This window comes from Tursiops truncatus, chromosome 14 (genome assembly GCF_011762595.2).
Source record: "Tursiops truncatus isolate mTurTru1 chromosome 14, mTurTru1.mat.Y, whole genome shotgun sequence".
Classification (NCBI taxonomy): domain Eukaryota; kingdom Metazoa; phylum Chordata; class Mammalia; order Artiodactyla; family Delphinidae; genus Tursiops; species Tursiops truncatus.
Window position 1 is genome coordinate 50,262,878 of NC_047047.1, and position 113,506 is coordinate 50,376,383.

The 113,506-nt window shown below is 46.2% G+C and overlaps 2 long non-coding RNA genes across 4 annotated transcripts; one reads left to right on the forward strand and one right to left on the reverse strand.

The window, feature by feature from the left end:
* Nucleotides 1–15,345: 15,345 nt before the first annotated feature.
* Nucleotides 15,346–28,501, reverse strand: LOC109551206 (uncharacterized). Of its 2 annotated transcripts, none has more exons than XR_002177938.3 (3): nt 28,321–28,501; nt 23,840–23,970; nt 15,346–21,189 (listed from the first exon to the last, which is right to left on the reverse strand). It is a non-coding gene; the product is annotated as an uncharacterized lncRNA (long non-coding RNA). The 2 variants fall into 2 exon arrangements; XR_012325706.1 differs by having other exon boundaries at nt 28,309–28,337.
* LOC109551234 (uncharacterized) lies at nt 27,796–104,863 on the forward strand. 2 transcript variants are annotated; one of them, XR_012325707.1, is made up of 11 exons: nt 27,796–28,013; nt 29,320–29,441; nt 32,133–32,219; nt 33,312–36,281; nt 40,945–41,165; nt 43,803–43,933; nt 47,016–47,151; nt 50,249–58,221; nt 58,706–58,966; nt 59,901–60,136; nt 97,362–104,863. It is a non-coding gene; the product is annotated as an uncharacterized lncRNA (long non-coding RNA). The 2 variants fall into 2 exon arrangements; XR_002177978.3 differs by having other exon boundaries at nt 29,320–36,281; nt 50,249–50,357.
* The last annotated feature ends 8,643 nt before the right edge of the window (nt 104,864–113,506 follow it).

Here is a 113,506-nt window from a genome sequence, read left to right on the forward strand (position 1 = left end):
ACTGGACCATGAGGGAAGTCCCCCTAACCCTCCCCTTCTTAGTTCCAACCTTGTACCTTGTTGGTGTGGTCCCCCCGCCTGGAATGCTCCCCTATGCACCCATCTGGACCCTGCCTTTTCTTCAAAACTCAAGCAGCTCTGCTCCTGTGAATTTGTCCTCAGCCTCCCTAGTCACTAAAGCGAGAGCAGCTATTTCTCACTTGCAATGACCAGTAGGATGGCTGCTATATGATATATAGAGTGTAAGCTCTTTGAGGGCAGGATATATATATATATATATCCTCCATAGTGTTTAAGGTTTTCAGTACATATTTGTTGAATAACTATCCACCTACACGGTCCAAAATTTTTCCTTGCTGTTCCATTGAGAGTTGTTCTTATACTAAAGGAAAAACAGTTGGCTGAGGTTTGGGAATACCTTTGATGTAATAGGATTTGATCAGCATGGCACTGAGATGGGAATTTTATAAATTTCTAGCTCTTTTAGATTAGATAAACAACTGCCAATCCTTCATATAAAAAGTCTGTGATGATATATATGTTGATAAACAATGTAACACTGTTTGTCAAACTGTATGGCAGGCAGCTGGGACCCAGGGTGACCCTGTTCTTCATTTCCTCAGTGTCAGAATAACAGCTTTACCCCTCTGGAGGAGGCTGGGGGAGTGGCCCAGGCCGGACCTTAGGACCCTGTGACATTCGATATTTACTTTGATTGTATTACACTGTTTGAGCTGAAAAATCTGTGTGTGTGTGTCCCGGGTGGTGGTGGGGGGGTGTTTGGGAGTGAGAGGATGGTTTGCAAACTAGGGGAGAAAAAATTTTTAAAAAGGAAAAGCATGGGTAATGGTGTCAGATATGAGTGTGAATCTTAGTTCTATTATGTCCAAGCTATGAAATTTTAGGCAATCTCTTTACCTTGCTGAGCCTCAGTTTAGTTTCTCATCCATAAAAAGGGGTATTGTACTTACCTTGCTATGGTTGTAGTGAGGATTAATAATGCAGATTGAGGGCTTCCCTGGTGGCGCAGTGGTTAAGAATCCGTCTGCCAATTCAGGGGACACGGGTTCGAGCCCTGGTCCAGGAAGATCCTGCATGCCGCGGAGTAACTAAGCCCGTGCTCCACAACTACTGAGCCTGTGCTCTAGAGCCCATGAGCCACAACTACTGAAGCCCGTGTGCCTAGAGCCGGTGCTCCGCAACAAGAGAAGCCACTGCAGTGAGAATTCCACACGCCGCAACGAAGAGTAGCCCCTGCTCGCTGCAACTAGAGAAAGCCCGCGCGCAGCCAAAAATAATAAATAAATAAAATAAATAAATTAAAAAAAATAATGCAGATTGGCTGGCCCAGTGTAGTATATAAGTAAACTTACAATAAATTGTTTTCCTCTGCTTCACTTTCTTTCCCTTCTCAGCCAGCAATGATATGATAATAATATTAGGAAAAACAGCAACAATAGCAATATTATAATACTTTGTATCTTTGAAGAATTTTCATATTCATCTGAGTTCCAGCAGCCCCTTTAAAAGTAGCTGAAGTAAAGATTTTTAATTCCATTTGTCAGATAAAGAGACAACTCCAAGGTCCAAGCTGCAATGAAGTAATAGTAATAATTTAGTTACAATTTCACAGAGGTCTTATCTGCAAACCTAGAAATGGGTTGCTTTCCTGCATCCTAGCCTTCTTTCCCTACAACTTTTCCTTTTTCTTTTCTTCCCTTTCCTTTCCCTTTCTTTTCTTTCTTCCTTTCCTTCCTTCCTTCCTCTCACTCTCCTTCCCCCGCCCCCAACCTTTTTTCTTTCTTTCGTTTACAGGTGGGTGGGAAGGAACATTATGTTCCTATACATTCTGCCCTTAGGTGATCTCCTCCACAGACTGGTCTGTAATTACCATCTATACGTAGATGACTCATACAAAGGTCTTTAGAGCTCTCCTCTGAGCTCCAAATTGGTACATACAGCTAGCTGCCTATTCATCATCAATTCTTGGAGTTCTTAAATGCACCCCAAGTTCAACAAATGCAAATCTAATCCGGTAGTTTTCTCTGCTTATAATCCTTCAATTCTTCCCACTGCTCCGAGGAAAAGGATGAAATTAACATAGCCTACTGTGTTGTGTGTTATCTAGCCCCTGCTACCTCTCTGGCATAATCTTGCAGCAGTCTCCTGTGGGGACCCAGCTTGGACCCCAGAGTTGGTATGAAGATTATTTTAAGGTGAAGACATTAGGGATTCAACAAATGTAGAAAGAAGCTTTCTCGGAGCTGCCCTTTTCTGACTAAAAGCAGAAACTTCTGGGAAATAAGTCTGCCCCATATTCCTTCTTCAGGGTGGCTTTACTCCCAAGAAGGAGACCAAGAGTAAACCTACTATAATCCCCTCTCTGGGGGAGTTTTATGACCATGAAGAAGTTAGACCACTTGTACCTGAATGAACAACCATTATCAAAACCTCTTTTTTTTTTTTAACATCTTTATTGGAGTATAATTTCCTTACAATGGTGTGTTAGTTTCTGCTTTATAACAAAGTGAATCAGTTATACATATACATATGTTCCCATATCTCTTCCCTCTCGCGTCTCCCTCCCTCCCACCCTCCCTATCCCACCCCTCTAGGTGGTCACAAAGCACCGAGCTGATCTCCCTGTGCTATGCGGCTGCTTCCCACTAGCTATCTATTTTACGTTTGGTAGTGTATATATGTCCATGCCACTCTCTCACTCTGTCACAGCTTACCCTTCCCCCTCCCCATGTCCTCAAGTCCATTCTTTAGTAGGTCTGTGTCTTTATTCCCGTCTTACCCCTAGGTTCTTCATGACATTTTTTAAAAATTTTCTTAGATTCCATATATATGTGTTAGCATATGGTATTTGTCTTTCTCTTTCTGACTTACTTCACTCTGTGTGACAGACTCTAGGTCCATCCACCTCACTACAAATAACTCAATTTCGTTTCTTTTTATGGCTGAGTAATATTCCATTGTATATATGTGCCACATCTTCTTTATCCATTCATCCGATGATGGACACTTGGGTTGCTTCCATCTCCTGGCTATTGTAAATAGAGCTGCAATGAACATTTTGGTACATGACTCTTTTTGAATTATGGTTTTCTCAGGGTATATGCCCAGTAGTGGGATTGCTGGGTCATATGGTAGTTCTATTTGTAGTTGTTTAAGGAACCTCCATACTGTTCTCCATAGTGGCTGTACCAATTCACATTTTCACCAGCAGTGCAAGAGTGTTCCCTTTTCTCCACACCCTCTCCAGCATTTATTGTTTCTAGATTTTTTGATGATGGCCATTCTGACTGGTGTGAGATGATATCTCATTGTAGTTTTGATTTGCATTTCTCTAATGATTAATGATGTTGAGCATTCTTTCATTTATTTGTTGGCAGTCTGTATGTCTTTTTTGGAGAAATGTCTATTTAGGTCTTCTGCCCATTTTTGGATTGGACTGTTTGTTTTTTTGTTATTGAGCTGCATGAGCTGCTTGTAAATTTTGGAGATTAATCCTTTGTCAGTTGCTTCATCTGCAAATATTTTCTCCCATTCTGAGGATTGTCTTTTGGTCTTGTTTATGGTTTCCTTTGCTGCACAAAAGCTTTGAAGTTTCATTAGGTCCCATTTGTTTATTTTTGTTTTTATTTCCATTTCTCTAGGAGGTGGGTCAAAAAGGATCTTGCTGTGATTTATGTCATAGAGTGTCCTGCCTATGTTTTCCTCTAAGAGTTTGATAGTTTCTGGCCTTACATTTAGGTCTTTAATCCATTTTGAGCTTATTTTTGTGTATGGTATCACAACATTTTTTATATCCCCTTTGTTCTTCTAGAAACCCATTTGTCTTTTCTAAAGAAACCCATTTGTTCTTCCCATAGAGGTCTTTTCTCCCCTTCCCTTTTCCCTACTAAGTTAGGAACATAAGCCTCTAACTTTAACCATTTATTGACCTATTTCTTTTGTAATCTCCATCATGCATATGAGTGGTTTCTTTTCTCCTGCTCACTTGTTCTTTGTTTGTTAGTTTAATTCACAAGCCCCCCATGACAGATCCTAAGAGGGTAGACAAAGAGTCTTTCCTCCCTGACACTCTCTTGTTCTCTGTACTCCACTATACAGGCTTCCTTTTAGTCCCATAATTCCTCTTTCTAAAGACCTCTTTCCTTTTCCAGGAATGCTTTTCCCTTCTCTTGCCACCTATTAACTACTCCTCATCCTTAGAACTCAGTTCAAACAGCACCTCCCAGAGGAAGCCTTCTCTGACCTCCCAGTTTTAGGCCCTCGGGGCATCCTGTGCTTTTCCTTTGTAGCACATGTTACAGTCACAATTAAAATTTGTATGATTATCTGATTAATGTCTTCTCCCCCAGTGTAAGCTTCTTGGTGGTAGGGGTTCTGTCTATTTCTGCTCACTATCCTTTTCTAAGTTCCTGGCACAAAGTAGGCACACAAGAAAAACAAACTATTGAATGAATGCATGAATAAAGGTTGGAGGAGAAACTCCACATATGACAGACTAGAACCACTCCCTCCAGGATACCCCTTTCAAAACCAAGACACTGGATCCCCTACATCACAGTTCTTTGAAGTCTGGTCTGTAAGTGGGGTAAAGCAATTTTAAAACAGCCAGTGCTAATGTGGGGAAAAGTTGTTACTGTATCGTGGCAACTGTCCCGGTCATGGATTACATGACAGTTTATTTGAGAAAGGTTGACCCAGAAAACCATCCTACGACATGTATCATGCATGAGAGAACCAGATCAAATCTAAAAATAGCTCCATCACTGGAACTGGAAACACTTTAGTGAGGATTCTGACTCTCACCTTGCAACCTCTACCTCTATGGAGACTTTTACCCCTTTTATCAAACTACAGAATCCCAGGATGATAATACTGATCTGGTCAGACGTGAGCACGTCTACTGCTCTCATTTTAAAATGAGAAAATTAGGACCAGAGAGGCTTAGCGACTTGTCTCATATCACCCAGGTAATCGCTTGCAGAATCAGGGCTCAGACAGGGACCTTCTGGTTCTCTTCCACAGCGATGCTCGGGTTTGACATGTCTGAGGTTTTAGGCAGCTTGGATGTTAAAAACCCTACAAGATTTATGTTCCTGTGGGTCACCCAAATGGGGGGCAGGAAAGCTGAATTTACTTCCCACTTCTTTGGTTCACTGTCAAAATGAGCAGAAGTTTGGGTGGGGGGATCCAAGCAAACCACTCGAGGTCCAGGCGAAGGATACCTGGGATGGAGACTGGACGAGGGCAGCGTGGAAGACAGGAGCTTGGATTCTGAGGTCTGGTCTTAGCTCTGCCACCTGACAGCTTGGAGGTATCACTTGGGCAACACTCGCATCTCTCTACAGTTGTTAAATGGGCTAATAATCTTGGCTTCAGCTATCATGAGACTCAAATAAGATAATGTACTAAAGACTTTTAGCACGATGTCTGGCATCTGATGGATAATACATGGAGGTAAATTGTATTTCCGTTCCAATTCAAATTCATAAACATTTGTGGGCAGTCTGCTTTAAAGGCAAGCAGTAGGGGAGTAGCTCAGCCCCCCTTCCGAGTGACTCTTTCTTTCCATACGTTAATATACTTAATCAGGTTGCAGTCCAGTCTTGCCGGCCAGCTGAGCCTCTTTTCGGTGACATCTGTTCTCTGATCCATTAGTCACAGCGTTTTCAGTTCGACATCTGGAACAGTCTTTGTTTCCTCATTCCCAAATTCTGAAGTAGATTTTCCCTGTAACACCCAATCACTGACTCTGGAGGCCTGCCTATGAGAAGATGGATGGGGTCCTCTTTTAAACCTCTGTAACTAAGTTATAAAAATTTTTTTGGAGCTAGAAGGGGAATATTTTGAGTTCTTGAATCCCTTATCTGCCTAAAAGCAGAGCCTCCCAGAAGAACTGTAAAGAACTCAATTGTCATAAATCCCCTTTCTAGGAGCAACTCTAATCTGAGACAAGTCAGCACCACGCCCAAACAGACATGGTCACAAAACCATTGTATCTCTCATCCACCCTTAAGGGCCCACTTATCTTTCTTATATGGTGCCCTTCCTCCTCTCCCCTTCATCTCTTAAGATGTGATGAAATAAAATTCATAAAGACAAGAAAAATTTAAATATACAATTTTTCTTTGCCCGTTTGGGCCTCCTCCCTCCCCTGTAGTATATACTGTGCATCTGCATTAACCAGACCTCCTTAGGAAATAGCATTCCTTCTTATTTTTTAAATTTTTTATTTTTTTTACTGTTTAAAAGTGTTTTTTTTTTAATTTTTTAAAATTTTTGGCTGTGTTGGGTCTTCGTTTCTGTGCGAGGGCTTTCTCTAGTTGCGGCAAGCAGGGGCCACTCTTCATCGCCGTGCGCCGGCCTCTCACCATCGCGGCCTCTCTTATTGCAGAGCACAGGCTCCGGACGCGCAGGCTCAGCGACCATGGCTCACGGGCCCAGTTGCTCCGCGGCATGTGGGATCTTCCCAGACCAGGGCTCGAACCCGTGTCCCCTGCATTGGCACGCAGATTCTCAACCACTGCGCCACGAGGGAAGCCCTAAAAGTGTTTTTTTTTAACATCTTTATTGGACTATAATTGCTTTACATTGTTGTGTTAGTTTCTGCTGTATAACAAAGTGAATCAGCTATATGTATACATATATCCCCACATTCCCTCCCTCTTGCGTCTCCCTCCCTCCCACGCACCCTATCCCACCCCTCTAGGTGGTCACAAACCACCGAGCTGATCTCCCTGTGCTATGCGGCTGCTTCCTGCTAGCTATCTATTTTACATTTGGTAGTGTATATATAACATCCCTTCTTAATCTCATCAAGAGTCAACATTTTTTAGGAGATAACCTTCTTAATCTTGTAAGGGGCCACATGACCCATGACCCACTACTCTTGGACATGTAGATCTGGATTGTATAAACTGTCAATAATATGTCATTTAGGGCACGGTCCTCTGTCTCAAAAAAGTATATAACTGTGCTTCGACCTCTAATGGGTGGAGCAGTTCTCAGAGCTTTCTGAGAGGCTGTACCTGGGTTATAATTCTCAGTTTGGCGCAAATAAAATTTTCCATTTCTTTCTTAGATCGACTGATTAATTTTTTCGTTGACAGATGGTATATAAGCCCCAAATTCTAATTGCTTCTTTGAACCACACTTCTTTGTGAACTCCCATTCAAACGTGATTAAAATCCATCTTTTCTCTTGCTAATCTATCTTTTGTCAGTTTAATTCGCAGACCCCCAAAATCTGAGCCTAAGATAACCTAACTAAAGATTATTCATAAACTAAAAAACAAAACACAAAATCAGTGTACGAAAGTGTACATTTCGTATTCTGAGTATTTGAGTGTTTTTTTTCCCTTTCTATCAAACATGACATTTTTTCGAAAGCATTGTCTCTGGTGCCCCGGCTTTACCAGTGCCTGAACGTATCTGTATATTGGGTAATCCAAGCCTGACCATTGTTAGTCCTGACTTTATAGACCAGGAAGTAAATGCTAGGAGTTGAGGGCACGTAGTCAGTCGGTAAGGAGTGGGGTCAGGATAAAATTGAACCTGTTGAAGGAGTCGAAGCCTTCTACTACACAACATCAGTGAACCCTTTAGGCTGTCCCCAGTTTTTCTTTATGGTCAAAGGCACTGAGATAAACATCTTTGGGCATGAAGCTTCAGGCACAAGTAGCTCCGAATACTTCCATAGAATAAGCTCTTAGAGGTGGAATTTTGAACTCAAAGCCTGTGAACACTTTTAGCATCTATGTTATTAATGTTTCTGCTAATATTTTCTCATTTCTGAGGAACCAGAAAATCCAGCACTTGAACTTGCTTTTCCTTGTGGTTGCTGCTTCTACTCTCCAGAAAGGAAGTTTTGTTCAGGAAAAAATAATACAAAACTTGGAAGTAAAGCAGAGAGATATTTGTGTGACCTTTAATATCATATGAGAATATGCCCTAATAGGCCCAGCTGAGGGTCAGCAGATTCTCTGAAGAAATATAACTGCATTTGACGAACAATTGATTGTTATTGTTATTTTAACAATTTCACAGTTTGGGGAGGTCCTATTGCCACCCAAGAACTCCCTAAAGTAGAGAGCAGCCCCTAGATGAAGAACCCACAGAAAATATAATTTTGAGATCCTTTGTTCCTCCCCAGCATTCTTGTGTCAGAGTTGCTTTAACCAACCCGTGAATTTTTGCCAGGATAAGGCGTATTTGACTCATTTTCATAGCTCTTATGCATCCAAGTCTGATGATCGTACCTATCTGTCTGTTGTGGTTAAGATGTCTGTCTTTCAAAAATTAGAAACAGAAAATGTGGTTTTCAAAGTCATGTGTATCTGCCCACTGGAAACTTGTAGGACCTAGTTATTGGCTCTCAGAGGAGAATTTGAAAGGTCTGGGCCCCAGAAGTGCTGACCAGAGAAAAGGCCTGGTAGACGAGGTTGGACGTTGAACGCCTATCTTCCAGCTTAGAGACTGGAAGTGTTGCAGGAAGGGGGACCCCTTCCAGGGCCCAAAAATGGGCTCTTGTCTAACACTCAGAAATGAATTGTCCAAGGAGACACACGTACTGACAAAGCAGAAGACTTTATCGGGAAGGGGTACCGGGCGGAGAGCAGCAGGGTAAGGGAACCCAGGAGACCTGCTCTGCCACGTGGCTCACAGCCTCAGACTTTATGGTAATGGGGTAAGTTTCTGGGTTGTCTCTGGCCATCTGACTCACGGTTCTTCCTGGTGGCATGTTCATCTCTCAGCCAAGTTGGATTCCTGAGGGTTTCTGCGAGGTTGGCAGGACATATGGTCTTCTCCCTCCTCCTTTTGGCCCCTCCGGAATTCTCCTGGTTAGTTTTCTGTGGCAGCATCGTGGTCTTTATCAGGACCTCCTGTGTGAGACAACTCAGGCAAGTGGTTACCATTGTGCCTGGCCAAGGCAGGCGGTTTCAGCCAACAGTTCCTTAACAGAAGCCTGGGTTAGGGTCTGTGGTACCATGGCTTGTGCTGGAAAGTCTGTGGAAGCTTCCAAAGGTGAAGTAGAGACCTGGGCTTGCAGGCTTCTGTCAACATTTCTTTGTTTAAGGAATTTTGTGGGATGGAACCATGAAAGATCCCCAGAGTGGATGGGGAGAAGGTAGTAGCTTACAGCTTTCTTTTTGTCCAGCTCTGCACTTTCAGGGTTGTTTACCTGCAGTTTATTTTTGTTTGTTTTTTCCTGAATGCATATGTGTCAGTGTTGGTATTTGTGTTTGACCCATGGCTGAAGTTGCAGTACTGACACTTGTGGTTCTTGTTTGTGTATCTGTAAATGAGAAAAACCTTTGCCCCTCCTCACAGAGGGAAAGGAATTGACCATTTATGACCATCTGTTTGTAATTGTAGCCCTGTATATCTGTAGTTGGCTTCATTAGGGGAAGCTGGGATAACAGATGATAGGAATCTGTCATTTGTACTCATTATAGGGATCTCAAGAGAAGGAAAAGAAATGCAAATAGGTATCAAGCTAATAATTAGCAGTCTGTTCTCAAAATGCACTGAGGTTTTGTTTCAATCACGTATGGTAAGACGGGCAAACATGGCAATGATTGTCATGGGTAGAAGTTTATACTCACAGAAGCTAGAGGCAGGGCATGACATACAGGGCCATGTGGGGAAGCCCCAGGCTCCATTAGGAGACAGAAGGGAGGAAGCATGACCCAGAGCCTTCATTGGGGTTTTCATGGGAAGGAATGGGCGAAACAGGGTAGGTATGTTGAGTAAGCTTAGTATTAGATAAACAACTTTGGTGGGCTCTGGGTTGTAGAGGTGGTCCCTAGTTGCCTGGTATCTAACCCTGAGGTGACTTAGTGCCAGGATAATATTGACTAGGTGTGTGACAATTGAATAAAAGAGATGGTTGGGGGTGTGGGCTCTGGACTGGTTGATTTGTATATCAAAGGTGTGAATGCAGGAGGGGGTGTTTGCTCTCTAGGAATTAGCTAGTCCTGGGAGAGGCAGTCTGTCTAGGATCAAGGCCTCAAGTGCCAAAGCATTTTGAATATTAATACAGAAAATTAGAAAATATAGTCAATACACAGTCATTTAAAAAGTACTAAGGAAAACTTCTATGAAGTATTTTAAATATTTGATGCATGAATGCAGAATTATACCTGGATCCACATTCACCAATACTCTTTTTCTTTTTTTGCGGTACATGGGCCTCCCACTGCCGTGGCAGGAGCACAGGCTCCGGATGCGCAGGCTCAGCGGCCATGGCTCACGGGCCCAGCCGCTCCGCGGCATGTGGGATCCTCCCGGACCGGGGCACGAACCCATGTCCCCTGCATCAGCAGGCGGACTCTCAACCACTGCGCCACCAGGGAAGCCCACCAATACCCTTAATAGAGGTGAATCCTTGAACAGATAAGACTGATTTGGTTTAAAAACAGCTGATGCTTCATCCTGATTTTATCGCAATGTGGAGTGTAACGTAAAGGTACATCTCATTTTAGGTAAGATTTGGGGTTATTTTTTTGTTTTCTTTGGAAAGCCGAATTAATTTGGACTTTCTAATTTTTTGATACTGGTTATATGGATTAGACAAATTATCATCCCTGGTCAAAAGCATCTGTCTCAGCTTCTCTGGTTCCACTCTGTCAGTCAGGGTTCAGAGGTCATTGGGAGATGGAAACCATCCCATTTATTTCAACAGAGTTCAGAATAAATCATTGTTGACTAGTTGTAAAAAGGTAACTGACAAGGCAAAAAGAAAATACCAACTAATCACAGATGTAAGAACTGTGGGGAGCTCCTGCCACCGCTGGGCTGAGGGGACAGAGCAAAGAGGTTGGGATTACTAAAACGTAGAACATGGAGGAGGGGTTCTGTGGAGCTGGAACTTAGCCTCTGAGGAGGGGCTGCAGTCCGAACCCTGCCAGTGCCTCTGAGGGGAGTGCAATGAAGGTGACTCTGCTGCTCCTTGGAAGGAACTGCCACTGCCAGGTGAAGATGCATTGCTGGGGTGACGCTGTCAGGAACAGGTAGCAAACAGGAAGGAGCAAATCCCATGTCCCTGCTCCAGCCTTGCAGGTGCCTGCAATTACCCGCTACTAGTAGAGGCGATCAGGAGCAGATGGCTAAGAAGAAGAGTGCTTGTATACAGCCCAGCCAGCATCACAGGTGGAGTATAAAGGCTGGGTGGGGAGCTGAGAGGTAGTAGCTTAATAAATGGCATACCCAGCTTTTTCTAGTTTCTTAATAATCACCTAGTAAATGAAGCAGAGTTGTAGTTTCTTTATACTTCTCTTATTAGCAGTTATCTTCCCTTTCAAAGGTTCAGACTTTTGGTTCGCTGGCATAGTATTCACTTCTGTGTGTGTGCAAAGCAGTTTTCCTGTCTATATTATAGAAGCTGGGGCTTTTTGGTCATCTTTTTTTAAAATTAATTAATTAATTTATTTATGGCTGTGTTGGGTCTTCGTTTCTGTGCGAGGGCTTTCTCTAGTTGTGGCAAGCGGCGGCCACTCATCGCGGTGCGCGGGCCTCTCACTATCGCGGCCTCTGTTGTTGCGGAGCACAGGCTCCAGACGCGCAGGCTCAGCAGCCGTGGCTCACGGGCCTAGTTGCTCTGCGGCATGCGAGATCCTCCCAGACCAGGGCTCGAACCCGTGTCCCCTGCATTAGCAGGCAGACTCTCAACCACTGCGCCACCAGGGAAGCCCTTGGTCATCTTTTACTGCGATATTTCATAGCCTCCCTATCCAGGTCATAAAGTCTTTCAAAGGAAGTGATACGTGCTCTCCCCAACAGTGCCTCGTGCAGGGACAGGACCACAGAAGGGCTGAATACTTACAGACTGAATGAGTAATGTGGCTTCTTAAAAGAACTCCTTCCTGGTCATCATCTTTGCTCTCCTTCTCACGCACAACTCTGCTTCCTCTCCACATGTAGCCAATCAAGGATGGTCATCTACTTCATCTCTATGCTGGGGCAGGGCAATCATTTGCTTTCAAAACATTTGCTTTCAAAACTGGGTTCAAAACATCTGCTATCAATAAGTTTGGAAACGGGAGGTTGCCAAGGGCTTTCTCTGCAGGACCCAGGGCTGGGAGGGAATTCTCACAAGCTCACTGGGGTAGGCTTGCAATAATAGCTACACTGGCTGAACACCAAGAAAAATGCCCAGTGGGGGAATTTCATGACATGGGGCTTCCTGTGATCAATGCAGAGCTATGTAGCTGATTTCTTGCTTACAGAACACAATATACGTGTTGAACACTGCACTGCAGCAACAGAGTATACCACTTCCTGGGGGAGTTCTATGGCAAGGAGAGAGGGGACAGGAAATAGCATTTATAATCATTGTGAACTCAGTGTAGATCAGGCTTCCCTCAACTGTTCACTGCAAACAACCCAAGTGTCCATCAGCTGATGAACGGATAACACAAGGTAGTATATCCATGTAACGGAAATCTTGTTCAGCAACAAAAAGAAACGAAGTGCTAATCCCTCCTACAACGTGGATGGACCTTGAAAACATGTTCTATGAAAGGAGCCAGTCAGAAAACACCACATATTGTATGATTCCATTTATATGAAATGTCCAGAATAGAAAAATCTGTAGAGACAGAAGGTAGATTAACAGTTGCCAGGGGCTGAGGGGAGGGAGGGAGGGATGGAAGTGACTTCTAGCAGGTACAGGTTTTTGGTTTTGTTTTCTTTACATAAAAGAATTTTTTATTGTTATCATTGCAGTTGGGAAAGTATGCAAGTGTGTCGTTGTCATTTCACAATTACCAGGGTAATAGAAGGCCAGAATAATTTAAATACATGACAAATTATAGTACTTTTTTTTTTTTTTTTTTGCGGTACGCGGGCCTCTCACTGTTGTGGCTTCTCCCGTTGCGGAGCACAGGCTCCAGACGCGCAGGCTCAGCGGCCATGGCCCACGGGCCCAGCCGCTCCGCGGCATGTGGGATCTTCCCAGACCGGGGCACGAACCCGTGTCCCCTGCATCGGCAGGCGGACTCTCAACCACTGCGCCACCAGGGAAGCCCTATAATAGTACTTTTAATACCTTCTCCCATTGGAGCTGCTGATTAATTGTAAATGGGACTGATTTCTTTCCTCTTCTCTCTCTTAGCCTGCACAGTCTCTGACAGACACGTTCACAGCAGCTTATCGTTAGCAATATGGTCCAAAGTAGACAGCAGTAGAAAGAACTGAGGTGTCTTAGATGAACCTCCAACAATATAATCAGCCCTGAACACTGGAGAATTGGCTGAAACATAAAAATATATCACTGCAATGAATGTCCAATGGTTTCAAATAAAATAAAAAATGGATTTGATTTTCAGTCCAAGAGCCCCAAGTTTAAAATGTATTTTAACATTAGCAACCATGCCATCTCTGAAATATATGTGACAGCTCAACAAAAATCCCAGAAAATGCAGTGCCTAAGGAGAGATCAGATGCATGAAGTTGGAAATGAAATTCATTGGAAGCAGGCTACGAAATAGTGTACTTGTTTTCATGGTGCTGATACAACTTTCAGTGACACCGTGCATATTTAACTGAACGTAATTTTGTATTAAACAACAAATAATTTATGGTGACTGGTCAGGTTTTACACACATACATTGGTATAAATTAATTCACATCCAAAAAAGCATGGAAACACAACATAATTGTGAATGCGTTCTTCCAACAGTTGGATATCGCATCAGTAATGCTGTTTGATGTCTTCTACCTCTTCTTTGGGTTTAGTCCAATATTTAGGACAAATGCGACGTTAAAGGTAAGATACCTATATTTGTCTTCTTTTTTAATTGAAGTATAGTTGATTACAATATTATATAAGTTACAGGTGTACAATATAGTGATACACAATTTTTAAAAGGTTATACTTCATTTATGGTTATTATAAAATATTGGCTATATCCCCTGTGTTGTACAATACATCCTAGCTTATTTTATACCTAATAGTTTGAGCTACTGGGCTTTTTGGGGGGTGATGAAAATGTTCTGGAATTAGATCGTGGTGATGGTCGCACAACGTTGTACTAAAAACCACTGAATTGTATACTTTAAATGGTGAGTTTTATAGTATGTAAATTATATCTCAAGTTTTTCAAAAAGGAAAAAGAAATACTGTAAAAAAAAAAAAAATCAAAACCATTCACTAGTACCATGAGTTTCCTGCTGCAGTTTTCTAAATATTCGAATGCTACCATGGTTTTCAACATTCAATAACATGGTAATGGCAACTGATTTAAGAAGTTGCTGGCAAACGTGGGTTTTACAGCGTTCCTCCCCTAGAAGTTTACAGCCAGAGTTTATTTCAGACTCAGATTGGAAGGTCTGGCCAGCTGACTTCAGAAGCTGTGACGGCATGTGCCCTGTGCCCTAGCAATTGTAGCATTTCTTCCCAGTAGAGGTGATTGTCTATTTAGATGTAAGTTATTAAAAGAGAGGGACCATACTTTCTCCAACTCTTGCGCCCCCGCCCCCCTTAGCTATCTATTTCCATACGCAGAACATGGAGACAAACTTTTTCCTCTTTTCCTTAATTGTAGGAGAAAAAAATGCAGCTCCATAAAATCCAATACTGAGTTTGATCCATTTAATTAAATAGGTGGAAGCAAATAGTGTCACCCTCTCCCTTCAAAAGAGTAAGGCATAGGAATTCATACCAAAAACAGTTAAGGAAATGCACATTCCAGTTACTAGGAACTTTTTCCTTGTTACTCTTTGATTGAGCTGAAGTACAGAGCCCTTGAACGTTCTCCTCATCTTTCTACTTTGTGCCGCTTTTCTCCATGTGAGATCCTTTTATCTCAGGACTCTTTCATTTGCAAGAGAAAGAAGTTCAACTCAGACTTCCAGAAGCTTCAGTTAGAAAGGAGCCAAGGAGACAGAGTACGATGTGCCAAGCAGGGATCACATGCCCATCACTGGGACCACGGAGGCCTGGGCATCCCACCAGAACGAGCATAATTTGGCAGAGTTCCAAGCAGTCCTCTGTACTCTGTCCCCTTTTGCTTTGGTGTATAATATTATTAATTGTATTAGTTATCTAATGTTGTGTAACAGATTACCCCCAAACTTACTGATTTAACACAGTAAACACTAATAATAATAATAAAACAGTAAACACTTATTATCTCACATTTTCTGTTGGCCAGGAATTTGGGAGTAGCGTAGCTGGGTAGTTCTGTCTCTGGGTCTCTCATAAGGTTGCAGGATCAAGATGTCAGTCAGGGCTGCAGTTGTCTGAAGCCATGATTGGGGCTAGAGGATCCACTTCCACGCTGGCTCTCTCACATGGGTGGCAAGTTCATGCTGGCTGTTAGCAGAAAGCCTCAATTCATTACCACATGGACTTCTCCATAGGGCAGCTTGAGTGTCCTCACAACACAGCAGCTGGCTTCTGCCAGAGCAAGCGATCCCAGAGGACAGAGAACTGTTTGGAACTCTGCCAAATTATTCTAGTAGTTATTCTAGGTGAAGGCTGCAACGTCTTTTATGACCTAGCTTCTGAAGTTACATTCCATCATGTCCACAATGCCCTATTGATCACACAGGTCAGCCCATGGTGGGAAGGGACCATACAAGGGTGTGAATGTCAGGGGCAGAGCCATTGTATGGTCACCTTGGAGGCTGACTGCTACATAAGCCATAAGATAAAGGGCCATTTCAATGGAATTAGCTGGGAATTTCCCTCTATGTCTCTCAACACAAACCCTAAATCCTGGCTGTGACACCTCAAAAGAGCAGATTGCACCTGTTGGCAGAAGAGCAAGAGGAATGAGCAGGGATTAGACAGAGGGAGGAAAATTCACTGAGGAATAGTGTAGGAAGGGTTTAGACTCACCCATCAGAAAAAAGGAAAGAACTGGATTGGAATATATAAAGGGGCTGGAAGAGATCCCATTTTGCCAAATTACAGGAGAATGGAGAGGGGTTCCCTTTTTAAAGCCAGAAAGTTGTAGGAACATTCAAAGCTGCCTTCCAATGAATCCCAGTCTGCTGGGGTGCTCTGGGTTGAGAATGTAGACACCACCTTCTGAGGTGAGGTCAAAAAGGTCAGCACGGTTCCTACAAACTGCTCCTCGGCAAACTCCCTAGGTTTGGAATCCTGCCCTAGAGGGGTCACATGCATAGTTTCTCAAGTGCCCCTGAGACTGGGCCCTATTTAGGCTGGGGTCCCAGGTGGCCTCATTAGAATAAAGCAACTGGAGGGATCTGGGCAGCTCACTCTGCAGCTGTTTTCCTTGCCAGCTATTTTGGTTTCCTGGGTGGGGATGTTGCACCAGACCAAACCAAGTCTAAAGATCCGGCTCACATGTGGGGTGGAGGCTGGACCTCCCTCTCCCACAACGTTGTGGTTTGAGGAGGAGATATCTTTCCATTTCTTTGAATCATCTTCAGTTTCCTTTACTAACGTTTTGTAGTTCTCAGGATAAAAGTCTTTCATCTTCTTGGTGAGATTTATTCATAAGTATTTTCCTTTTTTTAAATGTGATTTTAAAAGGGATTGTTCATTTACATTCCCTTTCTGATATTTCATTGTTAGTGTAAAGAAATGCAACTGAGTTCTGTATGTTAATCTTGTCCTGCTCCCTTGCTGAATTCATCTATCAGTTCTAGTAGTTTTGGTGTGGAGTCTTTAGGGTTTTCTATATATAGTATCATGTCATCTGCGTATAATGACAATTTTACCTCTTCCGTACCAATTTGAATATCTTTTATTTCTTTTTCTTGTCTGATTGCTGTGGCTATGTCTTCCAATACTATGTTGAATATAAGTGGTGAGAGTGGGCATCCTTATCTTGTTCCAGACTTTAGTGGGAAGGCTTTCAGCTTTTCACTATTGAGTATTATATTGGCTGTGAGTTTGTCATAAATAGCTTTCATTATGTTGAGATATGTTCCCTCTATATCCACTTTTGTAAGGGTTTTTATCAGGATGGATGTTGAATTTTATCAAATGCTTTTTCTGCATCTATTGAGATGATCATGTGGTTTTTGTCTTTTATTGATGTGGCGTGTGGCTTTGAGAGACTAGAGTTGTCACAGGGAGGCATGTGTGTGCTTGTGTGTGTGTGTGTTTATGTTGGGCCCCTAAACCTCTAGTTGTTTGCAGGCTTGATATTGTAGAGAAACTATTGCCAACTGAATTACTGCCATGTTTGAACATTTGTGTTTATATTTAGTATAAATATAGCTGATCCAAATGACTTGTGTTTTGAGTAGGAATGCAAAGTTCAGGAAGAAAATAAGGGGAAAATCGAAAAACCCTCTCCTTCCCCAAGTTCTTGAACAGTTGTGGTCCTATGATTCTAAGTCATGTTATGTGCTTTATCCCCACGTGTGCCTCCTTTGTCCCCAGAACCAAGGTAGAGATGTTCGTGCCACTGGCAGACTCTCCAGGCAGATTTGGGGTGAATGTCTTTATGCTATGCTTTAGGATGACTGTGTCTGGTCCTGAATCGGAAAACTGAAGAGCCCTGGACTGGTCCTGAGAAAGTCCTGGGTTTGCATCCTGCTTCTGTCTCCAGCCAGCCTTGCAAACTTAGCTTCTCTGAGCCTCAGTTTCATCATCTAAATCACAGGTGATAAGACTGGTCAGGCTTGTGGGGAAGATTGAATGTGACAATGAAGGTGAAAGTGGGATAGGTGTGTATGGTTTTTTTTTTTTTTTTTGTCAGACACAGGTGAATAAGTCATGTCAAGCCACCACGGGTGTGGCCACCTGCTGTCTGCTGCTGAGCCTTGCCCATCTGATTAGGATGGGTGCTTGTCAGCGTGCTCCACCTGCCATAATAATGGCTCCAAATCCCAGGGCAACTGACAGGGCTGGGGCCAGGTTTTGTGGGGCTTAAACCTTATACAATTTGGGGATACGCTCCGTAAGGGAAAAAATGTGAACATATGGCCTGGGCCTCTCCAAGATCTTGAAAGAGGCCCTTGCAAGTGGAGGAGGCTGAAGCTTCTTTGGTTTCAAGATAATTCTGCCTCTTCCTTCTGGTTTTGTTTTTTTTTTTGCGGTACGCGGGCCTCTCACTGTTGTGGCCTCTCCCGTTGCGGAGCACAGGCTCCGGACGCGCAGGCTCAGCAGCCATGGCTCACGGGCCCAGCCGCTCCACGGCATGTGGGATCCTCCCGGACCGGGGCACGAACCCATGTTCCCTGCATCGGCAGGTGGACTCTCAACCACTGCGCCACCAGGGAAGCCCTGCCTCTTGCTTCTGGACTTGATGTGTGTCTGAGATCTGAGCATCACTGGAAGCAGGCCAAGTTTCGAACAACATTTGCCCCCCTGCATTTTCTGGATTGGGAATTTCAGGAGTCTTCCCAGATGTCGAAGCTAAATCCCACTGTGATATACTCTGAGCAGTCCCTGGCTGGTCCTCAACTCACTCAGGGTTGGCTCTTCCTCTGATCATGATCTCTCCCCCTGAGATCCTTGCGAGGTCAAAGCCGGAGCCCTCATTTTGCGGGTAGAGGAAATGTGGCCCTGAGCTGGGCAGTGACTCACCTGAGGTCACACAGCCTGTTAATGGCAGAGCTTAGAGAGGAAACTGGAGCCCCTGTGTCCCATGTAGATTCTCTTTCCACCATGTCCCCTTGAATCTAAGTCTTCCTGAAGTTATTCCTGACGGTCACCCAATCATCCGTCTAGAACGTGCTACCATTGACCCTGTCTGACAGCTATTTATGCTTCTAACTGGGGAGTGCCGTGTTTGCTCACCGCTGAGCGGAACGGGTTGCCTTTGACTTGGCCAGCGCGGACTCTTGTGGCCTCTTCCTAGCTCTCCCTTGGGGTCTGGCAGCACCAACAGGAGGTCAGGCCTAAACAGCTCCCTCACCCCAGACGTGGCCATAGGCATCGCCCCCTGCACACCACCAGGAGGTCCCCGGGCCCTGGTGCCTGTCCCCTGCTGTTGGCTCTGTCCCAGTTCCTGTTCGTGCTCTCTGTCTTCTCCCCGGAAGCTGACCCTGCAGGCTGACCTTACCTCAGAATCTGACCTTTGCTTGCCTCTGGCTCACGTATCTCCAGCAAATACCTGTCCCAGGTACCTGCACACCTGTCCCTGGGCCCAAGTCAGAGCGCTGATTCAGCCAAGACAGAAATCCAAAGGTCCACCCAGGACCCCTACACGGAGGGGTCCAATAAAATGGGGTGAGTGTGCGCCTGAGTGTGTGGAAGGAGCCCACTGTTCTTTCAGCTCTGAGCAAGTCCATCCCGCTGACCCTAAACTGTAGGAAAGTCAATACTTATTGTCCCCTTGGGGTCAAGGCTGATTAATAAATGGTTCCAGTTGTACCAGTGGTTAAACTACTGAAATATGTTAATATCAATGAGTAACGAACTGCAGCCACACATCCCCTGAGTGCCCTCTGCCAACCCAGCCCCCCAGCCCCTGTGCCACAGCCCCCGGGACCTTCCCATGATCCACAAGGTAAAGGGTTGGCCCTTGGCCCAGTAGGAGGCTTCCAGGACCTTGCCCCAGTTCTGAGGCCTGTGTCTGCCCTGACTGGTGGGAGTCTGGCCATACTGTGATTCAATGCTCTGAATATCACAGCTCCTGGAGTTGACTTTGGTCCCCTCTTCTGCTACTAAATGGGCCCCGTGTGGCCCAGTTTCTGATGTGGCCAGCTCCAGCTGCACTCCTCTCCCTGGTGGTGTGTACCTGCTGACACCTTGCCCCAAGGATAGAGGTCCGAACAGTCTTCCCAGGAAGGACTTTTGCAGCCCAGCATGGCGCTGTCTGCGGCTCCTCTCTCTGACCAACCACTCTGGAGACGGCCTGAATGAACTCAGGTCTCTGTAACCATACTGCCGACCCCTGTCTGGGCTTGGCTACATCTTCTGGCACTCTCTCTGGGTTCTGCAGCACCTCCACACACCTGAAGGGTGGTTTTGGTTCAGATTCCAGGCCTTCCCATCCTGCCCTGTTTCACTGGGATTAACCGGGCTGTGCCTGACAGTGTGTCCACATAAGCCCAGGAGCAGCAGAGAGGGGCAAAGCACGTCCTCCACCACCTTTAAATGCCCTCACCTCTGCACATATATAAAGGCAGCCATCCAGCCCCTTTCCTACACTTTTCATCCTCACCACAGTGTCACACTCATCTGGTATCCTCTGGGCTGTGTACGACCCTCCCCTTCTGACTCAAATTCCCCTGGAGCCCAGATCCCAGCCAGCAGCCTGGCAAAAAAGCATCAGATAGACAGAGGCTGAGAGTGGCTGAGTGTGTCATTCCTTAGGCTACCTGTGCCCCTCCTACTTCACCCCCTTTCGATTGAAAATAAGGCCTAAATAGAGAAACAGAGACTTAGAGCACTAATGGTATATTCAAGGCATTGGTGTGGAAGATACCTGGGGGGCAGTTTTCACCTCTAAAGCAGAGAACTGTCTGTTCTGCACAGATATTGGAAAGGCCTGAGATCAGAGAATAATAAAAGAAAATAATAGTTAGCATTTAAAAAAAATAAATTTACTTATTTATTTTTGTCTGCGTTGGGTCTTTGTTGCTGCACGCGGGCTTTCTCTAGTTGCGGCGAGTGGGGGCTACTCTTTGTTGCGGTGCGTGGGCTTCTCATTGCGGTGGCTTCCCTTGTTGCAAAGCATGGGCTCTAGGCACGCGGGCTTCAGTGGTTGTGGCTCGTGGGCTCAGTAGTTGTGGCTTGCGGGCTCTAGAGCACAGGCTCAGTGGTTGTGGAGCACGGGCTTAGTTGCTCTGCAGCATGTGGGATCTCCCCCGACCAGGGATCGAACCTGTGTCCCCTGCATTGGCAGGTGGATTCTTAACCACTGCACCATCAGGGAAGCCCCAGCTAGCATGTTTTGAGTACACAGCCTGAGCAAAGCATTTTGTTGAGCACTTTGCAACCATTTTCTCATTTTCTTCTCCAAGAGACAAATTGCCACAGAATTACAGATGGATGAGGTGCCCAAAGCAGACGCTTCTAAATATTTAAGCCAGCATTCCTTCTCCCTTTTTTCCTTGGTAAGAGTGTCCTGATTTTATTTGAGATGGCACTGTACCCAGAGAAAAGTCTGTATTTCCCAGACTCCTTTGCAGCTGCGTGATTAAGATCTGGCCAACGACACAGTGGAAAAATAATAGTACCTACCCTTATAGAATTATTATGACGATTAAGCAGAATATTCATAAATGTCAAGATGAATGCCTGAAACATAATAAGCAATATAGGCACATTGTTATAATGAACACAGACAGAAAGAACAAAGAAATGAAGTTCGTAGCAATGTACATCATTATAAGGAATGTGACCAGAGAAATAAACTTTGCTCTTTTGGGGGGAAAAAAAAAAGACCTGGCCAATGAGATTTTAAGGAATTGTTCAGGACTTAGGCTCCTTAAAGGAAGTGGTACTCGTTTATCCCTCCCTCTTCCTCCTTCCTGCTGCCTGGAACTCACAGATATTGGCTGGAGTTCCAGCAGCCATAGTGGACCTAGAATGGGAGTCATGCATGGTGGAATAGAAAGATAGAAGAAGCCTAGATCCCCATGGAACCTTCTCAGTAGCTGAGCACAGCCTACCCATGGACTTCTCCTATGTGAAATAATAAAAATGTCTGTGTTTAAGCTACTGCAGCTTCTATTTCTTGAAGCTAAACAAAATTCCTAACTGATACAGGATCTTAGACATCAGGGATTGAGCAAATGGTGCTAGGGAAACTGGATTCCACATGCAAAAGAATGAAGTTGGGCCTTTATCTAAGACCATAAATGAAATTAACTCAAAATGGATTAAATCTAAACATAAGAGCTAGAACTATAAAACTCTTAGAAGAAAACATAAGTGAAAAGCTTTAAGACTGGATTTGGCGATGATTTCTTGAATAGGACAGCAAAGACATAGGCAACAAAATAAAAAATAGACAATTTGGACTTCATCAAAATTAAAAACTTTTGTGGACCAAAGGAAACCATCAATAGAGTACTAAAAAGCAACCCACAGAATGGGAGAAAATATTTGCACATCATATATTTAATAAGTTATTAATATCCAGAATATAGAAAGAACTCCTAAACCGTAATAACCAAAACCAAAACAACCCAATGCAAAAATGGGCAAAGGACCAGAATAGATATTTCTCCAAAGAAGATATGCAAATGGCCAATAAGCACATGAAAAGATATTTAACATCACTAATCATTAGGGAAATGCAAATCAAAACTACAATGAGATACTACTTCACACCCTTTAGGATGGTTATTGTCAGAAAAAAACAGAAAACAAGTTTTGGTGCAGATGTGGAAAAATTGGAACCTTTGGGAATGTAGCAATGGAGCAGCCACTATGGAAAACACTACGGTGGGTCCTCAAAAAAATCAAACATAGAATTATCAACCAGCAATTCCACTTTGGGGTATATATATATATATATATATATATATATATATATATAAAAATCGAGAGCAGGAACTGGAAGAGATATTTGTACACCCATGTTCATAGTAGCATTATTCACAATAGCCAGAATTTGGAAGCAACCCAAGTGTCCACTTATAGATGAATGGATAAAGAAGATGTGGTATATACATGCAATGGAATTGTATTCAGCCTTACAAAGGAATGGAACGCTGACACATGCTACAACATGGATGAACCTTGAAAACATTATGTTGTGTGAAATAAGCCAAACACAAAAGGACAAATATTGTATGATTTCACTTAGATGAAGTCCCCAGAGTAGTCAAATATGTAGTGACAGAGTAGAGAAGTGGTTATTAGGGAGTCGGGGGAGGGGAGTAACAGGGAGTTACTGTTTAAATGGTTATGGAATTTCCGTTTGGGATGATGAAAAAATTCTAGAGATGGATTGTGGTGATGGTTGCACAGCAATGTAGAAGTACTTAATGCTACTGAACTGTACACTTAAAAATGGTTAAAATTGGGCTTCCCTGGTGGCGCAGTGGTTGAGAGTCCACCTGCCGATGCAGGGGACACGGGTTCGTGCCCCGGTCTGGGAAGATCCCACATGCCGCGGAGTGGCTGGGCCCGTGAGCCATGGCCGCTGAGCCTGCTCGTCCGGAGCCTGTGCTCTGCAGTGGGAGAGGCCACAACAGTGAGAGGCCCGCATACCACACACACAAAAAAAAGGTTAAAATGGAAATTTTTATAGTATGAATATTTTGCCACAATAAAAATATTTAATTGTCAATCAATCAATTAGGGGGTCCAACCCCCTTGGTGATAGATGAGCTGAGAAATTATTGGCTCTGAATCACACTGCTACCTGAGTAGCCAGAAGAACTAAACCTGGGTGTCTTCCACCTGGTTCAAAGCCTGCCTCAAGGCCCTGAGTTTGGTGGAACAGGTTTCATCACCTGCCTTACCTCTGTATCCTAGAAATGCTTTTAATCATTTGATTACCCACCTGGTGTTTCTACCTTCAGGCCAAACAGTTCTTTCTTCTGGAAGGGTGGGAAAGAAGAAATGGGGGATGGGGATGAGGCCCTATGTATATGGCTGTGAAGACACCCGTTCCGGGTACAGGTAAGCAAGGTAGCTGCCTTTCTTTCATGGGGATGAGGGATTCTGCAGGAACTCTGCTGGTGAGGGATGGTCTCCTTGTCCTGCTCTAGGGATGGTTCTGTGGTCAGAGCTTCCCTAGCCTCCCTCCCTGCCCCCAACATCCCTCTCTCTACACACACTGCCCCTGGCTACCAGCTGTTGGGGCTTCTTTGGTACTTGGCCTCCCAAGCTAGATTAGAAATTCTCTGAGAGCAGGGATCACATCTTCTTTGCAAATGCCACCCTCTCTCATCCCCTCCTCAACCGTCACCCCAGCATCTGCCAAGCAGCTCACCCAGTGGCCTCCAGGGAACGTTCGCTGGCGGCTTCATGCTCCCAAGCTCACATATCTCATTAGAAGGTGCATCTTGGACATGTCCCTGGTCGTTCTCTGCATAATGACAGAGAGGTCCAGGAAGGCCACATCTGGGAAGAGACAGGGGGAACTTGGGTGAGGTCTGGGAGTGGGCAATAGGATCAGTGCAAAGGTATGAGCCGTGTAGCGACTGCTACAGACCCCAGGAGATGCACCCGAAAGCCTGGTGAGGTGGTCCTGAAAGCTGTCATCTAGGGGAAGACCCAAATGGCAGGGACATTAGTGGGACTGACTCGGAGGAGGCCCATGGCCACCTTCATGCCCAGTACTACTTCCACTGGTCTGGCCTCATGTGGGGTGGATTTGCCCCACCCTTGCCCTTAACTTCCCTGTGTCTCCAAGGTTTGAGGTTGATGGCAGGAGGAAGGGAATGAAGGTTTATGGAGTGTTGGCCAACAGTCACCTGCCCCATCACCCACAGCTTTTCTCAGGGCCAGGCAACCATTCTTCTCATCCCCCCTCTGCCCTGGGCCTGAGCCTCAGGGCCAGAATCAATTTCCACCCTTAAACAGAGACCAGTTTGGAGTCTTGTGAAAATTAACCAGCTCCCACCTCTCTTTCCTGTACTCTTCTGAGGTCTTGTCAAGAAAAATGGTGAAAGACTTTGAAATGGGCAAAGGTCCTTGGGCATCCTTTCAATGGAATGTCAGGGGTTGTCTAGACTGTTGTCTAGACTAGAGGACCCTTCCTGAGTTGTCTGATTCTATGGGGATCTGCGCCTTTTATTGTCATTCATGATGTTGCATCCCTGTAGAGATGGATGTTAACTTATGGAGGGCTGCAGCAGAGGCACAAGATCCTGTTCATAGGAATGCAAACGAAGATGCCAGCTCCGCATCAGTTAGCAAGTTCCCTCCCCCATCCTTGATTGTCTATATAAATGGGTCTGTGTTTTGGATTCTGTGAACTGACTGTAACATCTTACTGGTTCCCTCATTAATTAATTAGTTAAATGAAGTAGAAGCCACGTGTTCATTTTATATTTGCATAAGAGTCATGGTTTTCCATTTAAAATAATTATCCCTCAACAGTTTTAAATAGCTGTCTCCTGCTTAAGTTAAAGGAATAGGGAGGTAGGGGAGGAGAGGAGAGCAGGGAAGTGGGCAGGGTGGAAGGACACGGGAAAAGAGAAAAAGAAAGGAAAAGTCAGGAGAGAAGGATTGAGGGCAGAGACGGCAGGAGAAGGGGATGGGTGGGTGGGGGAGGAACAACATAACCAAGGAGGAAGCCAAAGAAAAGAATCTTCTTGTCCTGCAAACACACAAATGCTCTCCCTCTGCTTGATGGAAAAGTCTTTATTTTGAGTGAGCTGTAAGAGGCCCTCTCTGCTCCTCAGTCTGAGAGGGAAATTATTTTCTGCCTCTCTCGTTTCCCAGGTCACCAGTTATATTAAGCCAATGTCCCTTGATGGCTGCTGTCTATAATTTTTCCACTCCCCACCCTTTTGAGTCAGATTGGAAAATAAGGACATTTTGAAACTTGGACTCTTGGTGATGTAGCCCAGGACTCTTGGGCTCCATGGAGCTGGGCACAGTCCTTACTGAGGGTCCTGTTTAGATCTGAAACAGGAAGGCAAGCAGTGCTGCCAGATTGCTCCCATGGATCCTCAGAGCCTAGCCTGAGGCCCTGGGGAGACCCCCACTGTGTTCCCAGGCCTTTCCCAGCAGCAGGACGTGGCTGTTCCTGTGGTGCCCTGTCTGAGGTTAGAAGTAAGCTCTTTGCCCTGAAATGTCCCCACAGGCCTGGCACGGTTCTGAAATTTAGAGAGTCAATCATCATCATTCTAACAAGCCCTTAATAATACATCCTCAATCTGTCTTTCCAAACTTATCCCCTGCCACACCTGCCTTGCATCCTGCATTCCAGCCAGGCCAGCCTACTTGCTACGCCCCCACAAACTAGTCAAATATTTTCACACCTCTGCCTTTGCTCTAGCTCGTATTTTCACACCTCTGCCTTTGCTCTCGCTCTTCTCTCGGCTTGGAATGCCTTTTCCCTCTCTCCTCCACCCGATGATGTCATCCTTGTGCTTTCCTCTGATTTCCAGGCAGAGTGAATTATTTCCTTCCTTGAGCCTTCGAGTGTACTTTACATACATCTGTACTTGGATAGAATACTCATCACTCTGGTTTGTAATTATTTGCCTGTCTGCCCATCTGTTCTTCAAGGGCAAGAGCCCAGGCTTATTCATGGCCTGTACCCGTACTTGGCTTAGTGCCTGACACACTCATTCAGTCATTTCACAAATTTATTGAGCACTGACTATGTGCCAGGCTGTTTTCTAGGTGCTGGATGAGGAACAAACGGATAAAGTTCTCTGTTCTCGTTGGAGCTTACATTCTTGTTGGGAAGGCAGACAACATACAAATAAGCAGAAATAAGTAACATGTCAGGTTGTGATAAGCGCTAGAAGAAAAATCGAGGGGGCTAAGGGCACAGAGGATGATGGTGTTATTTCAGACAGGACGGTCAGGGAAAGCCCCTCTCCATAAGGTGGCATTTAAATATAGATCTGAAGGAGGGGAGGGAGTGGGTCACGTGGGCACCTGGGGAAACAGCATTCCAGGTAGAGGGAACAGCAAGTGCTAGAGTCCGAGGTGGAAGTGTCTCTGTTGAATTCAAGGGACAGCAGTTAGGGGACTGATATGGTCACAGGAGTGAGTGATAGGAGAGCAGTAGGAGAGGGGCCAGAGCACTTTGACCCTTCATGCCAAGGTAGAAGCTTCAGTTTTTACTCCAAGTGAGCCGGGTAGCCATGGCAGGGATTTGAGAAGAGAGACGATCTAACTTAAATTTAGGAGCATTCATGATCTTATGTGACTTCCTGGCTCTCTTTGGAGAACAGACTGTCCAGGCTGGGTGCTCACGAAGGTCATATGGAATGTGGGACCAGATGCAAATGGCTCTTGAGGAGAGCATGGGCTTATCCCTGATTGGACAGGAAATGGGAGCGTTGGCTCCTTGTACTCTATATTTTGATTCTTGTCCCTTAGAGAAGTGCCCCAGCTGACGAGGATTTTCTGTCCCTGGTCACCGAATGAGCCTGGAGAGACCAGACAGAACTCGTGGGAAATAAACAGAGAACCTGGCCTGCTAAACTGACAGATACTGACTTTGCCTGTAACCATACACCCAAAAAGTCAAGGCAGACTTCCCGGAGTAGGGGGGCTCAATTATCCAGTGATTAATAAAAGGCAAAACGTGACAGGAGAAACTAGCCTTTCACAACCCAGCACTGCCACAGTATGACTGTTGGCTCTGAGTTACCTTCAGGATGGCCCTGGCAAATGATCTCTAATAAAAGCTTGACTGAGAGAAGGAATGAACGACTTTGCCTACCTACTCCTTCCAAGCCCCTTCCCAGGCATATCTGGTAAGTCCTCACCGTTAAAATATCCAATAAAAGTTGAAGACGTCACCACTCCACCCCTCCAAAGAATGGTATCTCTAATGGTGGAATTTCAAGCACCTGGTAAGGCCGGCTCCTAAAGTGCTTTAGGCCAGGGGACTTCCGCGAGCGCCTGTATTTCCATTACAAAAAAGCCTCCAATTCCCACCTCCCTTCTCCCAGGGAGGAACGCGGAGACGGCGGACCGGTAGGGAGGTGTCAGGAGTCGGCGGCGGGGTTCCCGGGGCGTGCCCGCCGCCGGGTCCCGCTCCTGGCGCACAGGGGCGGCGGCGGCGGCGGCGGCGGCGGTGGCGGCACGTGCAGTGGAGGCCGGCGCTCGGCAGGGGGCGCAGAGGACCCGCTCGGCGCGTCCGGAGCCCCGCTCCCCGTCCCCCGCCCCTCCTCCCGCCCGGTCGGCTGCGCGCCCCACCGCCTCACGGCCCCACCCAGCCTCTGGGCGTGTGTGGCCGTTTGTGGGAAGCGCCTTCCTAGGCCGTCCCTCAGCCCCCTGCCCCGGCCCGCGGCCTCAGCCCGTATTCTGGTGGCGCCGCCCCGTCCACAGGCCAACCCCCGTTCCCGCAATTCCTTCCCTTTCAGGTGTGGCCGGTGGGGGACGGCGGTGGTCAGGGTGGGGCATGATCAGGAGGACGTGGGCCTGGGACCCCGGACCGTGGGGATTAGAGGTTTCGTGGAAAGAAGCTGCAGGTGAGAGGTCAGAGCCAATTACACCTCCACACCCAGCCCTCGCCCTTGGCCCGTATGGCCCCAAGCCTTGGGGCTGGGCACACGGGTGAGGGCCCAGAGTAGAGACCCAGGCCCGGGAAAGGCGGGAAGGCATCTGCTGTTTACCTGTACGGGGCCTGCTAGGGGGCAATTAATATCTGAATGAATGAAAGAAAGAGAGAGAAAGAAAGAAATGGAAAGTGGTCTCTCTGCCCAAGACTCGGCTCTGGCCAGTCCTGTGTTGGCACGATACCTCCCAGCAGGGTTTGCCGCTCACCTTGCTGCTTACCTGTCTGTCTCCTCCAGATCATCTTTCCACGCCTCACAGCATTCCTTGCACTTCCTTCCACTGCTCACACGCCCTCACTAGCTTCCGGATCCAATCCCTTCTCCTACAGTCGCCACCACCTACTTGTGGCACATGCCGCACTCTTCTGCTTGAATCTGCTGTCCAGCTACACTAAATCTACTCAGGTTTTCTGAACTGGCCTTCCTCCTGGGCACAGCCCTTTGTCCCTATCAGCATCACCTTCTCCCTTGCCTCCGAATCTTTCTCTTCCTTCAGGGTGTAGCCTTTAAACCTCATTCCCTTCCTTCATGAAGCATTCCCTTGCTTTTTCAACCCATAGTAAGTTTTCTCAGCTCTGACCTATAGCATATATTCCTTGGTTCTTTTTTGGTACCAGTTACCTGTGATGCTTTGTCATATAGTACTTATATGCCTATGTTTTCTCTCTCACTAAATTGTAAGTGAGAGAGGGTGTAAGTGTAAGGGTCCAAGTCTTATTTATCTTCCACTTCAGTTCATCACACGTTTATTGGGCAACTACTATATACCACATATTGAGTCTAGCATATTTGGTCCCAAAGGAGTCTAGGACATAGTCCCCCACAATGAAGTTGGGGAGAAAATAAGACATATGGGGCTCGAGGAAAAGAAGAGGGTATGGCTCCGTCGTGGAGCGCTCACTAGGAAAGCCCCAAATGACATTCTTTGAGCGCACTCAGTATCCTGGATTAGGAAGCCATCTCATTCTCTAAGGGTGTGTCTGCTCATTCATGCAGCCACTTACTCACCCACACCCTCATTCATTCATTCATTCCTTCATGTGATAAATATTTGTCGAGTCCTCACTTTATCCATGTGTCTCATAGGATTCGTCATACATACTGCAGCCCCAGAGCTGGCTGGTGTGCGTGTGTGCGTGCGTGCGTGCGTGCGTGCATGTGTGTGTTGGGGAGGACTAAGAGCCTGGAAAGTTTTTGGTGTGAGTTGCTTCTTTGTCAGTTCCTGTTCAGAGGCATAAGTCCCTGCCGGAAATGGTCTTGGGAAAGACTGGTTGAGTGTGGCAAGGGCTGGAAAACCTGGAATTTCATGGAGGGAAGGAGGATCTTCAGCCTTTCCTGAGGGTAAGTTACCCAGACTTTGCTTTATAGTTCATTTTGGAACAGCTTACTCTGCCAGAGAGCATGTTCACTTCAAAGTTCTTCCTCCACGATCACTTGAGGTTTTCCAAACAGACCTCTGAGGTTACATCCATTTGCCAGATGGAAAAACTGAGGCTAGGAGATTTACGTTTCCTCCAAAGTCACTGGGCTATGGCAGGGGTGGGTCTAGACCAGATCATTCACATCCTGGTCTCCTCAGCTTCATTATAGGGGTCTGTGTCCTGGACACTTTGGGGACCATATATGCTAGACGACACACCTGAGACGTAGTAGATGCTTAACCTGCTCAGTCTGCAGGTACACTCAGGCCTGTTGAGGAGCCAGTCAGAAGAGAGAAATTTCTCGCTCCCCATAATGAAGGAGGCAGGTCCTTGGAATAGAACATTTTAAATTTTAGATCAAAGAGACGGCCCCCACCATATCTGGCTACTAGCAACTCTCCATCTCTCATTCAGAAATTCAATGGTAACTAATAACCAAACCCTAACTCCAGTTGACTTCCAAACTCTAATCTTAATGCCCCAATTCTAACCACTCATCTAAATTGTTCATTCCTTAATTCTAACTGGAACACAGCACTCCACCCCTAAGGGCAACTCAGCCCCTCTGAAATCTTCACTGTCAGCCTGATGTATCTTTAATATCCTTCATATAGCCCGCAGTGGGTCAAAGCCATTGTCCTAGCATCCTGGAGCAAGAAGGTCCAAAATGAGGGTGCAAGCAGCCAGGGAGGGGCTAGTCACACCATGAAGTTGTCTTTGTTATGAAAGTGCCCCTTTTCCTCCCCAGGTACCCAGGCCTTCATGTTGTACCCAGGCCCTCCTGGGAGTGGGGGAAACGATTAACGTGTTAAATCTTCTAGAGATTTTTTGAGAGACTAAAAACAGGCAAAGCTGACCAGATGGGATGAAGCATGAATGGAGGATTCCAGCCATTCAGGCATTCATTCTTCAACATTGTATGAACAATTAAAAGTACTAGGGCACCCAGGCAAGCCGTGATTCAGATATAGTTCCTGCCCTCAGGCACATTGGTATCCAGAGGCAACTGATTTTTTTGAGCACTTGAAATGAATTAGGTACCTATGTTAAGCAATTTTCCATGTTATATTTTATTTAATTGTTACAACCCTATGGAAAAGGAATTACTATTCCATTTTGTAGATGAAGGCACTGAGGCTCAGTGCTAGTAAAGTGCAAAGCCAAAGACTGAAAGACTAAGTCTCTTTTCCTGCATTGTCTCTGGGTGGGGGGGGAGGGAAGTTTTCCAGGACCCCTGACTTCTCTTGCGGGGTCCAGTCACCTCCTGTACCACCTAGTCCCAGGCAGCAAGTGTGGAGCCAGATGATTGGGTCAGAGTCTCTCCAAGGCCCCACCCACCTCTGCTTTGCTGAGCCTATCAGATTGCAGGCCCTAGGGGTGGGGCCAGAGGCTGTTAGAATGGTCGCCTGGTGTCAATGGAGGGGCAGAGCGGGAGTTCCGTTTGACGGTTACTGTTCTTTTCCTTGGTGTCTGATTCTACCCATTTCCTTATTGACCACCAGGTTTCCAAGCCACTGGACAGTCATGGCCTGCTCTGGCTTCCCATTAAAGTCATGGTCAGATTAGCTTTGTCCACAAAGCACAAAGCCCTGCCTTAATGGAAACAATCCTGCTTCCACATTATGATATTCAAAAATAATGCTTTAGTTAATTGGTATGTTAGGCAACTACTCTGTCCTGCTTGTGGAGAGGAATAACCCCTGCCTTTGAGGTGCTTACAATGCAGTGATAAAAAATAGAAATTAATGAGTAGAGTATTATAATATATTCGTAGAGCACTAACTGCATGCCAGGTGCTGCAGCTTTCAACAAGTACTATCTCATTTAATGCACAGTGACATGAGCACACATCACAGCAAGTTTTCTCCTGCAACATATAACAGAGGTGGGAAGAGTTGAGAGAATGGCATCAGAAGAACTTACATTTAAATTTAAATCCTGTCAAACACTAGCTGTATGATGCTTGGCAGTTACTTAACCAGTCTGAGCCTCAGCTTTTATATCTGCAAAATGGGAGTATTTTATACCTCCATGGTAAAGAGCTGTTTGTGAGGGCTAAGTGGGAAAATGCCTATGAAGCACTTAGCATATGTCTAGGATGGAGTAGATGTTTATGTGTTTCTTCGTTCATTTTACAAATAGGTACTGAGTGCCTATTATATGCCAGGCACAGTTCTAGGCCCTGGGGATAAAACACAAAGCCCACTTATACTCTATGGCTTTATTCAATCTTGGTTTCTTTTCTGCCTGTGTATTCCCATATACTTTCATGATCAGTAGCTCATTTTAAGTAGATATATATTCATTTACTTCATCTTTGCATCATCCTGGTCAAGTAGGGATAAAAGAGGATTACTTCCATGTGATGGATGGAGAAACAGAGGCCTAGAGAGATTAGGTGATTTACACAACACATCTGTAACGAACTCTAAACCACAGATTGGTATCCTGTTTCTCAGCCTTGTCTCCGCCAGGGACTCTCTCTTTTGGCATATGTTCCATGTAGCCCCACAATTCTTCTCGGGGCTGTGAGCTTTCTGGAGAAAGTTCCTGCAGAGAGCTCCCTGCTAGAGGTCCTAGCCCCTCCCACTCTCAGGCTCTGTCTACGCAGGTGGAGTGCTGAGCATCAGGGCAGAGCCCTCCACCAGCATAGACAGACTGGGTCCATTACGTTGGGGAAGAACAGGTGGAGAAAGAGGTAAGTGGTGATTGAGCCCTTGATCGTCCCCCCCCACACACAGCCCTTAGCCACTGTCCACTCAGGTTCTTTCCTGCTGAGACTCCTCCCATCCCTTCTTGCAAATTTAGTGGACGGATGAGGACCCAGCAGGATCCCTGCAGAGTGGGAAGAGCACTACGTATATGTATACCTGTATATCAGGTATACAGGCTCAGCGGTTAAGAAAACTTGTGTTTAGTAAAACTGGCCCTTATTTGTTACTATGTAGCAAAATTTATCCTGAGCAAAAGTCCAAGGAATGGGCAAAGTTGATATACAAGCATGTTCATTCATGGAAGAGTTACTTAGGGTTGCAAAGCATTAGAAACAAGCTAAATGTCCAACAACAGGGGCTTCATCGAGTCAAACTGTGGCTTTCTCTACTCTGGAGTATTAGGTGGCCATTAACAATCCTATTGTAAAATAGTACTTCTTGACCTGGGGAAATACCGTGATATATTGCTAAAGGGTAAAAAGCTGGCTGAAATATCAGGGAAGGCCTCTGGGAGGAGGAGGAGTCCAGGGCCAGCTCTCTTTGCCACCAAAGAAAATCTGTTTGTTTGTAGAGCCATCTCTCAACTGCCTATAAGAAATTTGTTTACGGCAGAGGATTTCAGAAACCGGTTTCAGATTCTCCTTCCTTCTCCCTGCTTTTAAAATTTTATAACCACAATCCCTGATGTTTCCTGAAGTCCAGTAGGAGAAAGATCTCGTGAAAATTGTGTTATTTCCTCTCAGGGTCAGCCAGGGCCTTTGCACAAGCTGTTCCAATTGAAGGAACCAATTACCAAGCACATAACACATATCCCCCTCAACACACACACACACACACACACACACACACACACACACACACACACACACACACACACACACACACACACACGCTGTCCCTGACAGGTCACTTTCCTCTCTAACACATCCTCACAGCACCATGGACTTCCTTCTCCTTTGTTTCCACTTATTTCTGGAATTATCTGATGAATGTCTTTCTGATTCTATGCTGTCTCCCTCCATGATGACAAGGCTCGTGGGTGCTGTGCTCACCCCTCTCTTTCCCACCCAGCACAGCTCCTCTCAATAACTGTCGGATGCGTAGATAGATGAACGGCTGAGAAGACGGATGGGGAGATGAACCTGCAGGATAAAAAAGCAGAACGGAGGGGAGTGATTACAACAGACTCCAAGGAAGAAAGGAGCTTGGAATCAGGACTGGCTCCAGACACAGACTAGTAGGTAGCTGCCTGTGACACAATTGCAGGGTCACTAGGGAGGCACTCCCCCCACCGTGGCTCCAGTGCCTCACATCCCTTTTACAAAAGGAGACAAAGCCTTCTGTTCCCTGAAGTGTACAGAGCTCAGGCATGAATCCCATGTTCCTGGAGAGGGAAGAAGTGCTCAGAGGGTTACCCTCATTCATGCTAAGGGGTAAATGACTGAGAGAGCCTTTCCTAAGAGCAAATTGTGATGGGAGGCTATGTGTGTGGAGGAAGGGAGAGGAAATTAGGGAGAGAGGCCAGGACCCAAAATGGGCAAAAGACACAGACAAAGGAGTCTTAAGGCCTGAGGCCAACGTTGACCGGACGTGTCATTTTGCTTTTGCTGCACTCAGTCCTATTGTGTAGGACAACCTTCTTGGTAAATCGGGTTCCGCAAATATTTGACGTCTGGAAAACTTTCAACAAAGATGGCGTTCGGAAGCCTGGCTCGGAGGCCCCAGGATGACAACCTAATTACATTCCTTTTAATAGCTCCTTCCCAAGTGCTCAGTCAGGGACATCTGCTGTGCCGCGGTTGCACCTTCAGGGAGGAATATTTTTATCCCCGCGATGCCACAAAAGGAAACTTCTGAAGGCTGGATGAAAATGGCCTCTGCGTTCCCAGAGCCTCAGGGCCCAGGTAGGTAGGGCCTAACACTCTCCCCACACCCCTCCACCCCCAAAACAGGGCCAGGCTCCTTTTCACAAGCAGAGGAGGCGCTGACTGCCTAGGAAGTGGTGGTTGTTATGGGTGTGTGTTTAAAATTTTCCTTTTGCAGTTTTCCCAGAGGTACCTACAACATGCCAGGCTGCCTCACCCAGTTTTCCATGTAAGTGGGGTGTCAACATAACAACTAAGGCTGACGCCAGGCCTCACTGCTCAGTGGGACCCTGTCACCACTTCTACCCATTAACTGTTCTTACCCTACAGCCCAGCTGAGGATCCCCAACACAGACCTTTGTTATGACAGAGGAAGGAAAGGGGGAGACAAACAAGAAAGAGCAGGATTTCTGTGGTTTGTTTAATAGGTGATGATTAGCTTGCTAGGAAGGCCAAGGGCTGATAGGCTAAAGTAGGAGATGTGTCTTTTGAGAGTCCCTGGGATCAATGAACAAAATGCAAGGAGCCCCAGATATGCATCTACTCCATATTCTCTCCTCCTCTTCTGCGGACAAGTTCCCTGCGTCCCGGAAAGGTAAATGGACTTGCTCAAGGAGTTAACATTGCCACCTGGGTTGACTCATCTCTCTTTTTTTTTTCTTTTTTTGTGGTACACGGGCCTCTCACTGCTGTGGCCTCTCCCGTTGCGGAGCACAGGCTCCAGACGCACAGGCTCAGCGGCCATGGCTCACGGGCCCAGCCGCTCCGCGGCATGTGGGATCTTCCCGGACAGGGGCACGAACCCCTGTCCCTTGCATCGGCAGGTGGACTCTCAACCACTGCACCACCAGGGAAGCCCTGACTCATCTCTTTTCATCCAAAGAGTCTTTTTGGGTGAGAACTGCTCTACTGTGAGTTCATCAAATCACATTGGCAAAAAAAAAACAATAAAAAAATAAAGATACAGAGGATATTACAAAAAAAATCACATTGGCAGACGCTTGACTGAAGCGTGGCCTCTTTACCTAGGAAGCCAATCCTCTTGGATGGAGGGACACCCTCGAGCCAGGAGGAGAAAGCAGTCATCACTCTGATGGGCCCTGGGTCCAGACACTCATCTGCCCACCAGAAAGGAGCTGCTGGGCAGTTGAGGGTGCTCTGTGCTGTGTTTGCGCTGACATTTTTGACCCAGAAATTGTTTATTTTGATGGTGGCTGCTTTTTTCTATTAGTGGTTCTAGCACATCCTAAAGGTGCTTACGGAGCCTTTGTGTTAATAGTTACTCTGTGTCCCTTCCAGGCTTCTAGTGAAGAAGAAGGCAAAAGAAGCAACATTTCTGGACAAGTGCCAAGGAAGCACATGTGGAGCGCAGGGTGACAACTGCTGTTTTCCTCTTCTAGCCAGGGATCTTCTTTTCCGAGCCCAGAGTCCCGTGTGGTTCTCTTCCTCTTCCTCCCCTTCCCCTCAGCTCTCATTTGACCATCGTGGACTTCTGTGGTCCCCTCATTTTTCAGCCTTTTTAAAAAATTATTTATTTATTTATTTTGGTTACGTTGGGTCTTCTTTGCTGTGCATGGGCTTTCTCTAGTTGCGTTGAGTGGGGGGCTACTCTTCGTTGTGGTGCGCAGGCTTCTCATCGTGGCACACGCTTCTCATCGCGATGGCTTCTCTTGTTGCGGAGCACAGGCTCTAGGCACACAGGTTTCAGTAGCTGTGGCACACTGGCTCAGTAGTTGTGGCTCACGGGCTTAGTTGCTCCACGGCATGTGGGATCTTCCCAGACCAGGACTCGAACCCGTGTCCCCTGCATTGGCAGGCGGATTCTAACCACTGTGCCACCAGGGAAGTCCCCAACATCAGCCTTTCTTGCTAACAAGCTGTGCAGTCTTTGGGTCTTCCTTTATTCAAATTCTGGAGAGAAGGAATCTGATTGACTCAACCTGTCTTTGGCTTCACTTGCTCTCCTTTTGAGGTACCCGTGTCTGGATGCACTGGTTTTGGATCACGTGGACCTTCAGGACCAACCCTCGACTGCCATGCATAAGGACAAGCCTGTGCTGCTCTCCCGAAGGAGCCCTGGGGCCTGGGAGGCAGCCTACTGCTTGGCCTGGGCAGTAGTCAGAGTGCTGGAGAGGCAGTGTTGGAAAAACCAAGGGAGCTCTACGGTGGAGCAAAGGCAGGGTAAGTCCTTGGTGATGGGGCCCAGCAGTGGCTCTTAAAATTGAAGAAACAAGTAATTAAGCATTCAACAGGCGCCATGATGGAAAAATCTAGCAGGTGTGTGGGGAGGGTTGGGAGGATACCAGTGCACTGAGTATGTGAACTTGCCTTATTCATAACCTCAGTCAAGACCATGATACAAATAATCAAATACTACTACTACTAATGCTTACTCCAGGCCAGATACTGTTCTAAGTGCCTTCCTTCCATTAACTCATTTAATCCTTAAAATGCCCTCTGAGGTAAGTACCATTTCTATTTTATCCATGAAAAAACAGACTCAGAGCGTATATAAAGGCCAAGTCACACAGCTAGTAAGTGGAGGAGCTGGGATGTGCTCGTCATGACTTTGCTATCCTACCTCCCTGGTAGGAGAGCAGGTGGCCACATCCACCAGGCTGTTTGGGTACCATTCAGTCCTAACTGGCCCAGAATGTCTCCCTCAGTTCTGTCATTCTTGCCATCTCCCTTAGGGTTCAGAAACTCCTGCTCTTAATCATTAATGTAGTGGAAGACATGGTAACCTCAGAAGATCTCTGGCTAGAAGAGGAAAACAGCAGTTGTCGCCCTTGCCCTCTCCCAGTAGACCTTGTGTCCTAAGCGGATGCAAAATGAGCATGAAGATTTCACTCTTAGGAGTTAGTGAGTTAACAAAGCCTGGGGCTTAAAGGAAGTGGGAAAGCAGTGAAGGGCTCCAGGATTAACCTTGAATTTAGGCTGAGTAAGAAGCCAATATGTGATGTATTATATTGAGAAGCCCCAGGGAAGAAACCTCCCTCTGCAATACCTATCATTCCACCGATTATAGTCCTAGAGCAGCCCTGACCCACAGAACTTGCTGTGCTGATGAAAATGTTCTATATCTGCGCTGTCCAGTTCGGTAGCCACTAGCTCCATGTAGCTATGGAGCACTTGAAATTTGGCTAGCGTGATTGACTAAATTTTTTATGTTAATTAATTGGAATCTAAATGTAAATTGCCACATGGGGCTAGTGGCTATTATCAGGGACAGGGCAGTTCTTGAGGACTCTCTAGAATATATGTCCCACTGGGAGGCTCAGACCTTAAGCAATCATCTGTTAAAACCTTAGTTCAGGGAGTGCATGCCGGGGACAGGGTGCGGGGCAGGTGCATTTCATTTGGCCAGAATGTGGCTTTAGAATCTTTCATCTGAAAGCCTTCGGGCCGGGCAAGCACTCTCCAGTCTCTACCCCCGCTAATTTTACTCCAGGGTCACTGCACACGTTTCGCCACCTCTGATGGCATGTATAGTCGCGACCCTAGCCTTGGTAAAAGCCTTCAGTGGGTCTCAACTTGATGTCATTTGCTTCTCACAAGAGCCTCCAGTATGAAGGCTGAGTTGAGATGGTTGTGTCCATTTTGTGGGTAAGAGAATGAAAGTCCCCAGAAGCTCCCAGGAAGGGGCATTCTCCAAGCCTACCTCCACCTTTCCTGTCTCGTTTGCATAGATACTGGGAGCCACCAGTTGGCTTATGGGGCTGACCTGGCCCTGCTTTGGAACCTTGCCCAGCCCTGGCCACCCTCAGAGCACCTTTTCCCCAGCATTCCATTCTTGTTTTCATTCAAACATTATCTTGATTCTTTTTTTTTTTTTTTTTTGCGGTACGCGGGCCTCTCACTGTTGTGGCCTCTCCTGTTGCGGAGCACAGGCTCCGGACGCGCAGGCTCAGCGGCCATGGCTCACGGGCCCAGCCGCTCCGCGGCATGTGGGATCTTCCCAGACTGGGGCACGAACCCGTGTCCCCTACATCGGCAGGCGGACTCTCAACCACTGCGCCACTAGGGAAGGCCCTCTTGATTCATTTTTAATGCAACCCAGCTGCCGCCCTAAGGCTTACTTAATACACCACTTTCACTCGACTGTGTGCCTGCCTGTCTGCCTGGGCTTTGCAGCCTTCTGTTGTGCTTTCAAAGTTGAAAACGCTTGGGGTCCATCAGCAGGTTCAACTGGGTGAACTGAGAGGGAAAAAAACCCAATCTTCCAACTCTACCTCCACCCAAAGCCTGCCCCCTAGGCCTTTCCTCCACATCAAACCTGATCCTAGCCCCATCCCAGTTTTCCACTGGCCTCACACTGCTTATCTCTAGGCTTCTGGAATTTAACACCTGCTTGACCCTCTGCCCCCTCAACCACCCAGCAGGGCCTCCACTCAAGTTTCCTGCCTCCCTGACAGGGGAGCGGGCCCATGCTGAGCTGTCTGCCTTCCAGCTTTCCCACCAATTACCTTCCCTTTCTGGAGACTTTGAGTTTACACTACTATGGGACGGTGGCCAAAGAGACCTGCGTGCAATCAGGAGGTGCAGTTGTATGACCTTGGGCAAGTAATTTAACCTCTCAGAGTCTCAGTTTCCAAAACTGGGATTTTCAGGGATTGGACTGGATTAATGATTTTTCAAACAGTTTTTCTCAGGAGGGTTTTTCAGAGACTTCACAGAAGGCTGGAAGTTGGGGGTTGGGGGTGGGAGGTTGGGTGGTGGGGAGGAAAACCAAGTGGACAGGAACTTCAGGATTTCCCCTACCCGCTTTGATCAGAGAACCCACCTTAATCTGATTAATGGACCAGGCTTCTAAAATGCTGCTGAAAGAGAAAGAGAGAGGGAGAGAGATCGAAAACTCCAGATTAACCATAAGTAGATGATCCAAAAAGATGCTTACAGCTTTAGCATGGTGGAGTCAAAGTCTTTTCTCCCCAGTGGGTTACAGGCCACACAGTTGGGGCCCAGTCAGTGCCCGTGGAAGGAAGGAAGGAAGGAAGGAACAATGGAGACTTTCTGTGGTGTTCCACGTGTGTCTCCTCTTAGCAGCCAGACCGAAAGACTTCATCTTGCATTTCTCTTGCATTCTCCAGAGAGCTGCCGGCACAGGCCTGCAGTCTGGTCTCAAACCCTCTTCCTAATTGGAAGTTGGGGGAGGGGGTAGAAGTTGGGGGAAGGACCTCTGGGAGACAGAGCCTGTAACCCTGACCATAATGTATAATAAAACAAGTGCCAAAGCTCAGGGGGCGAGTCCCGCCCCCTTTACTACCCCGTGATCTCTGACAGGGGGAAAGGAAGAAGGAGCACCCTAGGGGCGAGAAGGAAAGAATGCATTGGAGTAGCACTCCCTCCTGGAGAGATTAGGGACCCAATGTGAGACCTCTCTCAGAGGGGGCTTCATCTCCAGGGGATCCTGGAGAGAGGAATTCCCAAACCAGAGGCCACGTGTGACCCACAAATGCTTGTGGGTTTGGTCAGATCATGATAACATCAAGAGTTTTGTAAAAAAAAGTAAATAATAATTCATTGCTGGTATTAAAAAACAGGTATTTAAAAGAATTTTTTTACATAAAAATTTAGGTTTCTGGCTTCTTTTGGAAAATTGGAAGAACTGAAAGTGCTGGTCATATATTCCCACTGGGCAAGAGTTGGTTGTGCTGAGCATCTGCTACTTTCCTTAAACCTTCACTAAAACATCCGCTTGCTGGTTTGCCACAGTCCCTACCACTCCCTACTGCTCCCTATCGTTATGTCTGATCTCCTTCTCCCATTTATGCCACTGCCTGGCTCCTGTAGCATCTGAGCTTGTGACCTTTGACTTTATCCAAAGAGATTACACTGGCACAGAGAACCATAAGGGCAATATTCCTGAGCAGAGGAATATCCCCCTGCTCCTAACACCATTTCATTAGGGAGGCCACCCTTCCTGAAAGAGGTAAATCCTACCACATAGCCTCACAGATCGTGAAGAGCATTCGATTGCCAAAGGGTTTGGAAAAAAATTTGTATAGATCTGCCCAGCTCCCTGTCCTCACAGCCTGCCCCCTCCAGCATCAACAGCTGCCCATTGCATCATCAGTAGCAGCAAACTCAGGCCCCAGTCGCTCATCCTCTGTGACCCAGGAGAGAGTCAACCTTGTGCCCGGGCCCGGCCTGACCTTGCAGTCTGTTCCATCATCAGAGCCATTTGCTTTGTGCCTGCTGACCATCATGTTTGTGTAGCCCCTTGCGTGAATACCTGCCTTGGTTTCCTACCAGCCCTGAAAGGCTCTGGGAACTGAGTTGTGCCCTTCCCTCTCATGCAAGGTCTTTGCAGCTGAGTCCTGTCCCTGGAACACCAGCTGCTGCCACCAGACTCCTTCAGCTGTGAGACTGCCTTCCTTCTGCCTCTGCCTTTCCCAGAGGCTGGCCTGCTCCCACCCCTTAGAGCAGGTCTTGTCCTATTGCCTGCCTGGCCCTGTGCAGGATGCTGCCAGCACAGGCGAAGCTTGTTTAGGGAGTGGGGTTTAGGTGGGATTTCAGCCCCCACCCCCACCTTCAGCCATCACCTTTGTGCATGATCGCACAACTCTGAGTAAGTTTGCCTGGGTCCTGAGCCTGGGCCATCTCTGTTTGGCTTCATCCTCCCACTGACCCAGCTTCATTTCTGATATCCATCCCCCAGTTTCCCAGCATTTCCTGTTCCTCCTCGTCTGACACCTAATCCTGGGGCAACAAGCAATGAATATAATAATAATTAACATATTGAGATTCTATCTGAGACAGTATATGAAGCACTGTAGATTTATTATTATATTTAATTCTTACAACAACCAGGAAATGTATAACTGCTGTCCCCATTTTCCAGATGAGGAAACTGAGGCAGAGATCAAGGAATTTTCCCAAGGCCCACCACCAGTGAGTGACAACACTAGGATTCAAACCTAGGTCTATTGCCAAAGCTTAAGCTCTTAACCTCTCGGCTCTGTCTACCAAATCAAAGAAAACTGGAAATGAGACTCAGAGAAGCCAATCATTTGTTTAAGATCACACAGCTCATCAGTGGTAGAGCTCGAATTCAAAACTCAGGTATGTCTTCTGTCACCAAGTCCAAAGCTCTTTCACCTGCTGTCTCTTTCACTGTTCTGTTTGCCTCTCAGCTCCTGGAATATGATGGGGCGTTCAGGAAATACTTGCAGACTGAAGGAGTTACCTCATCTAATTTGATGTGCCTAGTTATGCCTACTTGTTTTCTCAGAAACTCTCTCCCAGTTGCTTCCATATCAGCCAGACTGGTCTTGTCTACAAACAGGTTAGACCTTAACTCAAATTCCATCCTCCCAAACTGAGGACCTGGAATTCCACCATGGAACAACTTTCCTGTAAGGGGAATAGATGATTATAATGTCCTAACCTCTTAGGATAAATGTGTTTTGCAGAAAGTTTTCTGACAAGAGGACCTCGGGGGTATGAGAAACTGAAGTTCTGGTTGAGGGTGGGCTGGGAGAAGACTCAGGGCTGAACCAGGGTGTGAAGACAAATTTCACTTAAAGTGATTTTCTGGAGATCAGAGCCTCTTGATCCTGCTTCCCTGAACTCTGAATCTCTGCGTTTGACCTTGCCTTTGGGCCTTACAGGCCCCTGGTCCAGGGCCCTCTTCCCAGCTGGGGAGGTTAGCTCAGATATCTCCGGAAAGGACCTGGGGACTGGCAGGGCCCTAGGATAGGGCCAGCGGAAATGCCACCTTCACACAGCAAGTCTTCACACCTGTCCCCTTCAGGCGGTCCTAGGCTTTGCCACAGCCCCCAGGAACAGGCCCGCCAAGTGGCTTCTCTTGTTAGCCTCTCTAATGGACAGTAATTGTGTGAGAGCCTATAAGGGCTGTGGAGCCCCAGCTTGCCAGGTGAAAACTGGTTTCTTAGAGGCCTGGGCCATATTTAGTTCCTGGCAGCCTGGTTGGGATTAAAGACTTTCCAGAACCTTCACTCAATTCAATTTAAGTGAGCAAGGATTCACTTAGCCGCTCTGAGTGCCAGTGCTGTTTCTGAGCACTTCATCTCTCTCCTATTCCAGTCCATTTTCACGTCCTGATGGCAGCTGAATTTTCTTAAAGTCAGCGCTGCATAGTGCTCTGAGGCTTCAGAATCAGACAGACTTGGGTTCATGTCTTCTGCCACTCAGTAATCGCATGACACTTACCATAACTGAGCTTCAGTTTCTCCATCTGTAAAACATCAACCTCAGAGGGCTGTATTTGAGAATTAAATGAGATTGTGCGTGAGCTTAGACCAGGGTCCATCACCTGGAAGGCCATGACGGGTCAACGGTAGCAATCAAACTAGTAAGCACATAAAACCATAAAGCCTTCCTGCTCCCATAAAACATTCCTTTGCTCAGATACCTCCTAAAATTCCCTACCACCCCGAGGACAAAATCCTGCCTTCTTCAAGACCTTCCATGTAGGGCCACATTTCAAGTGCTTAACAACCACATGTAGCTTGTGGTTGCCATATTGGACAGCACAGAATAGAACATTTCCATCGTCATAGAAAGTCTGTTGGGCAGCCCTGATGTAGGTGATACTGTAGTTCACTCACTAATCTGAGCCCCTTTCCTTGGAATAGGTCTCAGTAGAGGTATGGGGTAAAAGTGGTCAGCACGAGGGTCCTGGAAGGTGGGGAGTGGGCACCACCAGGCCAGGAAAAGGAGTAAACAGAGCTCAGGGAACTGAGGTCAGATCACAGGGGTAGCCATCAATAGCCTCACTCCCCAACATCTTTCTTTTCTTCCCCCCATTTTGGCCTTAGCCTCTCCAGGGGTGCCCTTGGAGAGTAAGGAGATAGGGGGCAGTAGAGGGTAGCAGCAGGGGTCTTGGACCCTGTGGGCCTCTGTAATTTACTGTGTGTGAACTTCCTCTCACCGTTTAATTATCTCTACTTCTCCAGCTGTTGGGAGGAGTAAACAATTAACACCCTACCCCTGCCCAGGCACATTGGGAGAGTTTAACCCATGATAGATCCTTTTCTCACATTTAAATAAGCACTGTATATGAAAATCTGTCTGTCAGAGGGGGTGTGCATGCATTTGTTTTTAATAAAGAAAAAAAAAGAAGAAAAATGAGCAGACCATTTTTTTTTTTTTTTTTGCGTTACGCGGGCCTTTCACTGTTGTGGCCTCTCCCGTTGCGGAGCACAGGCTCCGGACGCACAGGCTCAGCGGCCATGGCTCACGGGCCCAGCCGCTCCGCGGCACGTGGGATCTTCCTGGACCGGGGCACGAACCCGTGTCCCCTGCATCGGCAGGTGGACTCTCAACCACTGCGCCACCAGGGAAGGCCGAGCAGACCATTTTTTACAAGAGCATGTTACCTTAAAGCGCGTGCTCCTGCCCCACAAAAGTTGGGGGAAGGTGGATAGAAGACCGACCATGAGGTGATCATTTTTGAAGCTGAGCTATATTAATATGAAGGTTCATTAGTCTCTTCTCTCACTGTGTATGCTTGAAAATTTCCATAAGAAAACAAGTTTAAAAGCTAAGAGCATTCTCCCACTAAAACTTAATATATCCAAGCAGACCACTTGCCCCCAGATTTCCAAGGAGGTCTCTCTCTCTAACACAAGGTGCACCTGTTCTCATGAGCCTGGAGGGGAGCAGGGAGAGTGGGGAGGGGCAGAGGGTGAATGTTCATCCTGTATGTTTCCATCCTGGTATCTGTTTATTTTACAGGGAACCTGAGCCTGTGGCCTCTCAGGTGTCTCTGATTCCTGATGAAAGGATCTGGGGTGTAGGCCCTGGTATCCTGGTGTCCTGGCCTCTGGCCAGGTTTTCCAGTTGCTTCTAGGTCTCGGCCTCCGCTGGTGAGAGCTTCAGTATCATGGGGTGGGGGGTTGGGGGGCCGGGGGGGGGCAGGGAGCACAGCTTGGAGTCCCTCCCAAGCTCTGCCTGAACCTTCTCAGCCTGCACCTTCCTTCCTTCCTTCCTTCCTTCCGCTGCAGTTGCATCTGCTCCCACCCTCCTGCAGCCTGCTGGTAGCTCGCTTTCCTCACGTCTCAGGGCTGCTTTGCTTTCCTAGGCCTTACTTCTCACTTCCTGGGCCACAGCGGGTGTTTCACGGGGCTGGGCAATCAACCCGTCGGGGATCACTCCCTTGAGACCCTGTGCTGCACCCTATTTTACTCTGTTTCAGTGGCCAGTCTGGTCTCTCTGGTTACAACCTCAGTTCCGGGGCCTAAGCTCTGTTATCTCCTCTTTATTTCCCACAGCACCTACTATAAGGCTGGGTACCCACAGAGGAAAAATGAATGAATGAATGAATGAATGGGTCTGACAGGTAGTGAGCCCCTCCTTTTTCTACCTGCCACCCGCCACCCCCACTAGGGGCTCTGAGCCAAGATAAGAACCATGAGGGATGGTCTTCCATCCTAATTCAACTAGGCCAGGAGTCAGCCACGGTGATGCTGTTATTGTCTGCCTGCCTGTGCTGGTTGGAGATGGAATGATTGCAGCCTGGGAAGGGTGGTGGGTACCCTGAGTCTCCCCAGAGGGATATTGAGAGAGAACTGGAAGAGCAGGAGAGAAGAAAGTGGGGGCGGGTAGAAACAAGGGAGGAGGGGTTGGGGAGGCACAGGGGGGAGGTGGGAGAGAGGGAGAGCGGGGCACAAAGAGAGGGAGGGAGAGATCCTGGCCTTGCACGTCCGCAGCCCTCTGACGTAGCTGTGCTGATATCCCCCGCACTAATTGCTTCAATTAATAATACTGCTCTATAAAATTTCCGCAGCTGAGAGCGAGTGCAAGGAAGGATGACATAATGCATTAATAATGCAGGCAGCCGATCGAGTTGGGCTCCTGGGGAGGTCCATTTAGGGGCCCGGCTGCCATCTTCGCAGCAGCTAACCCTCGGCCAGGGCGGCCGGCGTCCTTGGGCCTCTGTAGACCGCGGGGCTGCAGAGCTGGAGCCGCAGAGGCGGCGCCAATGGTGGGAGGCCGGGGACGGCTTCAGCCTCCTCTTAAACTCCGGAAGGCACCCCTCCCCCATTCTCTGATCCGGACAACCGATGTTTTCTCAGTCTTACGTAAGTGCTGCTCACGGTGTCCAGATCCGCAGCCCTAAACCCCGCACCTGCCCCTTCCCGGACCCCGGCTCTGATTAGCTACCCCTCCCCCGCCGCCACAATGACAAGTTCCGAGGCAGCTCTCCCGATGGTTTTTTGCTTTTGTTCTGAAATCTCCGTGCCATTTTTGATCTATCTGCGTCTTTGTCTTTTCGGCTTTGCCTCTTTGTCCCTGTATTCTTAAGAACTCTTAGGGAGGTAATCATCACTCTCAGGACAAAGAACCCGTCATCCAAAACACATTGAGCTGGTTTCTCTTAAGTCAGCAAGAGTGTCAGCATCACCCGAACCCTCCCTAAGGGTCGGCGGGTGCACAGTCCATCCTCCAGACTGTGCTCAGGCCAGTGTGAGTGTGGAGCCAGGAACAAAGGAGCCGGCAGCGGCGTCCCCATCCTGAAGCTGCAGGTCACTCTGTGGGGTTATACTGGTGCAAAGCCAGTTCTTCTCCCATTTGCTTGCAGAAACCAGGCCTGGACCATCCCAAACAAACTCACTAATGCAGGACTTCTCATTCTGGGGTTTAAAGAGATAGTTTAGAGTGTCCCAGAACCTGTGGAAATTTATAATATATAATAATATATAATAATAATATAATACAATAATCTTTTTACATATGTACATTTCTCTGATAAGAGCGTCTACAACATTCTCTGATTCTCTCGTGGGTGTGTGATGGCCCCAATGGTCCTGAAGCACAGCTCTAACCTCCTTGGGCAGTCAGGCCCTTAGCTAGATCCTTTGTTAACCGAGACATTTAGATGGACCCTTCTTTTCATCTCTGCCTCCGTGGCTCTAGATAAGGTCCTCTGCTTCTCATCTGGATTTTTGCAGTCAAATTTTATACCACAAGGGGTCAAGGATTAGAAATAAAGAAGGCGAGAAGAGGCCCAACATTCATCTAAGACTAAAGGGAGAAGTGAAAACTCATGCTTCAATTCTTGGCATCAGAGCACAGGCTGGTGCCTCTGTTTCACAGTAGGGCTGAAGTTTGTGTTGGCAACTCAGTGTTCTCTAGAACAGCCTTCCTTTCCAAGGAAGGAGAAGGTAGGAGAAAAACATGTGGTGGGCACTTTCTGTGTGCAAGATTCTGTCCTGAACAGTCTGGTGTGATCCTGATCACATTCCAGGGAGGCAGACCCTCCAGTCCTACGTCACTGGGGGAAATGGAGATTCCAAGACGTTAAGAAACTCAGGTAGCAGAGCCAAAATGTGAACCTAAGCCTTTCTGCCACCAAAGTCCAGCTCTTTCCATTACACAGAATTGCCTGGGTTTAAGTAGCTCTTGAGCTCTTGGTCTCTTGGGGGGGCATTTTCTGGGCGCAATCTTGGCTAATTCCCACCTCCAGGTTCGCATTTCTTATTGCCCGTTCTCCACCTGTACAAGTCCTACCTTTTTTGTAAAGACGTAACTTAATCTTATTTCCTCCATCAAGCCTTTTTTAGACAATTTCGGCACAGGGGGACCTCTTTGTATGGTGCGAGTAGACGTTAGCTATACAAAGGGGTGGGCTGCAGTGGCTACTGTTGATTTTTAGCCAACATTCATCTTCCCATTTATTCATGTCTAACAGATTCTAATTTCTATGGGATATTTACTCCTCCATTTAAACTCAGTGGACAGTTATCCCATCCCAGCTCCAAGAGTGGATTGTGGCTGGTCTGTGCTCGTCACAGAATCCTACTCCCCTCACCAATAGTCAGCCTGGGATTGGGCATGTGGCCCAGCTCTGGCCAGTGAGATGAAGGGAGAAATTGCTGGAAAGCTCCTGGGAAAGAGACATGGGAAGAGACAGTTTGTCCTGCTTCAGTAGGATGTTTCCATGTCTAGAATTGCTGTGGACATCCTGCCACCCAACATGAGGATGAAGCCCACTCGAGGATGGCAGAGCAGGAGGGAAAGGACTCCTTGAGCTGCGGTGTCAACACTCTGAGCCTGCCCTTCCTCTGAACCTGCGCTATGAAGGGTAATAAATCCCCTTGCAGTTGAGGACAGTCTGAGTTGAGGTTTTTTGTTACTTGCTGACAAAAACATAGCTGATACACTCTCCTTGCTTTAACGCACAGTATTTGCACTGTTTGCCTGACGTGTGTCCCATACTGCCTTGTCGTCTTTATTGTACTGTTGTCTTGTGTCGTTATTTAACTTTTTCTGTGTTTATGTCTCATCTATGAAGTCAACACCAGCTCTTCCAGCCCACATAGATGTTCTCTGAATTCTTATAGAGCTTCCAAATAGCAGTCAGATCTCTCATCCATTCATTCCAGAAGTATTTATTGAGCCCCAGTTATGTGCCACCCTCTGGGCAAGGGCTGAGGATACAGCAGTGAGCAAGACAGACATGGTCCCCACCCCACAGAGCTTATACTCTGTTATGAAATGTTTGTGTCTGCCCCCAAATTCATATGTTGACATCCTGACCCCCCAATGTGATGGTATTAGGAGGTGGGGTCTTTGGGAGGTATTAAGCGGGTCATGAGTATAGAGCCCTCATGAATGGAATTCGTGCTCTTGTAAAAGGGACCCCAGAGAGTACTCTTGCCTTCTTTCCACAGTGTGAGTCGATAGTCCTCATAGCACTTGGCACAACTGATCCCTAAATAAGCATTCACGTAAGTGCTAAATAATGAAGGGATGAATGTGTAAATGGATAGATGGAGTTAAATAAACACTTAAACATTTTCCTTCCACCTGTCCAGTTGGGAGGTTACAAACGAATCCTTCTCTTGCTGCCAGAATCCTCGTGATTGGGCCTCAGGAAGAAAGGCTTCCTTCAAAAGTGCATGTCCATGGGGAGTTCCCTGAGCCTCTTCCCTCCCCGTGGTACCCTGACTCCTTCATTGCCCAAGCTAGCTCCATCCTCCTGGCTGAAGGATCTGAAGGAGGGGAGATCCTAGGGTTCCCAGGCACATGTGACCCCGAGCTTTCCAGGCTGGAGCCCCACCTCATCCTCCTTCCCAGCTGCACTGACTGGTGGCTGAGTAACCCTCATGGATTATGTCCCAGGAGCTCTGGCCCTTCTCTTTCCCACTGCGGTGGCTTCCTCTGGCCCAGGAGACCGGATGTGCTCCTGCTAATGGTCTGGAAGTGCTCTCTCCTGCTGACCCAGACTCCCAGGAGGTCTTGAGAGAGGCAGAAGTCTGGAGAGAGAACGCAGACTGCTCACTCGCTCCTGGGGTCTAAACTCTGGAAATACTGAGCAGGCCCGTGCCTGAAGCAGTCCAGATGACAGCCAGCAAGTTTTGCCGAGGATTATCTAAGTGGGCTGTTAGAGCCCGGACCCTGGGAGGCGGGCAGGGAGGAGGAGCCCAGGAAGGAAGCATCGAGTCCCCTGTGATGTGTCCCTTAAAAGTCCATCAGCCAGGCCTATATACAGGTGGGAGTGAGGACTTGCCTGCGACCGGACACAGAGCCTGGCCCCAGGGGCCCAGCTTAGCACCTGGACTGGCCTGTGCTCGAATGCCAGCCACCTCCCAGTGTGACCTGGGCTGGTCCTGACCGTCTCTGAGCCTGCAAGTGTTGCAGAGGAGCAGGACAAGTTATGTAACTTCTGGGGCCAGTGCAACATGGAAATGTGGGGTCCCTTATTCAAAATGATTAAGAATTCCAAGATTGTGACAGGATAGCCTGAAGCCAAGCGCAGGGTCCATCTAACCACCAGCCCCTGGGCAACAACAAGGTCGCCCTCGTGAAGCTGGCCCTACAGAGGGGTTACTGAAGAAAAGTGTGAGTGGGGGGAGAGTCTGTACTAACACCTGTCCACAAGTTAACCACCAACCCTGGGTTTAAAGGAAGGGGCCTTTTTTCCCTTAGGTCTCCTTCCTGGGACCCAGAGGTGCTCACCATTGACCAGGTGAAAGTGTGGGGTGTTTTAGTTTTGTTGGCCTTGGAGTAGAGATTGTGTGTCGAGTGGATCCAAACTGAGGGGATCTCTGTTAGAGGTCACAGAGCCAAGACACCCTGAGGTGGCCGTTTGTCCCATTGCCTTTGGTTTCAGTTAAGGCACCCAGGAAGCTCTCTTTAGAGTGTAATTCACCTCAGTGCCAAGGATGAAGTAACACATTACCGCCTTGGTGAGAAACAGTCTATGGGACCTTTGGCAATGAGCCTTCAAGGGAGGTAATACAGAGCCAATGTGGAGTTTTTAAAAGTCCTTGGATAGCAAGGCTTTATTTAAATGGCAAAACATGCCCATACTCTTGAATAGAAAGACTCAATTTTGTAAAAGTGAAAATCTTTCCCTAAATAAATCCAATTCAGTGTTATTCTAATCAGTGTTTTAAATTTGGCCAAAATAGTATTAAAATTGATTTGGGAAAAATAAAGTTGGGAGGAGAACCAGGAGAAATTAAAAAAATAATTTTTTAAATAAGAGAATAGGACTTTAGATATTAAAGTACATTTTCAAGGGCACATAAAGGGGCCCCTGGGACCCTTAGCTTGAGCAGGTCCAGAGGATGGTCCTCTTTGTTCCTGTATCCTTGGCCGCTAAGCCCCTGGACCAGGGCTTGGAGGCTGTGCTGCTCAGACCCCAAGCCGCCCTGGCTGCTCTGCGCCGGTGCTGGACAGGGTATTCTGGGAAGCCAGAGGAGTTGCCCACTGCCCACTGCCTTCAGGTTGCTCACAGACACACAGGTGGCTTCAACTCACTGGGGGGCCTTGTTGCAAAACCTCCTCTCCTACAGATGAGACTCATAAAGAAATTTCACCAGTTCCTGGTACCTGGCCTCGCCCTCACCCCAGAGGCTAGGGGAGTCATCAGGCCAAGGAAGGTCTTGAGTAGGAAGGCAGCCTGCTGCGTCAGGCACTGCCGACACATGGAACTAGGCTCCTCTGGGTTATTGGGTGTGGTACACACACTGGTTATGACCTGGGTCCTTGTGTTTTGTCTTCTTTGTCTCCACCCAAAATTCAATGCGTTAATGTAAAGGATGGGGAACAATCAGGATCAACATGTGGTTCAGAGGAAAGCTGAACTGATCGAGACTGGGTATGACGTTTCTCTGCATGTTGGTGGCCTGTCCTCCCTCATCCCTCTCCCCACCCTCCCCTCATTCCCACAGATAACTGAGAGTGAGGACTATTCCAGAAAGCAGTGGGGATCCAGACACGTGGACATCCTTAATCCCTCCAACAGTGTTCCTGGTAGCCCTGAGCTCCATTCCCACAGAGGTCAGTTGATTCTCTTGCTTCTCTATGGATTTGCTTGGAGGGCAAATGGTTTGGAGTGAGTGTTGGAAGCAAAATCCCCCAGCAGAGGTTTCTCCCCCTTCTGGAAAACATACTTTGTTTTTGTCAAACACCACGTATTCAGAGAAAGTTGCCTTTTGTCTCAACTGGGAGCAGACTTTGGTGGGCCTGAGGTGGATTTCTTTATTTTAAAATAAATAAATTTATTTATTTATTTTTATTTTTGCCTGCGATGGGTCTTTGCTGCTGCACCGGGCTTTCTCTAGCTGCAATGAGTGGGGGCTACTCTTCATTGCGGTGTGTGGGCTTCTCATTGCGGTGGCTTCTCTTGTTGTGGAGCATGGGCTCTAGGTGCGTGGGCTTCGGTAGTTGCGGCACGCGAGCTCAGTAGTTGTGGTGCACGGGCTTAGTTGCTCTGTGGCATGTGGGATCTTCCCAGACCAGGGCTCGAACCTGTGTCCCCTGCATTGGCAGGCAGATTCTCAACCACTGCGCCACGAGGGAAGTCCCCTGAGGTGGATTTTCAATCTTCTTTGCCTGCATCTGACTCAGAACTGGTGGATGGAGTCATTGCGGGGTGTGGGAGAGAAAAAGCAAATTCGCCGGAGGTATCAGCCCTGCCCCCAGCAGAAGGCTGAGTGGGGTCTGGAGTGTTGACACTCACGGGCTGAGGCTGAGATCAGCTGTCACTGCAGACAGAGCTGTTTCTTATTTTAATACTGCGGCATAAACTGAGAGACTGCAAGTGCAGCTTCCAGCAGGGGCTGCAGCTCAGGGCTCTTAATATGTCCTTAGAACAGGTCTGCAGAGACTGGCTTCCTGGGAGCCGCAAGAGCTGGGGGCCTCGTGCTCAGCACCACACCCCCTCCTCCCAGGCCCTGCCTGCTGCATTGCACCATTGATTCAGTGAAGACATCATCCTCACCCCCTTTGGAGAGCAGCTCGCTGCTCTGCTCTGACAATTAGACTAGCTGCTGCAAAGAAGCACTCATCCCCGCTGACATATGGCTGTTTAAAGTGATCAATTGCATTAGCAAATTTCTTATTAGCTCTGCTGTCAGGAGGGAGCTCCTGCCACATTAGCTCGCTGAGGTTGATGCATAACTTCCCGGCTGTTAATTACCAATGCCAAGGACTAGAGATTCAGAGGCTGGTGAGTGGGTGGGTGGAGGCTCCCATTCTCTCTTACGCCTCCCGTGGGAGGTCAGGGAAGCTGGGGCTTGGTGTTGAGCTTCTCAGGTCTGACTCTGCAGTGGCTCTGCACTTTGGGCTCCTGATCTTGGGGGGTAGGGCCCAGGATGCCCAGTACCATCTGGGTTGATGGAGGTTGGGTTGTCCAATAGGGCCTCCGGGATTTGGCAGCTTGGAATCTGCACAGCGTCTCTTTTGGAGCTGCATTTTCGAGGCAGAGCCTGGACTGCATCCCAGAAAGTTTCTCTGGCCTCTCCTTGTGGGGTTCAAGGCCGCCGATCCTCCTCATTCCTCGTCCCCTCACTCCAGACAGCTCAAGAGTCTCCTCCCTGAAGGTGACCTCATGTTTCCTGCTCAGATCCTCTTTTGGTGACTATCCAAAGAACTGTATATTCAGGATGTTAAACCCCCGACTTCCATGGGCTCAGGCTTCCCTTTTGGATGAGGAATTGCATAAAACTCACACGCACTGGGGAACGAAATAAGAGGAGGCGAATTTCAAATCCTTGTTTTACCTATTGCCCCAGACTAGTAAAACCATTCGGAGGGTCTCTGATTCCTTTGAGAATCAGACAGAACGCACACGTGTGCATTCAGTTTGGGGACCCTCTGCAGCCTGTTTATGAATCCCCATTTTATAAGTGCCCTTCCCAAGCCCATGGGAGCAGCTGATGCCTGGGAAGGGACCAAGTGGCTCCTGCCACAAGAAGTGAGGTCGGCTCCTAAAACAGCAGCAGAGCCAGCTCTCCAGGGCAACCCCAGGCCCTGTTTGGGTAAAAGCTGCAGGATGCAATTGCATCATTCCTTGGGTTACATTAGATGTGGTGAGACTGAGACATGGGCTTAGGGCAGCACTGACTTTGTGGTCAGGTCTGCATTAACTACTCCTTCTGAGAAACCTGTTCCTGTGGTTGGGAGGCTGCTGGTCCTGGTGTGTTCCTGCTGAGATGGGAGGTGGGAAGAAGGAGAAGGAAGCAGAGACTGCGGCAGAAAAAAGAGAAGATTCTGAGATGGGTGCGGGGGAGGGTGTGTGTGTGTGTGTGTGTGTGTGTGTGTGGAGAGAGAGAGAAGGGGGTAGGGAAGAGTGCTGAATTCCTCATTATTCAGCCTAAGGATGCTTGAGATGGAATCTCAGAAAAATTGTGAGGATGGATTTGCACTCTTTCACACACACGGCCTCAAATTCTGCATCATCTTGAGCTTTGGTAGGTAGGCGTAATGCTCTGCTCTGTGAAATCAAGAAAACGCTCTCCTTTCTTGTCAGCTCTCAGAAGGCTGGGCTTTAGGAAATCCCCCAGGGAGAGTGGAAAGGTGGAAAGAGGTCCTCTAAGCACGTGAGGGGGCTACCAAATTATTTTCCAGGGCCCCAGATTGTTTCCATGTTTGCAGGAGGGCAAAAATGCTGTGATAAGACCAGACCCAGCGGGATTATTCTGAGGGATGAAAGACACTGACGGCCAACATGGACTGCCTCCTTCTCTGTATTTAGGAGAACGTCTTAACTCTAGTCCAGACCCCGACACAGCCTCGGGCCCGCAGGCTGTCCAGGGCCCATCCTCACCCTTCCCTTCCCCAACCTGTTCCCTCCTCCCTCCAGGCTGATGCAGTCATTAGCTAGGCTCTTGTTCCAAGCCTCGCCTAGCATCTGCTGGTTTCCCAATCTCCTTCCGGGATGGCCCTGCTTGGGATCCAGCCCCACCAGTCTGACCTGCTCGCCATCCCCTTCAGGCATATAGACCCCCGTCCCATCAGGTCTGTTCCAGTTCTGACACTCGGCTCATTTTTGAGGGCCCCTCCTTGGGCTTTCTAGGTCCACAGCGTAGCCCTCCTGGCTTTTCCAGCTCCACGTTCCAGAAACTGGGGCATGATAAGCTCCCCCTCGCACCCCCCCGCCAGTATCCCACGTACTCCTCCCTCACTCTCAGGACAAACATCGATCTGGCCACCAAGGGCGGGTAATCAGAGATGTTGAAAGGGCTCAGGATTTTGTGAGCTTGTGAAGAGATGACTCAGACAGACTTGGTTTCTCTGAGGACCACTGGCCTGGGTTTAAGTCTGTCTTCTCCCTGCCTGTGAGGAATGGCCAAGACTGGGCCCTGAAGCACAGGGGTCGGTTCAGAGAAAGAAGAACCCTGTTGGCTGCCAAGAAGATGAAATTCTGTAGCGGCTCATGGGTGAAGGGAAAGAAACCCATCTCTGGAAATGGGTTCCAAACATCTACCATCTGTTCTGTGTGGTCTCTGCGGTCCTCCTTTCCAGCTCTGGGATTCAGGCACTGCTCGCCCTGGCTGCCCCAGCCCATGCCTCTCGCTGGTTTATAAAGTTAGGTGCTCTTTGCCTGGGTCTTGGGGAGAGGCAGCATCAGTGGCCCAGGAATGTTGGAAGCATGGACCATGGTTCTCTAAGAACTTAACTTCCTTTCAGAAGAGAATTTGCGATGGGGGAAATTGACCACCCCCCACCCAGTTCCCTGTTCTAAGACCCCTGTTCCCCGTAACAACCGGAGCTCCATGGACAGGAGAGAAAACAACTAAAAGCAGCCTCCCCTCCCGGCCCCCAACTCTCTCTGTCCCCTTTATGTGTTTTATTTTTGTCATAGCACCTGTCATGGTCTTTTATTTATTTGTGTATTTGTTTACTAGGTATTGTCTTATGTCTGTCTCCCTTTACTGCCCCCTCTTCCATTAGGCCTTGTTTTGTTCACTGCCACATGCCCAGCACCCAGCACAGCGCCTGGCCCACAGTCGAGGTGTACAGTCAGTATCTGTTGATATGAGGAGCAGTGGTTAGGATTTGGAGAGGAGACCAGGACCAGGGAGGCCATCAGTGCAGAAAGAGTTAGTGGGACATTTGGCACCGTCCTCTTCATTACTCTTCAGAGGCTTTCCACGGCCAAGTGGATAAAGTCCAGATTTGTTATCCTGACGTGAAAAGCCCCAGTCTGCCTTCCTAGGCTCATTTCTTGCCAGCCTCCCCTTAAGCCTCCAAGGCTTCCGCCTCTCCAAATTGCTAAACGGTCCCCATATTCCCAAGTCCTTTCGCGTGTGTTCCTGTGCATGTTCCCACCAGAAATGCCTTTTGTGTACACAATTAGGAATTAGCATATCTATTTTTACCATGACTGTGAGGATTGAAGGCTGTAGTATAGGACAAACTCCTAGCACAGTGCTTTGCCAAAATGAAGTCCTCGCTAAATGCTGCTTAGCATCCTTTCCCTTCCTGTCTGTCTAGGGAACCCATTAGCACAGGGGGCCAGTCCTCTGTGAAGTCTCAGGCCCAGGGAATTGAATCACCCCCAGACCTCTACAGTGCTTTGTTCTTCCCACAGTTAGAGACCTGTTACGGGGTCTGTGTCCCCAAGCTGCCACCCAGGGCAGAGGCATCTGTGTCTCCTTTGTGCTTAACATCATGCTTGGCACACAATGGGTGCTAAATAATGTCTGTTGAGTAACTGGAGCCAAGGTGGGTCTGGAGGTGTTGGGGAGGAAGGTCAGTATCTGTGCCCTCCTGGGCTGGGAAATTTGGGGGAGGAGGGTGGCGGTGTCTCCCCCTCCATTAGGAGATGGCCTAATCAGCCATCTGGGTACACTGGCCATGAAATCAGAATCTGCATCCCAGGTACTACAGCCACATCCAATTTTCCATCAATGAAATATTCAGCCACTCCACAGCCACGGTCTGCTCTGCGCCTGAAAGGGAGGGGCTCGCGTCTGCTCAGTGCCTGTCTCCCACTCTTGCCCTGCACACACCTGCCCTCGATCCCCAGACCAGGCCCTTTGTTATCCTACCTCTGTGCCTTTACTGATGCTCTGTGCCCCAAGCGTCACCCCCCCCAAATAAGGACGACCCTTCCTCCTTCTCCTCCTTCCTATCCAGCTCCAACCCACTCTTCCCCAAGGCCCACCATCTCCGTGAAATCTTCATTAGAAATGATCTTTCCCTCCCCTGGACCCCAAACACACATCTGAACAGCAAACACACACTTCACCATCCCAGCCAGGTGGGATTAGTTCCTAACTGGACGTATCCTAGTTTGTATGGGATAAAGACCTTTGGCTCAAAACGATGGTTTGTTGCTGCTTGGCTTTCCCCTCTGTAGACTGGGATTGGGGCTGGGGTAGAAAGAAGGAAGGGGAATTTCCAGTGAAAACAATAGGGGACTTTCAGGGACCTCTGCCTGGCTTGGAACCCTAAAGCCTCCCCACTTTAACCAAGGGCAATTCTCCAGTCTTGCCCCTACTCTAGACCAATTGCTCTGCAGGGGCAGGGCAGGGGAAACCTTTTGGTTGAACACACAGTGATCTCCAGCCACAATGCCCTGCATCCGGGAGCACGATGACTGCTGTTCAATGTGGTGAGTTCGGGGATGTTATGAGATTGCCAAGTGACACAGCGATGAGCTGAAGGCCATACGTGGCAGAAGAAGGGGTATCAGTGAGGGGCCCCTTGGCCAACCCTGGATGATCAGAGCAATAGTGCCTGGCTGCATGCATCTTGAAATTAGGTGTGAATAAGACGTTTGAAATCAAGTCTAGTTTTCACACACTACTCGTATGATTTGTTTTGCTTTGTTTTGTTTTTTTGCGGTACACGGGCCTCTCACTGTTGTGGCCTCTCCCGTTGCGGAGCACAGGCTCCGGACGCACAGGCTCAGCGGCCGTGGCTCACGGGCTTAGTTGCTCCGTGGCATGTGGGATCTTCCCGGACCGGGGCACGAACCCGTGTCCCCTGCATCGGTAGGCGGACTCTAAACCACTGCGCCACCAGGGAAGCCCTACTCGTATGATTTTGATCCTATGGCTCCTAGGTGGCCGTGCCGGCTAGCGCATTGCCGCAGGATGGCGTGTGGAGTATGGGGATACAATTTGGATTTGGAGTCAGGGGGATGGGGCTTGAATCCAGGCTCTGCTCTTTGCTCAGCCGAGTGACCACAAGGCAGACCTTTACCTCCCCGAGTATTGGTGTAGACACGCATGTTGAGTGTTTGTGTGTGTGATGTGTTTAGCTCTATCCATACAACACTTTCATTTTTTTGAGCATTCTTTATGTGCTAAGACCTATGTCGAACACTTTCTTTTTGGTACCCTCATTTAGTCCCCACAACAACTCTGGGAGGAAGATATTATTATCCCCATCTTAGAGTTGAGCAAACAGAGAATTAAAAGAGAGGTTAAGTAACTTGCCATAAAACCCATTAACTAAAGCGTAGGTCTGGGATTCCACGTCAGGGTTCCCGAGCACTGTGAAATTTTGCGCTCCTGTAAATGGCAGTAAAAATCTCTCCATCAGTGTGTCTGAAGAGGAAGTAGGATAATCTATATGAAAGAGTCTGGTAAACTGGAAAGCATTCTTTTCCAAAGGAGAAGACTCAGTTCTTGCCCTCAAGCACTTTATAATCCGGCAGAACTGATCAATAAGATCTGTGCGGTGCTTAGATGAAACCAGGTGTCAAAATGTCCAGTGCACACCTTCGCTGAGTGATCCAGCTTCTCATCATCACCAATGGGACAAACAGCCATGGCGTGACTCCTGACACCATGGCATGCCACGGGAAGGCCACTGCCTCACTTTCATAGTATATTCTTGCCTCGGAATATTTAGCCTGGATCAAATCAGACAAATCCAGTTTGTGGGACATTTTATAAGACTCTTTAAAGATGCCAATGTCATAAACAAGAACAACAAACGCAGGGAGACTGTTCTAGATTAAAGGAAACTAAAGAGACATGACAATTAAATATACTGTGTGAATCTTGATTGTATCCTGGATTTTTTTTTTAAAAAGCCATAAAGAATATTTTGGGAGAATCAAAGAAATTTAAATATGTTCTATAAGCTAATATTACTGTATCAATGTTCAGTTTCTTAGGTGTGATAAGGATATTGTGCTTATAGGAGGAATTACTGGAGGAATGGTTCTTAAGTGTTTAGGATGAAGTGTCAGGATATCTGTGAATTTTAAATGCTTTTGTAAAAAGAAAGTGTATGTATATAGTATATAAATATGTGCATATTTATATAAATATTTATATACTTGTATAAAGACAGAAAAAAAACAAATGACAATGTTAACACTCGGTAAGTCTAGATGAAAGATTTATAGGTTTTCCCGCATTATCTTTTCAAGTTTTCTCTAGGTTTGAAAATTTCCCAGTAGAAATCGAGAAGCTGAGCAGATAGGTTTAATAGGGAGGGCCAGTAACTTACCATAAAATCCATGAATTAAAGGGCAGGTCTGGGACCCGATGCATGTTACAACGATAAGGGGCGATGGCTATTGAAAGAAACCTAGAGCTGAACACCTTTATCATATAAAAAATATCTCCACCAAACTTCTTTGTTGGCTCCACTTTTTACTCAGTGGGATAGCTTAAGAGGGGGCCCACAGGGTCCCAGGGTCTAAGGTAGCTTCTCCACTGTTCTACAGGTGTAACTCTTCTATTTTGTTTTTCATCAGGACTGCTTTCCCTTTGGCTACTGTGTAGTCAAAATCATCCACTGCCCCAGCCTCCAGGTTCCTAGGAGACAAGGATCAACATCCTAACAGAAGCTGGGAATCCTCTGTGGCCTCATGGTTTCCATGGTGCTAACAAAGCCCATCTTTACCCACAGGAGGGACGAAATGCCGAGGAGAGGACCTGCAGCCACCTCGACTGTGGGCCACTAAGATGCTTGTTTAAAATGCCCCATACATAAAGGGCCAGGGCCAGGGCAACTTATTTTACCCAGCACCGCAGGCAACACTGCAGTGCACCAAAGTTTGAGATCTAACAGTCTAGGCGAAAACCCAAACCTCTAAAGCTGGCATTCAAGGCCTGCAAAGCTTGGCTCTCTTACTCCCCAGGATTACTTTCCCCTCCAGCCTGGGCCTTTGCGCAGACCCACGCTTCCCTGGAATCCTTCCTCTCTCCCCTCAATCCATGTGATGCCAATTCAGCTTCAACTCCGGCTTCCATGATCACCCCGGCCCACGTCCCAAGGGTTGCTCCCTTTCCCATTGATTTCATTCAATGTGAAATTGGTGGCACCTGATTTAATACTTTATGATACACTACTACGGTTTTCACTTGCTTTGGTTGAGTTAACGTCATCCTCCTGCCAACCTGTGAAATTCTTTTTTTTCTTTTTGCGGTACGCAGGCCTCTCACTGTTGCGGCCTCTCCCGTTGCGGAGCACAGGCTCCGGACGCGCAGGCTCAGCGGCCATGGCTCATGGGCCCAGCCGCTCCGCGGCATGTGGGATCTTCCCGGACCGGGGCACGAACCCGCGTACCCTGAATCGGCAGGCGGACTCTCAACCACTGCGCCACCAGGGAAGCCCCTGTGAAATTCTCGAGGGCAGGGATCCCATCTTTATCTCTTGCATCCTCCTCCGTTCCTAGGACAAGGTTAAAGTCCCAGGTAGGTCCTCAGAACCAGGCTGCTAATAATCGAATTGAAGGAAATTTGGGAGAAGAACGGTGTGAAAGAGAGGCTGTAGGGGAGAAAAGGGAGGGAGAAGATGGGCTCCGGCTGTAGCAGTTTTCATGCAGGGCATGGCCACTTCCATTGAGTCTGGGATTCCAGGCTCTGTGGATGGATGTTGTTAGGGTGACCATCCCTCCCCTCCCCCATGACTATTTGCATTTCGGGCTGGGCTGCTTTGGGGGGGGGGTCTCTGCCCCTCCCCCCCATAACAATTTGCATCCAGGAATTTACATAGATGTGAAGGAGCTTTCTGAGAGGAGGCAGGGCCTGGCCACCTTGCCATTTTCCTCCTTTGTTGTTCAAAGTCACCTGTGGTGAACCTGGACCTGGAGGTGTGGGCAGTGGAGCCCGGTTGCCGAATAGTATGGCTGCTCCCCTGAGTAACTGGACTTCTCCCTGAGGCTCTCAGTAATAGCAGTCCTGTAGCTCCTTGGTGACCTACCTGGGATTCCTCCACCGACGTCTGCCCAGCTATGCTAGAAGCAGTTGAGACCAGCAAGTAGGGCTGTGTGGGGAGAGGGTCACTGTGGACATTTTATCATAAATGTAAACGGGATCTCCCTTGTAGGCCCAGGAAGGGGAAACCTGCCACATTCATGCTGCTCCCAGGTCCCCTTAGGCTGCTCCCTGTCTGGACCGCCCTCTCCCCAGGGTGATGCTTGGTAAACTCCCCGGGGGGACCTGGCTGGATTCCCCACGGTGGAGGAAGACTCTGCTTGAAGGCCTCTGTAAGCAGGTCTGTCTCCTGAGTGAAATGGGAACCATGACTATCTCCCAGGGCTGCGAAAGAGGAAAACCAGATCTTATTCAGGCCAAACAAAGGGCTTGAAATTGCTTTACTTCTGTCTCCCCACATGTCTCCGATAAGGCTGGCAACCCGGAGCCCTCCATCTCAGAGCACCTGGACCAGCGGGTCCCCCGGATGGTGCTGAGGGCATGCATCCCAGGCAGAGGGACTGCTCCGAGCCGTCTGGGTTGCTTCTCAGCCTCGAGTTCCCGCTCGGACAAAGGATGTACTCAACCATAACGCCCATGGGACCAAAGGCAAGGCGGCAGGTGGAAGCAGAGCTGCAAAGATAGAAGTCGTTGGAGGAGCACGGAAAGGTCAGTGACCCTGTGAAACCGAAACACTGTTTGGAGGTTTAGACAGGGAGAGCCAGGAAGCACGGAGCGGGCTCCTAGTGGAAGAAAGGTGAAAAGAGAAAAATCAATGATGCGGGAAGCTCCTCCTCACATCCTTCAAACGGCTGCTGGGGGAAGAGGGGGAGGGCGCGCAGGATCCGGGAATGTATTAGCTGCCTGATCGCGTTACCAAGGGAGTTGTGGAGCCCCAGTGCCCGGCCGCCTCTCACGAGACGGCAGATAATTACGGACGGGTCTCTGGTTTGACACAGCTCCGTCTCAGGGAGAGGGATGGAATATATGACCCCCTTCAAGGCCCCCTTATCTGTACCAAAGCAGGTTACCGCAAGACAAAGAGAATTCTGGCAGCTATCATATAATTAGTTGTGTTGTATGCTTCCTTTAGCTTTTAAGAGAATCTCCCAACGAAAGTCCTAAGTGCTCAAGACCACAAAGAATTTGAGTTCGCTCCCCGTCCCCAGCTGTCTTTTATTTAAATAATAAAAGCTCCAGGCTCCTGAAATCTTGATGCAGTGGCTTGATGGGTAACAAGAGCAGGATCTTTAGCTTTCATTAGAAACGCCTGTGTTTCTCTTTGGTTAAGGGAGAGCGGAGTATGTTGGAATATTAATGCAGAGTATTTAGATGAGGCTCTTAATTTGAAAAGAATGTGAGAATTAATGCTTAAGTTTAATCGGAGCCTGAATCATCACAGATAGATTTTTACCCTCTTTTCCTTAATCAGTTTCACCCGAATTAATTCTTCTGTGGCTAAGTCTTGTTGCATTAGATAGTCTGCTGATTATTTCCACAATCAAGAGACTGTATATTCATGCATCTTTAATAAGGGAGGACTGCAGCCTTTCTCATAAGTGATCCTGCTGGTTGGCAGTTGCAGCAGCTAAAATAATTATAGAGCAGATTACTTACCTTTAAAGCATTGTTTGCTGTCATATTCATGCTAGGTGACAATTTGGAAGAGCTCCTAAGGCTGCTGTAATCGGGAAGAGGAGCTGGGTATTTAACTGGCAATTTTCAATGTCAAGTGCTGTTTATTCATAGGTCAATGCCTTTTTAAAAAAATAAAAAATAAACACAGGGGTAATTTGGTCCTGCTGGCTGATGAAGCCATGTGCTACAGACTTGCAGGCCATTCTAATTCTATGCTTAGTTTAAAACCTTGACTCTTAGAAGGATCTGCTTCTGAAGGCTACGGGGCACCTTCTGCCTTCAACCATGACTGGTCCAAATGTGGTTCCTCATGTCTGATTATGACTTGTGTGATGGGGTGCTCTCGTATCAGACTCTGCAATCTAGAAGGCTTGAAGCAGGGGACACAGTCATTTCAAAGCCTCAGCTGTTTTCTGTTTAGCAAGAGGACAAAAGGAAATCCACCTAAGGGAATAGACTGCTTTTTATTTTGGGAAAAACACTGGGCTTTTTGATTATGCAGAGGGAAGGTTGGCGTTATTCCGGCATGGACAGGTTGAGACAAGAGGAAAGCAATGGTTATGCATACCAATACAGAAGGCTCTCTTTCTAGTGGGCAGACAGAACCACCACTCGTGGCAGAATTTCACATGGTGGAAGAGAGGCTTTCCTCTTCTCTCTTGGGGAAAACAGAGTTGGGGCCTGAACTCCAGGCAGGGGAGATCTGGCCAGTGGCCCTCCTGCCTGTGAGAGTTGGGTTAGCTCTGCAGTCTGATGGTGGCCGGGAGGCAGTGTGGGGCTGGGGGGAGGCACACAGGGCACCCAGGCCATGGGTCAGTGGACTCTAGGAGAGCCTGTAGGCAATCTCCAACTTAACTGTTTTCCTTGTGTAATTTTAACTCTCTTTTGTCAACCCCAAGCCTTCAGCGGTTTTCTTAACCTTACAGCCTTAAAAAAAAAAAATAAGAGCCCGTATCCACATTTGGAACAAAGGTGGGGCAGGAGAATGTGCTTTTCCTTTCGACCCCCTACTCTAAAGCCTGTTCAAGGAGGCATGGGGGTCCTGGAGCCCACGTGAGGGGCCACAGATTGGCCTTGGGGAAGGAGGAGGCTCATGGGATCCAGGGGACGATAGAGGCTCGGGCTGAGGCTTTGCTCAGGTGCGCAGGTGCAGAAGTGGAAAGGGACAGACTTCCTTCCCCATATCCTGGAGAGAGAGACCTTCAGAAGGAGAAAGTACGGCTTGCAAATTACACAGCACGGGTTGTTGGCTAGCGGCCATCTGGGTTGCCCTTAATATACACTGCAGTTGGCCAGAGTCTCAGAGGTTGTCCTGCCCTCCCTGCTCTCCACACCAGCTGTTCAGGGAAATTGCCAAACTGTAGCAGCCTCCAGCTCATTTCCCAGGAACGCCACTGCCAGCTGCTCTGCGGAGCTCAGAGCCAGCAATTAGAGGCGTCATTGAACCTTAGGTCATAACTCCCACCCCTACTGCAGATGAGGACACTGACCAATTCTGGGGCCATTACTATCTGCAGTGAGATGATCAAAGGAGGTGAGCTGGCCCCCCAACTCCAACTCCCACTTCACTGGTAGGGAACCTGGGCTCAGAGAGGTAACATGACTTGTTCAAGGTCACTCTATTGATCAGGGACAGGTTCATGACTTGGGTCCTAGGTCCCCCAACTCCTAATTCAACTCTCTTTCTGGATAGCCCATCACTCAGGTGGATTTCTTTTTTTTTTTTTTTTTTTGTGGTACGCGGGCCTCTCATTGTTGTGGCTTCTCCTGTTGTGGAGCACAGGCTCCAGACGCACAGGCTCAGCGGCCATGGCTCACAGGCCCAGCTGCTCTGCGGCATGTGGGATCCTCCCGGACCGGGGCACGAACCCGTGTCCCCTGCATCGGCAGGCGGACCCTCAACCACTGCGCCACCAAGGAAGCCCGATTTCTTTTTTTTTTTTTAAGATTTTTTTGATGTGGACCATTTTTTTTTTAAGTCTTTATTGAATTTGTTACAATATTGCTTCTGTTTTGGTTTTTTGGCCACAAGGCATGTGAGATCTTAGCTCCCCAACCGGGGATCAAACCCACACCCCCTGCATTGAAAGGTGGAGTCTTAACTGCTGGACCATCAGGGAAGTCCCCCTCAGGCGAATTTCTTTTTCACTGGAGAGAAAAAGGCTAGCTCAGGACATCCAGCCAGCTTGCCCTTTATTTACCAGATCGCCAAACACTTGGTCAGGTTTGGTCCTTCCAATCTCCTATGCTCCTTCAGGAGTCTTAAGGACACCTCCTTTGATCATTTCACTACAGATAGTACCAGAATTTTTCAGTTTTCTCATCTGTAATACAGAGATAATAGTAGGAGGGGTGATTATTAATTGAGTTAATTCCATGTAAAGAACTCAGAACAGTGTGTGGCACATAACAAGTGCTCAGAACAGGGTGTATGTGAACTCAACTCATTTTCATTATGTATGAAAGGCTGTGCCCAAAGGAGGCTGCAATCCAGTAAGAGTCAAATTTGAGTGGGGAAGGCACTCTGATCCCCAGCATTCATCCGTCAGTCAGTGGTCCCAGAAGCTAGGAAAGGAACAGCTGTACCCTAATAGTTCCCAGTCACCTGCTCTGGTCAAACCAAACAACAGGGTGAAGCCCAGCCCTGAGGCTGTGGGGTGCAGGAGTGGAGAGCGAAAGCAGTGGGAGATGCACTTACACTTTCATATCAAGCCAGCTTGGGTGCTGGCCTCACTTACCAGGTTTGGTTCTGCAACTTCTGCATTTCATAACTGGGGAGCCTCACTCAGGATGTAGAACCCCAGAAAGGTGAAGGTGTAGTATGGGAGTGGAAGAGGGCAGAGGACCTCCGTTCCCTCAGAGCCGTAGGAACCTCCCAGGTTACATGTAGGGAGCTCATTTTGTTTATTTTTTCCTTTATTCTTTGTTCCCCCTTCTCTCCTTTCCTTCATTTTCTGCCTTCCTCTGATGTTAAGTCCCTCACTCCTTGCATCCCAACCCCAGAGCTTATCACAGAAAATAAATCAGACTGAAGGGAGGGGGCAGTTGCAGAGACCATTTCAAGGAAGTGGTTTGACCCCCTCACCAAGGTAAGTAAATCCTTCAGAATTAGCTTGTAAAGTGGACTGGAGAGGAAGGAGATCTTCCAGGGGAGCCTGTAGCCCCAGAGCTGTTGGCTGAGCTCTAGGGCCCCTGGAGACAGATCCAACTCGGTCCTGAGAGCTAGGCTGGCTTTTAGCCCAAGCTTCCTGGTGGTGCTGGAGCACCTGTGAGGCGGTCGACCTTTGCTCTAAGCTCCCTCAGGCCAGGGACTGGGTCGCAGGTGCTTTTCTTTTCTTTCATTTTAATTTTTATTTTATATTGGAGTATAGTTGATTAACAATGTTGTGTTAGTTTCAGGTGTACAGCAGAGTGATTTGGTTATACATATATCTATTCTTTTTCAAGTTCTTTTCCATTTAAGTTATTACAGAATATTGAGCAGAGTTCCCTGTGCTGTACTGTAGGTCCTTGTTGGTTATCTATTTTAAATGTAGCAATGTGTACATCATAAGTGCTTTTTTTATGTTTTGTTTTTAGAATCAAATATTTTCTTCATTTTAAACTAGGTTTGTTACTTTTTTTTTAATATATATTTATTTGGTTTCACTGGGTCTTAGTTGCGGCATGTGAGCTCGTTAGTTGTGGCATGAGACCTCTTAGTTGCAGCATGCATGTGGGATCTAGTTCTCTGACCAGGGATGGACCCTGGGGCCCCTGCATTGGGAGCGCAGAGCCTTAACCACGGTGCCACCAGGGAAGTCCCATCATAGGTGCTTTTAAAGCATAGGATTGGGAGTCCCGAGATCCAGCTTGGCTTGGGGCTGGTCTACATTTGGGCTGTGTGAACTGGGGTGAGCCTTTAATCTCTTTGAACTTCAGCTGTCCTCGGGTCTGGCTGAGATAATGTACGCTAGTGTTCTGTGAACTGTGAAGTTCAATACTGAGGGTAGTTATGAATACTTTTACTGATTTAAAAAAAAATCATCATTATCATTTCCAGCTCCTCCTGAGGGGCTTCATACAGTGTAGGTGGTCAATAAGTAACTAATCGTGATACTGTAATTTATAATAAGAAATATATCTTTCTTCTTCTTCCTTTTCTGGGCTAAGAACTCCTTAAAAACCTTAATTTCCTAAGTGATTAGAATGATAAAGGTGCATTTTGTTATTCATAACAAGCCTCTTTCAACCACTTTTGAGTTTATGTTAATGTGGTGACTTTTAGAAAGCCCATAGGTAACCTAATGATGGGGGCTGGTTGCCAGGGGAACCAATGTGATTAGAGGGTTGCAACTTTTAGCTCCCCCTCCACCTCTGGGGGAGACTGAATTCAATCACCAATGATCAATAATTTAATCAATCGTGCCTCTGTAATGAAAACTCCTTAAGACCCAAAAGGACAGGGTCCAGAGACCATTCAGGTTGGTGAACACGTGGAGATTCGAGAGAGTGGCCCCCCCAGAGAGCAAGGAGGCTCTGTATCCTTTCCCATGTATTTTACCCTGTGTATCTCTTCCATCTGTCTCTTCCTGAGTTATATCCTTTTATAATAAACCAGTGATCTAGTAAGTAAAATGTTTTCCTGAGCCTGAGTTCTGTGAACCTCTCTAGCAAATGAATCAAGCCTGAGGAGGGGGTTGTGGGAATCTCTGATCTATATAGCTGGTCATTCAGAAGCACAGTGACAGCCTGGACTTGCAACTGGTATCTGAAAAAGGAATGGGGGACAATCTTGTGGGACTGAGCCTTTAGCCTGTGGGATCTGATACTATCTCCAGGTAAATAGTGTCAGAATTCAATTAAATTGAAGGATACCCTGCTGGTGTCACAGAACTGGTTTTTTAAAATCTTTTATGTAAATATGTATATGTATATATATATATATATATGTATACATTTTTTGAAGCATAGTTGATTTACAATGTTGTGTTAGTTTCAGGTATACAGCACAGTGATTCAGTTTTATATATATGTCTGTGTGTGTATATATATATATTATATATATATATATAATATTCTTTTTCAGATTCTTTTCCCTTATAGGAGTATAGCTCCCTGTACTATGCAGTAGGTCATTGTTGGTTATCTATTTAATATATAGTAGTGTGTATATGTTAATCCCAAACTCCTAATTTATCCCTCCCCTGCAAATCCAGATAGTTTAGTGTGCAGAAAACCCACACACCTCGTGTCAGAAGTGTAACAGTGTTGTAATGGCGTATTGAGAGTATAAGAGACATGCAGGAGGAGCACATGTTTTATTTTATACTGACGATGTCAGCTTTTTCTGCACGAAGCTTGCGTTGGTCAGCTTAGACTAAATTATTCTGTGTAACAGGCAATCCCAATCACAAAGGGTGATTTCTCGCTCATATTACTTGTTCATTATTCAACTCTGTTCCATGTCTTCATTCTTAGACTCGGGTTATAGAGGCAGAACCTCTCTGGGGCATGTTTACCTTCTGGGAGAGGAAAAGAACAATGAGGAACCACTCAGTGGCTCTCAAAGCTTTATGATGTACATCACTTCCATTGGGAAATGAAGTCACATTCAACGCTGACATCAGTGGGGCAGGAGGTATACTCTTCCTATAGGGAAGAGAACCAGGAAGGGGCAGTGTAGGGGCGGTAGCAAATATTTTTAAACAAACAGTAATCTACCCACATAGCAGTTTCATATTTTGAATATGCTATGGCTGTAAATATACTAATGTTTATGTAATAATAAACTAAGTATCGCAGATTTTGCTGTACATTAAATCCATATGACTCTTGTCTGTCCACCTACATTTTGCCTAACCTTCAAGGCCCACATCAAGTCTCACCTCCTCCATGCAGCCTCCTTTACTGATCACAGCATTTATTGCCTCTACAATTCATTCTGTTACTCTTGCCTGCCTTTATTGGCTGCTGTTCTATATGTGTCTTATCTCCCCTAGTAGACAGGGAGTCTTGAGAACAGGGACTCCATTGTATAATCCACTGGGGATCTCAATCTCTTCATGGAAAGTACTCAGTACGTTCTTATGGAGACAAGTTAAATACTTTAGTATGGAATTTTATTTTTAGGGAGTAGTCCTCCATGCTAATGTGACACAATTCCCATTTTGACAGATGGAAAAACTGAGGCTTCAAGAAGTTTAGGGCACGGTCAGGACTGGCCTCCCAAACTCCTGAGACCACCCCAGCACTCTTATCCCCCAAGCTGCCTCTCACTGCTCCATGGTGTGCATGTCTAAAACATGTTTAATCTTTAATGAATCATTTCTGAGACCCATGTTCAGGTCTGTCTGTGATCTGTATCACTGAGGTAAGATAAATGGCAACAACTGGAAGGTCAGCTGCTGAGTATATTGGATTAAAGGAGCTGAGGAAGTAAATCACTTGGTAAGTGAACTTCCAAAGGCTAAGATGTTAAACTCCAAGCCAACCAGGATTTAATTTGATTGTTCCTGAGGTCAATGCCATTTTTATTGCATGCTAATAAAAACCTGAACTCTGTTGCCAAGATTCAAAAGAAATCCTAGTTGTCATTTTTCCCTCCGTTGGTAATAAAATGGAGACTGTCAAATTCAGGAAGCCTAGAAGAGAAGGAATAGCAGAGAAAACGCAGAGCATTTCTCCCCTCCCCTGGTCTTTCACCTCTGTATTCAGGACGGATGGAGTCATGTCATCTTCCTCATCTGTGTTGTGGTGCGCTAGGAACAGAGATCCCTTTCTGGGGCCAGCATCCCCCTTCGGATAGCCAGTTACTTTGGGCCAGAAGGAGGACAACTCGGGGTTTCTGCAGATGTCAAGCTCAGTAAAGGAGCCCCCCCCTCAATCTAGAGCCCTTGATTCCCTATCTTTACTCATGCCAGACTTCTCATGCCCATTCTCTTTTAACTAGCAAAGCCACTGCCAACTCTACACGTGCCCAGTTCACTTAGACTCTTAAGTCATTCAAAATGCTTCTTCTCCCCCTGGAATTCGCTCTTCAGTTCTCAGAGTCATGCCATATTCCATGCTTGCTTCAACATCTAATGTAAAGACTACCTGTTCCAGGAAGGATGCCAGGCTTGGATTCATCTGGTCACCATCATTCCAGGGTACCACCCACTTTAGGACAGTTACACAGAACTATGTACATGGGATCTGCTTGACATCAGCATGGCACAGGGGAAAGCACACCAGTTGGAGGAGTCAGGAGACTAGGGATCTAGTCTTTTTTTAAAATTAATTAATTTATCTTTGGCTGCATCGGGTGTTCATTGCTGAGCACAGGCTTTCTCTAGTTGCGGAGAGCGGGGGCTACTCTTCGTTGCGGTGCACAGGCTTCTCATTGCTGTGGCTTCTCTTATTGCAGAGCACAGACTCTAGGCGTGCAGGCTTCAGTAGTTGTGGCACACAGTCTCAGTAGTTGTGGCTCGTGGGCTCTAGAGTGCAGGCTCAGTAGTTGTGGTGCACGGGCTTAGTTGCTCTGCAGCATGTGGGATCTTCCTGGACCAGGGCTCAAACCCGTGTCCCTGGCATTGGAAGGCAGATTCTTAACCACTGTGTCACCAGGGAAGTCCTAGGGGTCTAGTCTTACTCTTACAGTTACTGGATGTGTAGTTTTAGGCAAGTCACTTGATGTCTCTGGGCTGTTTTCCTTATCTACAAATATAAGAGTGCCTACCTTACTGACCTCTTCCAGTGGTTTGTAAGAATCAAGAGCAATGACATGTTCCTTCATTTAACAAATTCTTAATGAGCGAGTGTTCTCTGCTAGACCCTAGGGATACAGCCGTGGATAAGAGGAGCTCAGTTCCCACTTTCTTTTAGCTTACACTTCAGTAGGGGACATAGGGAATCAAATCATCATCGAAACAACCATGTGTCTTTGTTATCTATTGCTGTGTAACAAATCACCTCAAAATTCTGTGGCTTAAAACAACAAGCATTTTATTATTCCCTGTCTCAGCTAGTGGTTCTTGCTCAGGGTTTCTCATGCAGTGTCAGCCAGGCATTGGCTGGAGCTAGAGCTAGAAGCATCTCAAAGTTTTCCTCGCTCACATGTGTGGCTGTTCATACCTGCCCTGTTGGCTGGGATCCCAGATGGACTTGTCGGCTGAAACACCTACGTGTCGTCTTTTCATGTGGCCTGGGCTTCCTCACAGCATGGCAACTGGTTCCCAAACAAGAAAGCAAGGCAGAAGAGCGTGGCATTTTTATGACAAACTTGAAAGTCATTTGGCTTCACTTGTGACATTGTCTCCTGGTCAAGGCAGTCACAAAGGCTCGTCTAGATTCAAGGGAAGGGACACACATCCCACCTCAATGAGAGGAATGGCAACATCATGTCATAAGAAGAGCATGTAGGATGGGATGTATTGTGGCAACCATTTTTGTTGTTGGTTTTTTTTTTGATTTTTTTTTTGGCTGTGCTGCGTGGCCTGTGGGATCTTAGTTCCCTGATCAGGGATTGAACCCGTGGCCCCTGCAGTGAAAGTGTGGAGTCTTAACAACTGGACTGCCAGGGAAGTCCCATGGCAGCCATTTCTGGAAAGTACAACTTGTTTCATTATTATAACATGTAAATGCTTCGATGAGTGCCAGGCAGATAGGAAATGGTCAGCCAGTGTTAACTGTTTGCTCTTAGATGCTTTGAAGGAAAATCATGTGATTTCTGATGATTCCTAGAAAGGCCAAAACATTATGCAAATGTGAGGGATTGGGTTTTTTATTCTGTATTCCATGGTACTTTTGTGTGTGTGTGTGTGCGGTATGCGGGCCTCTCACTGTTGTGGCCTCTCCCGTTGCGGAACACAGGCTCCGGACACGCAGGCTCAGCAGCCATGGCTCACGGGCCCAGGCACTCCGTGGCATGTGGGATCTTCCCAGACTGGGGCACGAACCCGTGTCCCCTGCATCAGCAGGCGGACTCTCAACCACTGCGCCACCAGGGAAGCCCCCTTTATTATTATTTTTTTAAGCCATTTTAACTTTAAGTTTCTCAAGAGCAGAGACCACACCTTCTCACCTTTTCTGGATTATTTCACTCTTTTGATCCATTACCAGAAAATATCAGCTCCCTCATTGATTGTATAGGTGAGATATAAAGGAGTTGTTAAGAACTGGGGAATAAGGTTGGCCTGTGAGAATGAAACTAGAAAATCAACACGTAATGGATGCAGTCATGTGTGTGTGTCTGTTTTATGTATTTAGTTATTTTATATACATATAAATATATACATATTGCTGTAACATATTGCCGTGTAGCAAACCACCCCAAACCCAATGGCATAGAAGAACGGTCATTTGATTGTGCGGGATTCTGAGGCAGGAATTTAGGCACGGCTCGGCTGCAACACTCATCTTTGCTTCCCCTGCGGTCAGCCGTGGCGTCTTAAGAATCAAGATGGCCTTACTCACATATCTGGGTTCTGGCTGTCTACTGGGGTGTCTTGGTTCTTTCCTATGTGGCTTCTTATCTTCCACACTCTCTCCATGTGGCCTCTCCAACAGGTTAGCCCAGAGTTCTTTCCATGGAAACTAGTTTCCTAGAAGTCAGAAATGGAAGCTGCAAGGACTGTTAAGGCCCAGAAGTCCCAGAATGTCATTTCTACCCTAGGACGAGCCCAGATTCAAGCGGAAGGGAAACAGACTCCATGTGGGATGGGTGGGATTGTTGCAGCCATCTTTGGAAATGATCTACACAACATATAACAACGGTGGACATCTGGACCCCCACCATGTGCCAGGTGCTATTTTAACAGCTTTATGTGCATTAACTTATTCCATCTTCACAACAGCTCCGTTAAGTAGGGTCCATCAGTAGCCCCATTATGCAGATGGGTAAACTGAGGCAGAGAGTTTCATAACTTGCCTGATACAGATTGTATGCCCAGAGCCCATGCCCTATGGGCCATTCCTGTGCTCTACTGCTGTTCCTTAAAGAGCTAACAAGGCTCACAGGCTGCGCCAGAATAGTCAAAATAATATGAATAACAGCAACTAAACTAACCATCTCTTGAACGGCTAATATCAAGCACAAGGGGCTTTACGTAGCTTGGTTACCTCACTGAATCCTCATTTCCACCTCAGAACCCTGCAAGTTAGCTCTTATTCTCCTTATTTTGTAGATGAGGAAACAGACACAGAGAGGTGAAATAATTTGGATAATTTGCCCAAGCAAGATTTAACAGTAGCCAACTAAGTTGCATTAACCAACCTGGGGACATGTGTGGGTAGCAGGGGCAAGGGGCAGACTCCCCAGCACTGCCTGTGGGAGCAGCCTCAATCCACGGACATCCTGGCCCCGGGCAGGGAGAGGCCCGGGCTGGCAAGAGGCCATTGCAGCCTTTGCCAGTCAGCACCTGGAGTCCCTTCCTCCCTTGCTGTGGCTCCTTGCTCACCACATGGCCTTCTGACTATAACTCACCTCCCTGCACTGGGTGCCTGCAGAGAAGGGATGCAGGCCCGTAGAGGCAGGGGTCCCAGTCTGCTGGGCAGTTTACTCAGGACTCCCGCCCTTGCTGTTCGCTTTGCCTGGAATGCCTCTGATCGTGGCTCTGAGGAGGTGGCCTTGCCTTAGCTAAGTGGCCCCCCTTCCTCATATTCCCCACACCTAACCCTGGTGCTTAACATGCTCTATTAATTATTTATAGATTAAAAATATTACCAGACTATTTTTTACAGCAGTTTTGGGTTCATAGCAAAATGGAGCTGCAGGTATGGAGCGTTTCCACATAAGCCCTCCCCTCCGCACCTCCCCCATGCACCAGTGTGACACCTTTGTTTCCTCGTTATTGACCAAAGGCCATAGTTTACATGAGGCTTCACTCTTTGTTGTACATTTTATGGGTTTTGACAAATTTGTAATGGCATATATCCGACATTATAGTATCATACAGAGTAGTTTTATTGCCCTAAAAATCCTCTGTGCTCTGCCTGTTTATCCCTGCTTCCCCCAAACTCCTGGCATCCTTTGATCTTTTTACCATAGCTATAGTTTTACCTTTTCCAGAATGTCATGTGGTTAGAATCTTACGGTGTGTGGCCTTTTCAGATGGGCTTCTTTCACTTAGTAATACACATTCAAGGTTCCTCCACATCTTTGCATGGTTTATTAGCTCACTTCTTTTTTTATGGCTGAATAATATTCCATTGTCTGGATGTACCACAGTTTACTCATTCACCTTCTGAAGAACATCTTGGTTGCTTGCAAGTTTGGGCAATTATGAATAAAGCTTCTATAAACATTTGTGTGCAGGTTTTTGTGTGGACATAAGTTTTCAGCTCCTTTGGGTAAATATCAAGAAGCGAGACTGCTGGATCGTGCAGTAAGAGCACGTTTAGATTTGTAAGAAACTGTCAAACTGTCTTCCAGAGTGTCTGTACCATTATATAATCCCACCAGCAATGAATGTGAGTTCCTGTTGCCCCACAGCCTCACCAGTGTGTACTGTTGTCATTGTTTTAGATTTTGGCCATTCTTAATAGGTGTGTAGAGGTATCTTGTTGCTGTTTTAACTCACAATGACACACGATGTTGGGCATCTTTTCACATGCTTATGTGCCAACTGTATTTTCTGTGGTGAGATGTCTATTTGTTCAGATCTTTCCCCCAGTTTTTAATCGAGTTGTTTGTTTTCTTATTGTTGAATTTTAAGAGTTCTTTGTTAACATTTTGGTTAACACTCCTTTTCAGATATATCTTTTGTAAATATTTTCTCCCAGTCTGTGGCTTATTTTCTGATTCTCTTGATAGATGTTTATTTTTTTCTCCCCAACTAAAATGTATGTTCTGTGAGATTGGAGACTTTTATTTATAGCTGCCTAGCACATAGTAGGTATTCATTAAATATTAGGAAGGAGGGAAGAAAGAAAGAGAGAAAGAGAGGAGAGAAAGAAAGAAAGAGGAAGAAAAGAAAGAAAGGAAGAAAAGAAAGAAAGGAGGAAAGAATTAGCATTCTGGTCTATATATCAGTATTTTATTACTCTGGTTGATGTTAGTCTATCCCTAAGAGACAATCCACCCTCAGCCTGTTGACAACATCAAGTTTTGGAGCCTGATGAGGGATAGCCTCAGACTCTGGAAAAGTCATTAAGGGATGCTATGGCCTTGGGAACCCTCTTGGGAACCAGCTGGCCTCTTCCCCTGGCACCACCCTCTCTCTTGCTACACATTTTCTGTCTAACATCAGCAGATTGTATTTCTTATGGGTTATTATGGGTCTTCAAAATGGAGACCCTCTCCCGACTATTTTGCCTTCTACAAAGGAGTGTGTAGTCATGTCCAGTTTTGCCAGTCCTGTGTCAAAGAGTTCCTAAGGCGCTGCCCCAACGGGACCACTAGCCATTGGCCCTGTTCTGGGCCGTTTGCACGTAGTTCACTTGGCATTGGCTGCTTTACTCTCCCCGGTTTCTGCCCTTTCCCTCCAGCAGCCTCTGGACTCTGCTGGGCTGTGAGAGTTGATCTGGACCTGGAATTTGTTTTGCTTTATCACCTTCCCCCAAATAGGTGTCAAGTTATTATGTGTTAACCCCCTAGGGACCCCTGCTGTCTCTGGAGCTGGGAAGAGGGTAGATGGGAAGAGATGGGAGTGGTGGTAACATTCTTGATAATACTAATTTTTTGAGCACTTACCCTGTGCTGGCCCCGTGCTAAGAACATAATATATGTTATCTCATTTAATCATCAAAAACTCAATAGGACAGGCATATTATTACTATTATCATCCCCATCTTACAGGTGACCAAACTGAGTCATAGAGAGGGTAGGTATATTTGCCAAGGTCAGACAACAAACAAATGGCAGGGCCAGGATTTAAGCTCAGGACCCGTACCATGATTTGACCACCGCAGTATAGCCCTCTGTCTCCCTGCCCGCTACAAAAAGTAATGTCTCTCTTCCTCACAACTCTGCAGAGGACACAAAATTAGCCTTTAGTACCTGTGATTCCAGCTGCCCACCTGAACCCTGGAGTCACCCCCAGGGCTACCCCCCTCATGGTATCCTCTCCAGGCTCTGGTGCTCCCTCCACCCCCACAGGAAACCTGCAGCTTCAAGGCAAAGGTGCCCCCATCTCACCCTCCAGTCCTCCTGGAGGCTCTTATTAGCAGTACCTTCTCAAAAGCCATTCAAGGAGACCTTGTGGGTTCCAAAACAGAGTATTGAAATGGTTTATCGCCTCATAAACAGCACTCCGCAAGGACGCTGCAGGCCCATGTTGATTGACATGCTCAGTTCCTGTATTTTCGGGTTTGGATTTCCCTTTCCTGGCTGTGGGTACTTCCTTATTCCAGGCAGGCTGACCTTTGTCATGGGGAGGTTGATGGGCTGGGCTGGCAGACTGCCCCTCCTGCCTTTCTGGGTCTGTGTGACAAGGAGCCAGAGGAACGTTGCTCCTCTCCCCTTCAGTCTGAGTGAGCAGGGATTATCCAAGGGATAAAAGGCTTGGTGGTATGGAGGCGGCAGGAGAAGGGACTAGAAGACCTAGAGAATCCAAGAGTCACGTCCTGAGGGTCCTCCAGTGGCGCATCTCCTGGGATAACAGCAGTGGCTAACCGTGTACATTAACCTCTAAGTCCTCGCAGCCTCTAGTATCCCCACCCACAGATGAGAAAGTGGAGCCCAGAGATCGACTGTTCCCGGTTATTACACAGCTAACGACTGGATCCACTAAAGGTGGTTCAAGGAGATTTCAATTCGAGATGTGAGGGCAGGGTTAAGGGACAAACAAGACTGTTGAGTTACCCAGAGACAAGCAACCGCAAGATGTTCTGAACACCCACAAGCCTAAAGGATCAAGGAGTGGAAAGAGTGGGACCAGAGGTGGGTGAGACCTGGACCCATGGGGGTCGGCCTAGAGTCACAGAGGGACCCAGCCACTGCCAGTACCAGGATCCAAAGCAAGGAGGGAACAGGCAAGAAATACCCCGACTCTCATTTCTCCTGCTCTCCCATCCCTCCCGTGGCTCCCATTGGCCAAACCCATCCAGAATCCAGGTGATGCAGCCTAAAGGGGTCAGTCATCGGGGCACAGAGCAGGAGGGTGGAGGAGGGGACGTGTGTGTGTGTGTGTGTGTGTGTGTGTGTGTATGCGAACGGAGTGCAACCAGCATAGCAGTGCAGCCAGATTTTGAGCCGTGAGCTCTTAAGAGTCCTTGTCCTTTGCTGCAGTTCTTTCAAGCTGAGACACCCTTTTACCATGCAGCCTCCGATAGACACACTGGCCTGGTTCACCTATTTATTAATTAGTATGATCCTTCTCCCACTTTTCCCTTCCTCCTTCCTCCTGTAGGAACCTCTCCCAGAGAATGAAATTGCCTGGACACAGGCTTCTGGCCAGCTGGATCCCACCACGGCCCTGACTGCTGATTTCATGGTTTTTCTGTTTTTGGGATTTGTGATTACTTGGCTCGCAGAAGGATCCTGGAGAAATCTCCTCCAGTTTCTAACCAGCCATTTCCCCTCCTCACCTTCCACCAGTACCAGCTCAGTATTTCCCCCTAAGCCTTGCATTCCTCTACCGATTTTGCTGCCCTTACCGTGAGCGGTCAGCTGCTGGTGGCATTACCGCTGCCCTGTCGCTGTTCTTCTGGGCAGGGACTAGGTGAGTGTTCTGATTGTCCAGGCCAGACAGAAGCTGAGGCAGTGCTGACTTTCTGGGGTGGCACCCCAGATCTGGTGTGAGCCACAAGGGATGGTTGACTGGAAAGCATTGGAACACTGAAAGGTGGTCCCTCTGATATGTCAGGAAACCACTTTCAGGGCAAAAGGGATGGAGAAGAGTTTATCTTCCACCGTGTCTAATGTGGCACCAAGAAAGTGTTGGCTAGAAACTCAGGAACATTTGAAAGGGCCGCCACGAAGTCTGTGAAACTGTATTTTCTATCCGCACGCTTTCATCCAGGTGTGTCCACGTGTCTCTCTTTCCCCTGCAGCTTCTAGACCTGCTAAACGTGGCTGCTTGGAAGGTTGCACCATAACACCATTCCTTGGGATGGTGGGACTTCTGGGTATCCCTGTCAAACCTGAATTCTTGACTTCTCACCTACTCCCTTCCACCCACCCACCTGGACACTGATCTCCAGTATCTGTCTGCCTTGCATTTCAATCAGCAGCTTTACAAATGATGATGATGATGATGATGGCGACGACGATAGCCAACATTTTCCATACTTTAGCTGCTATTCCAAGTACTTTATAAACTCTAGATAATTTTGTCTTCACAACACTATTATTATCCCATTTCACAGGTGAAGATAGCAAGGTTTAAAGAGATCACATGATTTGGCCCAGGTCACACAGCCAGTAAGTCATACACAGATCCTGAATCCAAACCTGGAGAAGCCTCCAGAGCCCACATTCTAGCCATGACTCTGTATTGCCTATTGATGGCAGGGGGTGGGTTTTTCCTTCTTTCTTTTTTTTGAAGGCTTTATTGAATGATAATTGGTATACAATTAACTGCACATATTTAACAATACAAATGGATGAATTCTGACATATGTATACAGCCATGAAACCATTGCTATAATCAAGATAATGAATATGTCTGTCACTCCCCAAAGCTTCCTTGTGCTCCTTGGTAATCCATCCCTCACTCTCCCCTCCTCCGTTCCTAGGCAACCATTTGTCTGCTTTCCATCTCTATAGATTAATTTGCATTTTCTAGAATTTTATATATGGAAGCTGACAGCATGTCCTATTTTTTGGTCTGGCTTCTTTCAGCATAATTATTTTGAGGTTCATCCATGTTATTGCATGTGTCAATAGTTCATTCCTTTTTGTTGCTGAGTAGTGTTCCCTTGTACACATAGACTAAATGTGTTTATCTATTCTCATCTTGATGGATATTTGAATTGTTTCCAGTTTTTGACGATTACAAATAAAACTACTAAGAAAGCTCAAGGACAAGCCTTTTGTGGACATATGCTTTCATTTCCCCAGGGTAAATACCTAGGTGTTGAACAGCTGGATCATATAGTAGGTATATATTTAATACGATAAGAAACGGCCAAACCATTTTCCAAAGTGGTTGTACCATTTTACTTCCCTCTCAGCAGTTTATGAGGAGTTGTGGTTGCTCTATTTCCTTGCCAACATTTGGTATAGTTAGTCGTTTTAATTTTAGCCATTCTAGTAGATATATAGCAGTTTCTCATCGTGATTTTAGTTTGCATTTCCCTGATGACTAATTATATCAGACATCTTTTCAGGTCTTATTTGCCATCTATCTATCTACTTTGGTGAAATGTCTGTTCAAATTTTTTGCTCATTTTAAAAATAATTGGATTGTTTGTCTTATTATTGAGTTGTAACTGTCCTTTATATATTTTGGAACATGTCCTTTGTCAGATAAGGTTTTGCAACTTTTCATATGCAACATTTTCATTTTTATAACAGCCTCTTTTAAAGACCAGAAGTTTTATTTTATTTTATTTTTTAATTGAAGTATAGTTGATTTACTATGTTGTGTTAGTTTCTGGTGTATAGCAAAGTGATTCAGTTATATATATATATATATATATATATATATATATATACACACACATATATATACATATACATATATACACATATATATGTATATATATACATATATACATATATATATTCTTTTCCATTATAGTTTATTACAAGATATTGAATACAGTTCCCTGTGCTATACAGTAGGACCTTGTTGTTTATCTCTTTTATATATAGTAGTTTGTATCTGCTAATCCCAAACTCCTGATTTATCCCTCTCCCACCCGCTTTCCCCTTGGTAACCATAAATTTGTTTTCTATGTCTGTGAGTCTGTTTCTGCTTTGTAAATAAGTTCATTTGTATCATATTTTAGATTCTACATATAAATGATATCATATGATATTTGTCTTTCTCTGGCTTACTTCATTTAGTATGATAATCTCTAGGTCCATCTCTGTTGCTGCAAATGGCATTTTTATGGCTGAGTAATATTCCATTGTATCTATATACCACATCTTCTTTATCCATTCATCTGTAGATGGACATTTAGGTTGCTTCCATGTTCTGTAAATAGTGCTGCAATGAACATTGGGGTGCATGTAGCTCTTTGCATTATGGTTTTCTCCGGGTGTCTGCCCAGGAGTGGGATTGCTGGATCATATGGTAGTTCTATTTTTAGTTTTTTAAGGAACTCCATACTGTTCTTCATAGTGGCCGTAGCAATTTACATTCCCACCAACAGTGTAGGAAGGTTCCCTTTTAAAGAACAAAAGTTTTGAATTTTAAATTTTCTTTGACAGTTTGTGAGTTTTTTTCCCCTGGCAATTGTCTGAAGAGAAGGTATTCTCTCTTTCATTATTACGATTATTGTGGTAAACTATACATAACACAAAAGCAATATAGTTCCCATTAATGGTTTACTATACTTGAGACCTTAAAGAGATTTAACTAACTGTTCATTTGGTGCAGTTTCTGCTGAATTATTACCATTTTAACTTTTTTGTTTTTTTTTTTTTTTTGCGGTACGCGGGCCTCTCACTGTTGTGGCCTCTCCCGTTGCGGAGCACAGGCTCCGGACACGCAGGCTCAGGGGTCATGGCTCACGGGCCCAGCCGCGCCGCGGCATGTGGGATCCTCCCGGACCGGGGCACGAACCCGTGTCCCCTGCATCGGCAGGCAGACTCTCAACCACTGTGCCACCAGGGAAGCCCCATTTTAACTATTTTTAAGTGTACAGTTCAGTGACATTAAGTACAACACACTGTTATAGTTTGTATTTTTTCAGTCCTTTTAAAGAATTTTTGGCAAGCTAACTGTCACTGAGACTTTCTCCTGTGTCTTCTGTTAAAGGTTTCACAATTTTAGCCCTTATAGATCAATTTGAAGTTAAATTTTGCCTATGAAATGGTCAAGGTTCATTTTTGTATAGGGTTAAACACTTGTTCCTGCACCATTTGTTGAAAAAATTATTCTTTTTTCAATAAGTTACACTGACACTTTTGTCAAAAATCAATTTTTTTTTTCACTATTTTTCTGGTTTGTTTTTCACTCTAACTCTTGACAGGTTACCTTCTGACTTCACGTACTGTCTTCCTGTATAGACTCCCCCACTTGTCACTCTGCACTGATCTGGCTCTGACCTTCCCTCCTCACGCGTTGATAGATTTTTAGTGGCATTTTCCAGATATGACCTAATTCTTGCCTGTCCCCTAAACTGCAGCCAACCTTGCTGCAGCCTCCCTTGCCTGGGCTCTGTGCCCAGCACCTGGGTCCCGCTGCTGCCCACAGCCTTGGTGCCGTCAGAGTCCTGGAGGGCAAGGGCTGCAGATGGGCGCAGCTCAGGGCCCAGGGAACTCTAGCACAGCGGACTTTCCCAGCCAGTTACTCAGGGAACCCTGATATGGGAGCCCAGAGAACCAGCCCTCATAGCAAATGACCTTCTCAAGACCTCCCTGGTCATTGAGGCCCCATTAAATCCAGAAATAAGATATTGCAGACAAAATGTTGATGGATAACCTGAACAAGGGAAATGCAGAGCCTTGCAGATCAGTGTTTTCCCATAAGGAAAGAAAACCTTATTAAGCATCCGTTTTCAAGGACAGCACTGTGGAGCCCATGTATCCTTATATGATTTAGAGGCAGAAGGACCACAGTGGTGATTTCTGCCTATCAGCCATCACGTCTGATTAACAAAACCTGGAAGAAGCCTTGGGGTGACTTCTTTACATTGTTTAGACTTCGCTGACAATCTGGAAGACTGGGAGAGTGGGTCAAGTTTGTTGAGAGACATCACTCTGTATCCATCAGGGTGGACCCAGGGGATGTTGGTCTCAGCAGGGGCTGTGCAGCTTACCTCCCAGACTGTTCATGTTGGACCCTCAAAGCAGTCTGCAAGAAGGACTTCTGGAAGGGTTTTGTTTTGAATTCAGTTAAAAGAGGACACGGCACAGAACATCCAAATCAACGGTAAGGCTTTATCATGTGGCAAGAACATTTTCCACAAGGAATAAAGAATCCCTGTAGTTAGCATATGTTCAGGGGAACATTTGAGGGAGGCCATATATATCCTACTATAAATATCCCTCCATATCCAAGAGGCTGGAAGGGAAGACACCATGAATGAACATGTCTTGCGTGGGCCCTGGTCTCTGAGTTGTTTCTTCAGCCACTAGCTGCCCTTAGGCTCTTGCCTTTGTGAGCCAATAGCTCTAGTCTGAGAGGTGGTCAGACCTGAAACAGAGTTTTATGTTAGTGTTGTCCTACTAGTTCATTCAGGGATGATCCCATTAACACCAAGTCCTAACTCAAGTCCCCACCACCCCTGGCAGGAAGTGGAGATGCACACAGCCTGCTTCGCTTGTGGGCCTTGTCAAATGGACAGAGTACGTGGATGTGACTGGGGAAGCAGAAGGAAGGAAGGAGGCATGGGTTAGCATCACCGTATACTCACTTGCCACTTGGCCCTGGGTCTCGTCTCAGAGAAATTAGAACAACGCTTGTCTCTTTCCCAGCTTGCTTGGGAACAGAAGTAAATCAAAGAGGCTTATGCTGGCGCTTGACTCTGACATGCCAGGATGTTAGGGACTTTCGTCTTTTCTCAGGTTGTCACTTCCCCAACAGTAAGTGCTGTGAGTACCAGGGGTGGGGGGGAAATAACCTCCCCTGTTCTGGGAAGTGGTGAGGGTGAGAAAACTGATAGAAAAGTTTTTCATGGTAAGTAAAGTCTTATAAAAAATGAAGCATTTTACAAATGATATGACCACTAAACGGTTAATATCCAAAATATATAAACAGCTCATACAACTCACTATCAAAAAAACCAGTCTGATTAAAAAATGGGTAGAAGACCTGAATAGACATTTCCCCAAAGAAGACATACTGATGGCCAACAGGCACATGAAAAGATGCTCAGCATCAGTAATCACCAGAAAAATGCAAATCAAAACCACAATGAGATATCACTTCACACCTATCAGAATGACCATCATCAAAAAGACCACAAATAGGACTTCCCTGGTGGTGCAGCAGTTAAGAATCCGCCTCCAATGCAGGGGACACGGGTTCGAGCCCTGGTTGGGGAAGATCTCGCATGCCGCAGAGCAACTAAGCCCGTGTGCCTGGAGCCCATGCTCCGCAACAAGAGAAGCCAGCGCAATGAGAAGCCCACGCACCACAAGGAAGAGTAGCCCCCGGTCTTCGCTAGAGAAAGCCCGCGTGCAGCAACGAAGACCCAACGCAGCCAAAAATAATAAATAAATAAATAAATTTATTAAAAAAAAAGATCACAAATAACAAATGCTGGGGAAGATATGGATTAAAGGGAACTCTTGTACCCAGCTGGTGGGAATGTAAATTGGTACAGCTACAGTGGAAAACAGTATGGTGGTTCCTCAAAAAACTAAAAATAGTACTGTATGATCCAGAAATTCCAGTCCTAGGTACAGATCCAAAGAAAATGCAAACATTAATTCAAAAGATATATGCATCCCAATGCTCATAGCAGCATTATTTACAAGTGCCAGGATATGGAAGCAACCTAAGTGTCCATCAACAGATGAATGGATAAGGAAGATGTGGTGTATATACACAATGGAATACTACTTAGCTATTAAAAAGAATGAAAATTTGCCATTTGCAACAACATGGATAGACTTGGAGGGTATTATGCTTAGTCAGACAGAGAAAGACAAATACTATATAATATCACATGTGGAATCTAAGAAATAAAACTGGTGACAACAAAAAAGAAGCTTACTCACAGATATAGAGAAAAAACTAGCGGTTACCAGTGGGGAGAGGGAAAAAGAGAGGGGAAAGATAGGGGTAGGGGATTAAGAGGTACAAACTACTATGTATAATATAAATAAGCTACAAGAATATATTGCACAGCACAGGGAATATAGCCAATATTTTATAATAACTATAAATGGATTATAATCTTTAAAAATTGTGAATACTATGTTGTACACCTGAAACTTATATGATATTGTAAACCAACTATACTGCAATAAAAATAAACAAAATTAAAATATGAAAAAAGCATTAAACATTTTAAAAAAATATTTATTTATTTTTGGCTGCTTTGGGTCTTCGTTGCTGCGTGGGCTTTCTCTAGTTGTGGCGAGCGGGGGCTACTCTTCGTTGCAGTGTGCAGGCTTCCCATTGCAGTGGCTTTTCTTGTTGAGGAGCACGGGCTCTAGGGTGCATTGGCTTCAGTAGTTGTGGCATGTGGGCTCAGTGATTGTGGCTTGCGGGCTCTAGAGTGCAGGCTCAGTAGCTGTGGCACACGGGCTTAGTTGCTCCGCAGCATGTGGGATCTTCCTGGACCAGGGCTCGAACCCATGTCCCCTGCATTGGCAGGCGGATTCTTAACTATTGCCAACAGGGAAGTTGAAGAAAAAGCATTTTATGACACTTCCCTGTGTGCCTAAATTTCCGACCAGACTCACTGGTAGGCAGATTCAGCTGAGGCTTTTGTTATTTGAAATCCAAATGGTGTTATAAGAAGAGCACATCTTTGGAGTCAGATCAATCTGGATTTAAATCCTAGCCCCACATCTATCATCTGAGTGTGTTTGGAAAGTCATTTACCTTTGTTTCTTCACCTGTTAAATGGAGTAATATACAACTCATTGAGTTGTTATGAGGATTATTTTTTTTGAATAATAGCCACTTTTAATTGATTATTTATTATGTGCACCAGGTACTGTGCTAAACACTTTACATATATTAAATCATGTAATCAGAGCCCATTACTTAAATGGTATAATATTTGCAAAGTGCCTGGTATGTATAAACTCTATTTCAGTATTTGCTGCTATTGTATTATTTCAGAGGTACAAGGAAGGCCTCTTGCTCCTCTCGCTTCCCTCCTCCCCAGAGTGTTGATGCTTAATCTGAGAAATGTGGCTGAAAACATAATCATCTCTGGAAAAGAGAAAACACTGCCATTGAAATTAATCCCAAAGTGTAAATGACTGATAAATTGCAGAACCTTTCCTGAGAGCAGGTTTTGATGGGGGAAGGATGAAGAGGGGGGCATGGGTAAATACGATCCACACTGAAGATAAAGTGTTGCCGGCCCTGCCTGAATCACCCACCCGCAATAGAGTTAAGGAGTTTCAAAGCGAGTTTTCATGGGCCAATAGGGAACTTCCTGTACTTTTTTTAAAAAAGCCTGGTTGAATGGAAATGAAAGGGAATGTCATAAAGAGCTCCAGAGAATTCTGTTTTTGCATCTTTGTTTTTGAGAAGCACCTGGGTTGAGGGAGAAAGCAGTCCCTGAGTCTAGGGGAACCTCTGGGGGTGTTGCTTGGGCCAGAGCAAAACCTATCTCAGAGAGGTCTCTGGCCATTTCAGTCCAGACTCACATCCATCCACCTTGGGGACTCCAGTGTATAAATATATTAAAACTATGTTATCGTATTGTATACAGTCATATTTAATAGAATTGATAATACTTCTTTTCATTCATAATTACTGCTTTGACTCTACATGCAAAAACCTGTTTTGTGCTAAGTAATAGAAATCAAACTAGTGTTGGCCATGTAAGAAAATGGTACATTGAAGCCTTGTGGGTTTGATTTGAGACAAATGCTGACACCACTCTTGGAGACCGTGTTAAACTATGTGGGCAAGTCTGGCAAGTACTGGCCAAGCACAGCTACTAACCTGGGGTCAGAGTGGACCACAAGTTGGACAAGCTAAGAATGGACATTGTCACTTTTTAAAGCTAAGGGACCCTGAAAACTGTCAGAATTATCCAATAGTAGAGACCTGAAGGTGTTCCAGTGGGTTTGCAGCTGGGGCAGCTGTCTCTCAGGTGCTTGCCACGGGATAGGATGAAAATATCCTAGTTGTCTGTTTTTATAACTTATAATGTGCTTCCAGGAAGCAGACATCTTCAAGGGCAATTAGAAAGCTTGTAGATTTCTCCAGTGCAAGGCAGTATTTAAGCAAAGTGAAACATTTCCGAGAAAGGGGTCTGGGGAATTTATGTAACAATCTCCAAAGGTCATATTTATATATTTTACACGTATATATAAACTTCTCCCTACCAGCTCTGCTCTCCTAAGAAGCCAGGTCCCACAAAGTCCATACCTTTGGGCTTTTTCAGTTTAGAAAGACGTATTTATATGTTTATGCACTTTTATTTAGGTTTGTTTTCTTCTCTTTGATTTTAAAATTATTTTTTGTATATATTTCAGTAGGCTTTGAGTTTCGCCTCTAGAAACAAATATAAAAAGTGATTGTTCACATATCTACTAAACGGCCAAAATCCAAAACACTGCTAACACCAAATGCTGGTGAGGATATGAGGCAACAGGAACTCTCATTCATTGCTGATGGGAATGCAAAATGGTACAGCCACTTTGGAAGACAGTTTGACAATTTCTTACAAAACTAAACATGCTGTTACCATATGGTCCGGCAATTGCACGCCTTGCTATTTACTCAAAGGAGTTGAAAGCTTATGTTTACACAAAAACCTGTACATGATGTTTACATCAACTTTATTCGTAATTGCCAAAACTTGGAAGCAATCAAGATGTCCTTCAGTAGGTGAACGGATAAACTAGTACATCATACAGTGTATGATGCTAAAAAGAAATGGGCTACCAGGCCATGAAGAGATATGGAAGAACCTTAAATGCATATTACTAAGTGAAAGAAGCCCATCTGAAAAGGCCACATACTCTATGATTCCAACTATATGGCATTCTGGAAAAGGCACAACTATGGAGACAGTAAAAAGATCAATGGTTGCCAGGGATTAGGGAGGGAGGGATGAACAGGTGGAACACAGTGAATTTTTAGGGCAATGAAACTAACTCTGTATGATACATGGTAGATACATGTCATTGTACATTTGTCCAAACACGTAGAATGTACACCACCAAGAATGAACTCTAAAGCTATGGACTTTGGGTGATAATGATGTATCAGTGTACATCCATCAACTGTGACAAATGCACCACTGTGGTGGAGGATGCTGATGACGGGGGAGGCTATGCATGTGTTGGGGTAGGAAATATATGAGATATGTCCTCCTAGTCGAGACATAGCCTCTCAATTTTGCTTTGAAACTAAAACTGCTCTAAAAAATAGTCTTTAAAAAAAAAAAAGTGATTCTGGTTCTTATAGCTGCAGTCAAAAAGTAACACAAGGCAGACTCCTCCAGTGTTAAAATCACCCACCCAAAGTTCCACTGTTTGTCAGAAGATCTGCCCGTTGGGGGTAGCCATGAAGATAAAGAAGGATGAAGCACCAGGCTGCCCAGTTCATATTTGATCACTCATGCATTCATCAGATCCTAATGGAGCACCTATTTTGTGTCATACACTTTGCCAGGTGCTGAGGATACAGCAATGAATAAAACACAAAAATCCCTGCCCTCATTGGAGCTTTCTTTCTTTCTCTTTCTTTCCTTCCTTTCTTCCTTCCTTCCTTCCTTCCTCTCTTTCTTTCTTTCTTTCTCCCCTTCCCTCCTTCCTTTCTTCCTCCCTTCTTTCTTTTATTTATTTTTTTGGCTGTGTTGGGTCTTCGTTGATGCGCGTGGGCTTTCTCTAGTTGCGGTGAGCAGGGGCTACTCTTCATTGTGGTGTGCGTGCTTCTCATTGCGGTGGCTTCTCTTGTTGCGGAGCATGGGCTCTAGGTGCACGGGCTTGGCAGTGCGTAGGCTTCTCTTGTTGTGGTGCTTGGGCTCTAGGTGCGCGGGCTTCAGTAGTTGTGGCGCACGGGCTTAGTTACTCTGCGGCATGTGGGATCTTCCCGGACCAGGGATCGAACCCAAGTCCCCTGCATTGGCAGGTGGACTCTCAACCACTGCGCCACCAGGGAAGCCCCTCGTGCTTACTTTCTAGTGGGGGAGATGGCACAGGCAGAGGCCCTGAAGTGGGAGCGTGCCTTGGGTGTTGGAGCAACAGTGAAGATGTCTGTGTGACTGGGGCAGAGGCGTCAGACAGGGGGAGGAGAAGGGGAGGTGGGTTAGGGATGGGGCCAGACCATGTGTGCTGTGAAGGTCATAGTTAGGGCTTTGGATTTACTCTGAGTGGTGGTATGGGAGCCACTGGGAGGACATGAGCAGAGGAGTGACATGGTCCGACCTACACTATCACAGCATCCCCCGGCTGCTGTGTGGAGAATAGACTTCAGGGTCGCAAGTGGAAGCAGTGCCTCCAGTGGGGAGGCAGCTGCAATAGTCTGGGCCAAAGACCTTGATGGCTGGACCAGAGTGGTGCATTCCGGTTGGTGAAAAGCATTGTTCCAGTTATGGACGTGCTTAAAATTTTTTTTTTTAATATTTATTTATTCATCTGGCTGTGCCAGGTCTTAGTTGCAGCACGCGGGATCTTTGTTGCCACGTGCGGGATCTTCGTTGCGGCATGCAGGATCTAGTTTCCTGATCAGGGATTGAACCCAGGCCCCCTGCATTGGGAGCACGGAGTCTTAACCACTGGACCACCAGGGAAGGCCCCAGATGTGCTTTGAAGGTAGTGCTGGTAGGGTTTGCTGACAGATGGACTGTGTGGCATTACCTGGTCCTAACTTGGTCTAAACTGTGTTTTCATTTAATGACAAATATTGGATCTGCGGGGTCTTCAGCAAACATCAAATCCCACTTACATGAAGTTACAAATGAGGATTTTTCTGGAAGAATATGCAGACCAGAAGGAAAAGCTTTAGAAATGGGTTCTGAAAGGATGAGTCTGGGATCTTAGTACCGGGAGTTATCCTTCAGGTAAGGCCCCGTTCACGGACGAATAGCTCTAGCAGTCCCAATTCAGGATTCAAATTTCAGCGGGAAAGCTAGTAAGACTACCCTGGGCAGAACCACCAGTAGTATGGATGGGTGGGGAGTGGGTAGGGAAAGGTACTTCACTGAGTCAAATTAGGGGCTGAGATGAAAAGAAAGAAGGGGAGGGCTTCCCTGGTGGCGCAGTGGTTGAGAGTCCGCCTGCCGATGCAGGGGATGCGGGTTCGTGCCCCGGTCCGGGAGGATCCCACGTGCCACGGAGCGGCTGGGCCCGTGAGCCATGGCCGCTGGGCCTGTGCGTCTGGAGCCTGTGCTCCGCAACGGGAGAGGCCACGGCAGTGAGAGGCCCGCATACTGCAAAAAAAAAAAAAAGAAAGAAAATAGGTACGGGGCAAAAAAAACACGTTTACTTACACTCAATTCCAGCATAGACTTTAAGAGGTGAATGAAATAGAGGCTCTGGTTTTGCCTGACCAGGAAGTGGGCAGGGAAGGGAATCAGCTGGCTCCCTCTGAGTTGATTTGAGGAAAGAGTGCTGGCCTGGTCTGGGCTCTGCTGCTCACTGGCTGTGCTACTTCAGGCCACGGCTTAACCTCTCTGGCTCCAGGCTCCTATGGACTAGAGCAAATGCTGTAAACCTTGTCTTCATCAAAGACCACCTCGGTGATTTTTCTCGTCCCCCCTCCCAAACCGCCCCCCCTGCACATTAATTCATGGCCTTATCTTATAGAAATGTACAGCATGCATTAGGCTTCTTGAAATTTCCAGACTAGCTGAGGAGGGGGAGTGTGGACATTGTATTAAAGGCGGCTTGAAGCAGGAAGCGAATGAAACAGGCCAAGTAAATTTCAGGATTTCCTGAAATTTACAGCAGCATTTCATAGGCAGGATTAAGAGTATTTTAATTGTCATTCCTACTGTTCATTTTCCACCTCTTTTGAGACTAAAGAAACTGTGTCCTCAGAAAGGTTTGATCCACCCAGTGCTTTCTAGGCTTCAAGATTCCATTTGCTACATTGTCACCTTGAATTCCCCACTGGGGGTGCCGCGCCAGCTGTAATGTTAACGCAGCAAATTGCACTGGATTTCTCCTCCATCGCTGGGAGCACTCGGTTTGGAACACACCCCCTCCTCCCCAGCACTTATGCCCACTTACATTTCATATCATCCTGTTTAGCACTTGCTTACATATTGCCTCGAATTGTTCTCCAGCCCACTCCCATCAGAGCCTCCCACCTTGCAGCCCACCCACTCCTACCTCCCAGTATGCTGGGTTTTCAACTTCCTCAAAACCTGCAGTCTCTTTCCCTTGCCATGTTCTGTCCTCGCCTCAGAACCCTCCCGTCCTCTTCTTCATTTCCGTCCCTATTTAGCCTAAGCTTCAGGAGCCACGTCATCACCCTCCTTGGCCTCAACCCTCCCTGCCCTCTGCAGGTCCTGCTGCTGCTCCTGTCTGGCTGTACCCAAGCCTGCTCAGGTCGGCCCTTTCTTCTCTCTGACATCTGGGCTCCTGAGCTCTGCTGGAGAAATCACAGCCCACGCAGATTGGCGCTACTACAGAGCCGTCATCTACCAGCCTCCGTGGTGCTGAGCAGCCTGGAAACCCTTTCAGAGTCCCTGTCAGCAGACTTGTCCTTCCCCACAGTGATTCTTCTAAGCATTTCCCCCTCCTTGAGTTTTGCTGAGAAAATAGAAGCCATCAGGTAGGAATTCCCTCACCCTGATGTATCCCCCCTTCTGCCCTCTTCCATCCTTCCTGCCTCTCCTCACCTGAGAGCCTGTGGGACTCCCTGACTTGGCCAAAGTTAACCCCTCCTGAGAGCTCCACAGCTGTGGCCCCTCCTTGGCGTCATCGGTTCTCTCTCTTCTCTACCTTCTTTTTCTCTGGCTCATCTTGTCTTTCCCCTGAGCACACAAATACGTTCCCTTTCCATCACACTGAGACTTCCTTCCCAGCCAAACTTCAAGGTATACCTGGTGAAACCGTAGCCTGCCACGACCGAAAGTGTGCAAAGGACACGTTGTCAGGTCCATGGTCACTTTCAGCCTGTCTACTTGACTTTGCTGAACTCATGATATCATTGACCCCTTTCTCTTCTGGCTTCTCTCCCTTCTCTCCACTGTCACCCTCTGTGAACACGTGGTTCTCCTGCTTCCCACCCCCTCACATTCCAACCTTCTTACACTCTGCTTCTCCCCCTGGTGCTCTCTTGCTCCTGGCTCGCCCCCTCTTCTGCTGGCGACCTTCTGTCTCGTCGTGGGCCTTAGTGCATTTCTTTCCTCTGTCCGGAATGCCCTTCTCGCTCCTTGCCACCTCACCAGGACAGGTCCTGTTTATCTCTTAGGGATCAGCTCAGGTATTGCCTCATCCCTAACTCAGTCTTTCATGTTCATGCCTCATCTGAATTCCCAGAACACCATGAGCATGTCTTAGTCTTAGCACTTATCACATTATATTGAAATGATCTATCTATCTGTGTCTGCTCCACTAATCTGTCAGCCCCTTGATGCTGGGGACTGAGCCTCTTAGCTCCCATATGCCTGGCACAGCCGGATACACATAATACATGCTCAATTCATTCATGTTTGCTAAATGTGAGTGAATGAGTTAATGTATTAGTTATTATTCTCAACTAGGCTACTCCAGGGTAGTAGATGTGATCAGTCTTCTCGGAGCATTTTTAGGTGATTTTATATATCTAATATACTTTTTTTTTTAAAAGATTTGTTTATTTATTTATTTTTGGCTGTGTTGGGTCTTAATTGTGGCACTCAGGATCTTCATTGAGGCATGCAGGATCCTTCGTTGTGGCACGTGGGCTTCTCTCTAGTTGTGGCGGGTGGGTTTTCTCTTCTCTAGTTGTGTCACGCGGGCTCCACGGTGTGTGGGCTGTCTGTAGTTTGCGGCACGCAGGCTCTCTAGTTGAGGCGCATGAGCTCAGTAATTGTGGCACTCGGGCTTAGTTGCCCTGTGGCATGTGGGATCTTATTTCCCTGACCAGGGATCGAACCCGAGTCCCCTGCATTGTAAGGCGGATTCTTTATCACTGGACCACCAGGGAAGTCCCTATATATCTAATGTACTTTAATTGCAGTAAAATACATATAACATGAAAATTTAAAGTGTACAACTCAGTGACATTTAGTACCTTCACCATGTTGTGCAACCATACCCACTTTCTAGTTTCAGAACATTTTTATCACCCCAGAAAGGAGACCCTACACCTGTCAAGCAGTCATTCTTCATTCCTATCTCCCCCAGCTCCTGGCAATCAGGGATCTGCTCTGTCTCTGTGGATTTGCCTGGTCTGGATATTTCATATAAATGTAATCATATGATATGTGGTCTTTTATATCTGTTTTTTTTTTTTTTCACTTAGCATAATGTCTTTCAGGTTCATCCCTGGTGTAACATGTATTACTTCATTTCTTTTTTTATGGGCAAATAGTATCCCATTGTATGGCCAAATAGCTATACCACATTGTTTAGCTGCTCATCAGCTAATGGACATTTGGGTTGTTTCTACCTTTTGGCTGCTGTGAATTGTGCTGCTACAAAGATCTGTGAATGTTTTTGTTTCAACACCTGTTTTCAGTTCTTTGGGAGGTATACCCAGGAGTTGAATTGTTGAGTCATTTGATAATTCTGTGTTTAATCTATTCAGGAACCACCAAACTGTTTTCCATAGCAACTGCACCATTTTACATGTATATTCATATACCATTTACATTACATGAGGGTTCCAATTTCTCCACATTCTTGCTAACATTTTACATTTTCCTTTTTTTTTTTTTTTTTTAGCGTAGCCATGCCGGTGGGCATGTATGGTAGATATATTTCAAAGTACATGCCAAGGTTAAATGATTCCTATCTATAAATACTTTATTGTCATCTGTAGAGAGTGGCTCCCAACAGCTGTTTATGCCTAATGGGACCCTGACTCCTGGTCATAGTTGATTGGATCAGGGATTCCTGAGCCAATTTGGGCCAAAAGAGTTCCTTCCATGGGGGCTTTGTTTGAGAGAGAGGGATGAGAGGAGAGAGCCTGGGTTCATGTGGCTGAAATATGAACTATAGGAGCTGTGGCAGTCTGTCTTTGATCCCACATGTAGACAGAACAACAGGGGGAACTCCCCAGAAAAAAAAAAAAAGAACACAAATACTCAGAAACAGAAATGAAAGCTGGGGAGAGCACATATCCCCTGAGTTTCTGACAGCCTACAAGTTCCCAGTTCTGGATTTTCCTTGGGCCTGACACATTCTTGTCCTTAGGGCCAATAAATCACCTTTCCATCCCATTGTGGTTAAGCCAACTGTGGTGAATTTCTATTTCTTGCAAGTAATAGAATCCAGGGCGGCAACAACTCGTTGGCACTCTCACAACCTACTTGACTGAAGAGGGCCCTTCAAACTGTAGGCCAAAAGAAAATATCTGTAAGGTTACTTCCATCTTTTTTGTCATTTCTTGTGCTCTCACTGACATTACCTTTGCCCACCAACCCAGTGTAAATTTGGAGGCAATCCAGTGTATTAACCTCACCTAATATTCATGAAGCATCCTGAAGGGCAGGGTGTCCAGCACTTTGCTACCACCTTGGTGTGTCTTTTGGCATCTGTTCTAGATTTTTTTCCCCTGATAGCAGAACTCTTTCGTTCAGCTCTCCAAATGTCATGTTTTCTTGATTTGGTGGTCACTGTAACTTTTCCCACTCTTATAGAGCTTTTCAAGGGCAGCAAGGTAACACAGCATGGAGGAAAGGACACTCAGCAGGGAGTTTTGCAAAACCAAATTCCAGTCCTATCCTGTACTCGCTTTGCTCTGTAATGCTGAGTAAATCATGAAATGCTCTTGATCTGTTTTCCCATCTGTGGAAGTGGGAGAGAAAAATAATACTTTCTCTGCCTACTTCACAGAGATGCAAGCTAAAATTAGGTCATGGATGTGAACATGCTATGAGGCAAAGATATATAAACTGCTGTATCTAAAATGGCAATGAACTCCCTTGATTTCTATCCCACTCTCAGACACCAAGTTCGAGGTCCTCATTTAATAATTACTTGGATTTAACTCTAGTTGTTTTTTCTTTTCTTTTTAATAAATTTATTTTATTTTGTCTATTTATTTTTGGCTGCGTTGGGTCTTCGTTGCTGCCCATGGGCTTTTCTCTAGTTGCGGAGAGCGGGGGCTACTCTTCGTTGCGGTGCGTGGGTTTCTCATTGTGGTGGCTTTTCTTGTTGTGGAGCACGGGCTTTAGATGCGCGGGCTTCAGTAGTTGTAGCCCATGGGCTTAGTTGCTCTGTGGCATGTGGGATCTTCCTGGACCAGGGCTCGAACCTGTGTCTCCTGCATTGGCAGGTGGATTCTTAACCACTGCGCCACCAGAGAAGCCCCTTTTCTTTTCTTTTAAGATACATAATGACTATATTAAAAACCTAGAGAGCCCCTGAGAGGTAGGGGCACTCTGCAGACTCCCCTTCGGCCTGGGGTGTCTCCGAAGGCATGCTGGGATGGGACTGATGCCTTTGAAAATTCACCATAGTTCCAACTCTGTAGGGAGACATGACAACTAAATGTAATGTGAAATCCTGGATGAAAATGCAGGAAAAGGGGTCGGGCTGGGCTCTTCTGGGCATGGTGAGCAGCGGGCCCCCCATGCGTGCATGACAGGGATGGCAAGCCTGGGGCTCTCTGCCTTGTAGTTTTTTGGTCGTAGGTTAGACAGGTGGTGTCAGTAAGTGGAGACTGAGGAAAGTCAATCTTACGATTGGAAAGTGTTATGCCTTTTCTTCTGCTAGGCCTTTAGTGTTGGTTTTTCATTCATTCTTCCTCAGGAGTTAGGCTGCCTTGGAGAATTGTTATTGCTATTGTTACCCTCAGCGTACCACAGACCTCAGATCATGGAGAGATGTCTTATGTTTAGGGTAGAGGCTGGTTTTCCAGAGGGTTTTAATTCGTGTGTTTTTGAATTTCAATTTTAGCTCTTGGCCTCATGCTGTGCTTCAGTTTAAGAGTCTTTCTTCCAACTCTGCTAGCAGCATCCCACTGCTGCTTGTTCTGGACGCTCCGTGGCCTAGTGGTGGGGAGAAGGGGAGAGTGTTTCCTGAGGACCTGGTTAATCTTCAGTCCTGGGAAGGCCCTGTGTTGCTGGTATCATGGTGTGGCCTGTTCAGTGCTCCAACCTTGCCTGTCGTAGTTCCTTCTGTACATGTTTCTGCCTCTTCCCTGGGAATAGAAGTGTGTGTGTGTGTGTGTGTGTGTGTGTGTGTGTGTGTGTGTGTGTGTGTGTGTGTGTGTGTGTGTGTGTGTGTGTGTGTGTGTGTGTGTGTGTGTGTGTGTGTGTGTGTGTGTGTGTGTGTGTGTTTCACCTCCCCTTCCTCAGGACCTTAAGGGTGATAGTCTCTATTACCCTACCCTCTCAGATTAAGACTTTGTTTCCATCTAGGAGATGGGGAGAAAGGCCCACTACCATCTTCCCTGTGAGCAATGGTGGAATACTAGGTAGAAAAGCCTTCAAGGTGACATGAACCTCCCACCTTACATACTGTCCCGAGGGGCTGAACACTTCCCAGATTGCCACATTTAACATCCACCGATTCTTCACCTACTCTCAATATATCCAGCGTTGACAAGAAGGGAAATGTTTTGGTCCTCACGACTGGCCGACCGCAGGAGGTGAGACTAGCAGTCTGAAAAACTGCACTGTCAGGACTTCCCTGGTGGTGCAGTGGATAAGACTCCACACCCCCAATGCAGGGGGCCGGGGTTCGATCCCTGGTCAGGGAACTAGATCCCACATGCATGCCGCACCTAAGAGTTCACATGCTACAACTAAGGAGCTGGGGAGCTGCAACTAAGGAGCCACCTGCCACAGCTAAGGAGCCCGCGAGCCACAACTAAGTAGCGTGTCTGCCACAACTAAGACCCAGTGCAACCAACTAAATAAATAAAAAAACCTCAAAAAAACCCCAAAAACAACAAAGGAAACTTCACTGTCCGCTTCCCAACTTGGCCTAAGATTGTTAGCCACTTCTTCTGTGTGTTAGGCATAGATTTTTTTTACTTTATCTTGAAGAAGAGTGATACATTGAGGAATGATAGTATATGTAAAAAGGAGCAAAGATAAGATGAATCCACACTAAAAAAGACATCTTTATCTTAATTTATTTGACCAGGTAACAGTTTCTGCCTCTAGGTATAATTTTTTGCTGAAATTCAATGTCTCATGGATCATGTGTTATGGGGAAAACAGTGAAATTAAGGATGTAATCTCCATGCCTTTCTTTGACTTGATTTGCTGCCATGCCCTCTACACATAGTAGAAAACATGTTTTTTAGAAGTGCCAAGATTATATGGTTTTTACAGCTCAAACCTCAGAAAGAGAGAGAATTTATCAATTCGAAAATCTTGCCTTGCTTCTTCTGCAGGGATCATTATACTTAGGTTGATTCTGTAACATCTTATCATGATTTGTGGTTTGGGGATGGAGAGAATGTCTGTAATGCATGGAATGTTCCTTACCCAAGATCACATCCATCATTCTAGCTCCAGAGTTTGTGCTCTTAACCACGTGATGCCTCTGACAAGATTAAAATGGACCAAACAGGTTACTTTCCCCTTTCTAAGAGCTGGATGATGTTGAACCGGGAGAGATTACATCTAGACAAGATAGTGACTGTGTTGGATCCACACAGCTCCCTTTCCTGGTCCACAGTGACCAGGGCAATTCCTGCTCATCTTTAGCGGTGAAACACTCCAGGCATTTTTCCTGCTGCAGTGGCACCAGCTTCAATGTGGGTCTCCTCTCCTCTGCCAGCTGCGTAGGAGTCAGTCAGTCAGTTCTGAGGCTTTTTTATTCAGAGGAAGTTGTTCCACGGGTAACTGTACATTCGGTGTGTTTGTGGGAGGAGGTGAGTTCAGGACTCTCTTACACTGCCATGTTGGACCCCTTTTTTTCTTTTTTGAATGTGGCTCTGTTTCTTCATCCATTTCTCTTGGACACTGACACACACTTTTAAAATTACAAATAAAGGAAATGAGAGACATGCATCCTGTTCTGTTTTAAGGCAGGCTAACTTCTTGCTATTTCTTAATGACTGTGTTTAATTTTCCTTTAACCTAACACGCCATTTCCTAACAAGTCTCCACAGTGTACATACATGGTCCGTTAGACAGTGGTTCCCAAACTTGTCTGCACCTTAGACTCAAGGGGAGCTTCAAAAAATACTAATGCCAAAAAAAAAAAAAAAAAACTAATGCCTGTGTCCCATCCCTAGAGATTATGATGTCACTGAGCTGCAGTGTGTTTTGGGCTTTGGAAATTTATAAAGATCTCTAAATGATTCCAGTGTGTAGCCAGGTTTGGGAATCACTGTCTTTAAGGTTCTTCTTCTTTTTTAAAAAAATCTAATCATCTTGGGGTTAATTCCCAACTAGGCTCTCATTAGAAGCATTTCCCTTATAAATTAGTGTAGGAAACAACAGGAGATTAATCCTAAATCCATCCCTTCTCCCTACTGTGATTGCCTTGGTCTTCATCAGGTTAATTGAAACCCCTTCTGATAAGTGCAGGGAAAGCATTAATGGAGGCTTCACTTATCTGCACACACTTTCCTGTTCTGCTATGTCTTCCCTGCAATGATTTAGTTATGATTTGCATGATACCTTTTTTTTTTTCCAATTCAAATGGCCTCTCACTATACCTGAGTGGCTGGCTGGGTCTGTCTACCTACTGTCTTCACTTCTGAGTGGACACGATTTCCCTCTCCACTTATGTTATCTCCATCTTCTGGATCTAGCCAGCGAGCTTGTCAAGCTTGTTCCAAGGGTTGCTTGAGCTACACCTCAGACTGAGACATTTCACAATTTGGAGCCAGACTTGGTGAAGCAATTCCACACTTCTGTGTTTGTCTATTCTTCTCTGACTGGGGGCAGACTGAATGTACTGTTGATTCTGTAATATAAGCAAATCCCATTAGGGACCCTCTGGTGGTTATAGCCAATATTATATTGGCTTTCATTAGGAGCTAGGGCAGATACAAACCTGAACACAAATTCTTTGGGACTTTTTGGGCCACCCCTGACCCAAGGGAATATGTGAACATAGTCTCAAACATGAATCTGTATTCTAAAGTAAAAACTAAGACTGCTGTTTCGTCAGGGCATCATCCCCATTTAGCACGAGTCACTGTGTTTCATCGGCCTTGGCCCTCCAGGTTTATAACACCATCTGATTTCCAGGGAGTGTGGATGACAGAAGAATAGATGCTTTCAGTCAAACAAGCGTTACTGAGTTCTGGACTATTTTAGGCCAGATGGTGCCACAGCCCATGAGAGTCCTTATTCTCTCCCTTCTTCTCTGGTTCACTACCTCTCTAATTGGCTAGAACTAGAGCGTCGACCCCAACCAAGGGTGAGAGTTGAAACACACCCATGTCATCAATGGAGGGCCCAAATCATTCTTTCTCTTTTAAGCACTTCTTAATTATTTTAGTTGCTTAAATTCTTTATTCTCTGTCTCTTTGAAGAAAGCTATTTTTACATTAAACCATAATCTTAGGTATTTTAAAGAAATTTACCATTACTTTCAATGATTGAAATAGAAAAGCATTTTCTCCCACTTTATCTTTGCTTCAGGGACCCAAGATAAGTCCAGAAAGGTATGTGATGCCCAAGGCCACAGTTGCTTCTCTAGATTAGGGCAAACAAGGGACATTGTACTTATGTATTATTAATGCAGTATTAATAATAACTGAATCTATTGAGCATCTACTATGTGCCAGACACTTTCCTAGGCTCTTTCCACAATTTATTTCAATTACTTCTTGTCCTACCCTGTGAAGTAGGTATTATTTATTGTCTCCATTTTACATATGAGGATGTAGAAACTTAGGGAATTTAAAACTTACACAGCTAATAAATGGTGGGATCAGAACTTGAACTTATCCTGACCGCTGCAGAGTCCATGTTCTTAATCTCTGGAGTCTTCTGACATGATCTCCTTCCATGGAAATGTTGTCCTTAAATCTCAGTAAGACAGCTTGCTCTGATTGTAAAAACTAAGGCCAACATAGCACAGGGAGGTCAGCTCGGTGCTTTGTGACCACCTAGAGGGGTGGGATAGGGAGGGTGGGAGGGAGACGCAGGAGGGAGGAGATATGGGGATGTACGTATACATGTAGCTGATTCACTTTGTTATACAGCAGAAACTAACACACCTTTGTAAAGCAATTATACTCCAATAAAGATGTTAAAAAAAATAAAAACTAAGGCCAGCATGATTGTTGGGGTTCTAAATATGAGGGATCAATATTTTAATGCACATATTAGTCACTGGAAGAATCATTATTGACATCATTGACAAACAGCATTTTATTCACTCAGACTCTGGACAGGGTTCTGGATGTTAGGAGATGATGGAAGGGGGGCTGACTTGGCCTCCTTGGGGGTTCTTCAGCCACACCTGTGCCCTGTCACTGCTCATTCACATTCTGCTCTAAAACGCTCCCTTATTTCACAGACCTCACATAAAAGCGATGGAGCTGGCTGACAAGTCTGAGGACTACTGACGCTTTTGAAGGAAGAAACAGCAATTTCAGAAAATGAATCCTGTGGTTTAGAAAGAAATCATCTGAACTTAAAGAAAGAAAGAAAAGAAGAGAAAAAAATTGTTCTCATTACAAAGAAAACAATTTCCTTAGGCCTAGAGAATTATAGTCTATTTATGAAGGCTTCAACCCTCTGAGCTGTCTAGATTTTGAGTGTCAAAAGGAACCTTTAAAGATAGCTTTTTCATCTGAGTCCTGAATTTTACAGAAAGGAAACTGAGGCTCTGAGAGAGTTTGGGACCATATAACTAGTTAGTGGAAGCTGACTCCCAGTTTTCCTGCCTTTATCTTTCTCCTTTTTACTTTTGCTCTTTAAATGACAAGGTATTCATAGGCCACCGGGAAGAAAAAAAAAAACAAGACAGCTTGTGCTTCTGCAAGAAAGGTCAGTGGGAGCTCCGAAACTTCTAGAAAGAGGAGAGTCAAATTAATCTAATTCCAGGAATAGTCTTGATCTTATTAGCTGAGGGACTGAATAAGGAGGCAAAGGCCTTACAAAGCAAGATTTATTACTACTTTCCGTAAAAGCCCAGGGAAAATGAATATTGGCTTAATGGGGATTTGGGTCTATAATTTGATTCTTTGCCTCAGCTTAGAGAAACAACCCACAGACAAAAGGTCAGTGGATCCTAGTAGTGATCTCCTGAGCCAGTGAGGAAAGGGATCACCTGCCATTTCTCCAGGGACCCCTAGGATCAGGAATCACCTCTGTGGTATGGAAACCTAGAAAGGAAGAAATCCAGCAGACTCTTACTGGCCTGGAAAGTGTGTTAAAAGTGCCAGTACGGGCTTCCCTGGTGGCGCAGTGGTTGAGAGTCCGCCTGCCGTTGCAGGGGACACGGGTTCGTGCCCCGGTCCGGGAGGATCCCACATGCCGCGGAGCAGCTGGGCCCGTGAGCCATGACCGCTGAGCCTGCGTGTCCGGAGCCTGTGCTCCGCAACGGGAGAGGCCACAACAGTGAGAGGCCCGCGTACCGAAAAAAAAAAAAAAAAAAAAAAAAGTGCCGGTGCTTCTTCACCTGACCCTTGAAGCAATTGATAAGATTTTCTTAGTGAGAAAATCTCCAGCAAGGATGTGACCAATGGTACTAATACTAGTTCCCAGGGGAAGAATTTGGAGGCGAAATGGAGAAAAGAGAGAGGGCTGGGCTGCGTCAATTCAATAAGCACTTACTGGATGCTAACTATGTAGTAGACACCAAGAGATAAATAAAACCTCTCTGTCCCTGGAAACACTTGCAAATGAGTAGGAACTAGCAACTACAGAGGAAATTTTTCCCAGATTTCAGACACCACTATGCAAAACTGTCCGGCATCCCAGCAGCTCATTTCCATTCTGAGACCTTGTTCTGTTACAATTATTGGGCATCACAGTTCACTCTGTGGGCTACAAAACTCCCCAGCTAATTAGCAGCTCACAGATGTTAACCCAGCAGCTGGGTGCTGGATGAGGCACACACAGCCAGCCAAAATCTCAGGATGCTTGAAAGGAAAAAGAGAAATTCAGATGTCATTGGTGCAAACGGGCAGCAGGCCCTGTCCCAGCCCAGCTCAGAAATTCAGTTCTTGATGGCAGCCTCACTCTATCAAGACTTCAGTTATTGGGACTTCCCTGGTGGTGCAGTGGTTAAGAATCCTCCTGTCGATGCAGAGGACAGGAGTTCGAGCCCTGGTCCGGGAAGATCCCACATGCCACAGAGCAACTAAGCCCGTGCGCCACAACTATTGAGCCTGCGCACCACAACTACTGAAGCCCACGCACCCTAGAACCCATGCTCTGCAACAAGAGAAGCCATCGTGATGAGAAGCCTGCGTGCTGCAACGAGAAGCCTGCACACTGCAACAAAGAGTAGCCCCTGCTTGCCACAACTAGAGAAAGCCCACGCAACAAAGACCCAACGCAGCCAAATAAATAATAAAGAAATAAATTTAAAAAGACTTCAGTTATTGAGAAAAGGGACTATTTGCTTTAAAAAATGCGTTATCCATCGTGGGATCCAATCCAGGCCAATGCCAGTTGGATCAATCAACCTTTTAAAAATCTTCTTAGGGTAAAGATTCAGCTACAGTCATGAATTAAAGATGTGAGGGAGAGAAAAATAGTGTACAGCTTGCGGTGGTTAATACTGGGTTTAAAACCAGTGACACTGCATTAATCTTGTTGAGGCCTAATAGGAATTGAGTAAAATTTGTTTTAACCATTTCTGTTCTGATTGATAATCATTAAAATTATTGAATTTTGTGGAAGATAAGAAGGGGAATGACTTCAGTGGGGAAAGGGGAGGCAAGTCATGGCTAAATCAACTTCTTCTTTTTTTTTTTTATTAAAAATACCCCAGAATTTTCCACCAAAGCTGTGTATCTGTTTGCTAAATATTAAATGAGTGCCTTATTGGCCAATTTTACTCATCCCCCTACAGATATATTTCCAAGTCATGAGTCCTCCTATCCATACACGACAGGAGAGGTAGTAACTGGGGGTATCCATAGCTGTTAGGGTAACTTTTTGTATCCCTAAGTGAATTACCCATTGTTCCTCTGTATTTTTATAGGTAGAGTTATGGCAGAGATTTCAGGAAACCGCAGGCTGGCTTCATAGGTGTGCCTCCAGTGCAGTTACACAGGGCTGCACACTCAAAAGGGACCCCACACTTGGTGGTTAAGGCTCACCGTTCACTGTCTTGAAATTGTTAGCAATTTTATCTTTGATTTTGTTTCTGTAAGTGAATGGGACAATGGAGCATGTGCCCAGGGACTGGTAGCCTTTACCCTCCTGCAGTCCTGTCTTCCTAGCCTTCCTGCCTCCCTGGGATGGATTTTTGACTATCTGCTCCCTATCCCCTGGCAACCTGAGCCTCACCTGGCCTCCCCTTCCCCGTCCCTGCCTTGTGATCACTGCCACCCTCCACCCGGAGTGATGACCAGGTTGCATCGGTTGGGGGAGGCCTGCGTGCCACTATTGCCTTCTGTTCCTGGCAGGGGTCTGGGTACAGGTGTGGGGAGGGTCCAGGTGGGGTGTGTGCTCGTGGCATCTCATGGCAGGGCGAGGTGGCAGCAATCTCTGCCCTGGGCTGGCAATGCCGCAGCGGGCAACCTCTGATCTATGTACTGAGTGCAGCCAGCATGGAGGCTGCAATCTCTCAGGGCATCACCTGTTGACTGTGGGTTGGGGCAGTGGGCCTATGGGAAGGGGGAGATTGATTTCCTCACCCCTGGCCAGGGCCCTGTATTTTCATTTTGCAATGGACCTGGCTGGCAAGTAGTCAACTTCAGAGACTGTGGAGATGGGAAGAAGCCAACTTCTTGATGAATAGAGTTTTTATACAGTATCTAGCTTGGTATAAAACCTGTTAGTAAAAACATTAGTAGAAGAAAATATGTTCCTGCTCTCAAGGGATTTTTAATCTAGCTGGAAATAGATGAAATTGACATAGATGAAATAGCAAGAACGTTTCATCAAGGATGTGGAATTAGAGAGTGGTCCTGAAAGTAGGATTTAGGTATGGAGGAGAGGAAGGAAGATACCTGGTCAATGTGTTCCAAAATGTAGGGAAGCCACCGGGAAGATCTCACATGCCACGGAGCAGCTAAGCCCGTGCGCCACAACTACTGAGCCTGTTCTCTAGAGCCCACGAACCACCACTACTGAAGCCCACGCGCCTAGAGGCCGTGCTCCACAACAAGAGAAGGCACTGCAATGAGAAGCCCGTGTACCACAACGAAGAGCAGCCCCCGCTCGCCACAACTAGAGAAAGCCCGCGCGCAGCAACGAAGATCCCACGCGGCCAAAAATAAATAAATTTATAAAAAACAAAACAAAATGTAGGGAAGCCAGCGCAACCTCAGAACTTATGCTGACTCGATGACTGTTGCATATTTTGGTTCAAGGCCGCTCACTCACAGCATTCCAAGGGCAGGACCATCCTGGTAAGAGGGGAAGATGTGGGAACAGGCACGGCTGAGGTGGCTCACTGAGTGAGAGGCCTGACAGAACGGAAGGTGTGGGGTTAAGGTGGGAGGTTGGCTGCACCAACCCTGAATCGTGTCAGGCAAAGGAGAGAAAATGGGTTCAGAGCCTCCCAGCTGTGTGCCCTGAGGTGCTTACAGCAGGCTGCGACTGTCCAGCGCAGCAGGCCACTCCACGTTCTTCCTAGACCAGCGAGGAACGAACAAAGGGAACTGACCCTGTGCTTAAGATGCAGCGAACTCGAACTTCACAGGGAGCTCGATGATGAGAGGGAAAAGCAAATATTCTCTGGTGAAGGTTGACTTAATTAACCATTTTAATAATTCATGAGTCTTTAAAATGTTTGCCAGAAGATTCAGAGCTCAGATTCTGCTTCTGGTGTTTAGCTCTGGGTTTTCTCCATCACAAGTTGTGCTGCCTCATGGATCAAAGACAGGAGCCTGGGAATGTGAGGTCTGGTTGGCCAGGCCGTGCACAGTTCTTAACCCTTTGGGGCTTAAAACCTCTTTGAGAATCTGATGAAAGTTCTGCACCCTTGCCCTAGAAGAATGTTTGTATACACAAATTCAGGGCTTTACAGGTTCCCCTGAGGTCCACCCTTGATCTCCAGCTGAAGATCCCTGATTTAGATGATCTCTAAGCGCTCAGTCTCTTTTAACTTACCCACAAGCGCTCTGTCAGGCTGTTAGCTGGAAATGCCGTGACTCTTTGGGCTTGCAGGCAAGCAGCCTCGTGTAGCTGTTTTGCAAAGTGAGAGGTGCATACTGCAATATCTGTTCATCAGGCTGAAGTAACAACGCTAATGCAGAAAAGAGAACTGGACGAATCCGAAGCCATGAGTCAGCTCCCTCCTGCCACCTGCTAGCAGGCAGTCTGCTGCAGCTGAGGGGGTCAGACAGCCTGGGGCCCTCAAATCCCAGCTCAGTCACTTTCTGGCTGTGACTTGGGGGAGGCACTTAGCCTCTCTTAGCCTCAGTTTCCTCATTTGTAAAATGGGGCCAGTCAGATTTACCCTGGTTCCTCATGTTCTGAGGATGAACTAAACTAACCTCTGTAAATCGTCACGCGTAGGGCCTGGGCCGCTAGCGCTCAGGAAAGGGAGTTCGTTCCCCTGATTTTACCCATAAGGAAGAAGGGTGCTGTGAATGTGGGGACACCGTCTTGATTTGATGGTGGGGGAGGGCACAGACGGAGGAGGGGCAGGAAACTCTCTCTCTCTGAACCCCTCCATACGTGGCGCCTCTCCCTTCCCTCATCTCCCATAGGACTCCACAGGGAACCTAGGAGGGGTGCAGCTCAGCAGGCTGGAGGGGGCTCTCGAGTAGCAGCCATGGTCTGAAGCGGCTCCTTGTCTCAACCCCTCCGCCACTGTTCAAGCTCGTGGAGGCTGCGGGAAACGATGAAGGGAGATACTGGGCTTTTTCTGGCGGCAGGCCTGACTGCAGCAGAGGAGAGAGAGAGAGGGGGGAGAGATGGATGGCTTCATTCTCCTCTGTTTCTGAGCAGACAGTCTGCGTGTGATTCAGAAACCCACAGTGAAGCTGGGGCTGGTCCTGGGGGACGTGCAGAGCTGGGCATGATGCAACTCCTGCTCTCAAGGACCTTGCAACTTTGCCATGGAAATAAGATAAGCCCCAGGAAGGCAAGTGACAAAGGGCTACATTGCTGGATGCAGAACTCTGTCCTGTCCAATACAGAGTCCGGGAAGGGTGGGGACAGTGAGGGCAGGATGATGGAAAACGGGTTTCTGCGGTGCCAGGCAACTGACAGCCACTGACTCAGTCTCACAGTCACCCCGCAGCAAAGACGCTCTTAGCCTTCGCTGTGCAATGAGGAAACGGAAGCTCAGAGAGTCAGTGATTCAAGCAAAGGCAACCACAGTTACATGGTGCCAGAGCATTCAAACCAGGTCTTCCTGCCTCTGAGATTCTTTCTTCCGTTCCCCAGCCGGGCTAGCTAGGTGAAACAGGAGCCCTCCGAAGCCCTAACCTGAGGCCTGCGAGGCCCTTCCCCAGCTGCCGGCAGTGCTACGCTCGCACGGAGTCCAGCTCGGTAAATATTTGCCCTGTGATTGGGAAGGGGAGAATGCTCCTTTCTTGGCTCTAGGCAGCTCTCAGCAGTTCACGTGCACTGATTACCTTTCCTCCCACATTCCCCCCACCCCCCTCAAGGAATCATCATCCCTCCCTTCCCTCATCTGCAAACCAGGCGGAGTGGACTGAGTAAGGTGCCTGGCTTCTAGAGAGCCTGTCTCAGACCTGCCTTGTGCAGCCCCAGGTCTCCTTTGTCTAATTTCAGATAGCAACCTCTATCCGAAAATCCTAGTTAAGAGAAATACCTTAACAAGGCTGACTTAGGAGGAATCAATGTTTTGAGGCCTTCGCAGCCTCAATGCCAAGGAAGACTGCCTGTGTTTGAGCTCCTAGAAAGGAAGGCATTTTGGATTTTCTGGGGGAAGCCGGCATTCCAGAGACTGACAGTGGATCAGTGAGAAGTAGGTCTACAGCCAGCAGCAGCAGGGAAGCTTCAGCCCGGCTTGGGCCTCTGACGAGCAGGGACCCTGTCATCCTAGGGAATTTTCTGAGCAGTCTCCTGACCTGATTTGTAGCTGGTGATATGAATGCATTACCCAAAGCTGGGCACCAAGCAGAGAGCAAAATGAGACCCTCTCCATTCATTTCCAGCCATTGATTCAATGATGTTGATGAACTGTGATTTTGAAATGGAAAGGGCTTTGTCATCACGATTTTTTTCAATAAAATTCTAGCACAGCTCTTTATTTCCTGAATAAGGCCCTAGGGATCTTTTTCACATGTTGGGTATGACATATTCCCCCGGGTCAACTTTTATTTCATTGCCATTTTAAGGGTGTCAGAGCATGTGGCTAGAATTTACATCTAAATAATAGATTTCTGGATGGTAAAAGCTTGTATTATTACTAACACTTAGTAAAATCCCTTTGGATGGTATAAGCCAGCATAATATTAATTTTTCTTGCTGTCACTTACTTGACAATATGAATTGGTTTTGTGTAAGGACAAGGAGCTCACTGGATTGAATTTAGGAAACGGGCAAAACAAATTTGACTTCAGTGGGTTTGAATGATTACAATGTAATAAACACATAAATGCTAGGAAGCTAATTTATCATTGCTTTCAGTTTTATTTATTTGAGACTCCATCATCGTTGGTATAAACAGGCTTTATGAAAGATTATGGATTCAATTTCCAAATGACCTGTAAGTGGCTTTCTATAGAGAGATTACTTGATTTGTTGTCTTCCTGAATAAAACATGTTTTTGCCCAGTGGGGTCATATAGCCCATATATTAACATTAGAAGATTATTCTGTTGAGCTTGGCATCTCTGATGTGCAACGTTTGATTTGCTCTGATCTATTTGTCTTCACTCTCTTTAATACACTGGGATGGAATGCATAACCTCTTAAGACCTGCACTTCAGTGAATCATAAGAGAATGTCTGTCTGTGTGGCAGTTAATCATCTGAATGATAATTCTGGTTCCCTTTAAAAATGTTAAAGTGTCTGCTCTTCGAAATAGACTGCAGTGAAAGGCATGAGAGCTGCTCTGGGTCACTGATGGGGAATCATAATTGACCTCAGCTTTGGTCGCATGGTAACAGACTCCCTGGGTATTAGATCATTGCATACCACAGAATTACCAACACGCTGACCTCAAAGTCAGGGGAAATGTTTGCATGTGCACTTCAGAAAGTTACATAGAGTGGACCCTTGTAGAGAGAGGCAGCCTGTCAGGAGAGCTGGAGCCTCTGGGAAGATGGCCCTCCAGAAGCGAGCCATATTGTAAAAACCTGTTCAATTTCAATCTTTTCACAAAGGGATTGTAACTTTCACAGCCCTACTAGACTAATGAAAACACTGAAAGGGGAATTAGTATCTACATGAAGTACAGTATCTCAGAATGCTGAGTCTGGGGAGGACCTTGGGAGGCCATTCATTTTCTTTTTCTGGAGGCCAGTTGGCATATTTTAATGTATTAAAGCTATTGTCTAAAGGGCTAGAAAAGCTAATTGCCTAAAGAGGGAAGGTTCTACCTCTCTCCAGGAAACTCCATTTGTTGCTGCTGTTGCTATTTTAGTACATCATAAAACTCCAGATTGAAGGATACAAAGTTCCAGTGGAGAGGAAGTCATCACCCAACATCAGTTTTGGAAGAAATGATTCCATTGTTAGTGACAGTAGCATGTTCATTCCATAATTCAACAACTTTAACGCAGTCTCCAGTGAAGAGACTTGGGTGTCTCAGATCAAACTACATCGGGCCACAGGCCAAACTGATTTTAAATGTATTGACTTTAAGATTTTAAGTTGACTCAATAATTCCAAAGTCTAGCAAAGGAATACAGATAGTTAAACTATTCATACATAAATGCGTGGCGACCTAGGAGTGAGTCAGTACAGATGAGTGCCATGAAAGCCAATCAAATTCCCATCTTAAGGGAGCCTCCCCCTGGTTGTAGAGGGTGGTGAGAAGGCTGGAGGACTTCCTGGCTTACTGAGTCCTCACTTCAAACCCCACACTTCCTCTCCTCTTCTTAAACCCCCCAAATACTAAGTTTGTCATTTTCCACTTCTCCCTGGACGATAACTCTCTTTCTCCAAGATGCTCAGGTAATCCTAAAGCCCCTTCTGATCACATCAGCGATAAGGCACTACGTGCACCCCAGTCTGGCTTTACCTCTGATTGGTCTGAGCGTTCCCATTGTCTTCCTTGTCCTTTTGTCTTACAGGTGCCCATGATTGTACGTAGCATATAGTAGATACTCAACTTTTCTTGTTGCTGATAGTTTCTTGACACAATTTTAGAGGATCTGCAAATTCTATATGAACGTAGGACTTAGGTTTGACTCTTAGCAGTAACCCTGCTTTTTCAGCCCCAGCCTCTATTTTCTGTCTGACAAGAGATTATTCCTTTTATCCATTTGGAGCCCACTGTATTCTAGAAACCATAGACTGAAATCCTGCCTTCAGAAAGTTTTTAGGATATTGACATCAAAAAGAACTACTTGGAATTCCTATAAAATGTGTGTTGCCTTGAATTGTATTCTAGTTGTTTATGTTTATAGATTTTGTATCTCCAGTTAGAACAGGGTCTTCCATTTCTTATTTCACATAGTACCCAGAACAGTGCTGGGCACTAGTAGGTACTTAGTAAGAACCCAGATAATGAATGGATGAATGACTGAACACTGTATTCACAGACAGAAAAGTGCTGTGAATAGATCTGGAGGCCAGATAGAGATGAGTTAGAAATCTAATTCTGAGATCTACCAGCTTGTGTGACTGGGAAAATTATGTAAATCCTTTAAGCTTCAGCTATTCCATCTATAAACTTGGATGATTGTAGAACTGACCCTGCAAGTTTGCCATGAGGATTAAAAGTGATACACTGTAGGGCTTCCCTGGTGGCGCAGTGGTTGGGAGTCCGCCTGCCGATGCAGGGGACACGGGTTCGTGCCCCGGTCCGGGAAGATCCCACGTGCCGCGGAGCGGCTGGGCCCGTGAGCCATGGCCGCTGAGCCTGCGCGTCTGGAGCCTGTGCTCCGCAACGGGAGAGGCCACAACAGTGAGAGGCCCGCATACTGAAAAAAAAAAAAAAAAAAAAAAAAAAGTGATACACTGTAAAATGCTTAGCACAGAACCTAGAATATAGTGTTTGAAAAATATTAGCTACTGTTATAATCAGAAGGGACAAAAACACAGACAGAAAGGTGAGGAGGGTGGGAGATAGGAGTTACTATGGCTGGATTAGAGGGTTAGCAGAATTTTAAAGAGGATGGAGATGGGAGCCAGCCGTGTATAGTATATAAAGGACTAGATTGGGAATCAGGGAAACTGGGTTTTAGACCTGGCTCTTCCTTCAACTAGAAGCAGGACCTTGGGCAAATCACCTCATTTTTAGGGCTTTAATTTCCTCATTAGAAAGTTACATTAAATGACCTCTGAAATCACTTCTCACTCAAACAATGTATAATTTGAGAAAAATGATTTCTAGGGTGTCTCTCTCCCTCTCCTTTGCCCCCCCTGCCCTTACTAAAAGGAACCTTAGAATCAAAAGATTACATGACTGTTTGCAGTCTGAGGTCCAGAGAGGTTATGAACTTACCCCGAGATCACAGAGCTGGTTTGTGGTGACTTCGATATAAATCCCTACCTCCAGAGTCCCTGTGCAGTGGTAGGCCCTCTATATGATGTCAAACGACTCAAAGGCAGAAGAGGGAATAGCCAGGAGGCACTTCCTGGGGCAAGGAAAGCATAATGCAGGGCTTGCTGGAAGATAATGCCACAGAAAAGCACAGCTGAAGGAGACCTTGGATCCACAGCTAAGAGTTTTAATAAGTTGAAGATAACTAGGAATCACTGGTACATACGAGTACTCTAGTTTTATTTACTATTGATACTAAAAATATAGGAAGTTCAGATAGAATATTTTCAAATACAGAAACTTAAACATGAACACAAGAGAAAAAGAAACAAAGGAGTTTTCTATACAAATAGCCAAAATGATAGTCTTACGGGTTCATATGAATATTGGAGTGACCTTTGGGGACCCAGGGCAGTAGCTGCCTTCCTTTTTCTCTCCTGATCTTGAGGTCACCCTACCCCAAGCATTGAACTCTGAGATTAAAGCAGAGCTTCTGCTCTCCCCCAGGCCTCTCGGTCTTCTTGGAAGCAAACAGGTGTGAGGATGAGAGCAGGGGCTGCTGGAAGATGTGGCCTCTCTGTCAAGGGCAGCTGCTGCTGCATCCTGCTGGTTGACGGTCTGTGCTTTTCTCTTGCCCAGGCCCTGCTTGTTTAAGCTTTCATCTGCAGCTTCCCGATGGCATTTGTGAGATTATCCATTTTCCAGTTTGACTCAATGCTCACTTTTGACACCCACTGATAAGACACCTCGGGAGAGGACTGAAGGAGATGCTAAAAGCTGTACAGAGACAGCACTGAGAACAAGGGTCCAGGATAAGGGCTGAACTGAGGAGGAAAACTTCTGAGGACCTAGGGAGCGCCATTGAAGTGTTTATTGATTGGCTGAGTGCAACAAATACAGAATGATAACTTTTAGAAAGTTTGGAATGAAAAACAAAAAAGGATGCGTTTAGAATCTCTGAGAATCCTTGAATAAAATGACTGATTCCAGTTCTGAGCAGAGAAAGTACAAGATGAACCTGGAACATTTTGTGCCAGAAAGCAAGAAACTACTCAAAAACTGATGGAGATGTGTCAAAAGGACACAGGAGCTGGCATGAACAGTGCATGCTGGCCAAATTTGGGACAACTTGAGGACAAAAAAGTAAAATGCATGTAATTGATAACATTTACACTCAATTTTTAAAAAAATACACCAGTTAATAGGAATACTCAGAAAAGGAAAGAAGGGGAGAGGAAAGTACTTCTTTACAAAAAGAATGCCAGCTAATACATATCAAAGGGGTCAAAGAATTAGAAAAACCGTTTTACAACCTGCAATGTTGTAAAGCATTAAGCAAGGACCATCAATGGGTGATAAAATCACTAGGTGAAGAGCTGTTGGGAAACAGGATATTTACATGGTGGCAGAGTATTGTCCCACAGATTACTTATTGATTAAAAATGGAAAATGTCCCCTTACAACGATGAGGTCTGGTAGATACCTTTTTTTAAATTTAGTTTTATTTATTTTTTTATACAACAGGTTCTTATTAGTCATCAATTTTATACATGTGTGTATACATGTCAATCCCAATCACCCAATTCATCACACCACCATCCCCACCCCACCCCTGCTGCTCCCCCCCGCCTTGGTGTCCATACGTTTGTTCTCTACATCTGTGTCTCAATTTCTGCCCTGCAAACCAGTACATCTGTACCATTTTTCTAGGTTCCACATATATGCGTTAATATATGATATTTGTTTTTCTCTTTCTGACTTCCTTCACTCTGTATGACACTCTCTAGATCCATCCACATCTCAACAAATGACCCAATTTCGTTCCTTTTTATGGCTGAGTAATATTCCATTTTATATGTGTACCACATCTTCTTTAGATGACATCTTAACTAAGTGATCAAATTTGTAATCACTGAGAGTGGAACAATGGCTATCATGTGCTCTTGAGATGGTGCAGCATGAAATACACACCATTACCTGTGAAGTATTTTTGCCAGAAGTCTTCATCCTGAAACTGTGAAGCCTTTAGAGGAACAAGTTAAATGACACTAGAAGGAAACAATCAGACTAATCTAGAGTGTGGACATTGTGAAAGAAAACTGTAAGGGATTCTTCAAAATATCAATGTCATGAGCAAACAAAGGTGGGGAAACTGATCTAGATTAAAAGAATTAAAAGAGACTAAAGAGACATGAGCTTGCAAAGTGCAATCTTTGTCAGATCTAGTCAGGAAAAATAAAACAGCTATAAAAAACATTTTAGGGACAATTAGGGAAATTCAAGCATAGACTGGATCAAAGATAAAATTAAGGAATTTTTTAAAAATGTGGTAATGGTGTTGTGGTTTTGTAGGAGAGTATCCTTAGGAGAAATATGCTGAAAGTTAGAGCTGAAGTATAATGTCCATAACTTACTTTCAAATGGTTCATCCAAAAAATTGCACATTTGTGTGTGTGTGTGTGTATGCACACGTGCACGCGTGCATGCATGCGTGTGTAGGGAGACAGAGACTGAGAAGGAGAAAGCAAGTATGGCAAATGTTAGCCATTGTTGAATCTAAGTGGGTATACCGTATATGAATGGTTTATTGTATTATTCTTTCAACTTTTCTGTCCAAAGTTTAAAAAATAAATTGAGAAGCAAATTTCTGAGGAAATATTTGGCAGTTAGCAAAAAAGCTTACATCTGGAAAAACAGAAGCTCTTTTATTCCTGATCAATCCTGTTATTGTAATAGGGGTACATCTATGTCTTCCCCAGCCTCCACATGAATGGCAGGGGCTGTGACTTACTTTACTTTGGACCCAGTGAACATGAGAATGTGGCAGTAAGATAAAGGAGATGTTTTCCCTGTGTGACTCCGTTTTTCTCAGGCAGAAGGGAGTCACTTAGGGAAAACATCTCACCAAGTTTAGTTTAGAATATTGAAAAATCTTTTTTCAAAGCAGACAAAGGTTTGCTCCAAGTTCCATGAGCAGAACCTAGAAATATTGGCTAGTCAGATGGGGAATGGAAAACAATGAGAAAGGAAGACAGGATCCCCAACAATGCCAACTTCCCGGTCTTGAGAATGGGAATCTTGATTTTTACCTGGTAAACCAAACAAAGGATAATAAAAAACCAAGCTAGCATGAAAAAAATGAAATTAAAATTTGAGGTACCATTGTAGAGAATTCACACATCCATGGAGGCTCCCACACTGCCAACACAATGTGAACCACATCAATTACTTCTTTTCTGTGAAACCATTCGAAGTTGAAAGCACAACTTTTTTAGCTTAATTACGTGGTGATTAATTGCTTTAATTCTTAATTTCATCAAGCTAATATAGTCTAAACCATAAATTCTCTAAATAAGATGAGAAAAAAATACAATTCAGGGCTTCCCTGGTGGCGCAGTGGTTGAGAGTCCGCCTGCCGATGCAGGGAACACGGGTTCGTGCCCCGGTCCGGGAAGATCCCACATGCCGCGGAGCGGCTGGGCCCGTGAGCCATGGCCGCTGAGCCTGCGCGTCCAGAGCCTGTGCTCCGCAACGGGAGAGGCCACAACAGTGAGAGGCCCGCGTACCGCAAAAAAAAAAAAAAAAAATACAATCCAAAAATTGTATAAACAACTATTGTATAATGACATCCAAAAAATTCCAAGGAAGATGAAAATTACATTTGACTAAGAACATATTTAGCACTTTCAATTTGATTTAACTTACATAAGAAGGTCAGAATTATCCTCTGGTTACTTTCTCTGATAAAAAAGATTTCGGTATTCATAAGACAACTCACACTTTGTAAAAATCTTCTGAGTGTTATTAAAGCCACGTGAAAAAAGCATGTACAAAACAATAATATCTTTGTCTGTCATCCACCTAGTCATTCAACAGATTTACTGAGCATCAACTATGTCCCAGTACCACGCAAGGTGGTGAGGGTACAAAGATAGTTAAAGTCCCTGAAGGAACTCAGTCCAGTTGGGGCAACTAACCTGTAAGGAAATAGTACCATGAAGTGTTATAAGGATATTTTTGAGAGAGAGTGGTTCTTTCTCTTTGGACCAAGAAGAGAGGGCTGGTGGGGTTAGGAAGACATTACAGGGGATACGACGCTTGGGCCAAGTATAAGTGAATGTGCAGCAAGCAGTGGGAAAGGGAAGAAGGACGTTCCAGGCAGAGGGAGTGGCATGAGCAAGGACACAGGTACCTGCAAGTAGTGTGGCTTAGGTGACAGGGTGGAGGGAGGCACTTTTCAATGAGGCCAGAGTAAAGGAAAGCAGATCTGGGTGAAAGGATGATGGGTTCAGTGTTTGATGTGATGTTTTAGGGCCTGAGGTCCTCCAGGAGGAGTTGCCAGTAGACATTTTCAGGACTGCAAGAGAGGACCGTGTCCTAGCCTCACTTTACAGGGCCCTCTTCCAGATGCACACCTCCATACAGGGCCAAGGGGACCTCCCTACCCAGAGCCCATACTCCCTCCTACTCAAGACTCCTCTAGGTCCCCAGGATCACAGAATTCCTTGCTCAGATAGCACAGAGCCTGCTTCCAGTGCCTGTTCTGGCTTCCTTCTCAGGTCTACTCTCCAGGGAGCAGACTGTCTCTATAGGGTGCATGCCCCTAGACCCTGAGGGATGGTCGAGAAGCAGCTATTTTGGGGGCTGTTGATGGACATGGTTACAAGGACCAGAGTGAGTGCACATGTGGATGCCAGCCCCCTTGTAGTGTATGTTGGGGCTGACGGTGAGAGGAGAAACGGTGGGCTGTGGGTTAGAAGATGACTTCCTCACACTTCATGATCTGGTGTGGAAATCTGAAGTTCTACAATTAACCTCAGCCTTTGGGGTATTATGAAAGTTTATTTGTCAGGGTAGGAGGATAGAACATATTTTGTTTGTTAGCTTGATTTATAACGTTAACACATCTAACCTATGCTGTATAAGCCTCCGTTTGTACTCCTGGCCGAGTCCACAAATGTTAGGGTGGGCCTGAGCAGCTGGAAACACTGATCAGGATTTGAGAAGAGATTTTACCTCGGACCATCCATATTTGGGGGTGATCAGCACAGAGCCACTGCTGTGGGAGTGGGGAGGGTGCCAGAGAGGGTGTCAAAATTCACAGGAGAAGAGAGCCTTGGCCTAAACCTGGAGGCATGCCATCTTTTAGGCAATAGGTGAAGGAGCCAGCCAAGGAGGCTGCAGAGAAACTACCACAGAGGTAGGAGAAATACTAGGGTAATATTCCAGAAGCCAAGCAAGAAGAGTGTTTCAAGAGGAATGGAATGGTCAATAATGTGGACAGTGTACATAAAGTGATCAGCACAGGGCCTGGCCCGTGGGGAGCATCAAATCACCAATGGCTGTGAATGTCACGATGATGATAGAGGTGATGATGGTCATGACGATGTCTCTGTTCGTTTGTGCTTCTTCTCTCTGCTTCAAACACCTTTTCCTCTTTCTCCCCCTTAACCCAAATCCCTATGGATCACATTCTCTAGGAAGTCTTCCTCTTGTCTATTAGGTTGTCCTCCTATGTGCTCCCAGAGTCATTCTTATCATAGCTCATTCTTCTCATTGCACATTTACAGCACATAATAGACTGCTGGTATTTATTGAATGAGTGGTCATGGTTTCTAGGGTGACCAACCATCCTGGTTTGCCTGGGACTGTGTGGTTTTAGCACTGTAAGTCCTGTGTCCCAGGACACCCCTTAATCCTAGGCAAACCTATATGGTTAGTCACCCTAAATTGACGTCTCAATTTTTTTGAATGAATAAATGAATGAATGGCAGAGTGTCAATATCAAAGTTAATGACCCTCAACTTTTCCCACACGTATATGAGCCTAAGCCCATTCAGTAAGTCTGGAGGATTCAGTGCTTTCCCTATACTCTTCACTCCTCATCATACTGAGGATGCTGTGGGC